At 27.4% G+C, this 120,911-nt stretch overlaps 16 protein-coding genes across 17 annotated transcripts; 6 read left to right on the top strand and 10 right to left on the bottom strand.

Annotated features, from left to right (window-relative positions):
* Positions 1–4,298: 4,298 nt before the first annotated feature.
* Positions 4,299–5,735, top strand: OCT59_026732 (uncharacterized protein; the record flags this gene model as incomplete). The annotated part of the gene is made up of 1 exon (XM_025331906.2): positions 4,299–5,735. One exon carries the CDS (start codon positions 4,299–4,301, stop codon positions 5,733–5,735), a length of 1,437 nt encoding a protein of 478 aa, XP_025180519.2.
* Positions 5,736–10,759: 5,024 nt separating this feature from the next.
* On the top strand, positions 10,760–12,469 carry OCT59_026731 (uncharacterized protein; the record flags this gene model as incomplete). The annotated part of the gene is made up of 1 exon (XM_066143393.1): positions 10,760–12,469. The coding sequence occupies one exon, from the start codon at positions 10,760–10,762 to the stop codon at positions 12,467–12,469; it is 1,710 nt and encodes a 569-aa protein (XP_065992917.1).
* A 4,598-nt stretch (positions 12,470–17,067) lies between these two features.
* OCT59_026730 (uncharacterized protein) lies at positions 17,068–17,609 on the bottom strand (the record flags this gene model as incomplete). The annotated part of the gene is made up of 3 exons (XM_066143392.1): positions 17,068–17,154; positions 17,294–17,321; positions 17,389–17,609. 3 exons carry the CDS (start codon positions 17,607–17,609, stop codon positions 17,068–17,070), a joined length of 336 nt encoding a protein of 111 aa, XP_065992916.1.
* Positions 17,610–27,203: 9,594 nt separating this feature from the next.
* Positions 27,204–28,182, top strand: OCT59_026729 (uncharacterized protein; the record flags this gene model as incomplete). Its single annotated transcript, XM_066143391.1, has 5 exons — positions 27,204–27,241; positions 27,643–27,649; positions 27,740–27,797; positions 27,916–27,965; positions 28,105–28,182. The coding sequence occupies 5 exons, from the start codon at positions 27,204–27,206 to the stop codon at positions 28,180–28,182; spliced, it is 231 nt and encodes a 76-aa protein (XP_065992915.1).
* Positions 28,183–35,712: 7,530 nt separating this feature from the next.
* On the bottom strand, positions 35,713–35,955 carry OCT59_026728 (uncharacterized protein; the record flags this gene model as incomplete). The annotated part of the gene is made up of 1 exon (XM_066143390.1): positions 35,713–35,955. One exon carries the CDS (start codon positions 35,953–35,955, stop codon positions 35,713–35,715), a length of 243 nt encoding a protein of 80 aa, XP_065992914.1.
* An 801-nt stretch (positions 35,956–36,756) lies between these two features.
* OCT59_026727 (uncharacterized protein) lies at positions 36,757–37,056 on the bottom strand (the record flags this gene model as incomplete). The annotated part of the gene is made up of 1 exon (XM_066143389.1): positions 36,757–37,056. The coding sequence occupies one exon, from the start codon at positions 37,054–37,056 to the stop codon at positions 36,757–36,759; it is 300 nt and encodes a 99-aa protein (XP_065992913.1).
* Positions 37,057–46,881: 9,825 nt separating this feature from the next.
* OCT59_026726 (uncharacterized protein) lies at positions 46,882–48,059 on the top strand (the record flags this gene model as incomplete). The annotated part of the gene is made up of 7 exons (XM_066143388.1): positions 46,882–46,926; positions 47,201–47,217; positions 47,299–47,379; positions 47,462–47,470; positions 47,737–47,810; positions 47,886–47,936; positions 48,034–48,059. 7 exons carry the CDS (start codon positions 46,882–46,884, stop codon positions 48,057–48,059), a joined length of 303 nt encoding a protein of 100 aa, XP_065992912.1.
* Positions 48,060–50,092: 2,033 nt separating this feature from the next.
* Positions 50,093–50,375, bottom strand: OCT59_026725 (uncharacterized protein; the record flags this gene model as incomplete). Its single annotated transcript, XM_066143387.1, has 2 exons — positions 50,093–50,148; positions 50,222–50,375. The coding sequence occupies 2 exons, from the start codon at positions 50,373–50,375 to the stop codon at positions 50,093–50,095; spliced, it is 210 nt and encodes a 69-aa protein (XP_065992911.1).
* A 1,810-nt stretch (positions 50,376–52,185) lies between these two features.
* On the bottom strand, positions 52,186–53,943 carry OCT59_026724 (uncharacterized protein). Of its 2 annotated transcripts, none has more exons than XM_066143386.1 (3): positions 53,803–53,943; positions 53,409–53,617; positions 52,186–53,337 (listed from the first exon to the last, which is right to left on the bottom strand). In XM_066143386.1, exons 1-3 carry the CDS (start codon positions 53,834–53,836, stop codon positions 52,477–52,479), a joined length of 1,104 nt encoding a protein of 367 aa, XP_065992910.1. In that variant the 5' UTR covers positions 53,837–53,943; the 3' UTR covers positions 52,186–52,476. The 2 variants fall into 2 exon arrangements, with proteins under 2 accessions (XP_065992910.1, XP_025178652.1); XM_025317267.2 differs by having other exon boundaries at positions 52,190–53,337; positions 53,409–53,729.
* Positions 53,944–64,839: 10,896 nt separating this feature from the next.
* On the bottom strand, positions 64,840–67,087 carry OCT59_026723 (uncharacterized protein; the record flags this gene model as incomplete). The annotated part of the gene is made up of 3 exons (XM_066143385.1): positions 64,840–66,696; positions 66,765–66,925; positions 67,030–67,087. 3 exons carry the CDS (start codon positions 67,085–67,087, stop codon positions 64,840–64,842), a joined length of 2,076 nt encoding a protein of 691 aa, XP_065992909.1.
* A 20,224-nt stretch (positions 67,088–87,311) lies between these two features.
* On the top strand, positions 87,312–89,145 carry OCT59_026722 (uncharacterized protein). Its single transcript, XM_066143384.1, has one exon. It carries the CDS (start codon positions 87,644–87,646, stop codon positions 88,970–88,972), a length of 1,329 nt encoding a protein of 442 aa, XP_065992908.1. The 5' UTR covers positions 87,312–87,643; the 3' UTR covers positions 88,973–89,145.
* Positions 89,146–90,190: 1,045 nt separating this feature from the next.
* Positions 90,191–91,592, bottom strand: OCT59_026721 (uncharacterized protein). The gene has a single exon (XM_066143383.1). The coding sequence runs from the start codon at positions 91,370–91,372 to the stop codon at positions 91,130–91,132; it is 243 nt and encodes an 80-aa protein (XP_065992907.1). The 5' UTR covers positions 91,373–91,592; the 3' UTR covers positions 90,191–91,129.
* Positions 91,593–91,768: 176 nt separating this feature from the next.
* OCT59_026720 (uncharacterized protein) lies at positions 91,769–91,987 on the bottom strand (the record flags this gene model as incomplete). Its single annotated transcript, XM_066143382.1, has 1 exon — positions 91,769–91,987. The coding sequence occupies one exon, from the start codon at positions 91,985–91,987 to the stop codon at positions 91,769–91,771; it is 219 nt and encodes a 72-aa protein (XP_065992906.1).
* Positions 91,988–92,059: 72 nt separating this feature from the next.
* Positions 92,060–93,206, bottom strand: OCT59_026719 (uncharacterized protein; the record flags this gene model as incomplete). The annotated part of the gene is made up of 7 exons (XM_066143381.1): positions 92,060–92,066; positions 92,214–92,271; positions 92,428–92,592; positions 92,683–92,728; positions 92,816–92,825; positions 92,904–92,963; positions 93,049–93,206. 7 exons carry the CDS (start codon positions 93,204–93,206, stop codon positions 92,060–92,062), a joined length of 504 nt encoding a protein of 167 aa, XP_065992905.1.
* A 7,320-nt stretch (positions 93,207–100,526) lies between these two features.
* OCT59_026718 (uncharacterized protein) lies at positions 100,527–100,874 on the top strand (the record flags this gene model as incomplete). Its single annotated transcript, XM_066143380.1, has 1 exon — positions 100,527–100,874. One exon carries the CDS (start codon positions 100,527–100,529, stop codon positions 100,872–100,874), a length of 348 nt encoding a protein of 115 aa, XP_065992904.1.
* An 8,424-nt stretch (positions 100,875–109,298) lies between these two features.
* OCT59_026717 (uncharacterized protein) lies at positions 109,299–110,506 on the bottom strand (the record flags this gene model as incomplete). Its single annotated transcript, XM_066143379.1, has 3 exons — positions 109,299–109,705; positions 109,773–110,120; positions 110,191–110,506. The coding sequence occupies 3 exons, from the start codon at positions 110,504–110,506 to the stop codon at positions 109,299–109,301; spliced, it is 1,071 nt and encodes a 356-aa protein (XP_065992903.1).
* Positions 110,507–120,911: the final 10,405 nt, after the last annotated feature.

Raw genomic sequence — 120,911 nt, 5'->3', positions numbered from 1 at the left:
TTTTAAAGTATAAATTATTTATAATAATATAATATAAAAATCAGTACATGAAATTTATTTAAAAAATCTATATATATCAGATATCTATATAAATACATAAAATTATATTCACATAAAATCTAAAAATAGTATATCTGATATGTATGTATAGTTTATGTAGATTTTTTTACACAAATCTACATAAAAAACATCTAATGTACATTTTTACATGCAAATGCTAAATGCAACAAAATTAAATTTTTATCAGATGAATTGTTCTTTGATTAACAAAGTTAATTAAAATTACAGTAACTTGAGTATATAAACAACTGAACTTTTTATTACTAGCTATTGTTGTAAATTAAACATTGTAATCGGAGATCGGAGTTTTTTTGTGAGAAAGTGCATGCTAGTGTTTCGGGAGAAACTAAAACTAAATTTTTGACGAAACTTCCAAAACCTGAGTGTTTACGATATTGTTTCATTTGATGCATTAATAATTCTTTACGTTCAGCTTTTTTTTACTAAATTTCATTTGCTAATAAATTTCTTAAAGTCCTCGTGCCCAGCAAATTTTTGAGATATTTTATTTAATTATGTAATTCACTATTAAATACTAAATTATTAATAAATAAAATTGTAATTTTAATTATTCGTTATAATATACTCTGTTTTTTTTAAAAAAACCTATTGTAACACTGATGGCGAAAATTCGATAGGTAATTTTTTAATTGTCCAAGTTTTGCAAGTCCAAGAAAACAATCAGTAAGGGCGCAAAACTGAGATTGTATAATAACTTGTATGGATGCGGTATACAAGTGACCCGTCCAATGTTTTGATAATTTTTTTTTATTTCATTTTATTTTATGGAATCTTATTCTAAAACCTCAGTTATTATGTAATTTAATTACACGAGAAAAAAAAAAATCGCAGTAATATAAGGAGTTATGATAATTTATATATATATATCACTATAAATGATTATGTTTCAGAAAATCATATTATCATCCTCAAGGGAATTTATAACAATAGAATAAAGATAAAAAGAAAAAAAAATTCTTTTTTTTTTTCTCCTTGTTTCTAATCTTTCTCCGCTATTTTACCATTGTCTTTACAATCGCATATAATTTTTTTAACATTGTTCTTTATCAAAGTTTTATCAACTTTTAAATAAATCTAATTTAAACTCGTGTCAAATTAAATTAGGGATCACAGAATATCGTTCGGTTTATTTGTGTTTCCTCTCAAGCTTGTTTTCTTTAAATTCGAACATTAAACTTCTAAATATGTCGTATAGGCAATTAAATTGACCCATTTGGCTACATTATAAATAGATCCGTAGTAAAACTCCATTAAAAAATCAACAGCATTACTTGATAATTTCTAAAATTATTATAAGTATTATACAATTTAACTTTATTAATAAGAAATTATTGTCGATTTTCTTAAATTGAACGTATATTGTGAAATTCAATACTTTATGCCATTGAAAATAATATTATTGGTTAAATAAAATAAATCGTAGTTTAATCGTTAAATCGAATTCTTAAATATAAAATGTATAAATTGTTGTTTGTTATTATCAAAATATTTGTTTTTGTCCAACAATTCTTGCTATCGCAAAATCTTAGTGTCAATCCTGTCATATTATTAGTTCATTTGTCGTTGTACGATCTGCATCATTTGTCAAAGTTATTGTACAAAAAAACTGAATTCAGGAACAATGAATAAACATATAAAGGATTTAAATGATTAGGAACATGATTATTTATCTTATTTTATATAACAGGGTATGCTCCCCTTTCTAAATTTTCGTTTCATTTTTTTATTTGTGTAAAACCTTGGATAATTAGTTTATATTACCCACAGGAATAAAAATTATTAAGTTTAATTTTGATAGCGTGATAAAGAATTTTTTATTTATTTTAGTAAATATTTACTGTATATTACATCAGTCTTTCTATTCCATTTTGAAACATTAACCTTCATTGGTTCGTCCCGTGAATATTCTATTTCGACTCAGGATCAACTCAGAAGAATCAACTCATAAGAATCAACTCATAAGAATCAACTCAGGTTTTTTGCAGTCTGATTAACCGATAGGTTGAAAATACGGACCGCGTCGCTTATTACACAGCATCCCCTTATGGCTTTGATTGTTCTCAACCAGTTTATTTATTGATTTATGGCTGAAAATGGTTTGATTAGGGGTCAATTGTTTACTCTATATTGTAATACAAAGAGATTGCGAAGTAAAATTGGGAGAAAAATTCACAACTAAGAATTCTTGAATTTACCCTAAAAAAGATTCTTCGATAAATGATCATTTTTCTAGTTTTTTATTCCCGAAGAAATCATTTTTCTTGAAAATTTTTTATAGGGTTACCTTGTTAGAGGCTTTTCTGCTTCTGAGAAAAATAAAAAGCCTACCATATGATAATGTCAATGCGTGAATATCAACAAGAAATAAAAAAAGGCTGAAAATTCTAAATTATTCAAAAACAACTTATGGACTTGTCGTGACCGGATGTTTTTCATATGGCTCACTTGATGATCGTCATCAAGTGAGTCAAATCCGCCCATATGTATTTTCCCGGATATCCTGATGATTGCAGGAATCCGGATAATAAAAATTTAAATTTAAATCCACAATTACGATATTCGGATAACGGTTCTATCCGGATCGAAATCCTATAATATGGACTCAATTTTTATTAAAATTGTGCATAATTACTAATTTATGATTTAAATCTATTGAATTTTTTATTAATATTATTCCTTACGTTTTGTAATATACTTCGTTTTTTTAAGTCATCTTTTGGGTGAAAGTGGAAAATTTATAGAAGGTTAAAAAAAGTTGCATACGCGTCTAATGAATTTTACTTGTTACAGTATACGACTCTTTGTATGTCACGTATGATGATCTTTTTCTTTGTACATATGGTTGTATTTTTTTACTATAAGTACATGCGTATTCAATAAAATACGATCTAACAATCACGTGACCATACATTTACAATGTGAAAGATCGAGAATATCTTGTGAGAGAACAATCACTAAATTTAGTCACCAATTAAAAAGAATTTACGTGACGTTTTAGTTTCGAAAGTTGCAGAAATTTCTCCAGGTTTCGGAATGAAACGAAGAAACGAAGTATATTACTAGTGTAATATATTTACATAATACTTCTACAGAATCAAAAAAAAATGATAAACATGCGAAATTGAAGGTTATCTTTGCACTAGGAATTTCATTCATATCGTCAGATGATACCAAGGGACGACGGTATCACATGACTAGAAAATAGTTTTTCATGAAATCCACATGACCGCTCTCTTGCATCTATGTTTGTAAAAGAAATTGACAAGTAGAGGCATGAAATTTTTGTACCACTGAAAATCATTGTTGTTAGCTTTATATATCATGAATTATACATTTTACATATTGACTTTTTTGTTAATTCAAAACTGTCTGATCTTAAATTTGCATAATTATTACTATCAAAAAAAAATTGAACACATTTATTGGCCGTATGTAACTCGGGTGTACCGAAACTTTAATCCTTTTAATCCTTTTTCTGTAACAACAATTTTAAATAAGAATTATGACCGCAGTCAAAGTCTATAATATTTGTCACACGAGCATTCTGTGTCTAAAACTTCTAAAAACAATATATTATGAAACATTTTTTATGTCACAAAAAAAGTTCTCGAATATTACGCATTATATGATCATTTTTTTGAAAATGTAAAAGTTTCATTTCTTTAAAAGGGAATGAAGAAAATGAAAAAGTTATTCAATGCACAAGTTTCAAAATTATAATGTAAAAATGAGAAAATGAATGATGATCTAATTACATACTGTATGATGATAAAAATAGTAGTCGGAATCTTTTGATTTATGCATGATAAAATTTTAACAATTGATTTTGATACAGCTTTGATTTCCCAAACCAAGTTTATTGATTTTGATACAATTACACCTAACGGCCGACTCGGATTTTGCCAACATAAATCGGAAATCGGAACATAGCAATTGTCTATAATAACCATCAAACCTGAAGCCCCTACTATAAAAAATTTATATTAGGCAATAAGAACTTTTTTTATATATAACATGGATGTATCTTTTTGGTTTTGACATTATACTTTTTTTCATTCTATTTAATCGTTTATACATACTATTCATTCATACAATAATAATCACTCATACTATTTATTCTTCTCTTTTCAGTCTATTTAATCGGTTATACATACTATTCATTCATACAATAATAATCATTCATACTATTTATTCTTCTCTTCATCATACTCATAGCTATGGTTCAACTTTACGCAGATGTTCTTTTAATGATTATGCTCGAATTACAAGATGATATTTCATCTTTACATTCTTGCGTCCTTGTTAACAAATCCTGGTCTCGGATCGCCGTATTTTTCCTATGGAAATATATCTCTCGTATCAATGAAATTACCTATAGTCGTGACAGGGATTCACGTGTAAAGTTATATAAAGTAATAGCCAATTTTTTACCGATCGAATCAGAAAACCTTTTGATTAATAATAATATTATATTGCCTTCATATAAATTACCAAGAAAGCCAACATTTGAATACATGAATTATTTTACTCAAATCACACCATATTGGATTCGAGATATGGTGCAACTTTTTATTAAAGAAGATTCCACTCATAAAAAAAATTTATTAGAAACCCAAATTTACAATTTAATTTTTGTAAATTGTAAAAACATAAACCATTTTCATTTAAGTACTGATATAGAATTCTACAAATTTCCAAGTGTGGGGTCATTTTTTTTAAATTTACAATCTCTTTTAATTAATTTTGATAATAATAATATGGTGACTTCAAAAACATTATTTGAACTTGCCACTATTTGCCAAAATATAAAAACTTTAGAGGTATTTTATTGTAATGAGGATTCTAAAGGTTTAGCTTTATTTATTGAAATGCAGCATAATCTGCGGTCCTTATTTTTAAATTTTATTGACAATAAAAACAAATACCCACTATTAAGTAATGTGGTGAAGAAAAAGGCTGCCACGTTAAAAACGTTAATGACAACACCGCTTATCGATCCCGGTTCATTTTTAAGTTTAATAAATCTACAACATTTGGAGCTTATTAATCATGATGGAAATGAACCCTATAACTGTTATAAGAATGTAGACTGGAAACAATGGGAAGATTGTTTAGACAAAGCTTCTTTTCCAAACCTTCGAATCTTTGAAGCTACACTTATACCAAGTAGTATTGAATGCTTAATAATTGAAAAATCAGATAAGAGCATTATTGAAATCGATATATGTTGTTCAAGAGAATTTCAAGATTATCGGGCAAAAAATTTAAATTTAATTATTATTATTTCAAAATATTGTCCAAATTTAAGAAGTTTAAATTTGGATATTGACCCCGGAAATCTTTGTGAAATCGATAGGATCTTTTCTAATTGCACAGTTTTAGAAAAATTATCCTTTAATATAAATGTTTCAACACTTTCCGACGATGGAGACTACTTATTAGAAATAATAAGTAATAAGTCTCCTTTATCCTTACGAGAATTCTCTGGGGATGATTGGAATTTCTCAAAGGATGGTTTAGAAGCATTTTTTAATTGTTGGAAATGTAAAAAAAGGAATCCTATTAAATTTACTCATCGTTATATGGATTTATGGCATGATGATCAAAAAAATGTGGTGTCAAAATATATGAAAGAAGGTGTAATTAAATTATGAAATTTTATTTTTCTTTTCTTTTTTTATAATATATTAATTTTCTTAAAATATAAAATTATTTTTAATAGTATATAATTATTTTTTTTTTATTTGGTTTATTTTAATAAATAAAGTTAAATTTTCATATTAATAAATACAAAATTAAGTTTATAATAAATGACAATGATGATAAGTACATAAATGGATTTTTTCGCTGCGCCACACACACTGCGCCGTCAACCTCAGATGTGCTTTCATATGATAACAAAAATGCCTTAGTTTTTTTTGTAACATATTCTGATAATCTTTTTTAAAAAAAAAATTTGGGAAAAAACGAGAAAATTTAAATCGTTGTATTCCACTTAATCTAGGTTCTTCTCTTTCAACCTTTTACAATTTTTTATACGCTCAAGTCTGTTAAACTAAAGTGTTTGAAAAGAATATCATCAAGAGAAAGTATACGGAAAATTGCAATGACAAGTCAGCCGCAAATTCCTTCTTCCCAAGGTCTATTACTGTTATACTGTCAAATGAAACTAAAATACTGCAGGTAAAGAGGTGTACTCGGGCTTCTCTTTATATAAAATACCTGTTAATGTTTCCAATACCCTATTTATAACATTCCGCATAATAATATTTCAGCTCAATTCCTTTTGCAGTTTCGGAATCGGCCTTAGAAGTTTCAGATCCACCCGTATGTACCGCATGAATCTTAGCAACGGGTTGGTTTAATAATCGAAGTTTATTCAAATTTAGTTTATCCACTTCTTCCCATGTTGCTAGAACATTGATGGCATCTGAAGAAGTTTTTATATCTGATTCAGAAATATTTCCTGGATTCGCGTCATTAATAATTCCCAGTCGGATCGTGTAGACTTTCATCACGTAAGTGATATGACAGATTTCTGAATTGTTGTTGTTTATCCGAGTAACCTGTTTGTCTTTGCATAGCCTCAAGTTTATAAATTTCTTGAAATTGACTATAGGCACTACGACCTCAGATAAATGATCTGATTTTCGAGAGTCCTGAGAATACATGAGAACACCACATATCGGAGGAAGCTGCCCAAAGTCACCAACAAGAATTATGGATTGGCAACCAAAGGGAATATTGTAGTGATCGGGAAATGCTTGCCGCAGTCGTAAAGCAAGAAACGGCGTCCTATCATACTCATTTCATCGATTATAAAATATATATATTTTAGTTTTCTTTGAAGTTTCTTCAAAAATTCACCTTCAAGTTCAACATTTACCCCGCATATTGGAACAGAAAGTGATGAATGTATAGTGCTGCCTTCGATGTTAAAAGCCGCAACACCTGTTGGAGCAACTACCATATTGTTCTCATGTAAGTTATGTTCCTTTGCGATCTCATGTACCCATGATAATATTTCGTAAAGGTTCTATGGATTGATTTGTTATTTTGCTAATACAACGTGATTCTACACTTTCACGTATTAACCTTTGTTTCACATTTAGAGTTCTAATGTCGATACTAGCTGAATTATTTCCAACTTGAGTTACCAATTGCTTGCTGGATGAAGCTTTCTGCCTCTTCAATTTCAGGATATCGTAGCAAACTTTCGTCAACCCTGGATACATGTAGCTATTACTAGAGCTTGGAACGGCGGCTAAGATATCTATCATATGATTATTAGAAAAAGTACAACCTTTCAGGAATTTGAAGTAAAGTCGTGATTTCTATCAATATCACGGGCACTAAAGTCATCTAAGCTACGCGTCTGTCTATTTGACATCATTTCAGCCAATAACATCCGGTCAGTTCGAAGTTCATACGTTTCCTGTGGTGTGTCATCTTCTTCATCAGAATCGTTACCATCAACTTCTATATCATCCACAGCAGGTTCATTAGGGTCATCATTAATTTCTACAAGATGTTAATTATATAAAATATATATCAATCCATGAAAGAGTGTGATTCTCTGTGAGGCTAAGTAGGTCTCTATAACGAACATGTAAGAGGACTTTTATACGACAAAATTCCAGGACCATTTCGAATGGGAGATGGAGTTGCCTTTTACTAATTTATATTGCTGATCCTATTTGAACAATGAAAGTTCCTCAAGTTCGGCAGGTCTATTACAATATCTTTGTAGAGGTGAGGGATCTGTTTTCATAATTCCATTGTTCTCATTATTTGGATCATTTTCATTACTATCGCGAAGCTGTCGATTCGCTTCTTTGTTAAGTTTTAGACTGACAAAATTTCGGCTACTATGATAGAGCGGTAATTGAAGAAGATGACAAGTTTCTTGCACCGAAAAATCACGTTCTCCGACTGTGCGAATGAGCAACTTTTGGAATGCTTTAACAGCTGGATCATTGGGTTATCATTACGAAGAGCTTTGTCCAACACTTCTGAGAAGGCTAAGGACCCTAAGGACCGTCGTTTTGCTTTACTAGCATACTTGTAAAGCAGCATGCGCCCTTCATCCCTGTAATTGAATGCGATCATGTGGATTTATAAGTGGATCATTTCTGGCAGTTGTTAGTTCTAGGTGATCATTATTATCGATCAATTCAGCGTAGTCATGCATATCATCATTAAGGTTTTAGAGCGTTTTTGGAATTGGTGGTGATCAGGAGGAAGTGCGGGATTGATTGTTGTAACTAAAGAATCCAAGCAATGTACTACTTTTTCCATTATTTCATCATTATTTTTCATCTTTTCCTAATCAATTTCTGGTGTTCCTTTGTGATGTTACCACTCAAACCTTCACCATACCGTAATACTTTGTCTGCTATGAGTATCGTCTTGCATTAAATCCAATATTTCGGCTACTGTCCTTCCTCTAAATTTAATACGCGACCTTCTGATAAGACTCCGTCTCATTAATGAATTTAGGGCAAAGTAACGCCACCGTCGATGACGAGCAAATCGACCATCATTATAGACTAAAAGATGTTTAAAGTATTCCGTCGGTTTTATTTCTTTCATTAAGGTCCGTAACTCTCCAAGGATAAAATGTAGGAAATGCTCTTGCTATATATCCAGGAGTATGAAACTCATCAACCGGAGAAACTTCGTTATGCAGCCAATCAATTCTCTCATGATTATGTTGCGCTCAATTGAGAATTTCATTAATTGCCCTGTCTTCATTAAGTCTGGTGGGTAATGAAGGAACAAATGTTTGTGAGTTGAAAGAATTTTCCTCATTTTCGTTCTCGTCTTCATCGTCAGGTTCTTTTTCAGAACTATTAGTTCTATCATCCGCGAATTGTGGAAGTTTTCCGCAATCGAACCATTTTCGGGAAAAGTTTGTAATATTTCATTATCACGATAGAATTTGTTATTTGCCTTCAGCCAATGAAGAGCTCGCATTACTTTTCCCCGACGAACATGAAAAATCCCGAAAATTGGATCCATCTTCAGTACTTGCGCGATCAGCATTTCTTCTACATCAGTTAAGTTTTAGAAAATAACAGTATTTAGTTATATATTTAGAATTTAGAAATATACTAATTAATACCTACCTGGATCCATATTGTTTTAGGATCATTCTCAAACATACATATGGGAATCGCCCATTGCACGTTTCACAGAGATTGTTCATTGTGTTGCGAAATTGGAACAGAAGCTTCCGATCAGCAGGCATATTTTTGACGCATACTTGACTTCTTTGTGAAAGCCTTGCTGCAATTTGATTTGGAGTTTCTTTTGCTATAAGCGAATATTTCTTACGCGCAAGAGCGCGCCGAGCCTCTTCTTCAACTACCGAATGTGCTTCACGCTCCTCGTCGGTCTTTTCATTCACTTTACGCTTCCTTTCTCACGTGCTAAGCGTTCCTCACGCTCCTCATTAGTCTCTTCATCAATTTTCCGTCTTCTCCTTTCCCGATCGTGTGCCAAATGAGCTTCTTCCATATCAATTAACATATTCTCTCTATTCTCTTTATTCTTGAGATGATTTGGAAAAGGAGTTATGCGCACACAATTATTGTATATTCTGATCTTATCATATTGTAATCCGATGTAATACAAGGTTTTGGAAATGCTTACAATTTGGCTCGTGAATAAAGAAAAAAAAATTTGATTAAGTCGCCAATTATAATTATATATATTATCGTTTTAATTAAGGGGCGTTCCTTTTCGATTATAGCTTTTTTCGGAAAAAACAATGCGAGTTACATATAGATTTTACACGTTGCAAATATATTGTTCATTTAGGAGACTATTTTATGTTACAAAATTTATCATCCGCGTCACATTTAAATCAAATTAAAAATAATATTTGTATTAACCGTTTTTAATTAACTGTTAACACCAATTTTTCGTAATTCCATAATTAATAGTTTTATTTGTCCGAAGCTTTAGCTGAGGACATTTACGGTTAGACTCTCTTCATGCCTGTCCAGTGTCCACACGCGTAATCCACCAATCATTTTTATTGTCGTGCCAACACGTTTTACTCCTTTTTAGTATCCGCTCCTGATTGATAGGATTGATAGATATGCAGGAGAATTTTGATATGCATAATATATTTTACAGTAAGGTCTATCAAGAATGATACTTTTGCCCCTCCTATATGTAATACATACAGTATAAAAAAATAACACGAGGAGGGTCAAAAAAGTAATTTTTGCGTTTAAATTTGCTTAAAAATATTACTACTACCAATACCCCTTAAATATTACTCTTATTATCTTAACATACGTTTATAATTTCTAATTCTTTTATTTAATAATTTCAAAACTCCACATTACATGAATTCATACATTTAATGTAAACTACGACGATTAAGAAAAAATCTTATTTTATTTGATGAAATAGAAATTGAATAAATAACGCGACAACTTTAACGGTTTCCGTTTTTCTAGTGTATATTACTTTAGGGGATCCGTCCAAAATCCGAATGCCGAAATCCAAAAAATAGCATCACGTGATATAAAGGTTAAAAAAAGATTTTGTCACACTACAATCCGGAAAAACTCTATATATTTATCACACAGAAAGTCGATGAACGATTAATTTTTTTCTCCTTATATTTTTTAAACCAACTTCTGCCCTAATATAGCAAAAAAAAATGGCATATAAACTTCCAGCGGATTGTTTAAATGAAATTTTTGAAAATTTGGAGCAAAATAAACCCGCTTTACATTCGTGTTTATTAGTTAATCGCCTTTGGTGTAGAACTTCCGTTAGAATTTTATGGAGGAATGTTTTGAACTTTAATAGTTCTGATATTTCTCGTCAATCCAAAGTGGAATCATCAATTCTTCACATGTTAATTGCATGTCTTCCTAATAAATCAAAAAAACTCTTATCTGAAAATAGAATTGTTTCATTTTCTACATTCGCACCACCACTATTTAACTATGCAGAATATTGCAAAGTCTTGCCAATTTGTAGAATTATTAAAATAGTTGAAAATGTTTATATTAATCAATTTGGAAAATTACTAGTACTAGATAAAATTTTCCAAATGTTTACAAGCCAAATTTCATCTTTAAAAAAATTAATTTATCCTTATAATAAAAAATATCAAGATAAATATAAAATAACATTTTCTCTCGCTGAGTTCCCCGGGGCAAGAGAACTTTCAGAATTATGCTGCGGTTCAGATATTTCTCCTAATTTTTTCCGTTTTCCTCTCACTGAGTTCCCTGGGGCAAGAAAACTTTCAGAATTACGCTGCGGTTCAAATATTCCCTCTGAATTTTTTCAACAACTTTCACAAATAAGTCATAATTTACGAACAATTTTTATAGATTTTAATGGTCTAAAAGGCCTAGAAGGATTAGAAGAATTAATTTCTAAACAGAAAAATTTAAAAAATTTAGCTATGTCAACTTTTGACGTGAGTTGGGAAAATGTTGTACCCGCCTTAAAAAGTCAATCTAATACAATAACAAAATTACATCTTTATAGTAATAATATTTGTTTACCATTATCATTTGTTAGTTTTTTCATAAATTTACAAGAAGTTATTTTTTCATTTCCACCCGATGATGGTGTTGATGATGACTTTATTGAGAATTTTGTTAAGATAGAAGCCTCTCATTTTCCCAGATTACAAGTATTAAAAATACCTTTTCAGCGTCCAAAACCTGAGAGTTTAATAAAATTCTTAAAAAATAATGGGAAAACCCTTAAAAAGCTTTTTATATGTGAACTTGAGAGTGCAGCAATTTCATCTATTGCTAATTTTTGTCTAAATCTTCAAAGTCTTTTTGTAATTTTTAAAAGTAATGAATTACATTTATTACAAGCAATATTTATTAGATGTCAATACTTGGAAAGCATTAAAATTTGGTGTGGGGTAGAATATTTAAACGAAACAGAAGTATTAGAAATTGTTGCAAATCATTCACCAAATAGTTTTCATGAATTAAAAATATATAATGCTGATTCAGATTCAAATTTTGCATCTCCGGGAGATATTGAATTTGTATCTCCGGAAGAATTAGAATATGCATCTCCAGGACATTTTGAAATTGTATCTCCAGAAGATTTAGAATCGGAAGATTTAGAATTTGTATCTCCGGAAGATTTAGAATCTTCGAAATATTTAAAATTTGTATCTCCGAAAGATTTAGAATCATTTTTCATAAGCTGGGAAAATAGAGTACCAAAAAAATTACTTTCTTTAATAATCCTTAAGAAAGATGAAAATAAATTATTAGATGAAGAAAGTATGAAAATAGCTAAAAAATATGAAAATTTAGGTGTTATTAAATTTGGGACTAAATTGTACGATGACGACGAAGTAGAAGAAGTATTTGAATATTTTTAAAATATTTATTACGTTTGTCTCTGTTATAGAATACGAGAGTAACTAACAAGATTGGATTTTTTAAAAATTAGGATTTGACGGAGGCTCTTTTAGAGAAATAAGGATATGGTTTTTTCAAATTAGTATTGAATGAATCTTTATTTTATATTTTATTATACAATATATATGTTATCTTTATTTTATATTTTATCATACAATATGCTAATATCTTTATTTTATATTTTATCATACAATATGTTATTATTATTTAAGCAATTTATTTTATAATAAATATTTTTTCGATAATCCGATCTGTATTTAAGTTGAACTTTTAATTTTAACACAGTCGGATGTGAAATTCATTGGGTTAATCTAATTGATAAATTATAGTTTACCTGTGGTAAACAGTTTGTGAAATGGTAAAAGAGAAATTAACAATCTTTTTTGTTCTTTACTAACTGCTTTAATCGACACTTGGTTAATTTCTAGACAACGTTCACTTGGTTTTTACACAAAAAAAAAATTGCTACTACTAAAAATAACATTATTTTAGATAGTAATGATTCTTTTCCTTTGTTTTTTTGGCTACTTTTTGTTAGGAAGAAGAAAAATTCGATTCTTATTATCATGCCAAACACGAAATTTAGCAAGTACCGAGGTACACAACTACAGGATCAATATATAAAACCAGAATGGTGATATCATCATCACCAAAGAATAAAAGGAAACATTATTTAAAGATCCATTTCCTTATCATATCAATCTTCTTTGCTACAATAATTCTTTTACCATGAATATGCGAAACTACATTTCGTAAATAAACAAATAAGAATATTTAACGCAGAAATGATATACTTTCAATTGGGTCAAAAATTATGTGGTCATGTGATGGCGATTTTGTCCAATCAAAGAATAAATTGGCTGAATCTTTTTTTCAATTTTTAGATAAGAAACTAACAGTTAATGATGCGTAAAATAAAGATTTCGAACCGTGTTTTGTAATTACAAAATTTTTGAATTTGAAACGTTTTCTAACGTTTCTCTTTTTTCTTTTTTGTAGTTTTTGGATTTCGGGTTTAACTGCAATGAGCATTTGGTGTTTTTTTTATTTGATATTTTTGGATAATTAGATAGATTTTTTAACATAGATTTTTAATATGGATACTAATATAGAATAATATATCTTTTAATTAATAAATGATTAATAAACAATTAATCTATTTAACAATGAATAACATAACACTTTTAGCAATAAAATAATCTAACGTTTATATAACTATAAGATAATTATCGTTTATTACTAAATTAACCTAATTTACAACGCCCGATATGACCTTTTCATTCCGTAAAAAATTTCCCGATCATGACATTAGTTAAAGAATCGTTATATGAATTCGTATTAAACAACCATCACCATTTTACCTATTAAAATAATATAAAAACATAATAATATTAGTAAATCAAATAATACATCTATTTAAATAATAAATAATTACCTATTCTAAAAGACAAAAATATAGGGACCTTTTCAAATACCTGGCTGTATTTCCTGATGATTTAAACATTAAATTTGATGAAAAAAGCTACAGCATCATCTTAACAATCTATAATTAAATTGGCGATAGAATATTGAATTGATATTGTGCATGTTAAGAGAGATAAGCACCAGTCACAGCACTTCTTGTTGCCTTCTTAGTATGTTCTTGCTGCCTTCTTAGTATGTTTAGGATCTTGAACGCATATTACTGAAGCAAACTTGTTCTAAGATTGAGTATAAAAAAAATAAATATGCATTGATGTCATTCTTGAAAGTATTTGTTCCTATAATTGAAATTCAACAGTAACACTATTTGCAATTTCTATAATAAATTTAAAGAAATTAAAATATTACTACTAATGAAAAATTATTAAATTAATCCATAAATATTACAATACAATTTATTGAAAAATTTCTCTTACTTGTAGATACATAATGATACTTAAATCATAAAATATAGAACAGGTGAAACAAAAGTTCCTTTTTTTTGCTAACCGCAGTACATTACAAATTTATTAGGATATTATACATAAAGTAAAAAACTATATAACTATTCTAATATTATTATAAACTTGTAAACCATTCGTCATTCCGCTATGGAACCCCACATGTGCACTGTTGGGTGGTCATGTTGACTAATCAGGTAGGCGACGTTTGAAATGCCCTGATGTCTATGCCTAGTAGGCCACAAGACCCACTGCACTGCAATTAAGCAAATGATTTTCGTGACTTCCATGGTTGCCTGGATCCGTTGTAGACTAGGTCGGCTAAGTAATTCTTGCACCTGTTCATGCAGTTGACTAGGAGTTCGCGTCTGTTGGTGGGTGAGTGTACAGATTTTCAAATCTGTCATATGAAGATCTTCCTCACAAGACTTAAAGTGGTTTGTGTCTAACGATCTCAGAATTGTGAAGTCCACAGCCCTTCATAGCATATGCTTTCGCAAGTCCTATGTCGTAACAAAGCCAAAGGCGAACATATTAAAGAATCTCTGGTTGACCCCGCCATATCTGTAGAGGATGAAGGAGTTGAGAAAAGTTTGACAGATTTGGTGATGCCGGCGTCTTTTTCCGCTTGTATCATTCTTTCGCATCGCGGTTTCCAAACGTATTTGCGGAATGCGTTGTGGATAAGTCTGACTATCTTCCCAGCGATAATTTTGGAGGCTTTGCGCGCCGTATGTTAGACAGGATAGTATTAGAAATAAGACCTCTTGTTAGTAGTTATCCGCGGTTACGTGCTTTCAATTCCGGTAGAGCGGCGTCTTTATATTCGAAAATAGTCTTTTCCCAAATAGAAAAGGAGGTAGTAGATTTTTTTGAATGCTTTTAACGTGCTTCACGATTTTTTCGGTGACTTCGCGTTCGATCGAATTGAAGCCTTGTTCCATCTCCTTACATATAACTAAGTGTGATAAAGACTCCTCCACTTCGACGCATAATGGGCAGAGCATTTCATCGTATGCGTTGTTCCTCTCGCGTAAGTTGTCAACTGTGTGAAGGAGGTTGTTCGAACACTTGATAAAATGAATAAATTAGTCATTAGTGTAGAATGATGTACAGTTACTTTTGCTGATAGTTTTTATGTGAGACCAATAAGTGTTCCAGTGCACTCCTATTTGTGATTTGTGTTCGTTGAAATAGTCCGCTTGAAGACCATTTGACCTCCTCCAACGAATTAGCAACTTCTTTTGTAAAGTTTCTAAGGTTCCTATCTATTGCAATATAACTACATAACATTTTACTATCTAAAATTCTATTACTATCAGCTAAAGCTAAATCTATGCCGCGTCATTCCATTGACATCCCGCATGCCCTTTCACTTTGACCATACTAAAATCTCTGTTTTTCGTGTTGACTAAATCTATTATGTTATATAAGAGAATATAATTATGTTGTTTTAAAAGTGTCGGTTGTGATGTAATTTCATACGATTGGAAATGATTGTTACTTTGCGTCCTGATGGGGAAGCTAAAAGTGCAGTTAATATTGCGAGGAGTTCCGGGGAAATTTTATTTCGCAAGAGAAACTAATGTCATTATCTTTCCTGAGCACATAATTACGTGATTATGTCGATCTTTTCTATTAATCTAAGGAACCGTCTGTATAGATTTGTATATCACCTGATAGCGATTGAGTTAGCATGTTGTTTATGACCCGTAGTTCTTGATCCAGTGTTGGAGAACTAACTAATCGTGAGATTATTGCATGATCTAGTAATGGCACGTCTGTTGAGACCAAGGGGGATTCGTAATGATCGTGCGCGTTTTGATTAGATCTTTCGGTGTTATAATCCGGTATTGTGCGCCGTTGGCAGGAGTAGTGATCAGCTGTACTTTGATGACTGTAGCGTGTTTGTGAAGACTTCATTTGATGCAAGGCGTATTATCTGCAGAATCAATATCAGTGGTATTGTTTCTGATATTGCATCCTTTGCATTCAACTAACAGGTCAGTGTGTTCTGGATTTACCCAATGTTGATATGTGAAGTTCCTGATCGAGGTTTTTTTTGCATATTTTGCTAAAATTTCACGAAAAATCACGTGATATTTTTCATCACCGGCGTCGCGCTCTTTGTTTCCATTTTTCATAATGTATCTGGGATTTTTTTAGTAACAAAATCCTACTCGTTACGCACTATCCGTCACATGAGCTCCACACTTAATTTCAGTCAAATTGCGTAATGCCGGCCATTTCGATTGCAGATTTGATCCATTCCATACCAGTAGTTCAGATTTGTCTCCATTTATGTTAATATTGTTGAGCGTGAAGAAGAATCCTGATATTTCAACGATCTTTAACATTTCGGCTTTGTTTCTAGCGATCTACGCCGTAACGTCTGCGTATGCTGTACAGGAGACTTTCAGTTCATGTTTGCCTTGTTCGAAAGCACTCCAGCCAGATGAAAGGGTGTAGCCCAGATTGGGATCACTGTGTATCCTTGTGAGCAAAGGGTCATAGAAGATTTGCCAGATCACTAGTGAGATCGTCTATTCCATCGCCTGCTTGGAAGCAGTTTGATAGGCCGTATGCGGTAATGATTCTAAGCTTTCTATTGTTAAAAGGATTTATGATGAAGTTAATCAAAGCTGGGGACACCTGATTCTTCGTAGTGCGTGGGTAAGCGGTACCATTCCAACAGAGGGAACAAAAGTTCTGTTTCTATACACCTAAATAATAATCAAGTAAACAATTCTTTAAAATCTCTATTGATAATTGCTTGCAACCTTTTGAATATTATGTCACCATAAAATATCACCACACCAATTTTGATATAAATATTTGTACTAAAATGGTAACTGAACTTACATGGTCTTCTCCTTCACACTTTTGTTTTCTATAAATATTAAAAACCCAATTTAGACTTGGCTCAGTCTGGTTCGAACTGATTTGACATTATTTACTTCATATCTGTAATAATATTTCGTTCGCTTATATTAAGTTCCTCCATATCTGTAATAATATTTCGTTCGCTTATATTAAGTTCTTCTATATCTGTAATAATATTTCGTTCGCTTATATTAAGTTCTTCTATATCTGTAATAATATTTCGTTCACTTTTGTCCATTATACAAAGTTCTTCCATATCTGTAATAATATTTCGTTCCTTCTCATCCGTAATCATACTATTTGATTCTTCAAGTCTTCATCTCATGAAGAAAATAGGTTTTTATTAAAAAAAGTTAATTTCTTGTTGGCAAAATCAGACTATCTTGAATTATACTACTGGAAATAATGCTTTTTCATATAATTCGCTTTACAAAATATCAGTAAATTTTTAGAATTGTAAAATAGTATCAATACTAAAAAGATATACGGTATATATATATATATGTTTCTCTTCATTTTCTATAATATTATTTCGTTCCTCCTCTTTTGTAATAATGTTATTTCGTACCCCCTCATTTGTAATAATGTTATTTCGTTCCTCCTCACAGGAGTTGGAAAGTTGTGTTAACGAAGCTTTCAGAAGTTTCGTTGATTCAACTTTAAATGAAAGTGAATATCTTAATGCATAAATTTCATAAACGCGCTCAGCTAACTTCTTATAAACACTTTTTTCTTGAGTTAACGATTTCTAAAAAATCTCTTTCACAAATCATGAATTTTGTAGACTACAAAATTCTTTCAAAACTTAATTTGATAATATTAATATTAATTGCCGATTCGCCACTTAGCGATACAAAATGATCGGAAATCTATAATTAATCTCGTCGGACATTTTTATATTAAATACTATTGCTTCTGAATGGTGTTTTCACAAAGTTTGAAAACGTTTTGTTGTAATATAAATGCCCTAAAAATACATTAAAAAAAGGTGTTACATTACTTGGATATAATTTTATAAAACTGGTAAAACTAAAACATTGCCAAAAAAAAAAAAAATTTTTTATTTTATTTTTTTTTTAAAAATATTATTTTGTTAATCTAAGCAAGAATATACTGTATAATATATAATAGTACAAAAAACCTTGTAAAATTTGCAAAATTCGCGAATAATTAGTGTAAAGTTACCTAAAATTTGAGCTTGAATGGTGACTTCCTCCAAAGTAAACTCTTTAAATTTTATAACAAACGAAAAAAAAATTTTTTTTTTTGACATATGCATTATTGATATGATGGGGATATCAGTAATATATCAGTCACCTGATAATTACTGATAATCCACATGTATCTCTCCTATAAATGGCGCAGATAGTTGCATTTAAGGTATACTCATATCGTATAAATATCATAATCATATTGGTATCAATGATATTTAGATGATCAAAATACGGTGATATCTCATGTTATATTATAATATTAGGTATTAATTAAAATTCATTTATTATACGCGTTATTACATACATAATATTTTATTAATAATATTACTTTTTTCTAAACTACGTTGTTAATGGTTTGGAATATTAGGTTCGATTCCAACAAACAGCTATTTCCAAAGTTTTTATGCCAACTCTTTCGAAACTATTGCCTGAGGAGCATTATACTAATACCAAACGAATTAAGCGAAGATGGATATTAGATTGTGGTGGATTAGGTTGATTTTGACTTGGTAAAATTGTGAGGTGAAACGCTATTGGACATGGATTGTTGAAGTCTGAAACTCCCGAACTAGTTCAGAACTTCTGAAACAACTGATATCTATAAAAAAAAAAAGTACTTCATTAGTAAGCAAAAAATGCATGTGACTAAAATGCGCATATAATATTTAATTGTTAAAATAAATAAATATATGCTTCATATAGTGATAACAATATAAGTTATAATCAAATGCTTGGCTATTTACTGAAGTAGCTATCACGTTTAATTTTTATCTTTTACATACAAAAAACAATATATGCGCGTTATGTTTTCACCATATCAGCGAATGGTTAAATGACAATAGAAAATTGTAAGGTTAAAAATGTTTATGTTATATTACAAAATTTATTTATTTTTATTTTTTTTTAAAAAATGAATACATGAAATGAAAAATAATTAATAATATAATAAGAAAATTCTTGTTTTTTGTAAAACGACGTGGAATTTTTCCTCTTCTCATAATACTTTTCATACAAACGAAGTTGTTCTTGGTGATTATAATCAGGATACAAAGATAAAGTATTTTTCCTGATGAATAGGCTTCGAGGAAAGTATTTTTCCTGGTGTATTGTAGGAAATAAAGTATTTTTCCTGATGTATTAGCACAGGAAATAAAGTATTTTTCCTGATGTATTGATACAGGAAATAAAGTATTTTTCCTGATGCATTGGCACAGGAAATAAAGTATTTTTCCTGATGCGTTGACAGGAAGCCCTCTCTTTTAAGAATGATTCATATATCAAATGAATTATTATTGATTGGACAGGTTTTGAGCATAAAGACTGTCCAAAACCTGCCCAAACCCTGTCCAAAACGGTTCAACCGCCTCTCCTCAAAATCACTCTTCCACGCGTGATATGATCTTAAAATTAACATATTTCCTATAACTAATCCACCTGGAGGCTCCATCACGCCAATAAATATAATATAAAATATAAAATAAATAAAAGTAAAAAAATAAAGAAAAAAATATATATATAAGGAAAAAAAATATATAAAGAAAATAAAAGTAGAAATATAAAGAATTAAAAGAACGTGTAAAATATTAAAGAGATAATATATTCATTAAACTATAAATAGTAATATAAAATAAATAATTAAAAAAAATAAAAGATAAATGAAAATAAAATAATAAAAAAATATAAAGAACTAAGGATAAAACGTATAAAATTTAAAATATGTAAACAGATCGGATGATGGATGAGGCGAATGATAATAATTATAAGTAATAAGATATATGATATATGATATTGATATTATTTGTATAATTGAGATAATATTTGATATTTGATAATATATAATGGAGTTATATGAGAAAGTTATTGTGTGATATAATTTTTTTTTTTTTTTGTAAAAAATAAAGAAAAAATCTAGAGGAAATTTCAGAGCTTTTTTATAAGAAAAACACATTTACGAATAACAATATTTGTAATCTATGAATGGACAAAAATATTATTACTAAAAACTTTATTATAATTACATGAGACAACAAAGAATGATTTTACGAATTTCTACAACGAATTTCTTCACACAAATTAATATTGTTGTAACCGTGAATTCCGCGAACTTCATGTTTCATCTATCAAGTAAATATTGTAACCTTATTAGTAACAATGATTATCTTTATTCTACCAGTTGAAATGTTGAATATATCTATCTAAAATAATGTGAATTCAATTATTACCGCGTCGTAATTTGTTCAAATTAATTTATAAAAATAAATAATATATTACAGTTGGAATATGTTCTTTCATGTGAACACGTTCAACGATAAAATTTTAATCAAATGAGTCATGAAAATTTTATTATAAAGAACGCTTCAACTTTAGTGATCGTCTATCGATTCTATCGATGTGTCACAATAGATTGCCATATATGGTTTAGTTTGTAATGCCGAAGGCCATCGTGAATCGTGATGTGTGAAATATTTCTTCCAGTTTAATATTTGTTACATCAATGAAATTTAATCAGTAATCATTTATTGAAATTTCACACAAATAAGCCTTTTTCATGGATAGGGAAAATAATTGGTGTAATATTCGTTTTGTACCCGATCCAAGTATTAACAGTAAAATCAGTAACGAATTTGAAATTTGTTATTGTTTCCCATTTTGGCAATTACAAATTTTTACAATACGAAGTTCAATGTAAAGTATATTTTTTATTTATTAAAAGAAACACTCAAATTGTTTGTAAAAAATGTTTAAAGGAGCAATATACATCACTATTTATCGAAACTTATAATGTAAATATTCTTGCAATTCTTATATATATTTTTCGGTACAAAAATATTTTCTCACCTTGTTTTACATTTATGGCAAATAGATTGATAAAATTCTAATTGTGAATACAAATCGGGATATTGACCCTTTTATATGTATTAAAACGACCGATAAACAAATAAAATGGAACCTTTTCAGTTTAATGAAATTCTGTAAAAGGAATAAAGATGGGACCCTTTTAATATTTGTCGAATTCTATTAGTAATTTCAAAAGTACAAACCACATGTATCTATCATATACTAATTTTACAAATTTTTATGTTATGAAATCTCTACAAAAGATGCAGTAATTATTTTTTTATAATCGTTTCGATATCGGGAATTTTGCCACATTTAACAAGAAATAAAGCCACAATTACAAAATTGAAATGTTTCTTTCAAGAGCGACATCAAAAAAATTAGACCTTTTGTACGACATTCATTTTTCTGCGCAATTAACTTAGAAAAAGGAGGGACGGAATTAATTTTTAATTTAACATTTTAACATAAAAAGAAATGTAATTCTAAAAGTAGTTGTTAATTATGCAGCGAAATCAGTAACGTAAGTAACGTAACGCAAATATTTGACTAATCTTTATGCTTGATATGCTGATATTCACAAGATCTAGGTTATATTTAGTTAGTTTCTATTATAATATCTAACTTCTTTTAGAATTACAATTTCGCAATGATATTAATAGAAAAATCTAAATTTTAAAAAATTAAGATGACAAAAGCACGTTATTATGATTTTTAGATGGGAAGGATAATTCATAATTTTGGATTCGCTATTCATTCCCCCAAGAAGCTCTAAAAACGTATAAATTAATTTTCGATAAATCAAACCATCTAGGATAAAATTAATACTTGAGATTCTATTGGTTGACGATCACGTGAGTGGACAGAAACATCGCGTGACCACAAATTTTTCATATTGCATAGAATTGTCCTTCGCATATAGTGGGATTGCAGAGTTTTGCCAAAGGAAACCTTGCCCATAACAATCTTTGAATAAAATATTACAATGGGCGAGTGCGTGAATGGGAGAAGACGAGGAGAGCAAAGGCCGCAAATGCTTTTATAATATTTTCCTCTAGATATGGGTGAAACAATCCAGAATACGTGAAATTTGTGCTGTAGTGTAATATAGTAGTATTTAAAATAAAAAATGAAATGTAATTAAATGGTATAACTCATTTTCCTTAATAAAAATAATGTTTTTTTTATATATTTTAATCTATGCAACCTACTTTTCCCCCTCCCCCCCATTTTGACGCGTTTTTGATATGTGAATTAAATAATGCTAGGCCGCCTACTAATTGAGCATCCTTAACGTACGCATAACCTAATGTACACACTTTTATTACTTTTATTTATTCCTTTTATAGTTTTTATAGTACTGCTATATGGATATATGGATGCAACAAAATTCAAATTGTTCTACAACGTTCAACTTTTTCCCCTAATATTTGACCAGTAGTTCTTTTAATTTTGTAGATAAGAAAAAAGGTAATTTCTCCTCACAATAGGGACATACATCGGGAACCTTCCCGGTAAATAGTTTTTGTATAAATTTATACCAAATGGGCTCATCCATATATAATTGGCTCTAGATTGGCTTAAATTTGGATTATTTTTTGCATAAATTTGAGCCAATTTTGATAAATTTATACAAAAACTATTTACTGGGCTTTAGTTATTTAGATTAGATTCAGTAAACTTTAATAACAAATAAATGACTATAAAATTTTATTTACCATATAAAAAAGGTTTATGCTAAATTTGTGCCAAAATGGGCTAATCATAAAACATTTATTCGAAATTTATACTAAAAAAATAATATAAAATTCGAACAAATTCTAAACAAATATCGTATGATTAACCCATTTGACACAAATTTAGCACCTTTTTTTATAGGGTTACTGTTACATTCAGCATAAAAACTAAATTTGTACATACTGTCATAACCTCAGGACAACTCAAGCAAAAGAATTTTATTATTTTGTAATACAATTTAAACAATCAATGAATCAGCCGTTTTACCATTTTTCTTAAGAACTTTTACTTAAAGGAATAAAAGAAACTAAATTCAGGAAGATGAAAATTTTAAAATTCCAGACTAAAGGAAAAGATTATCTGAGTTGACCCTGAGTCACCAATATATTCGGTACTCAAAATGAAACTCAAAAATTACAATTGGGACAATGGACATTTTTATAGAATTAAATAAATTAATACTTTTATAAACTAAATATAAACAATTAAAGTAAAAATTTTCAATGTTTTACAAAGATAATACGATTTGAACAAACGAGATTTAGCTTCGAAAGAAAGACCCTATTGTATATATATATATCAACGGCTGTCTACTATTTTAAGGGATCAATTAATTTCCTTATATTTTTTGTTCATTGTTTTCTGAATAATAATACAAATGATGTTTGTCAATGATATTCCATAATAAGAACGGGTAAACAAATTCCCGAAAAATTATTATGCACTGTATATCGCACAAAGATCGATTAATCGAATCGCTATATTCCCTGAATGAGAGAGAATGGAACGCTCAAATTGAAAGAAGAATTTCAGGCGGGATAAATATATTAAAATAATATTACCGGAGTTGGATAATTTAAATAATACGATTAATAAATTGGTCCGTGCTTTTTTTTACTAATTTAATCTATAAGCTCTTCCTAAATCAATAAATTCTTTTGTTTTTTTGTACTTATTTAATCCTTTCCTTCCAGCACAAATAAAATTTTAAACGTATAAAGTATTCCAAATTGGATCTCCGTTTACAACTCCAGCACCAATTAAAATAGTAATACTATCATGTTAATTTCGTGTAATAAATAACTAATTAAATTTTTTTTTTTGAAGATGAAAACAACAATATTTAATTGAAAGAAATAAGTGATTGTAATTATTATTACTAATTTTATTTTTATTTATCCTTTTTTTTACAAGAAATATCGGCTGAACTTTCAATTTATGGAATGATTAGAGTTAATCAGGGTCAATTATTGGAGACAAATTCGTTAAAAGAGAATAAATAGAGAATTTTTTAAATTTTGTGGTAGTCACAGAAATATCCTGTTATGTGCAATTCGGAATATTGTTTTTATTCTCAAGTTTATTTCATTAAATTAGAAATTAAAAGAAAACTAAATTTGGCATACAGGCAATTATAATAATAGATTTTTTACATTATAAATAGAACCGAAGAAAGTCGAAAGACGCAAGAAAAAAAAAACAAAAAAACATTAATCCATATAATGCACACAAAATTAAATTTTTATTCATTACCAAATTTTCACTTTTCTAAATAAAAATTTTCGTACTAAAATTATCATTATTCGATCGCTGCAACTACCCCATCGAATAATGATAATAATTATCCCATTCATAATAATTCTTCCAGTTGCAAAACGTCCCTCTTTTCATACTATTCTATGAGCCTGGTCTGATCCGGCTCAAAATTTAAATTATCATTATTTGATCTCTGGAATAATGATAATAATTATCCCTTTCACGGAATAATGATAATAATTATTCCAGTTAATAATAATAATGATCCATACTATATATGACATTGTCTGTGAAAATAAATTTTGTTTATCCCCAATAATCCTTCGCATCACGTTAAACTTTATCGATACTTTTATTACAAATTAAAATTATAAGATCGATATGATCTCTCTTAATGAAATTCAGTATAATAACATCTCTATCACTAAATAAAAATGTACAAAAAAAAGGCATAATTTCGATATCTTAGCAGGTTTACTTGATTCTAGTATGATCCAAGTGACAAACTTATCAATAATTCTAAAAATATTTTATATAGTTAGAACCATGCATTATAGAATTAGTTGTCTGCCCTCCTTTTTGTAAAAAAAAGATCCAACTTTTCCCCTTCGTAACTCGCCTCCCCTTAGTATTTCACTCCTTTTTCTTCCTCTCCCTCTTCGTAGTAGCTCTCCTCCTCAAGTCGTTCGTCGTCATTCACTTCCTCTTGTTCATGTTCTACTTCTTCAGAAATTTCTCTAATGAGATTTAGGTAAAATTATTTAAAGGAAAGAATTTATACATACTGTATATATTTTATTTATTTAAAAAAATAAAAATGTTCCCATCTGTAAAATTTAGTAGTGATGCATTTATCTCTTTATTAATCCTAAGAATAAATAAAGTAAATCAAGAAGCGCCTTTTGTTATGAATTTAATATTTTCAAAAATTATTATATTGGAATCCATTCAGCTATGACACCCAGTTTAAATGTTTTCATTTGACATTTGACATTCTTGTATTAAATTACTTAACACAATATTTAATATGAAAATTTTTAGTTCTTTTTGTGAAAACCACGTGGAGTAAAAAATTTTTGGCTCCATACATATATTTATAAAATAAAAATCTGCACCGCCGATCGATCTGATCATGCTTTGCGAGTATACTGTTCTTCTGACAAAAAATGTGAAATGGTATAAAGGATAAATCTCCTTTCGAGTGATTAGGTCAGGCTCTTGTCAGGTTGCCTCTCAAATATTCGGTTGCGGGTACTAAGCCATTTTATGGCTAAATGCATGCGGCTATGCAAATTGATTATGGCTTTGATTTCAAAAATTACTAAGCTTCGATGGAGGGGCTTTGATAGGCTTTGTTAGGCTCAATCTTACCGTACGTAAAATCTCTGGATCGGGTACTAAGTCATTTTGTCAGCTAAACGTGCATAAACGTGCATGCAATTGAATTTGTCTACCTACAAAAATATATGTTTAAATCTTCCAGAAAATGTAAAATATTTCGGTCATCCTAAAATGTGAAAGACTCCGGATACTATCGATTCCAATTCCGGAATTCCTTTCATAGGACGATCTCAAAGAAATATAAAATTATGTTATTTGTAATCAATTCGCAAACAAATTGTTGCGACATGAACTCAAAGAAAAATTATACAACACGAGCTCCGAGAAAAAAATGGTATAAGTCATGGAAGAAAAAAAAGGTCGAGAAGCCATTAAAACTCTTAATGGCTGTGTTTGAACTTATTAATGTTCAACCACTAATTTCCCATATGCAAAAACATATTTATCGAACTTCAAAGTCTCTAAAATGCGTTCAAAAACCAATGAGTATAGTCAGATAATTGGTAATCCTTCAGATTCTAAACTTGACAAACTTATAAACAATAATTTAAAGCTCATTTGTTAAAGTTGTTGCGCTAGATGGAGTAATAATGATATTATAATCTTGAAAAGAATGTTATGCGGATTTATTTTTTTAATTGGATTTTATGATATAGATTTTCATCGCATAACATTCCATGCGACTACTCCTAATATAATAGAGTTTATTTAAAATAATTCCTTTTAAGACTTGACAATCAGCTTTTTACACTTATTATTATTACTTAATCAGCAGTATTTTTATATATGAACTTTTTTTGCAGTTATTAAAAATTTGTTTAGTCACAATTTATTTGGGAAATATCTTAAAAATATTTAGCTAAAACACAAAAACTTTTCTTTCTAAATTCAACCCTTTAAAAAGACATCTTCAGCTGTTAAAGATGTAATTTTTTAATTTTAAAATCTGATAATTCCTCATCGTATTTTCTTTGAAAATAATATTAATGGTACCTCAATATGGCGGTCATAGGTTTTAACATGAAATACTTAATAGTTTACATTACTCTTACAACTATTAATAGCATAAATAGAAACCTGATAAAAGATTCCCTGCATTTATTTATTCAATAATTTTATGTTTTTATACTCCTTTATCAAGTGTGATGCTTTTATTTAAAGAATGCGAAAGAAAAAAAGTACATACTCAAACAATTATCATAGCTCATCGAAACGTCCTTATAATGAAAATAGTTAAAATACACTCATTATTATTTTTGAAGTACTGTACCGTCCCGCCGCGTGTATGGCCAAACATTAGGATCAGTGTAACAACAATGGCCAATAAATTTTTAGGATCTGTATGTAACCAGATACGATTTTCCAAAAGATTTCTCGACTTTCAACCCGAACATTCATTAGTAATGTTATATTTATTAGATAATAATGCGTCAATAAATAGTGTTGGTGATGATAAAGGTTATAATCATATTGGGGAAATAAATTCCTTGAGCAAGAAATAAAAAGAATCAAGAATAATGAGAACTCAAAGAACACGCACAATAGTTGTGGAATTAATGAGTTATTCAACAATTGAAGAAATAAAACACGTAGAAAACTCAGAAATAATCGACTAAAGAGATAAGGATTTGATTGATTAAAATACTTTAACAAAGAATAAAGAATAAAGGTCAGCGAAGCTTGTTCGAGTTGTATTTCTTCCTTTTGTTTAATTTTTCATCATAATTATTCACAATTATTAAACCTTTTTATTCTCTAGGTCTTTTACGGTGGATTATTTCCATTTGAGCAGGATAACTGCTTATTAGTAATAAAAGGTATTACACGATTACTTTCATTATTTATGAAAAAGATTGTGCATTGTTCTATGCAGCGAGATAAATTAAATAAATCAATTAAACCTAATCTAAAAATACAATTTGATATTTATTATAGAGGATAAAAGAGTATCATTATCATTCAAATCCCAAATCTACTCGACCGAGGTTTGTTACTTTTTAAAGAGCATATTAGAATAATAGAATATAATGATCCTATTATCTTTAACGATCTATCATAATATTTACTAAAATGATTGATTTGATCACTTTTACGGGGGGAACTGATATTTTTACGGACGATAAGGATAGATTAAATAAAGTTCTTAAATCTCGATATTTAAAATCGGCAATCTGCGATCCACGGCTCCGAAAATTACATTGAGAAATCGTGAACGTGAGAGAGATGATGCATGATCTTATTTACGGAAGAATATAATGGTGGCTATGTGGGCGTTGCTGCTGCAGGTGGCGGTGCGGGTTATGATGAAATGATGATAGCGCTTGTTCCCGGGTTTATTCACAAGGAAATCGAAGAGATCTAAATCAGAAACAACAAACAAAAATGTGAATTATTTAGATGAATTTCCTAGATTGTGATTATTGAAAGCTAAGCCATATCTCGGGAAGAGGGGCTGTGTAGCTAGTACAGATGTACTGATTACAATATAATACAATGAAAAAGTTTTTTCACAGTGGGAAAATATCTTGCGGCTGAGGAATTAATTTATTGCCGTTAATCCAATCACAGAAATAAGGCATGAATCAGCAAAATCAAAGAAGTATAAATAAAGTGATTTTTTGCCATCCTTACAATCAAGAAAAATAAAGACACTTAAGATAGTTCGTTTATTACTAATAATTTTCACAAAATTAATGACGAGGAACTCAAAGATGTTCCGTTAATATTATTATCGACGTGAACGATGGTATGTAATTTAAATATTATCATTTTTTTATAAACTATGTACTTGACAAATTTGATAATTAGATACCACACGTCACAACATGGAAAAACGATGATATTTGCGTCTTTTTTAGGTATGATATTTTGAAGCTATAAAGTCCGTTTTCTTAGTAGGTTATATCAGCATTTACAAAAATATTATAGACTTTTAACATCATTTTTTTAAAAAAAATTTTTATTTTTTTTCAGCTCGGTATTGGGCAATATAATATGACTTACCGATCCGATTTATAAAAAAAAAATTTGTTGAAATATTTTCGGTTTACTTAATTTTACTAAATATAATTTATTTTGAAATGCGGGATAATTCCTTCATTTTAATACCGTAATATCCCGCTCTATATATTTAATTTCTTATTATAAAAATGAAATATTTTTTTCTATTTCACACCGCACCACAATTAATATGATTATGTATTTTATTTGTTACCCTGATTTTTAATAGTTTACATAATTTACATAGGTATTTAAAAAAAAATATTTATATACAAATAATAAATAAAAATATGTGATTTAAAAAAAAATAAATAGAAGTAAAAATATTATTAACCTAAAATTCTTTGCAATATTAATGTTAAAAAATTTTCTGAAATACAGAATTGATTTTAGTTGCCATAAGAAAAAAAATAAAAGGACGTTCAGTTAAATTTCTAACATTCCTAAACCCCTACTCTCTAATTCCAATTCCCACAACTTATTTTGAAGTCCAAGTCCGGTATATTAAATAAAAAATTTCGTTTTTATTGAAAAAAAAGTTTCGTTTTATTGAAAAAAACGACTTTACTAAAAACTATAGCCTAAACTAAACAAGTAATTAAACTGCTCAGCATACTCATAATTTACATTTCATATCCTATCGTTAATTAAACATTTTTTATTATAAAAAACTAAAATTTGCGATTTCATTACATGGCGGACAGAGTGATCGATTTTTCGCTTCGCTCCGGACAATTAGCAATGATTTTTTTTTTTGGAATATGCTGCGCATTTATTAACAAATAGTAAAGTAAAGATATTAGCAATAATTAGCAAATATTACATTATAAATTAACAAATATTAGCAACAATTAGCAAATATTAGTATTATTTATTTCATGGGGAGCTGGAAATAAATGAGTAATTCCCTGGAGCGTGTCACTCATTAAATATTATGGTCCGGTGCAAAAAGATTCGTACACCAAAAAAAATGGTAATAAAAAATTTTTTTATTAAGTGAACTTTATTTTTTTTTATGTAAATCTTATCAGTACATATTCGGAAATATTATAATATCATTGTTTACATTAAATCATACATCATCATCGGTGTCACTATAATCATCTGATTCTTCACCAATTAAATTTGCATTTTCATCAGCCTCAAAATATGCCTTAGCATTTTTAAGCGTTTTTCTCCACAATCCGAGTATAACCTTTGAATTAATTTTATTTTTAAATGCGTCCAGAAGTGTATTTCGAATTGATAATAAGTTTGGATGCGGTCCCGACCTTGCAACTTCACCTTTTACAACTGCCCAAACACCTTCAATTGGCTGGAGTTCGCAGTGATATGGTGGCGTATAAAAAACTTCATGGCCATATTGTTTTGCTATTTCAACACATGTAAATGATACCTTTTCCTTATGCATCTGAACCAGTTCCAATAGTTCAGGTTTTCGTAATTCATTAGAAAAAGAAATATTGTGAGCAGTTAGCCACTCCACTATTTCTTGTTTTTTTGTGCTTGAAGTTGGAATATTTTCAACCTGACGTTTATGATAGCTTGCCCCATCCATGTGGATATTTACCGGTCCGTATTTTTCATGAAGTGTTTCACACAGTGTCGAAAAAAGATCTTCAAAAATTTCTGCATTAAAATTCCCATGGTAATCCATCTGATTCGGAACAATATTTGCATCTTTGACAACATTGGGAACATCATTCCATTCTTCAGCATTGCTTCTTTTTCGTCCCCGGTTTCCTGGTGGTTTAATTCAAATATGAACAGAGTTTGGAACCAGTTCACCATGTAATTTGTTACTGGACCCATTTCGGAATACAATAATTGCTCCAAAAATTACTACCAGTGGACCATGCCCAGGTGATAAGACAACCCCTTGATGAGGAACCCATGTATTGTGTGAAATATGATGTAAATGGCAATATGATTCATCAAGGAAAACTTCTGGACGATGTGGAACATCATTTTGGCCTTCCAAATTGGCAAAACGAAACCTGAGATAGCGACAACGGAATGCAACATTATTTGGTGACTCATGAAGAATATTTCTTCGCTCTCCTTGGCCATAATAATAGCCCAAATGATGAAGTACCCGAAGCAACTTCCACTTAGAAAATGTATATCCATTTTCAGAAAGAAACTGACATAGAACAGGTGTGGAAACTTGCTCTGCAGTTTTGTTGGAATTCAAAATTTTTGTACGCAAAAGTTCTGAAACATCATCATCAGTTTGAAATTTAGGCCGTCCAAGTGTTTTATGTGGTGTAAATGTTAAGGTTGCTTGCCGAAACCTGTTTGGCCTAATGCCGAAAGGTGAAACCTCTTATATAGTGCCGAAACGCCGAAACGCCGAAACTGCGAAACCTGTCAAAATTGCGAAACTGCCGAAACATGCCGAAACCTCTATAATAGGTTTCTCCGTAGTTTCGGCATAGTTGATCATAAGATTTGCATATAGTTACGCCAAGTTACACCAATTAATAATATAATTTAGATGATCAAATAATCTACAGATAAAAGATTAAACTTCAATATTTTACCGTCGTCTTAGTTCTTCTAAGCTTTATCTAGTGTTAGAATTTTCATTTCTAACTCCCATATTAATATTATGATATTACACGTTTTTACAGTTTTTTTTTAAGGGGCTTATATTCATTAAAGGAAAATGCGTAACATGCATTTAATAAACCCAATTCCGTCATCTCCTTTAACACCGAACTAAAGTTTCTTTTACTTTCTTCCGTTTTCTTAATAATAATATTAATAATAAACTGTTTCAAATGACTGATCACATAGAAGATTCACCCATTAAAATGAAAAATAGAGGAGGTCGGCCACCTAATAGCATTTGGGAAGATATTAATAAAGGAGAAGCTGTTGGTTCTGGCAAATTTGCCGCCTCCTGCAAGTACTGTAAGAATACATGGTCACGCGGTGAAGTTTCAAAGCTCGAAGAGCATCTTTCAAACCATTGTCCAGATGCGCCAGCAGCAGTTGTTAGAAGGTATATGACTAAAGTAATGGAACGGCAAGATAAGTCCAAGTCATCCAAAAAAGAAAATACTCTGAAGGTCAAAGTAACATGGATGATTACCATGATTCAACAGAGCTTAACGAACAAAGATGTACACGAATTAATCGTGCATTAGTTAAATTTTTTATTGCGTGCGGAATTGCGTTTAGAGTAGTGGAACATCCCTTTTTCATCAATTTTATAAAAGAGCTTAATGCCGGGTACAATACACCAACAAGGGAAGTATTAGTAAATCAACTACTTGAACGTGAATTAGCTCAAGTGAACTTCAAAGTTAATTCTGAGCTTGAAAAGGAAACGAATTTAACGTTAGGTTTGTTAAATTAAATAGGCTATCATACGTCATTTTTATTTAATCTTACTTACTATATAATATTAATTTATAATTTAGCCTTTGATGGTTGGACGTCTGGTACACATCGTTCAATTTGGAACTTCATTGTAATGACTCCGTCGCGTAAAGAATATCTTTATCAACTTTCTGATTTGTCTGAAAATTCGCACACTGCAGAATATCTAGTTACGGTAATTGAAAAGGTTATAGAAGGTATTGGAGAAGATCGAATATGTGCTGTAGTTTCCGATAATGCGGCCAATGTTCGTAATGCACGAAAAATTATACATGAGAATCATCCAAAGATTGAGAATGTGCGATGCGTTGCACATTCTATCAATTTAATTGCATGCGACATCGTCAAGGAGAAGTTTGGGGAACGTTTATTAAAACGTGTTAATATTTTGACAACCTTTTTTAGAAGTTCTCATCAGGCTAATGCAAAACTTGCTCAAATAATTAAAGAAAAAGGAATTAGTGGAGGAGGATTAAAATTATATTGCAAGACACGCTGGACTACTGCTAGTGAATCCGTAAATTCAGTAATAAATTTGGAATCAGCACTAGAAGAAATGGCCAGCGATCACGATAAAGTGCTAACAAATGATAAAATAAAACCGATTATTCAATCGAGAAATTTTTTTTCAAATTTACGAGTTCTTGGATTTGTTCTGGATCCTCTAAGAAAAGCGGTACTTTCATTAGAATCGAGAAGAGCTACACTTGCAGATTGTTTCCTGAGCTTGGCAAGACTTGCAGCTACATTAAAAAAGTTACCCAAATCATTAAATCCTGCATTCCGAAGTCATTGTATCAAAGTAATAAATGAAAGATTTGATGAATTCGATGATGATAAGTATATTACTTGTTTTTTTATGGATCCCAGATTTAGAAACGCGCCACTTAAAAAATGCGCCCTCATGAGAATTATCAAATGTGCAGCTTCAATCGGGAAAAATTTAGGTTTCGACCGTTACGAAGCTGAAACTTTATGTGATCAAATACAGAAATATATTAATGAGCAAGAGCCATTTGACCTAGATATCGGTTTTGCTAAAGATAATCCCGTGAATTGGTGGAAATATATTAATACCGAACCAGAACCAGATGTCCTGCCAAGAATTGCAAGTTATCTATTTGCAATATGTCCTAACTCAGCAACTTGCGAACGTGGATTTTCGACTTTAGGATGGCTATTTCATAAACGTCGCTTAAATCTTAATGTGGATAAACTAGAATCCATGTGCAAATTAATTTTGTATTGGAAATCCAATTCAAAAACTGAACTTGGATTTTATGGAATTGATCAAAAAAAGAATACTCGTCTTAGTTATGATGAGATCAATATACGTATTGCAGAAGCTTTTGCAGAAGATGACGATGAGGAATATAATGAGGAGCAAGCTTCTACTCAGAGATTAACTACAAGCGGCGAAACAATACCCGAAGACAATTGCCGTGTAGTAATCGAAAGTCTATGGATTGATCAATTTGTTAATTTATCGCATGATTCAATTACTAGTGAAATCGGCGATATTCCAAGAGATATATTGGATGATTCAGATGAAAATAATGCGGAAGATGATGAAGTTGATGATAGTGGTAATAACAAAGAGACCCGGGGAGAAGGTGACTATGATTATGATATAGATGATGTATTAGGTATGGATGACGGTGATAATAATGACGATAATTATGATGATAATGAGGAATAATAATAATGAGAAATAATTACAATAGTTAATCCAATGAGAATTAATTCTAATATCATGTGATTTAAATAATGATACTATTTAGGAAATAAATGATGTAATTATGCAGGGCAAAATATTCGCGATCAAAGTCCAGTTAACATATAATTATGCAGGCAATGCAGGCAATTGTAATTTTATATTATATTTTAAAACATTGCAATTTAATTAAGGAATAAGGATAAGCATATTATATTTTAAAAATAGTGCAATTTAATTAAGGAATAAGGATAAGCATATTATATTTTAAAAATAGTGCAATTTAATTAAGGAATAAGGATAAGCATATTATATTAGAATCAATAAGTTTTAAGGACTTCGTTAATTAAATTTATTACATTAGATCAATAAATTTTAAGAACTGCGTTACAAAAAAAATTTAGAACTGCGTTAATTAAATTTATTACATTAGAATCAAAACTGTGTTTATTTTGTTACAAATACTTTAATTATGTAGAATGTTATTATGTTCATCAGTTCATGTTTTAAACATTATAACGAATTTTAAAATTATTATAAATATTATGAAATTTGAATTTTTTTTTCGCAATTCAAAACCAAATTGTATTTTAATTTTCAAATTGTATTTAATTTTCAAATTTCAAGTTACGAAAAAATCATAAAAATAAAAAATGGCAGCATTAGTACCTTTTGTCCCACCGCCACCACCAGTATTCCAATGGACGATTAACGCAGCTAGGCAATTAATCGCGGAGCGGAGAAACTTACATCAGCAATTCGAAAGAATTGCAAACCGTCATCATGTAAATGCATGGACAATAATAGCAAGTAGGGTGTTCGTTGCAACGGGATTTGCAGCGACACCCAGGCAATGCCAAACAAAATGGAATGCCCTCAAACGAGGTTATGAAAACCTCAGTAGGATAATAAATAATAATGATGACGACATTCCTATTATAAGCCCAAATAGTTTCGATAGAGCGTGTTTTGCTGATATGAACGATGAATTCTGGTTACAAACCGGTAATTATTATTAATTATTATTTTAAATTAATTTTATTTAGGCAATTCATTCAATTCATTAATATTTTTATTGGATTTTAGATCTGTTTAGACGAGAGTATCGACGGCAGCATGCTGCGCATGATCGACGTCGATATGAATATAGATTGCGAAGGGAAAGAAGAAGGTCGCGATCTAGGTCCCGATCGAAGTAGATCAAGAAGTAGAGATAGAAGACGAGATAGAAGTAGAGATAGAAGACGAGATAGAAGTAGAGATAGAAGACGGGACAGAAGTAGAGATAGAAGAAGAGGTAGAAGCAGGTCCCCACATAGAAGATAAAGATATTATTAAATTTTAATTTTTATTATATTTTTAATCGTGTATTTTATTAGTTTAATATTAAATATTATAAAATAAATATTTACATACAAAAAATCATATTGTCTTTAATCTTTATTCTTATAAATTGTTTAAATGCCGAAACTCTAATTAAATCATATAGAAAGTATTGCCGAAACGCCGAAACAGTTTCGGCAAGTTACGGCAATTTCGCGATTTTGATAGGTTTCGCAGTTTCGGCATTTCTTGATGATTTCGCGAAACTAGTTTCGGCAGTTTCGCGTACGCCATTCTGCCGAAACCCTCTAGTTTCGGCAAGCAACCTTAGTAAATGTACCGTCATTGCGCTTATTCCAGTCTGCCACAACGCACCCAACTGTACTTTCTGCAACACCCAGTGCCTCAGCAACTCGCTTGCGTAATGTGGACTTCGGATGGCTTTCTTCTGGAAAGTTAACCTTAGAGAGATAATTATGCGCATTTATTATCATTAATTTTTCATTGTCTGTTAGTGGTGCGCCACTTCGTTTTGAGAAAGAAGGAAGCATTGTATAATAAAAATTTTTTAAGCAGCAGATTCAGATGGTTATATTCTAACAAACGTGTGAATTTCAGACCGATATGTTTAGTTATACAGGATTTCTCCTTGGTGTAAATCCTTTCCTTTTTTGGTGAGGTACGAATCTTTTTGCACCGGACCATAACTATTTTAACTATTTTAAACTAAAATTAGTAATTTTCTGGCTATCTATATGAGACCGGGAAATAACTAAATGAAGATTCCCGGTCATTTATAAACTCAGCTAATCACTCACAATTTTTAAAAATTAGTATGAACGTAACGTTTTTTATTAAATAAATCTTTAAAAAAATGTTGCAAAACGTTTTTTTAATTTCTGATTCAGATTGAATTCAGATCAGATCAGTTTTATTCAAATTGGATTCAGACCGAATTGAATCAAGTTCATTTCAGATTCAGATCAGATCAGATCCAATTATTTTTGATCTGAATTCAGATCGGATCGGATTCATCTCAAATCCGATCTGATTCAATCCATTCAGAACACTAGTTATAGCCCTTTGTGAAAAGCAAGCACCAGAATATTGGAGTTCTTTGATATCAGGTCGTGTTGGTAAGGCGTGTGCAATTTTTGAATGGGCCATTTGATATAACTACGAATTGTATTCAGTTGTAATATAGCTTTTCTTTATAATAAGTGTAGGATAATTTAGAACAAAAAATATAAGATAATTACGTGACACTTATCTTATTAAATGGAGTCAATCATATCATAGACCTCATCAATATCCACTTCACCAAACTCATCTACAAGTCCATTGGCAGCTTCTTATTTACGCTCTATATCAGTCTTTGGACACTCCACTGGGATCTCTTGTACCTTCCCTTTATTCATCTTCATAGTTTCATAACCAGAAGGCGTGGAGATGATCTTGATGTCTCTATTTACCTTATACGCTCTTATAATATCCGCAAGTTCTTTGTACTTGATCAGTGTAAATGTATTAATTAGGCCTCTGGTTTCATTGACCCAACTTCTAAAGCTGTATAATATGACCCTGAAGTTGATATAATATTCAGTAGGAGTAATACCATATTCAGATAAATCCTCTATCTCATATACAAGCATGTTCTAATCATACTCATCTGACTCATCTATATGTTTAGCACATAACTCCTTACCTGCGTTGAATAATTTGTTGAATGCAGTGTCCTGTACTTTTTTTCAAGGATTTTTTTGCTAGTAATATCATAAAAAATTTTTATTTTCTAAGAAAGTATATATTTTTAATTAAAAATATATTGATTTTCAAGTGCACAAATTTTTTTAAAAAGACTTGTTGGTTATAATTTTTGCCTACTTTACAAAAACTTAACATTTTTAATTAATATAAAATTGATATCATTAAGTTTATCTTAATGGTATTATTTTGATATTATTTTAATATTGATTCAATATCGATATGATATCAAAATAAAGTATTATCATTTTGATATTATATCAATATTAAATCAATATTAAATTAATATTAAAATAATATCAAAATAATAATTAAAATGACATCGAAATGACATCTTTAAGTTAAACTTAAATATATTGTTTCAATATTATTTTAATTATCATTTTAATATCATTTTGATACTATTTTAATATCATTTTAATATTAAAATGATAATATTTTATTTTAATATCATATTGATATTAAATTGATATTAAATCAATATTAAAATGATATCAAAATGATATTATTTGAAAATTTGAAGTTTCTATAAAGTATTTAAAAACTCATCATTAAGTATTTGACAATAGAGATCTCCATCTAATCCTCTCTTAATTCGAGTAAAATATCTAACACCTAAATATATAAAATATTTCCAAACAAAAATACTTCCTTCATTAAACTTTACCATAGGCTTCACATGTTTATTATTTAACAACTTACCATATTTTTTTCAATAATATTTCTTACCATCAAACCCAAATATTTGAAATTTAGATTTGTCTGACCAAATTACTTTTTTCTAATTTTCAACAGTCCAGTTTTTATATTTTATTGCAAACTTTAAACATTTTTTTTGGTGAATTTTAGATAATAGTGCTTTACTCTTGAACTTAGACCATTTTTTTTAAGAGTTCTCCTAATTGTATTAGCACTAACCTCTATTTTTTCAATGATTTTTGAACATTAATGACTGTTGAACATTCATTTATTATAATTTTACATATAATTTTTCTCTTATCTCTTTCTATTAATAGATAAAGTCAATTTTTAAGTGGCTTATTTTGAACTGTACCTACCTTGTCATATTTTTTTTTTTTAATTTTAGTATTGTTAAAGGGTGAACATTATTACTTAATCTTAATACAACTTAATGATAACTATAATCTTCTTCAAATAGTGTAATGGCCTTAATTTTATCTTTAATACTTAATGTATTTTTAGGCATTTTGAAATAAAGAAGTAGGTAAATATACCCACTATTTGAGAATTTACATTACATTACACTTAGAAAATAATTTAGAAGATAAGAATAATTAAAATATTTTTCTTTATTATAGTGATAAAAGCAACGTAACACTGATTTATACTCTAAACATGTGATATAAAAACAAAACATGTGAAATTTATATATTTAGTAAGATTATCTGATAAATTATTAATAGAATAAATTTCACTTTTATTGGATATCATATGACAAAATAATGTATATTTAATGATCAGTAATACAGGTGTTACATTGCTTTTAAAAGCTACTGTAGTATATAAAAAGAAAGGGTTCTGCTTACTTATAAGATAGATTTAAGATAAAAATCATATAAAATTCTTTGCAAATCCTATTACAAAAGAAAATTTTATATATAATTTTTTTACTTTTTAGCAAATTAACCAATAGAATTTAAGAAAAAAACAAGGTAAAAATTATTAGTAAAGGGCCAATTTTCTATAATGATCTTTATTATAAGTAAGTAAGATTTTGAAAAGAACCAATTATAGGAATTAAATTTAATATTTTTAAAGGAATTTCAGATTTTAGTTCTTTATTATTTCTTAATACTATAGCTCTTCTAATATTTACTTGTTCTAGCTAGTCATAAATTGTTGGAATAATATAATTATTTAAATAATTCTCTTCACCATTATTTTTAAACCTTTTAAATACTTTAAATAAAAGATTTGCACATTCAATATAATCTTTTGTATAAAGCAAAAGAAGCTAATAAAGACTCCTTTTCTAACAATAAAGTGTCCTGATTATAAGCTTAAAGTAAAACAATCAAATATTGATAATGGCAAAACTGTTAAAACTTCTATTGGTTAGGAATATGAAGCAAAAGAAATTGGTAAAGACTCCTCTTTAACAGCAAAATATCCAGATTATAAGTTTAAAATAAACTAACCAAATATTAATAATGATGAAGCTTTTGGAACTTCTAATCAAAAATGTAAAGTAAAAAAAACTGGTAAAAAATCCTTTTTAGCAGTAAAATACTCTGCTTACAAATGTAAAAAAGTATAAGTAATTTTAAAGCATTTATTTGAATGTAAGTACTTTGTTTTCATTTAGCTTTAGTTATATTATTAATGTATTCTAATATTTTTATTTACATATTCTCACTTTTTTTTTCTTTTAAGCTCTTTGGATTTCTTTTTTAGTAATATTTTTTTTAAATTATGATAAATTATATTTTAACTATTTGTCATAGGCTCATAGCAAAAGATGCACTATAAAATACAAATTTACTTCAAATTTATAACAAATTATCTTTGAATTCTACATAAAAATATTGACAAATAATGTACAAATGGATGCTCATAATTGTATTAAAAATGTTATATTAATTTGTTTACATTTTTTTTTACAAAAACCTAATGAAAACTTTTTACTGGAAAGTTATACTAAATATAAAACAGAGGTCTAAAGTGAAAGAATTCATAAAAGGGAAAAATTTTGGTAAAAGTTTTTGATAAGAATATTTTGGTAAAAATCAACAAATAAAAAGAAATTATTATTATAAAATAAGTTATGATTTAAATTAAGAGATTGAAAGAATGTAAAGTGAAATATTAAAAAAAGAAATAAAAATTAATAAATGAACAAATTGTTAAGTTTAAACAAATGTAATTTGAATAAATGATTATTAAGTTTGATAATTAAATATAAGATTGATATTAAAAGATTAGTTTAAAAGAAGTACATTTTTATATTAAAAATGTAGTTCTGCCCAAGTTTATAATACCGGCCGGATTTACCAAATGTACTGTATTTTAGTGTGAATATTGTGTAAATCTTATACTTGATGGAAACAATAAATTTCCATAAACGATTGGTAACTGTATAATAGATTTTTGTTCATACTATAATAAGTATGAGTGATCTTAAAGTTAAATGATTAATAATTATTTAATAACTTATACGAATAGAGAATGATATACGATAACGGAATACAACATCTATCTGATATGTAACAGTAAATAAAAGAGTTTATGTTTGGGGAGTTTGTCAAACATAATAAAAAAATTTCTCACGATATTGTTTTTAATTACATGAACTATATCCAAACAATTATATTGATTATTTATTTTTTCATCGTATGATTTGAAAAATCAAATGTTAGAGAAGCATAATTCTATCATACTGTAAGGAGATGAAGAATATTTTTCCTTTATGGGAAAATTATTATAACTACAGATATAATTGTATCACAAGTTTGTTTTTCAAAATAAAACGATTCATATAAATTCATATACGTCTTAATCGGTGTCACGACACCTAAAGTTTCTATAATCAGTAGAACAAATCAATTTTTTTTTTATTTCAACAAACTTTTATTCACCGAAAAAAAATGTTGGTGCTTTTTTTTTGTTAGACATCGCATTTTGTAAACAAATAAATAATTAATACTTTTTTGATTTGTTTCAAAAAGACGTCAATTGTATGTGATCTACCTGTGTGACAAAAAAATGTAATTATAAATGAGAAGAAAATTTCGAATTTCGCGATACAACTTCTAAAATTCTTTTTTTAACAAAAACCTTTTATAAAAATAGGAATTTAATAATAATTTACCTAAATTTACTTATTTGTGTTGATCATTCATTTATTAACTTTACTTGGGACTTTATTATTTTTTTTAAAAAAAATAAATTTAAACAATAACAAAGGATGGATGGCAGATAAGATAAATAAACGCCAATATGCATCCATTGGAATTTTCGAATGTAACATATTTTTTTAGAATTATTTATTTGAAAATCAATAATAACTGATAACGATAATAAAATTTAAAGTTCTCCTTCTCACGATATTTTTTTTTTGTGCATGTGAAATAATTTGTAATATTAGAAATATATTTTTTGTAATGTTTCACATATGTTTGATTCATTATTTAATTCTGTATTTGATTAAAAGATTAAAAAAATAAAAATACAATCTTATAATAACGACTACAAAAATAGTCTTTTTGATCCATGTTCTTTGTTCTTTTTACAGAACTTTAATTATATAATATTATTTCGTTCGATATTATTGTTCTCCTTTGCATAATTGCGGAACTCCGTAAACGATAAGGTTTTATTATAATTTATTACAATCAATATATGTAATTTAGAATTTCTTTATTATTGAAATCACGCGTTTATATTGGAAAATTCTATCACGCTCTGGAATTTCAAAATCTTTCTTAAACGAAAATAAAAAAAATAATAGTTTGGATAATAGTTTGGTCCTTTTGGAGATGATTGGTACTATTATTAAAAAAAACATAATTATTAATTAGTAACCAATAACCTTTTAACAAAAATTACTGCAACTCTCTAAATAATAATAATATTCAAAGATTACAAATCAAAAATTCGTTATCTGATTTATCAATTTATTTACAACTTAATAAACTTGTAATTCAGGGGGAACTTCCATATATGGAATTTATAGAACAAAATAAAATAACGAAACTATAACATTATATTATGAACCTTAAATTTTAATATAATCCGTTTTTAAATAATTTAAAATATTTAATCCCTGAATAATTATTTAATTATTTCCATTTTTTTTTAGTCGAAAATTAAGTTAATCAATGAAATCAATTTTGAAACGGAATGTATTTGTAACGAAGTACCAAAAAAAATTTTTAATAATCAAATTAAAAAAAAAAATAGAAACATATCACGAAATTAAATCAATCAATAATAAACTAATTCAATGCCATAAATCATTGGTTATTTACGATTAAGATCAACTCCAATATTTTAGGTGATCAATATATGATTGAATAATGATAACTGATAACTTTCGATAATTCATGATTTTATTTGCATATATAATTATTAATCAAATGACAATATATTGACTTTTTCGTTAAACTTAAAACTTTTATCATATGCTTATGATGTTTCAAAGCATCATGTCCTTTGTTCAAGATTTTCATTTTAGTAATTCGTTAATTCGTGGAATAACCAAAAAGATCGCTGATCGACGTGTTTTTTATCAATAAAAATAGATAATTGGTGGGAAATTTCACCCTGCTCAGGATCTGCAAAGGATCCAAATATGGTTTAGTAAGAAAATAATTATTAGCCACGTAATTTTTTGTTTTTAAAATTAAAAAATTAAAATATTGTATGTAATATATTTATATAATTTATTTATTTTTATAAATTAATAAATTATATTCATTTATATGCCCTTGAATAAATTTTACGATAATTCATTCATTCATTATACAGTACACTTTAAAATATTTTACTTTTTTTACGTTAATTATTTCCGTATCTTCGTATCCATCCGTATCATTCAAACAATAATTATGTATGAAATTAAACAGACGCATTATCTTTCTTTGAAAGGAACATAGAGGCGTTATTGTTTCGATTAATTTAGATTACAGGCTCATATTTGTTTTTCTTAGTTGCTTCATCTCATGATTTACACAAAGATGTTGAAATGGCGGGATATTTATTTATTTATTTATAATATTTATAATTTATTTCTGTGATTTCCGCGATTTTCCGCGATTTAATCATTTTCATGTATGTTATTACGCGTTGTTCTTCCTTTTAATTAAGTTTTTTGATTTGTAATATGTATCCTTATTCGTTTCATTTGACTTTTATGGTTCGTATGATGCTGCGCAAGGTTTAAAAATTAAATATAAAAGCAACCATAAAACAGTCCCGGTCAAAATAAGAATATGAAGATATTCTAAAAAAACTTAAGATATTAATTATGATCTTATTTCATTAACAAAATTAACAAAAATAAAATTATCAAAAAAAAAAAGAATTATTCCCCCAAAACCATCAAAACCGCCATCAAAACCGCCATCAAAACCGTTCTCAAAAACCGTTTTCCCCCGAAAAAAAAAGAAAAAAGAAAAATAAAATTATGGTTAGTTAAGATGAATTAATTAAAATAAAATGAATTTATCCAAATTACAACTCTCAACTAATTTAATCTTTTTGCAATCTATAGCATACGAAGTAATCTACTTCAATTCTTTTCCGTTTTCGTTTCACTTTTTTAAAAATTTTATCCAAAAATAAGCTTATAAATTGTCTCCTTTTTTATATGTAAAAATAAATTATAAATCAAAAAATATGATTTTATTATAAAATGTAATGAATGTGACGTTCTTATCTATTGCTGTACCATTATCTTGATTACGAAATTAAGATTAGGTACAATATCTGCTGCGCCATCTTAAAAACTAAATATATATTAAAAATCAAACCGATGATTATCCTACACGAAAATTTTAAATATAATTTCATCATCGACATACTCAAAAAACTAATATTCCCTTATTCACGTTAAAACCTGAAAATACAAACCTAATCATCGAATTTTCTTGAAATTTTGTAGCAACAATATCTGATTCTTAAATCCATTTACCATCAATAGTCAATGCGAAAAATATAAATGTAAAAATTAATTCTTATCAAAATAGTTTCGACCTTTGCAACAACCTTTTAGAAAATAAAAAAATTCAGCTAATAAAAATAGATGTGTAAGAAGGGTTTCTTTTTAATTTTCTTTCTATTTTAGAATTCAAAAGTTGTGGCGTAAGAAATTACAAGAACATTTCTTCAAATACTTTCGAAGTTATATCTAAGAATTTGATGCTATGGCGTGTTTGTGTGTCGTATGGTCACTAATATATTCAATATTAAATTAAGCGAAACTTAAATTTTAAAATTCTACGTAATATTACTCAGTACTTTTTTAAAAAAAAAGATTTTAAATTACACTATGATTATCTCTACCTATCTATGGTAGTGATTTTTGTTATTATGAAAAAATAGGTTAAATAAAATAAATCGTGGTTAATCGGAATCGGTTAATCGAATTCTATCGAATTCTTAAATATAAAATGTATAAATTGTTGTCAGAATTATTTGCTACTATCATATCATATTCTTCTTTGTTTTAAAATATTCTTTTTTTTCCTCCAACAATTCTTGCCATCGCAAAATCTTAGTGTAATATATTTCAGGAAATGTCAAGTCTACCGACCTGTCATATTATTAGTTCATTTGTCGTTGTACTATCTACATCATTTATTGTTAAATTTACAAAAAACTGAATTCAGGAACAATAAATAAACATATAAAAAGTTTAATTGATTAGGAACTGAACATGATTATTTATCTTATTTTATATAACAGGGTATGCTTCATTTTTTTATTTGTGTAAAACCTTGGATAATTAGTTATTAGGCATAAAAATATTTACTTTATATCATCAGACTTTTCAATTGTTTACTTTATTCTTTAATCTATATTGTAATACAAAGAGATTGCGAAATAAAATTGGAGAGAAAAATTATTTCACAACTAAGAATTCTTGAATTTTACCTTGTTAAAGGCTTTTCTGCTTCTGAGAAAAACAAAAAGCCGACCATATGATAATGTCAATGCGTGAAATCGTGAATATCAACAAGAAATAAAAAAAGGCTGAGAATTCTTTGAAAGGATTTAAAATTTGCTGCTTATGGACTTTTCGTGACCGGGTAATTTATTTTCCCGGATATCCGGATGATTAAATATCCGGATTTTGACAGGAATCCGGATAAATTTAAATCCACCATTATAGTAGTGGCAGTAGTGGCGCAACAATTACGAATTACGATATCCCGGATAACGGTTCGACAGTAATGGACTCAATTTTTTATTAAAATTGTACATAATTACTAATTTATGATTTAAATCTATTGAATTTTTTATTAATATTATTTTTACGTTTAGTACTATACTTCGTTTTTCTAAGTCATCTTTTGAGCGTCACGCGCGTCACGTCACGTCTAATGAATTTTACTAATTCACGACTTCACGCAATTTGTTATTACAAAGTATTATAGTATTACACGTGGGTTAAAGTCAGTTACGTATTAAGTCAGTTACGTGCTTTTCCTTTTACAGTTACGAATCAAAACAATCTAAAATTCTTCACAACAAAACACGATAATTCCAACAAAATACGAAACACGATCCTAATTCAGTAACTTGCAATTTTGTATATAAATAGAGGTCTTGGTCTAAACAGTGGTTAATTTTTAAACTTAAAAACTTCATCGAAAATTTTTTTTCACAACTACCCGCACAACAATACATTTTTTTCACAACTATACAAAGTTGTATAGAAGAATCATTTTGCTCAAGATTTTCTTGAGTACGTCGTGAACGTTTTGATGCGCGCTATTTTCAAGGTAATTTATGATAAAAAATTATTTATTATCAATGACTTCATTTGTAATTTGATAAAAAACTATTTACTAAAAGATCAATGACTTCTTCTTCTTTTGTTAGAATTGCTCGGGTCTACAAAAAAAAAATATCGGCGCTCCTCCTACTCATGAGACAAATCTTTCTATACTTGACTTGGAATTAGCCCGATAGCTTTTCAGCTTTATGGGTTACAAGTACAGATAGATTTGATCGTTAAGAAAATTAAGAAAAAATCGCCTATCGTTGCTCCGGTTAATAAAATGGTGTGGGAAGAGGGAGAAAATCAGAGAGAAAGAAACCGGAAGGCACAATTAAAAAAAGATTTAATGTTGGCGGGCGGAACGCGCGCCTATAAAAATCTTACGGTCACGTGAGATTGCAAAGATAAAATCTTAACGTAAAAAGAATTCGCCAAAACCTACTACATTGAATAATAACAAAATTTCTTTAACTCTTGGAGTAGGCCTGATGAGAAGCTTCATATAAATGTTGAAACTAAAGAACTGCCAACAAGATCTAGCTTCCATGTTTTAGAAGGACTGTCTTGTTTTGATTCATCAATAAGCGCATTCCGCTCGCCTACATTATATTTTCTTTTAATATATCTTCTTTTAATTGTATTTTCTGTTTTCTTTCCCTCTGATTTTCTTCATCTTCCTCGATTTTTTTTTCTCAAGATGAAAATGATTTTTTTTTAATTTTACTTGTATTTTTTATTTTAAACTCTTTTTTTTTGAAATAAATTTATCATTAGATCACATTATTATATGAATAAAGTCTGACTTCGGTGAATTGATATTATCAGAGTTTAAATTACTATACTTGACATGAATTTTGTTGAACCTGTATAAGATCTTTAGAAGAAGCAAATATTAACAAAAAAAAAATATGAATTCAGAATTTTGAAAAATAAATCTACTATAAAACGTTTGCAATCACCTTTAATTAATCACCTTTAATTATTTGTATTATCCATAAGAAAAAGTTGGTTCAGCCAATTTCCACTAATAACCTTTTTTTTTGTAACACAGATATTCTGATAATCTTTTTCAAAACCAAAAATAAAAATTTGGTTATTAAAAAAAATGAGAAAGATTTAAATCGTTGTATTCCATTTAATCTAGTTTCTTCTGCTATTCGCTCTTTCAACCTTTTACGCTCAAGTCTGTTTAAACTAAAGTGTTTGAAAAGAATATCATCAAGAGAACGAACACGGAAAATTGCTACAAATGACAAGCCAGCCGCAAATTCCTTCTTCCCAAGGTCTATTACTGGTTTTGATAAAGTCAGACCTTGCAATTTACGAGCTGTGATGGCCCACGCAAGAGAAAGTGGAAATTGAACTTTTCCCACATACGTCTTATATCGTAGAACAATAGGCTATATTCCTAAGAATTGGACCGTTATACTGTCAAATGAAACTCAGGTAAAGATTCTTTATATAAAATATCTGTTATTGTCCCCATTATCCCATTTATAAGACCAGCAGCATTCTGCATAATAATATTTCGACTTTAATTTCTTTTGCAGTTTCGGAATCGGCCTTAGAAGCTTCAGATCCACCCGTATGTACCGTTGGCAACGGGTTGATTTAATAATCGAAGTTTATTCAAATTTATTTTATCCACTTCTTCCCATGTTGTTAGAACATTGATGGCATCTGAAGAAGTTTTTCTCTCTGATTCAGGAATATTTCTGGAATTCGGATCGTGTAGACCTTCAATCACGTAAGTGATATGACAGGTTTCTGAATGTTGTTGTTTATCCGAGTTATCTTTGCATAGCCTCAAGTTTATAAATTTCTTGAAGTGACTATAGGTACTACGACCATATGATCTCGAGAGTCCTGAGAATACATGGGAACATCACATGCCGGAGGAAGCTGTCCAAAGTCACCAATAAGAATTATGGATCGGCTACCAAAGGGAATATTGTAGTGATCCGGAAATGTTTGCCACAGCCGTAAATCAATTATAGCAAGAAAACGACATCCTACCATACTCTTTTCATCGATTATAAATATTCTATATATTTTAGTTTTCTTCAAAGATTCTCAATGTTTACCCGCATATTGGAACAGAAAGTGACGAATGTATAGTGCTGCCTTCAACGTTAAAAGCCGCAACACCTGTTGGAGCAACTACCATATTGTTCTCATGTAAGTTATGTTTCTTTGCAATCTCATATAACCTTCCCCGAATAGCATTAATAAGGTAAGATTTGCCGGTTCCAGCAGTACCCATGGCAATAATTCTTAAAGGTGCTATGGATTCTACTCTTTCACGTATGTTTTTCCTTTGTTTCTCATTTAGAGTTCTAAGGTCGATACTAGTTGTTACCAATTGCCTGCTGAATGAAGCTTTCTGCCTCTTCAATTTCAGGGTATCGTAGCAAACTTTCGTTGTGATTTCTATCAATATCACGCGCACTAAAGTCATCTAAGCTACGCGTCTGTCTATTTGCCATCATTTCAGCCAGTAACATCCAGCCAGTTCGAAGTTCATACGCTTCCTGTGGCGTGTCGTCGTCTTCTTCATCAGAATCGTTACCTTCAACTTCTTGAATATCATCCAATTAAATCATTAGGGTCATCATTGATCTACAAGATGTTGGTTATATAAATCAATCCATGAAAGAGTGTGATTCCCTGTGAGGCTAAGAAGGTCTCTATAATGGACGTGGCTAAATACGTACAATGTTTTCACCAGAGCATTCTACCCAGTTGCCTTTTACTAATTTATATTGCTGATCCAATTTAAACAATGAAAGTTCCTCAAGTTCGGCAGGTCTACTACAATATCTTTGTAGAGGTGAGGCATCTGGTTACATAATTCCATTGTTCTCATTATTTGGAACATTTTCATTACTATCACGAAGCTGTTGATTCGCCTCTTTGTTAAGTTTTAGACTGACAAAATTTCGGCTACTATGATAGAGCGGTAATTGAAGATGATGACAAGTTTCTTATCATGTTCTCCGACTGTGTAAATGAGCAACTTTTGGAATGTTTTAACAGCTGGATCATTGGGGTATCATTACGATGAGCTTTGTCCAACACTTCTGAGAAGGCTAAGGACCCTAAGCACCGTGGTTCTGCTTCACTAGCATACTCGAAACATACTGCTTGGTAAGGATGGGTATCAAATCAACATTTGCCCTCCATCCCTGTAATTGAATACGATCATGTGGATTTATAAGTGGATCATTTCTGGCAGTTGTTAGTTCTAGGTAAGTAAGGTAACCATTATTATCATTAAAGTCTTCAGAGTGCTTTTGGCATTGGTGGTGATCAGAAGGAAGTGCATTCAGGTCGGGATTGATTGTTGTAACTAAAGAATCTTATTTCATCATTATTTTTCATGTTTTCCCAATCGATTCCTGATGCTTCTTTTCGCTTGGCAATGCCATGAACATGAACATTACCATGATGTTGCCACTCAAATCGATACCACCAGTCAACTAATCCCCATTTAGGAATTAACACTTTCTCAAAAAAAACTTTAAATCGCTTTTCAAAGAACTATGGAGATTATTTATGAGATCTTTACGCCGGCGTCTGGCAGCTTCCTGGACTGTTTCTGTGTTTACAGAATTTTTTCCATTAGGCATTAGATTATGTAAGTCTTGCCAATGCATATCTGCGCTAAATGTAAAGAAAATCATTCTCTGAGACCTTATCTAATTCAGCTCTACGACGTATCCAATATTGAATAGTACCACGCAATCCTACATCATATACTTTGCTATGTGAGTATCGTTTTGCATTAAATCCAGTATCGTCTACTGTGAGTTGCCCTTTCTCTAAATTTTGTCGAACAAATACGCGACCTTCTGATGATGCTCTGCGCCTCATTAATGAATTTAGGCAAAGTAACGCCACCGTCGATGACGAGCAAATCGGCCATCTTTATAGACTTAAAAGATGTTTAAAGTATTCTGACGGTTTTATTTCTTTTATCCGGGGTTCATGATGACAGGGCAATTAATAAAATTCTCAATTGAACGCAACATGATCATGAGAGAATTGACTGGCCAAATGACACCGAACAATAAGTAAATCCAACGATTATGGATCATGTAGAAGTCGTGCCGCGAACTCCTGCACATCTTTGTGGAAAATTAATAATATTTGCACAATATGCATACTCTCCTCCAGGAAGGGCGTATACCGAAATGACAGGGAATACTTGCCCGACCAGTATTTCTTCTACGTCAGTTAAATCTCAGAAAAATAAAGTATTTAATTATATAGAAAATATTCTAATTAATACCTACCTGGATCCATATTGTTTTAGGATCATTCTCAAGCATGACAACGACGGCACTCCTTTCCAATGAGCATAATAGAAGGGAATCGCTCATTGCACGTTTCATTGAAATTGTTCATTGTATTGCGAAATTGGCGCAAAAGCTTCTGATCAGCAGTTTGAATGCATATTTTTAACGCATACTTGACTTCTGTTGTGAAAGCCTCGCTGCAATTTGATTTGGAGTTTCTTTTGCTCTTCTAAGCGAATATTTCTTACGCGCAAGAGCGCGCCGAGCCTTCTCTTCAACTACCGAACGTACTTCCCGCTCCTCGTTGGTCTCTTCTCGCTTTACGCTTCCTTTCTCGATCACGTGCTAAGCGTTCTTCGCGCTCCTCATTAGTCTCTTCAGCAATTTTCCATCTTCTCCTTTCCCGATCATGTGACAAATGAGCTTCTTCCATATCAATTAACATATTCTTTATTCTTGAGATGATTTGGAAAAGGAGCTATGCGCAAATACACTTACACAATTATTGTATATCCTCATTAAAGTGATCTTACCACATTGTAATCCGATGCAATGCAAGAATAAAGAAAAAAAAAATTTTTGATAAATCGCCAATTATAATTATTACGTGGTTTACATATATATATATTATCGTTTAAATAAGGGGCGTTCCTTTTCGATCGTTGGGCGTACTTTGGACAATTCAATATCCTTTTTGATTTTACTATTGCACGTTGCAAATATATAGTTATTGATTAGGCGACGTTCTTTTTTACTTATAACGTGTATTTTATGTTATAAAATTTAATATTTATATTAACCGTTTTTAATTAACAACAATTTTTCGTAATTCCATAATTAATAGTTTTATATATTAAAAGTACTGACCAAAAAAATATTACTACTACCAATACTACTTACTACCTTGAACATATCCTTAAAAATAATAATATGACTTATTTTATAGTATTATGCAGTATTATTAGTAAAAACACTGTTATTACTGTATTGTAAGAACTATTTAACTAAGATTATAATCTTATTAATTATAGATTATAGAAATTTACCAGATTAATAGTAGGATTTGAAAAATAAAATACCTTTTTCATTAATTTAAAAGTTTTTACTATATTTTGTAAATATATTTATAATTCTTTTAAAGGTATTACTAATCAAATAAACCAGTGTATTAGTGAATTCATGGATTCTTCAGACAGTTTAGCAAAGTTCAGTTCTTATTGTATAATAAATATAAGTTGAACCTTTTAATAATAATAATCTTAATAAAGGCTTTTTTGATATACTCCAAAAGTAAAATTAATTTTATATTACTGAGTTGCTATTCTTTAATTTTAATATAAAAAATATTTGTAAAGTTGTTCATTTTACTATGAAAATTAATAATATATGCAAAGTACCTAAAACAATAATTATATATTTTATTTTCAGCTTTTTTGATTAATTATTTATATTCTATATTTGATAACCCTGATGCTGAGCTGAGATATTGTTATATTCTAACAAAATTGAAAACTATATAGTATTTTTATAATATTAATATCAATATAAATATTATTATTAATAGTCATTATAAAATTATAACAATATTATATATCAAACCTGTATTTCCTTTCTTTTGAAAAACAACATATTGAATACTTTTTTTAAAATAAATATAAATTTTTTATTTATTATTTAATAGAATTTTAATATAATAACAATATCATTAAATTAGTAAATATTAAAGTTGAGACTTAAAAAGCTTTTTGTCAAAATTAGGTTTGAAATTTCAAACCATTTAAAATTCTAAAAAAAACATAGAATTTCTACATTTTAATAATTGCAAAGGAAACTTTAGAATTAATTATAACAAATCAAGTAATGTTTAGCATTTAATATAAATTCCTTATAATTACTTTTTTTTAAAGAAATTTATCCTTACTCTAGAAAACAGTATTTTATTAAAAAATTGAACCGTGCACATACAACGTATATTGTCACCTGACCTGCAGATGTATCCGGTAGTGAACGCCACATCACCAATTCGGCATTACACCAGTGTAATGATACTGGTGTAATACTATTTTCATATTCATATGAAACTTCGAACAACAATTTGGTTAACATATTTCACCCGCCTCCTTAATGCGCCCACATGTATAATCCGGTAAGCAAGTTATTATAATAATACGAAATTTGTAACTTTTCCCTGTCACTTGTGAATCCTTATGCTATGCTAAACATAGTATTCATTTGGAATATCTTTAGGAATATTTTGATTTTCTAAGAACTAAAATGGCAAATTATTTGCTCTGAGAAAATTATAATTTATTATATTTTTATAACGTAATTATATAGCCAATGAATGAATTATGTGTACAATAAGTAAATGCGGAAAGAGTGAAATTAATCAAATAATATACATTTTTGTAAAGAAAAATAGTAAATAGATTTAGAAATACAAAATAAATAAGTGAAGAATGAATACATATTAATTTTTTCCGGTTTTTTTTAATTTAAAAAGAAAAATTGTTCGTGGCATGAAATTATGAGTTATAAATTATAAACTAATGAATGACAATGTCTGGATTTTCATCAAGTGTTGACGTTTCCGTCACTGAAGTTGTGCCACTAAAATTACTACTTCTTCGATCTTGTGAAAGATCTTTTTCTAGATCATTATCTTTAGATGATTTTGAAGGACCATCTATTATTTCTTCCATGTCCTCATCATCATATTCATTATCCTCTTCATTATCCTCATATTCTTCTTCTTCAACATTATCTCTGCGAAGACGCTTCCCTACTACAACATTTGCCCACTCAAAGAATGACAATCTTTTCATTGACACAACTGCTATTTTGTCGTTTTCAATTTGACTGTGAGTTGAACTGGTTTGAGCATGTTGTGAATATTTAGGGAGATCACTATTGTTATAACGAGGACTATGTATACTTTTGAGTGATTTCTCGGTTCCTGCCGAGCCACCACTTGATCCCTTTCTTTTATCTTTTCCTTCAATGACTCGTACAATCTCAGCATCAACAGTAATTACATAAGATAATGTAATAGTTACTATGATTTTTGCGGTAAATGACGGTACTTCGGATTCGATTTGTGCAATATCCAAAATAGCTTGAAAATGAAAGATAAAAGATACGAATAATCGCAAGAAATTCCAATACATAACGGCTGTGAATAACGATCGTTTGCTTTTAATATTTGTTGTTGATACTTGAGCAGCGTTCTTATTAGCGCTGATTAATATTTGAACTAAGCGGAAAGTTACAAACAAATCGATAAGAAATTCCGTGGCAATCCCACCAACAGCATAAGGTAGAGGAGTAGGAGTGATAATATTACAAATAGATGCATCAACCTCAGGAACGTAATCGATATGTGTCCGTTGAAAAATAAGATATGGAATCTGAAAATTAATAGTGGATTATTATTACTTTTTTTTTTACAAAAAGAATAAATTATTAACAAAAAACTTACCGCCAGTGCAACTTTAATTGTAAATAAAATAATACTTATCCATTTATCTGACCCATAATTATGTACGTTGCGAATCTGCCTCAAACGCCACAACAAGAACGCCGATAGTGATAATCTCACTATGACGTTCCCAACCATAGTGACTTCTTGAAGGGCAAAACACATAGGGTACGTAGGTAATTTTGGTGTCATATAAAGACCTAAAATACCTACATTACGCACAATAAAACCAAAATTGAAAATAATTTTAAGCATATTCGAAACGTTTGTTTGGCGAGCTTTGTACAGTATCATTGAAACGAACATATTATGAAAAGATAACTATAAGAAAGAATAAAATATTTAATATTTAAAGAAATTATTTTATAATTGATTTATCAAATAAAAGAATTACCATGATCATTGCACCCAGCAAAAATCCTGCCCATGTTTGAATCTGAATATAAATCAACATTTTGTATAGAACTTTCTTGAAATTTTTTTTTAAAAAAACTCTAAAATACTTGTATATAGAGCGGGTTCAAAAATTGAACATAAAAATCTCAAAAGTTCTTATATTTATAAATATTTATAATATAAAAAAAAGAACAAAAAAAGTAGATAAGAAAATTACTACAATATTTACAGAACAATACTAACGAAATCAAAAACTATAAATTATATTGTTAACCCTGTTAACCCCATATATTGTACTGTAAAACGTTACGTTTGAGTATTTTTAAATATTAAATCAATATATAAACAATAGGTGGAACCGTGAAACGTTTCAGATTTCCTTATATTATTATTATGGTTATTGTGTCACATTTTGTTCTTAAAAAAAACTAAATTTAGAGAACATAAAGTTTGACCCATGCGGCGATCACTAATTGTATTACTAATTTAGTTAATATCAATATATTATATATATTATTCAATGTTTCGGTTTGAAATTCTGTTAAGAAATTAAAAATAAATTTATATGATTTTTATATGGTTTAAATTTCGTAACACACAATTTCTGTTTTTAATAAGGATTCCTTCTTTTGTATTGATTAAATCTTAGCCTTGACCAAAAAAGTCGTGTTAGAAATTATTATGTGATGCCTACTATTTCTTATTATAGCATAATTATTTTTTCAATTACATTGTTTTTATTTAATGGTACAAATGAACATAAAATCACAGGTTTCTTGTAGAACATTAATAAATGAAATCATTATTCTTTGATATCTTGATATGACGTTCCTTCAAATTCGGAAATGCCGATAAAGATTAAATTTGTAATACAAAACTTTGTTACTAAGAATTTCCAGATCTCTTGTTACACAGGTGAAATGTTATATTATATAATGTATCTCCAAAAATGACAAAATAAATTACGAATTCTCAATTCCAAATGTTAGAATTAGATATTGTTCCAATGGATTCCCTTCTATATTAACCTTTTTGGCTTGTAATCTGTTACGAGTAGCTTGGATAATCTTTTGTAATAATTTCCCTAAATCTGAAAACATTAAAACCATATTGTGTGCTTAAAACATGTTTGTAGACAGCATAACAGTTTGAATACTTCAATTTTTTATTTTTATGGTCAATTTCTTATAAGAAATTTATATTATATAGTTTGCATAATAGAACTCATACAATATATCATACATATATTTTAATTTGCATAACTGATATCTTTTTAATAAGAATACTGGTAATACTACTAATTAACAATAAAATTCTGACAAATTTAGCAGTATAATATTGATATAATATCATTTCAATATTAATTCAGTATTAAAATATTTATACCAATTAATATATCTCATTAAATTCAATATTTTTTAATTTGTAAATTGTAATCTAATTAATTTTAAATTAACAGATAAAGAATACATTTATTTAAATATTATATATATAATAAATAAAAAAAAAATATTATCCCTTAAACTGTTTCGCAGCCATATTATTTTACAAATTTTGCATTTTATATAAAGAAATTTATTTATTAAATAATAACAATCACTGGACAAATTCAATTTCATATAGATCAAATTTTTTTTTGTTAATAATTGACATTATTTACTAATAAAATTTACTATGAAATTTACTATTAAAATGAGTAATTGAATATAATCAAATTTTGTAAAACAAAACTGCTAAAAATAAATAAATTATCTAAATCTTATGTTTATTTTTAATGTTTTTTCCTACACCTTAAGAGCCTTTCCAAGAATAAAATAATCTTAAAAAAATGTAAAGAAAATTTTTTTTATTCAAAAAAATCTTAGAGTTAAAGTTGATAAACAATTTAGTAATTACCAATTATAAACTTTAAAATAATGTCAAATAATACTACAAAAGCAAGTATAAACATATTAGAAATGTAAAAATTAATTTGATATTAATGAAGAGAATACAAATACTATACAGATAAGCTTATTTTTAAAATAAGAGCCTTTTAATTGAACAAAGCTGATATAAAATATAATGAAAATTCTGAATATGAAATGAGTATAATAATTTTGAAAGTGAAAATGAAGAAAATTTCAATAATAATAATAAGAGTAATATTAGAGTTGAGCAAAGCAAACCGAAAAATTTAATACCATATACAGTATGTTAATTAACAAAATAAATAGTAAAATTCAAAGATATAAAAATTTAGAAAGTTTCTGTACATTGTAGCAACTTGTTGAAATATAGCAAATAAATAATAATGAAGTTTTAGAAGCAAATGAGTTTTAGAAAATCTAGAAATATGCAATTATTATTTTAATTATGACCAAAAATTGCATGATTTAAAAACTAAAAAATAAAATCTATAGCAGACAGTATTTTATACAAATATAAAAGGATCCCATTTACTTCTAATAAAGGTCTCTTCCCAAAATTTCAAATTTCATATGGGCTGATTCTTGGAATCTAATTTTTTTACACAAAAATAATTTTATTAAAGCAAATATAAATTATCATTTTTGGCAGATGTTAAAAAAGATGACCTTTTATATAAGAATAATAAATTTATACTAGATAATGCAAAAAAAACTAATTAATTATATAATTTTTAATTTTTTTTTAATATAAGATATCATTAAAATTTAAAAAATCAAATATAATTCTCATGACAAAATCATTGATAATTCTTCGTAGAAATAAGCTATACAAATAAATTTACACTTATTTGAAAGAGAAAATCGAGATCTATCTAATGAATCTAAAATCAAGTGAATTGAATCTTGTTCAGTAATTACATTCAGTATATTTATTGAATTTTATCTAAATTTGATCATTAATTACTTCATATGTAGTGATTCAATTTGAATGATCTTTGTTCCCTAAGGTGATGCCAACTTTTATCTTTAAAATAAATTTAAAATAATTCGTTTAATATATGTAGATATTCAGGAATCATCAATTATATTATTAATATAAAATTTTATAAGTTTGATAAAATCTAATTTAAAAAAATTTATTAAATACCTGTAGATATAAACTACATGAATGAAATTATATTCATTTGAAAGAGAAAATTGAGGTCTATCTAATAAGCCTAAAATCAAATGAATTTAATTACTGGATTGTGAATAATTATGTCCAATATATTTATTTTTTATTTTTAAATTTGATTTGACTTTGATCATTAATTACACCTCATCCAGTGATCCAATTTTCCTGATCTTTGATTCCTATGATAGAGCAAATTCTCAGCTTTCAAATGAATGTAAAATGATGATATTAGCATATCTCCAAGAATAATAATGCATGATTTTGTCACCTGCATAAAGTCTGATCTGAAAATTTTATTTCTTACCAAAAAATGCTTTTATAAGAGAATCCCAAATTCTTTTACTTTATTAAAAAGATTTTATTTGCCATTTAAGGATTTTAGTAGAATAAATCTAATAAAATAATTTTAAAAGATAAAAAACAAATATATAATTAGTTATTTTGAAAAAAAAAATAACTTATTATTCATTTTACAACTATTTTACATCATAATTATTTTTTATTTACATGTATTTTTTACAAAGAAAAAACAATAAATTAAAACTAAAAATTATGAAAAAATATGTCTTATCTATGTATATAAAATATTAAGTTTTTCTTTTACTTATCACTTAAAAATAACTGCTATATATGCTTATAAATTTTTTTGTCATATTTAATAAAAGTGAATAGAAAAATGATGGAAAAGTGATGGGCAGTGATGGGAAAAAAGAAGTGGTTATTACCGTTATTTTTGAATATTAATTAAAAAAATTTTTTATTTTTTATTAAATCTGAGTTACATAAATATGCAAAACATATTTAATTTAAATTTGTGTAATGTTAATTTTACTAAAATATTAAATTTTTATAAAAATCTTAATTTAGACTAATTCCAAAAATTGGCACATATGTACTAGTAATTTTATCAACCTCTTTTGTCTTATAATTTTATCTTATATATAGAGTAATATTTTAAAATTATATTAAATTTTACTTTAAATTTCTAGTGACCTTAAAATTTTTATATAATATTTTAAAAGTATTTATAAATATTAAAATAAATTATTAATCAATTAGATTTATCACTAATATAAAAAAATTAGTGTAATTATTTGTAAATATATAGTAATTTTTAAAAAATGATATTTTTTTTAAAAAAGTAAAATATATTTAAGGGAGCTTACACATATTATATAATTATCAAAGAGAGGGAAGGGTAACCAAAATCTTACGTTATACTTAATAAAATATATAATTTATAAATATTATAATTTGATTGGTTATTAAATCTGACAAGGAAAGGGGGAAGTAAGTTTATATTAAACTGAATATTACGTAATATATGTAACTTCCCTTATGTACTTTACTAGATATTATTAATATATCAGATATCTTATTCACAATATAATTTAATTGGCCTAAATGATATATTATTTCTTTATAGGAAATATGATATGTAACTGTTAAGTAAATATTCTTTTATATAAGTATATATATAAATGAATTACAGTCAAACCTTTATATAACGATATGTTGGGACATATATGAAATTTTTAGAAAATATCATTATATCAAAGTTATATCGATATTTATATGTCCTCACATATAGTGGGAAAATAAAATTTTATCGGTATATTAAGTTTTTAATAGTATATCAGTATATCGAATATCGGTATATCGAGGTTAGACTGTAATATATATGAAAGATTATTTACTCCTACATTAATATGAATATGACATTCTCCAATTTTTTAATATTTATTAACTATTATTTTGCCAAAATACAACTTATTATTAGAAAGGATAATAATGAAATTTTTATCTTCTAAAGGTAATTTTCTATTATATTTGCTAATTCTATTTTATGAATTATTAACAAATAAATAATATTTAAGTTATTAATATTAAATTATATAATAAAAATGCAAATAATTGTAAAATACCTAGCATATTTTTTGGAATTCTAATATCTGATGCTTTTTTTTCATATTCCATCTATTAAATTGAGATTTATTTACTACAAATTCATTACTTTCTTGCAAAATTTAAATAAGATCATTAGCAACATTTCTTTCAATTATTTTACATGAATTGTTACTTATATTAATATTCTTATTTCTAAGTTTACATATTATGTTTTCTACCTGTAAAAATGCATTGTGAGACTGTCTAATCTTAATTAAATTTAAAACTATTAAATTTCCATTTATATCAAATAAAGTATCTTTTAACTCCTGTGAATTATTATTATTTATATTATTAGGAAAAGAATGATTATTTGATAATATATATTAAATTCCTTTACTGTCATTTGATTTGATATTTCACTATAAAAAATTTATCATTTTTTTCATCAGAATTATCATAATCTTCATTATTAATATCTAAACCTTTGATACTTCTATTTTGAGCAATTTTTTCTAATTGAGAAACTTCAAATGCTACTTTTTGAATCATTAAATCTTCATTAATATTATCTTTATTAATATTACTATTTACATTATTTTATTTTTCTTTATCATCATTTATTAACATTAATTTTTTATTTTCAATTTATCCATCAAATTATTATTATTTACAAAAACAATAGATACTAATAATTCTAATTCATTAAATATTAAATCAACCATTTTTTTGCAAAATTAAATGCATTTAATAAGCAATTTAAATAGCATCATAATTCATAAATTTTAAAGTTAAAAAGCCACTTTTATAATATTTTCAAAATTTTTAAATCAATACTACACAGTAAGGATGGTACCGCAAATATGTAATTGCAGAATAATTGCGATTTACAGTATTACAGAACATTGCGGATTTTTAAATCTAAAAATCTGCAAATTTGCAAATCAAGAATTATCTGCAAATCTGCAAACATCTCCAGAAATCCGCAATTATCTGTAAATCTGCAAATAATTCTTCGAAATCTGCAAATATCACAAGTACCTCAATTCAATTGCAGAATATTTGCGGTACTTTGTGATATTTGCAGATTTGCGGAATATTTGCGGATTTGCAGAATGTCTGCAAAAAAAACTATTTTTTTTTTAATAAAATATAATTACTACTAAAAAACATATTTCTATTTATTAATATTAATAATAAAAAAAATTATTTTACATAAAAAAAAATTAAAAGAAAATGCCGGAACCTATAGTTCTAGCGTTTTAATTAAAAAAAAATTAAAAGAAAATGCTGGAACCTATAGTTTCGATGTTTTTACATAAAAAAAATTAAAAAGAACGCTTGGATTCCGCATTTTTACGTAAAAAAAAATTAAAAGAAAATGCCAGAACCTATAGTTCCGGCATTTTTACATAATAAAATTAAAAGAAAATACTGGAACCTTAGTTCCAGCATTTTTATTAAAAAAAATTAAAAGAAAATAACGGAACCCATAGTTCTGGTGTTTTTATTAGGTCACACAAATTCGAATTTTCAGTTCACTTCACCCGGCCGGGTCACTTTTTCAAATTTCAATAAAAAAAAGTTTATATATAAAAAATTTATCACGTGATCAGGACGTAAATTTATTGGCGGGTAAGTTTATCACGCGGCTGAGAACTTCTAGAGCGAAAATAAATTCCTCCCTTTTAAAAATCAACCAATCAAATGTCACGATTTTATATATAAACTTTTTTTACTAATAAACAATAAACCCCAGGTCCTCGGGTCGATTTTAAATTTCAATATTACGTGAACCGAAAAATTGAATTTGTGTGGCCTTAAAAAAAATTAAAAGAAAACGACAGAACCCATAGTTCTGGCATTTTTATTAAAAAAAATTAAAAGAAAATGCCAGAACCTTAGTTTCAGCGTTTTTACATAAAAAAATTAAAAGAAAATGCCAGAACCTATAGTTCCGGTGTTTTTATATAAAAAAAATTATAAGAAAATGCTAGAACCTATAGTTCCAGCGTTTTTACATAAAAAAATTAAAAGAAAATGCTGGAACCTATAGTTCTGGCATTTTTATATTAAAAAATTTAAAAGAAAATGCTAAAACCCATAGTTCTGGCGTTTTTACATAAAAAAAATTAAAAGAAAATGCCAGAACTCATAGTTCTGGCATTTTTACATAAAAAAAATTAAAAGAAAATGCCAGAACTCATAGTTCTGGCATTTTTACATAAAAAAATTAAAGAAAATGCCAGAACCCATAGTTCTGGCATTTTTACATAAAAAAAATTAAAAGAAAATGCCAGAACCCATAGTTCTGGCATTTTTATATAAAATAAATTAAAAGAAAACGGCAGAATCCATAGTTCTGACATTTTTATATAAATAAATTAAAAGAAAACGCCAGAACCTATAGTTCTGGCATTTTTATATAAAAAAATTAAAAAATATGCCAGAACCTATAGTTCTGGCGTTTTTATTAAAAAAAATTAAAAAATATACTGGAAGCAATAATTCTGGCATTTTTGTATAAAAAAACTATTAGTTCTGGTATTTTTTGTATGTAAGAAAACGCCAAAACTGAATTGCAGAATTGCGGGCTACTAACCGCAATTCAACTCCAAAATCCACAATATTGCAGAATTTGAAAATCATTTGTGAACCCATCCTTACTACACAGTGAAATTCGATGAACCAGATCTTTAATAAACTGGATTTGGGCCTAAACCGGACTTTTTTACTGGAACCAAATCACATATATTAAAATAGTTTTGATATACCAGAGTTTACTAGTAAAAACTTGATATTCACTATAACAGATTAATTTTCTAACTAGCTATAGTAAAAATAATTTGATAAACCAGATCACATAATCATTAACCAATAAAATTTAAGTAATATAATGTGGTAAATCTTAATTTTGGCCAGAATTATAAGAATCTTAATTCTGGCTGAAGTTATGTATTACTTATATCTTTAATTAAAAATATTTTATATTCATTTTCATGAACTCTATGACTTAAAACTAAGATGAAAAAATTAAATTATAGTATATATTAGTTTTATTAACATGAAAATTTTTTGAAAATTCAGTATAATAAATTTTCAGTTTTTTTGATATACAGGATATCCCGATAAACCAGATATTTTTAGTGAAACTGATAGATTTGGTTTATCAAATTTCACTGTGTATATGTATTAATATCAATTGTATATTCTATTTGATTGATTTAATTAATTAATTTTAAATATTGAATATAAAAAAAGGATAAATCTAATTGTAACAGCCTGTTACACATCTTATTTGTAACAACTCCCAATTTTATCCAATTAAAATTTAAGATCGGGCATAATGTAAACAAAAACAAAAGATCAGTTGTGTAACTAAGACAAAAGAATTTTTTAAAAAATTTCAAGAAACTGCTTATAACTTAAAATTTTGTCTATGAAACTGTCTTAAGTACATTAAGTAAAAGTTTTCCAAATTAAATTTTGCATATAAAAATTTTATTTGTGAAACACATATTAAATTTATTATTAAAAAAAAATAAAAAAAGGATGTTACAAATAAGATATGTAACAGGCTGTTACAAATACATTTTTTCATAAAAAAAAATTAATAATTACTTATCAGATGCTGATAATTTATTTTTATCAATTTTGAATTTTTCATTTCTAATTAATTATCATGGTATATATATTACTTTTCACAATACTTTAAAAATTCATAAGTTGTAAAGTCTAATACAAGCTGTTTTACAATTCTAAATATAATTTTCAGTGCTTCTGTACTATACTCCTAGAACTTAGAGTAACAATAGATAATCAGAATAATACTAATTTTATTCAATTAAAATTTAAGATCAAATCTCTATATGCAATAATAAGTAAAACTAAAGATTTTACTAAACTAGTAAAAATATTGTAGCTTTATAATGAAACAAGCTTCGCATATAGAAATACTATTTCGCTAAAATCTCTAAATGTATTTTATTGATAAAAGTTTCCAATATTGTAAAAAAAATATATTTGCATCATTATAATAGTTTTAGTTTTATAATTAATTTGATGATTTAAATAGACATTAAATAATTCACCTATTAGAAAAACTTAAAAATAATTAAAAACACTTATATTAATTGATAAATATATTTTAAAAAAAAAGAAAAGAAAGAATTATTTAATATTTTAATATGGATATATAAATGAAAAAACTAGCTTTTTCTGGTATTAAAATACTATCTTTTTGATACATTAATATTAAATCCAAATGAAATGTCTGATATATGGTAGTGTTATCCTGTTTATTAATATTACATATATCTCTGATATAAATAGGTGAATTAGGTATTTGAGCTAATTTAAGTAATTGATCATAACAAATAGTATCATTTCCAAATATAAGCAATTTTGAATTATAGTAATGTATTTGCCTTATGAAAAGTTTTTATACTTAAAATATACTTAAAATTTTATTAAAATATACTTAAAATAAGTATCAATTTTAATTCGCGATATACTTATAATATACCTAAAATATGCCTAAAATACTCTCAAAATATACTTTTAAAGTACTTATTTTTTTACCCAAGTACTTAAATTATACTTAAAGTATACTTAAACTAAAATTTAAGTACAATTTAAGTGTATTTTTACATGTTTAAAATATTCTTAAAATATACTTAAAATTCAATTTAAGTATATTTTAAGTATATAAAAAATACACTTATATCATATCAGCCTATTATTAGCATTGGACCTAAATTAGAGACCCCAAATTACTATTAAAATGCATGTGACCATCGTAATTGTTACACTGCATCATATGTCCATCACCTGACTTACTCACCAAAAAAACCCCTAAAAAAAAAAATTTACTAACAACTGTCGCGTCAAACCCATCTCCTCACCACAAAACCCATCTCTTCTAAAGGTAAATTATACAGGGCGTGCTTAGCTTAATATTCTTCAAAACTATATGTATTTACACTATTTATTTTGTATTTTAAGTAGTATGAATCGATCTGAAGTCTCCAACGGTATTGTTTCACTTCCAATAACTCCAACAACTCCAACAACTACTATTGATTCAAGGTTTGAGTGTAATGTATGCAGAAAATTATTTAAAAAAAAAAGTGGGTTGACAAGACATCTTAATATTGTTAAAAAATACAATATTTCACGTTCAGATCTTGACATTTTGCCCGAAAATACTATACAACAATTTAAAAGTATCTTAGTTTACTATATTCGTAAGAAACTACCAAGGAGTTATAAACAATTAGGCAAACAAACAGTATCTGTTCCTGCTACTGAAAGTCAATTTTATGCTGTGTTTAAGAATCATATACATTATTATTCAGCTAGGAGGGGCTTTTACAAATGTATGTTTTGTGGAGTTTCAGCAAATCAGATATTGGCAAATATTCTAGATATACAGGAATGGGCGGTTAAATTTTATGAGCAACAACAACGTACTTATATTGTACTTTGTGATGATGCTAATATTGGATCTGATGATGAAAATCCTATTTTACGAGCTACTAAAAAGTGTAAATCAAAATACAAATGTAGGCAACTTGTGGTGGAATGGAAACAACAAAAAAATATTGATTTTAACGGTAATCTCACTCAAGCAGGGCATATATATTTTCATTTCTTTAATAGTCAAGCTATGATTCAATGAAAATAAGCATTTGTATCATTTTTTTTTTTGATTTTTAAATGTATTATATTGGTTAATTTTGATAAAATCTTACTATGATAGATGTACAAATTATATTAGAAATTAAAAAATTTTGTAGTGAAGTAAAGTTATTGGACGTCTAATGCTAAGTGTAAATAGACTTTTTTAAACTAAAAGAAAATATTAATAAATTATAATAAAAAATATATAAATTCGCATAATTATTTTGTGATTTTTTTGCGTGATATAATACTAAAATTAATTTGGCAATACTGATCGCCAATTTACATCATACACAGCTTAAATTGTTCCAAAAAAAATTTTTTTGTATTTTTTTACCGTAATAATTTTATTTTATTACTAACACGTAAGATATTATATATCTTAAGTTTTGATGTGAATTTTTTTGGGATTTTGGTAACTTAAAGGAATATTATTGTGATTATAAAAGAGATTTCGATTTTCATGTTGTAAAATTTCAACAATTGCTAATGATTGAGATTTCTTTTTACCACCCCCACCATCTTTCATTGTCTTACGAAAAAAATAAGAAACCTGTTCATGATTTTTTTTTTCAATACCGCTACATGAAAAAGTTTTCAATCCCCATTTCTGGTGAATTGTCATAAATTCAGAAATATGATGAACTAACACATGAATATATGGCGTCATATTATCTGGTTGATACAAGCCTTTCTTAAATCCTTGAGTATTTGGAATACCTTCAGATGGTGTCAAGAATAAAGTAAGCCAATTTTTTGCATCATTTTTAAAATCTTCAGCTTTTGTTATGGGATCTTTCATTTTTATATAAAGCTCATAAAATTTGTTCCACAAATCTCGTATCATAGTAGCACGTCTTCTTGGAAGAATTTTTGTTAGATTAAAAAATTGTAATACCTTGAGTTTATCATCTCCCATCAAAGAAGTATAATTCCATGCTTTAGATCCTTGATCTTGCCAAAATTGAAAATTTATTTTAATTTTTTTCATTTCGTCTATAATAATTTTTCGTGCAATATCATTAAAAGAACCCTGTTCTATTAATTCTGCTATCAAGAGACTCCACAATCGATCAGTAATTCGTAACATTACATGCAATTCATCAGGAATCCAATGATTAAGAGGTATCATATCAAAAAGAGGTTTTCTGGAGTGTCCTTCATAATAATTATTCTTCTCAATTAATTTATTTATATTCTTGCTAATTATCCATTCCTTTGATAGGTCTCCTTGCTGTGATTTGCTAATTGTGCACCAAGGACAAAAATTCTTACTGTGAGCGCCATTAAAACCCAAGCAAGTTGCTAAAAACTTCCAATCAGATGAAAAGTAAAGTTGAAAATTCCATTTTATATTGTTAATAACTAATCCCTGCTCTTTTAAATTTCTTAAATCATGACAAAATGGGGCCATTACATTTGATAAAAAATCGTAATTTTCACATCCAGGATAAAGTATGGTTGTATGATAATGATTTGGCTTATATAAAATACTCTTGTCATCCAAAATAGCTACTGCAACCATCACATGCTTAACTTTTCTACCAACATTACGTCCATCTCCAGATATTCGAAGATTAATTGTTGGCTGATGTGGATTTAAAATTCCTTTTTGAATGAGATCAGGAACTAAATATTGCAAGATATCTTTAATATTTCTATAACCTCCTTTACCAACTGCATCAATTACCTCTTGTACTATAGCTTCATCTTCTATATCTTCCTCTTCAGATTGATCTACTTGATTCTTAGTATTTACGTCCACTATTGATATTGGTATAAGCTGGGCCATTTCTTTATTTATTCTTTGACGTTCTTTTGATACTGCTCCTTCACGAGGTAAGTGAGATTCAATAGCATATAAACGTCGATAAGGATTTCTTGAAATGTTTTCTTCATCTAATACTCTAACCATTGATTCAATTTTTTGTTTTTTTTTAGTTTTATCTTCATTTCCATAATTGATATCAAAGATATGATTATTGACAGAGTAACGAATATTTTCCAATACTGGAATTTCTTCCACATTGTAAAAATTTGGTGCTTTCTCAGTGAATTCAGCTAACATGTGATTTCCAATACATGTAGCTCGTCTTGTGAGAGTAGAATTGCCACATTGATTAATTTGTTTTAACATATGTGCACATCGTTTTTTATCTCTTACCTTATCCAATATTTTAAGTTGAAGGCCAAACAAATAAATGCCTGATGTTTTAGTTCCTTTTTGTGAAGAATATTGCTAAAAAGATGAAATTTTTTGTTATTTTACGTAAAAAAGTGGAAAAAAAATCATTTCAATATACAAACCTTATGAAATAAATTTGCAGCATCTGTAGCAGTTTTAACTGAAGAAACCTTATATTCAAAATATTTTCCAAAACATATTTGAAAAACTGGTTTACTATCATTATAATTAATAATACATTGAACAGTACACTGATTTGTACTTCTACCCCAGGTTGTTTCTACTACATAATTATCAGGAATACGATACTTATTTGGAGGAAGAGTATAAACCAGTGATGATTTATTGGGATATGTGCCTTCTTTTATAATTTTATACTGAAACTACGTCCTGGCTGTTTAAACTTAATAACTGGATCAAAAGGATAATTGTGAACTTCTTCCATTTTTGCGATTTGCAAATAAAAAAAATGAATATTACGCGTAAAATATTTTATCGGCATATAAAATTTTTTTAATTTTGTGAAACGTAATTTTGTACTTAGTTACCTAATTGAGATCATCACCAATTAAAATGCTTGCAAGTTGTGTTACCATATGTCAATTTAATGACCGTCACTTGGGATTATGTCTCAAAAATTGGGGTTAGGGTTAAGATCCGCACATATGTTGCACTTAAATTTTAATTTAAGCATATTTTAAGAATATTTTAAACATATAAAAAATACACTTAAATTCTAATACTTTAAGTATAATTTAAGTACTTGGGTAAAAAAATAAGTACTTTAAAAGTATATTTTGAGAGTATTTTAGGCATATTTTAGGTATATTATAAGTATATCGTGAATTAAAATTGATACTTATTTTAAGTATATTTTAATAAAATTTTAAGTAAAGTTCCGCATGAGCTGAGCCAGCTCACAAGCTGGCTCGAGCTTTTCAATCTGAGCTGAACTGAGCCACGATTAAATTGGCTCAGTGGCTCGCGAGCTAGCTTAAAAAGAGCTCGAGCCAGTAATAGACTCGGCTCAAAAAGCTTAAGCCAGTAATAGGCTCGGCTCAAAAAGCTCGAGCTGGCTTGAGTTATCATACAAAAAACGTTGCGAAAACATTTTTTGTATAATATTATATTAAAAAAACGTTTCGCAACATTTTTTTAAATTCTTTAATAAAAACGTTGTGAAAACGTTTTTTGTATAATATTATATTAAAAAAAACGTTTTGCAACGTTTTTTTTAATTCTTTAATAAAAAACGTTGCGAAAACGTTTTTTTCACAATATTATATTAGAAAAAACGCTTTTGCAACGTTTTTTAAATTCTTTAATAAAAAACATTGCGAAAACGTTTTTTCACAATATTATATTAGAAAAAAACGTTTCGCAACGTTTTTTTTAATTCTTTAATAAAAAAACGTTGCGAAAATGTTTTTTGTATAATATTATATTAAAAAAAATGTTTCACAACGTTTTTTTTAATTCTTTAATAAAAAACATTGCAAAAACGTTTTTTTCACAATATTATATTAGAAAAAAACGTTTTGCAACGTTTTTTTAATTCTTTAATAAAAAATGTTGCGAAAACGTTTTTTCACAATATTATATTAGAAAAAAATATTTCGCAACGTTTTTTTAAATTCTTTAATAAAAAACGTTGCGAAAACGTTTTTTTACAATATTATATTAGAAAAAAGCGTTTTGCAAGCGTTTTTTAATTCTTTAATAAAAAAGCGTTGCAAAAGCGTTTTTTGTATAATATTATATTAAAAAAAGCGTTTTGCAACATTTTTTTAATTCTTTAATAAAAAAGCGTTGCGAAAACATTTTTTTCACAATATTATATTAGAAAAAAGCGTTTTGCAACATTTTTTTTAATTCTTTAGTAAAAAAATGTTGCGAAAACATTTTTTTCACTATGTTATATTAGAAAAAAGCGTTTTGCAATATTTTTTTTAATTCTTTAATAAAAAACGTTGCGAAAATGTTTTTTTCACAATATTATATTAGAAAAAAATGTTTCGCAACGTTTTTTTTAATTCTTTAGTAAAGAAACGTTGCGAAAACGTCTTTTTCACTATGGTATATTAGAAAGAAACGTTTTGCAACGTTTTTTAAATTCTTTAGTAAAGAAACGTTGTGAAAACGTTTTTTCACTATATTATATTAGAAAAAAACGTTTTGCAACGTTTATTTCAATGCTTCAATAAAAAATGTTGCGAAACGTTTTTATGAAGATAAAGCTTGAAAGCCTGGGCAGCTCGAGCTATGATTTTTAAATTAGCTCGGTTGAAATTCCAGCGCTAACTTGAGCCAAAATTTTTATAGCTCGGCTTATTCTGGCTCAGGCCAGAATTTTTTTTTTCGAGCTGAGCTGAGCCAGACTGTGGCTTGGCTCAAGCCGGCTCATGCAGAGCTTTAATTTTAAGTATATTTTAAGTATAAAAACTTTTCATAGGATTGGTTTCTAACTGTTTTTTTAGTGTATTTTAGATATTACATATTTACACATGGATGATAAGCTGATTGGTATAAATTTGAGCACAGAAGTTTACTCCATAAAATGAATCTACAAACTTCAAATATTTTTCAATACTTTTATTATTTATTATTTTTTTTTGTACTTTTATTTTAGAAATTGCTCAATACTTAGCAGATTTATTTTTATATGAACTGTCATATTTATTATATCAAGTAAGAGTTAATTAATTTTATCAGCTTTTGTATTTCTTTTTGTTAGAATTGTCACAATAATTACTGGTAGGATTTTACTAAAGCTCTGAACAGTTCAGTTCCATTTTTCAGTTTTTTTTAATTATTTAAAATCCATTTTGCACAATAATTTGCAATTTAATAATCATAGAAAGCCAATTAATATCTCATTAGAATCGTCTTATCAAAATGATTTAAATAGTACTAAAAACATTTTTCTAATATTGATAGATGACGAGTTAATTTTGCCAATTTTTCAAAAAATAACTTGCTATCTATCGATACTAAAAAGATGTTTTTAGTATCATTCAAACTGTTCTAATGAGACAATTCTAATAAGCTATTGATTGGCTTTCTACAATTACTGGATAGCAAGTTATTATGTAAAACAGATTTTGATCAATCAGAAAAAAACTGAAAAATGGAACTGAGCTGAACTGTTTGAAACTTTAGATTTTGCTTATTTAAATCTAAATGATTAATATTAAATGTTACTATGTTAGCTTATCATTATTAGAATTAATACTTTGTATTTCAATTACCTTAAAGATAATTTTCTAATTTAATTGGTTATAGTATCATTTTCTCAAATTAATTTCATTGTAGCATATATATCTTTATATATAGAAACTTTAGTTTAATTGAAAGATAATACTAATTCTATTATTGTTCAAATTTTTAAGAATACATCACTTTGAGTTAAAGTTTTATACAATTAGTCATCAAAATCACTAACCTCTTTTAATAGTAATCATTAGTAATCTTTGCAAATTGCATAATATTTTCAAATAATAAGTCTAGATTGGTAAATATGTTTTGATCTTTAGCTTATTGATGTCTAATTAAATTCAATATTTTTTTTTAAAAAAAAATTTTTAGTTTATTAATTATAACACTTGAGACTAGAGGTTAGAACCGGAATCGGTTATCAGATTTATAACCGGGTTTAACCGATTCGAAATTTAACCGGTTTACGATTCGGTTAACCGGTTATATTCAAACCGGTTTAAACCGATTAACTGGTTATTTCAAACCGGTTTAAACCGATTAATCAAACTGATCAAACCCGATTTTTAATTTTTGTGAATGGTGACATACCTCCACCTGATCTATTTATCCCCAATCAACTAATACAATTTCAGTTAATGAAATTTTAAAATTTTTTTTTTGATTAATAATTTTAAATTTTTCGTTTTTTTTTTCAAACTGAAAAAAAAATTTTCTTCCTTTCTTCTTTCGGTTTAGTTTTTTTTCAAACCAAAAAATTTGTTTTTTCTCATTCTTTTCCCGTTTAGGTTTAATTTTTTTTCCTAAACTGAAAAATATATATATTTTTTTGAATTATTGTCCTTTTTTTTTCAGAATTTTTTTCGGTACTTATTTTTTTTCAGATTCCTTTTTTTTTGGAAATTTCCCTTTTTTTTGAACCGATTCCTTTCTTTATCCTTTTTCTTTCCCCCAAATTTATTTTTAATTTTTTTTTCTTTCAATTTTTTTTATAACAACATGTAGAAAGATGATTAAGATTTTCAAGTTTGATTTTCAAATTCATAAAAATCAAAAAAAATTGATATTTTTACAATATTTTACAATTAATTAATTAAAGAAATTATTGATTTAATAATAGACTATTGTAACCAAATCCATATTCGAAATTCTCTAAATAATCACCAGATTTTTGAATAAAAATTTTAATTCAAATGGTTTAGTTAAATTGATAATTTATCGAATAAAATGAGTGTCAAAAGAATAATAATAAATAAAATGAACAGATTTCTAATATATTTAATTGTTCAAATATTTTTCCTAAGTTGATTATAAGTTTAAAATTGACGTAATATAAAATAATAAGAAATAATTATAAAATTTATAATTAATTAATAAAATATTTGAAACTTTATAGTGCTGGCCCGAATTACGAAATTTAAATCATGTGACTACGGCTAAATAGTTTAGCCACCGGGTAAGTTATGTTACACAAAATTTTATTATAGATATTTGTGTTCCACAAAATTTCGAACTGTATTACACAAGGGATGTAATTCCGGCCGGAATTATAACTTGGCAGGATTTATGCCGATCACATTTAATTCTGGCCAGAATTATCAAATATATACGAATCAGTTATTCGGTTTCAATCGGGTTTTGCGAAATCGGTTTGAAACGGATTGAACCGGTTGCGCCCATTTTAAATTCGGTTTTCGAAAATAGAACCGGTTCAAAACTCTACTTGAGACTATACTTTACTAAAAATTGCCAATTTTTTGAAATATTTTTATAGACCTAGATTAGGGATATTAACGGTCTAGTTCAGTCTGTTCTGATCCATTTTTCAAGGACCCCGGAAAATACTTATATAGGTAAGGTCCCAAAAATATTTTTTTATTAGTAGCTCTAAGCATAGGTTTTTACTATGATCGCTAAGCATTGTTGATATCTAACCTTAAAAATTATATAAAAATAAGCAAATCAATCTTCTAACCTAATTAAATTTTTATTATAACACATATAATTTATAAAATATATTTATTAATTAATATATTTTATTAAATCCAATTTTAAATATGTTGTGAAGCTAAACTAAACATAATATACAAGTAGATTAACAATATTAAATTAATAAAGTTAATAAACAGTAAAAGAAAAATTCAAAATTAATACTATTACAAAAAATGTAAATTGCTCCATAAGTATTATACTTACACCCATAAAAATTAATATGTGGGTAGTTTCGACCTTGCTGAACAATTTTCAATTAATTTAGAAAGTCGATTTCATTTGACCAAAAAGGTGTAATTACGCTCTGAAGTTGTAAACGGAGAAATGAAAAATTCGGAAGTTAGTACCATTATGAAAAATGCACTTTTCTCCATAAGTATTATATCCACACTCATGAAAATTAATATATAAATAGTTTCGACCGACCTTGCTGAACAACTTTCAATTAATTTAGAAAGTCAATTTCATTTGACTGAAGTGGTGTAATTACGCTCTGAAGTTATAAACGAAAAAGTGAAAAATTTAAAAGTTATTACCGTTAAAAAAAATATGCTTTTCTATATAAATATCATACTTAGCCTTATGAAAATTAAAATACAAGTAGATTTAACTTGCTGAACAAACTTACTTAAACATAAAAGATAATTTGATATAACCAAAGTGGTGAGTAGTGAAATTATATTTTAAAGTAAAATATATTTATAGTAATTTTATTTAACAAAATAAACATATATAATATAGTAATTTTATATTAAAAATAATACACTGAGTTTAATAAAAATTAAAAAAATACTATTGACAGATAATTAATAAAACATTGAAAAAAAAAAATGAAATTTCATCAAAAAAAAATTTTTGTTTATGTATTTATATAAAATTGTGAAATGTAGTATAAAATTAACACTCACTGTTAGTGAAAATATAATTATAAATTCAATATATAATATTTTAAAAAGTTATATAAATATGAAAAATAAGCAACTAAAAACTCTTAGTATTTTAAAATAATACCAAAAGTATGCAATTTAATTATCTTACATAGTATAAAATTTTCCTAAAATTAAGCATTATAAAATTCTTACATCATAAAACTTTACTATGTTAGCTAAGCACCTTGGTACCTTACATATATAAGCATTTTTTGGGGTCCTAGTTTTCATCAGTCCACAGTTCAGAACCTAAGGTTGCTTGTCTAAACCTCTTCAAAATCCTACAATTAGTTTCGTTAAAATTTTACTATAGATTTATTATAGTTTCGGCAGAGTTTCGGCAGTTTCGGCATTTATAATAAGTTTTGGCAGTTTCGCCTTTCTCCAAAGTTTCGCCAGTTTTTTAATATAATTTTAATATAGTTTCAGCAGAATTTCACTTTTCGGCGAAATGCCATCTTGCCTAAACCTCTAGGTTTCGGCAAGCAACCTTATCAGAACCAGACCAAGAATCAGGATTAATCGGTCTTATAGAACTGTGGTCTGGAGTCTGGACCATGATCCCATAAAAAAAATAGTTTGTTGCTTCATATAATTTTTACCAGAATTAACAAAATTTCCTTTTTTGGAATTTCATGTAATATTGTGCAACAACACACTAATTTTCACGAAAAATAAATTTTTCCTTTTTTGGAATTTTGTGTAACCCCGTGTAACAACATATTGATTTTCGCGAAAAATAAAAATTTTTTTTTTTTGGAATTGTGTAATGTTAAACTGCCATAATTTGGACTGGCACTATGAATTTTAGTTAAAAAAATTTATTATAGGACTGTCTATAGAACTGATGGTCCTATCGGTCCAGTTCTAATGCGGTCCAGTTCAAAATCAGTTTCTAGAACTGGACCATGGTCTGGTCAGTCTGGATCAGACCATTAACATCCTTAACCTAGATACAATAGCTTTCTTTGTAAAAATTTTAAAATATATCAAAATATATTTAAGGTATTTTAAATTAAAATATTAAAATAATATCAAAGTTAATTATATTATAATAATAAAATAATAATAAAAGCATTAAAAAATTATTGTAATATTATTTTGAGATATTTTTATAGCATATGGGCCGATCCTTGGAATCTAATTTTTTTACACAAAAATAATTTTATTAAAGCAAATATAAATTATCATTTATATAAGAATAATAAATTTATACTAGATAATGCAAAAAAAACTAATTAATTATATAATTTTTAATTTTTTTTTAATATAAGATATCATTAAAATTTAAAAGATCAAATATAACTCTCATGACAAAATCATTGATAATTCTTTGTAGAAATAAGCTATACAAATAAATTTACATTCATTTGAAAGAGAAAATCAAGATCTATCTAATGAATCTAAATCAAGTGAATTGAATCACTAGTTGTTCAGTAATCACGTTCAGTATATTTATTGAATTTTATCTAAATTTGATCATTAATTACTTCACATGTAGTAATTCAATTTGAATGATCTTTGCTCCCTAAGGTGATGCCAACTTTTATCTTTAAAATAAATTTAAAATAATTCGTTTAATATATGTAGATGTTTAGGAATCATCAATTATATTATTAATATAAAATTTTATAAGTTTGATAAAATCTGATATAAAAAAATTTATTAAATACCTGTAGATGCAAGCTACACGAATGAAATTATATTCATTTGAAAGAGAAAATTGAGGTCTATCTAATAAGCCTAAAATCGAATGAATTGAATCACTGGATTGTGAATAATTACGTCTAATATATTTATTTTTAATTTTTAAATTTGATTTGACTTTAATCGTTAATTACGCCTCATCCAGTGATCCAATTTTCCTGATTTTTAATTCTTACGATAGAGCAAATTCTCAGCTTTCAAATGAATGTAAAATGATGACGTTATCATATCTCCAGGAATAATAATGCACGATTTTGTCACCTGCATAAAGTCTGATCTGAAAATTTTATTTCTTACCAAAAAATGCTTTCATAAGAGAATCCCAAATTCTTTTACTTTATTTAAAAGATTTTATTTGCCATTTAAGGATTTTAGTAGAATAAATCTAATAAAATAATTTTAAAAGATAAAAAACAAATATATAATTAGTTATTTTGAAAAAAAAAGAATATCTTATTATTCATTTTACAACTATTTTACATCATAATTATTTTTTATTTGCATGTATTTTTTACAAAGAAAAAACAATAAATTAAAGCTAAAAATTATGAAAAAATATGTCTTATCTAGTTATCTATGTATATAAAATATTAAGTTTTTTCTTTTACTTACCACTTAAAAATAACTGCTATATTTGCTTATAAACTTTTTTGTCATATTTAATAAAAGTGAATAGAAAAATGATGGAAAAGTGATGGGCAGTGATGGGGAAAAAGAAGTGGTTATTACCGTTATTTTTGAATATTGATTAAAAAAATTTTTTTTATTTTTTATTAAATCTGAGTTACGTAAATATGTAACACATATTTAATTTAGATTTGTGTAATGTTAATCTTACTAAAATATTAAATTTTTATAAAAATCTTAATTTAGACTAATTCCAAAAATTGGCACATATGGATCTAGATACAATACAATTATAAAATAATAACTAAAGTATACTTCTCTGCTAATTAATTACGTCATATTTCGGCGAACGGACCAATTCACTATTTATTATAAAATTACTATGAATTAATTACATCTGTCAAAATACATTACGTCTGTTAAAATAAATTTAATTTGTATTTTGTCATTTTGATAAAAAGTATAAACTAAAGTATAATAAAAACATTTTAATATATTAAATGTATTTTAGTAGTACTTTAAAATTATTACAAAATCATTCAAAAAATTGGCCATTTTTAATAAAGTTTAATTTTTTATTATTCTTATTTAATTTTATTCTTATTTATAATATTATTTATAATTTTATTTTACTTTTATTTTTCTTTTTAGTTTAATTTTAGTTTATAGTATGGTATTTTGATTTAATGTTTAGTTTATAATATTTTATTTTAGTTTAATTTTTAGTTTATAGTATTTTATTTTGATTTACTTTTACTATTTAATTTTATTCTTAATTTATTTGCGATATAATATCTAATATTTGATCAGACTGACTAGAACCTGCTTACTTATACTAATAAAGGTTATTGTAGAAAATTGGCCCTTTACTAATAGTTTTTACCTTACTTTTTTCTTAAATTCTATTGGTTAATTAGCTAAAAAGGAAAAAAATCATAACAATGTAACATAAAATTTCCTTTTATAATAAGATCTGCAAAGAATTTTATATATGATTTTATTTTAGGCCTGGGGGCAGTGTTGTACATTTTTGATGTCTGAAGCTTTTTTTGGTTGTCCCGGACATGTCCGCACTCTAGAGCTTTCCTTGAACAGATAAAATCCTAGGATTTATCTGGATTATCCTATTATCCAAATTTATATCCGGTTAATTTTATACGGATATCCGGATTTAAGAAATTATGAATGAATAATTCTATAGATTATACAGATTATCCGGATTATCCTGAAAAATGATTAATATGTATAATCTGATTGACTGATTTGATAGTCATGCACAAATCGGCAATCGTATATAAATATTTGGTATTTTGTACTACTTTTAAAAAAACGTTTTTTTTTTTATTCAAAGAATTTATAGAACAAAGAATATTTTAAAGTTTAATCTAAATATGTCAACTGAAAGAACTTTAGAAACACATGTACAATCTGAAGATAACTATATTGATATAATTGATATAGAAAATCATACGCCCGTAACATCACCTTTAGATAATACTAATATAGAAGAATATACAAAAAATGCGTTTGATAAACTTCTTAATAAAGAAGAACATGATTTAGATTTTCAAGCTAAAAATAAGGGAGGATCAAAACTTCGCAGTTGGGTATATAATTGGGGTGAGCGAAAAAATCATCCATCAAATCCAAATAAATTTATTTTTGAATGTAATCAAAAATTAGATAACGGTGAAAACTGTACTTCAAAAATTGAAACTTCCGGTCCTACTGGTAATATTATTAGCCACCTTAATCGAAAACACAAAATTTATGAACATTCTAAACCTTCAGCAACTATTACACCATCTTTAAAACAAGTAAAAATTGATTGTTATACTATTTCATCAGATTCACATCCACAAATGACACCAGATCGACAAAAATATTTGGAAACTCTTCTTTTTGAATGGCTCATTCTGGATTTTTAACCTCTTTATCTTTTAAAATCTCCTTCTTTTCGTCGATTTATTAATGCTTTAAGTGAAAATTTTGAACTTCCAAGTGATAAAGAATTTCGAAAAAGAATATTTGAAGCGTATGAATTTTCAAAAAATAAGCTTAAGCAGTATATCCATGAAAATGCAGCTTCAGTTTCACTTACTTGTGACCTTTGAACTTCACATAGTAAGCAGGGCTTTCTTGGAGTTACATATCACTTTATTACACCCGATTTTGAAATGAGAGAAATTACTTTAGCTATTCAATATATGCCCTATCCACATACCGGAGAAGCTATTCAACATGCGTTAGAGAAAATTATTACTCAATGGGAATTGCAAAATAAGGTTTTTTTTTGTACTACAGATAACGCATCTAACATGAAAAAGTGTCTTAATCAAATAGTTTGGTTACATAGATTATCATGCACTGCACACACAATCCAATTGGTAGTTGGGAAGGGATTACTTACTGCTGAAATTCTAATTGCACGTGCAAAAAGATTAATTAATTTTTTTACTTCACCAAAGCAAAATGAGCGTCTTTTAAATGCGCAAAAAAAAATTTCAGACGATGTTGAAGAAGGGAGTGATTTACATGGAATTTTTTATAGGGCAATAACCGATGTTGAAACACGTTGGTCAAGTACATATATAGCATGGGAAAGGTTAATTGCTTTAAAACCTTATATTGATATTGTTATTTCATCATTAAATGCATGCAAAGACAATAATGCTAAAGAGGACGTGAAAAGGTTAAATAAAGTTAACCTTACTAATGATGAATGGGAAATTATAAAAGATTTGCTTGAAATTTTGGGTCCCTTTGCTGAGTTAACAGAAAGGTTGGAAGGGACGAAATATGCTACAATGAGTTACATATATCCAGGTATCATTAAACTCAAAACTATGTTTAGTCTAACAATAAACTCTAATTTAGATTTGGAAACAAATGATGATGTGTTTGAAAATCATCAATTTGAAGAAGTTGATGAAGATGATGAACCCGATGCCAGTCGAAAAATCAAAATAAATACTCCTACTAATACCTTCGGGCTTTTGGATGGTATTAAATCAAATCTTTATAAGGCACTTGAAAATTATTTTGAGGTAATTGAAAAGGAAGCACTTATTGCAGCACTTTTGGATCCACGTAAAAAAAAAACAGCATTTGCAAACAATGAACAAAAGGTATTAGCAAAAGCTAATCTTCACAAAATTTATGAATTAGCAAAGAATACTAATATTCAACTAGACTACTAGAGGAATGTGAGCCAAAACCAAAAAAAAGAAAAACTTCAACACGAGTTTATAAAAGAAGCTTGTTCTTAGATGATGAATCTCATGATCTTCAGACTGAAGATAATGAAGTTGAATGATATTTAGTAATGGCACAAATCAAAAACGATCAAGATCCTTTAAAATGGTGGGACGTAAATAAGAGTCAATTTCCGGTCTTAGCACAATTGGCACGAAAGTATTTATCTATCCAAGCAACATCGGGGGCAAGCGAAAGGGTCTTTAGCGATGCTGGATTGATAATGTCCTCAAAAAGGACAAGTATGAAGGCGGATTTATTTGAAGCTTTAATTTTTTTGAAAAGAAACGGCAATTTAGTTGGAGTAGGTGAAATGTTTAATAATAATAATAATAATATGTGACAATTTTACTAGAGTTTATTTCACTATATGTACTCGTATTAATTAATTAGAATTTATATTTGCTCCACCACTCCTTACATGTTTGCTTTTGCCGAATTATTTTACTAAATAAAGAATTATTGTGATCGTTCTATAAATGAAAAATAAATTTTTTATTATTTTATTACAATGATAAATTATTAATAAAGCACCTCGAAAATAAATTACAAGTTCAGAACGCAACCCTATACATGAAATTTCTATCTAATATGCATGATTATTTGTTTTCAAAATACTCTTGAACTCGTTGTTTCTTCATCGCCGGCTCCTTCTCAACATCTACTCTATCCTTCAATAACCCAACAATAACTTCTATCACTCACTTCACATTTTTACACAATTCTTTTTCATCCTCCGAATTCTCTTTCAAAGCAGACTTGGTAAATCGGATATTAAGAGAATTTTTACTTGTACAATATATTCTGTCCGAAGCGTAAAGGATGAAATACCAATCTGTAGCTGTTGTAATGATTCCATAGATATAATCGAAGTCATCTCCGAATGCATCACCCGCGATTCTGAGTAAAGCTAATGACCACTTGATATAATATCCCTTCCGTGATGCAAATAAGTTCCTCAAGGGCCTTGATTGTATAATCGACTCGACCAGTATTTTCTTCACCAACAATTTCTAACTGGGGAGCCAAAGTAATCTCTTTTTTTGTTATTTTCTTGACAATATATAGCGAAGACCTGATACTTCATGGGAAATATTTCAAGATATCTTACTCAATTTGTACGAAGTTGTAAGTGTAAAAATGAAATTCAATTGGTTTGGTATATTATCAATTTATTTTTCCAACTCAATTTAATTATAGGAATTAGTAAGAAAACGGCAAACTCATGATGAAAGATACATGTATCAAGCTGAAGAATGACCGAAATATATTTGCACCGCATGGCTTCATTGCTATCGGCAAGAATAGTCCCCATATTTCCCAACCTGCGTTTTATTTCCCTTATACATTGTTTCAATTCCTCATCATCGTCTTTGAGTGTATATGTTTCTAGAAAGTGGAACATTAAAATTAGCCCATCAACTCACGTAATAGTTTGTAAATAATAAACTGAGAAGATAGGACTCACTTGGTGGAAATTGACGGATTGCACCTATCCCATTACCATCAATCCCATACTTTGCTAATACCTCTTTTAAGTCTTTCTGAGTCTTATACGAGGAAAATGAGCGCTTCTTTCTCCTTACACTCTTTAATGAAGTCTGCAAGCCTTGATGCAGGTCCCAGTTTCATTCCATGTCGCTCAAGTTTTTCTTCGGTTAACTTGAGAAAGTCACGCCCATTAACTTTTTCTTCGTGAATAACTTTCAAGTCATCAAGCTCCAAGTCCTCTTCTCTCTGTAAAAATTCGATAAGAGCATCTGTTTTATATTTTTGATTTCGTCTGCTAACGTGAGTGACACATTTCCAGTTTGAAGGCTTCTGACAATCTGACAACGAAAAAAAAATAAAAAAAAATGGTGTTACATACTTACGTAATTACGTTCCGATTATATCCTAGGATAATTCGGATTATCCTAGGATGATTACTCGGATTACCCGTTATTCTAATTTGACAGGATATCCGGATCTTCAAATTTCCCAATGGGTTATCCTAAATTATTCATAGGATAATCTGGTGAAAAGCTCTACCGCACTCTGTTCGTACTCTTCTGTAACTTAAAAACTCTACAAAAATTATATATATTTATGCATAATTGGATGCTAAACATTTTTGCTAAGTATCGAACAAGGTTATCATAGAAAAATTTTGAGGGGTTATCATTTCTTTTTTGTGTAACATGTCCTGGACATTGTCCCGTGACAACACTGCCTGGGAGTAACCTATCTTATAAGTAAGCAGGATCCTGACTGGCTAGAAGCTGGAAGTATTATTTATAGAATAGTTGTAATTATTATGTAGTCCAAATATATTCTAATAAAATGGTACATGATTTAACATTTTTTTTTTTTTAAAAAAAAGTAATGTTATTGTAATCTGAAGTTCTTATCAAATGTACATATATCACTAAATAATAAATTGAAAATTATAGCTTAGTTTCATTAGTGCATGTCTATTACCTGGTAAAATGCTTGTCAATCATGTGATAATATAGTGCATACAACCTGGTTCCAACAAAAAAATTTTTAAGTGGCCAAATTTTTTATATTATATAATACTTAACCTCTAGCCAGAATTATACATATATAATTTTAGCCAGATTTACATAGTAAATAATTAAATGAAAGTAATTTTGGCCAGATTTACATGTAATTCTGGTCAGAATAAAATGGCCAAATATTTAATTTAATAGTAAAATATTTCAACTTTGATTTGCTACTACTTTATTAAAAAATACTTTACAGGAAATTTAAAAATATAGTTTTATTAAGCTTAATCTGGTTTATCATTGTACGTTTATACTTTATGTTTGAATGAATAGTAGTGATTTAAATTTCATCAAATTTAATTGCTGGGACTAAGTTGTATGCACTGTAGTAGAAATCTTAACACAAGCATAAAAATATACAGATTCTAAATATCTTAATTACTGCTATCTGTTACATCTTATTATTTTTTTCTTTTTCCTACTTTGGTACTATAACTTATATGTTTCTTTATAATAAACATTATTATTTTATAACTACTTCGCAATGGTATACAAAAAATGTAATACTAACAGGTAATAAAGTAACACTATTACGGTTATACACAAAAACAATTATTATATTACTTCTGTAAAATGCAAATAGTGTAAGTATGTAATATATTGTTTATTTTTATAAATTAATTTGAATAAATTATTCGTATTTCCTACTTTAGATTTATTGAAAGACTGGTTTTGATTAGAAAGAGAAGGATGTGCTTCTCCTGTTGCTATTTTCACAGAACCCTTCTAATATCAACTAGTAGTTTGATAGCTTTTGCTCGTAATTTGAGGTCATTTTTATTGATAGTATTTTTCCATAATCTATCCATAAACTCTTCATGATTCCCAAGATCCTGACAAACGTCATATATAAAATATAATAAATTATTTAAATTTCATTTTTAGAATTACATTCTCTGAATTGTATGATCTAAATTAATAGATTAATAGTACATTATTTTAGATGTCAATTTCTGTTATAATTTCTTTATAGACATTTAGATTAAATAATTTAAATTCAACTGATAGAATAAAGATAATTATCTTTACTGATTTTATATAACAAGGTTTCAATATTGACTGGTTTTATTCGCTCAACTCTAGTATGTAGAAAATTTTTCATCTCATGTTCAAAAAGTTAATTTGATATGAGGAATTTAGTTGAACATCTTTCAATTTCAAAAAACTTTGATTTGTGAATTTCTATTATATATTATCAAATATTATCTCAATTATACAAATAATATAATTATTTTTTATCATATATCTGTTATATAATAAAATATTACTTAAATTATTATCATTCACCTCATCCATCATCCGATCTGTCGTACAAATTTGTTTGGATGTTGGATGAATCTTCTACCAATCAGAAACTCAATAATGTACCCACGCCACTATTTTCTTTTGTCAAATTTTTTTTGTCTTTATTATTATTTTTAAATTTTATACATTTTATTCTTTTATTTCTTTATATTTTTTTCTTTTCTTTCCTTTTATCTTTTATTTCATATTTCTACTATTTATGCTTATATTTTGCTTGTATTTTGAACGATATTGTTATTAAGCCTGATCTTAAATCCTGATTGGGCTTTAAACACGTGCTCAGATTTATCGGAAAAGTACGATTTAAACAAAAATTAACTTGAGTGGTAGACCTAAGGAACTTTATTTTATAAGGTTGATTTTTTAAAGATATCCAAATATGTTCATATATCATTTTAAATTCTAATTCTTCAGCACAAATTGGATTAATAGTAATGGCTATCATACAGTCTTATGTTTAATTTGTATAAGAAAAAAAAAATTCTTTCCCATTGCAAAATTGAAGCAATCTTACATTGGGGGTCTTCACAAAAAACTTGATTGAGATTGAGATTGAGATTTAATATAGAATTTCAATCTTAATATGTTAGTAAGATTGAAAATTCTATATTAAATCTCAATCTCAATCTCAATCTCAATCTCAATCTCAATCACGTTTTTTGTGAAGACCCCCATTAACAAACTTCTTCATTTGTCGTTCTAAATTGTTTAATAATTTCTATAAATTCTGAACGATCTGCTCAATGGGTTTACCAACAACCACAAAATCGACAGTCTACAATCTCAACACCAAGATCCCGACAAACCCAAATCCCGTTGAAATAAAATCTCGATAGTCATAAATTCCGACAGTTAAAAATCTTGACAATCAAAATCCAAAAGTTTTTTTTAAAATATATTTTAAAAATGCAATGACGCAGTAACAGGTTAATTTATTGTAAATTTTATTAATACCAATGTAAATTGTTTTGCAAATTTTATAAATTTTATTAATATTAATGCAAATTAACTAACGTTACTATATTCATTAAAAGAAAAAATTTTTTATCTTAGATAAAAGGATTATGTACAGTATATTACTAGACTACTAAATTATTCCTTATCTTCTAAAATTAGAAACAATTATATTAAAAAAATTAACTAAACTCAAAATTCATCTGATCGAATCTCAGCCAGGATTTTGGCTGTCAAGATTTTAGATCATTCTGTGACTGTCAGGATTTTGGTTCAATCGGGATTTGCATTTATCGGGATTTTGGTGTCGGGATTATAGACTGTCCCGTTGATATTATTGTCAGGATTTTTGGGTGATCGGTACTCAACATATCATTTGACTTTAATTTATTAATTCTTTATCACACGATATTAATAGTGAATGATTTTGATGAAAAGAATGTATTTATTCACAGAATAAAGTTTTTACAAATTTTTTTAAGCTAAAAAATTTATATGAAAAATATTATAACTTCGTGCTCATTATATGATAGTAATTTATTTTCATCAGTCGTTTACATCGTCTTGGCCCTACCAAAAAATTCTAATTGAAACCATTCAAATAATAAAATTTTGATGTCCAAGTTATTTTTATTTGTGTAATTATTTTACCTCCATTATTTATATTTGTTTATCCTTGTCCTAATTGTAATTTTAACATTATCATCACTACTACTACCAAATTTACTATATGATTTGTTTTATATATTCAGAAGATTAAAAACAAAATTCAAGCTCAAATTTTGCCACATGTATTTATAACATTAAAATATTTAGATTATATGCTAAATATATAATTGCTATTCATCAATAATATGTTTATTCCATTTTTCGAATTAAAATCAATGGTAAAGCTTCTTTTTGCCTTTTCAACTTTTTCAGTCCTTTTGGCGGACCTCGCTTTTTTTTTTGATTATCAAAAATGCATTCCTTGTCATGTTTTTGGCATTGTGTACAGACTGGTTTGCCGGAACATTTTGCTTTTATTTTCCGGCACAAGTTGCACGCTACCGTTACCCTTTGCCTATTTCTTGGCATTTGATTATAATAGTAAGAGTGAGAAAGTATTGATAGTATTAAAAAAAAAATGTAAAAAAAAAATGTTAAAATAATAAATTGAGTGTTTATGATTTTTTTTTCCCCTTAACTGCTAAATTGCGATATTTTTATATTTCTCATTCATTATTTTTCATTTAATGTTAAATTTGATACATTCTATGATTTCAAAATGTAACATATAAACAATTGACGAAAAAACAAGATTTTTTGATCGTTACTAAAAATTCAATCGAAAAAAATATTTTTCCCAAGTTGTGCATCTTATGAATACCAAAGTCTAATAATTCATTCAGATAATTAAGGTAATATTTTTTATTTAGTGCTTAGAAAATGATCAAATTGAGAAAAAATGGTATGATCAAATGATCTGAAATAATTGGGACCCCGTAACTTTGACAAATAAGAGTTTCAGCTGATCAAATTTAAATTTAATTTGTAACCAACCAGAATAACACCATTTGACAATCTTTACTATATTTAAATTATTGATAGTATGATACGAAAATTAACACAGATAATTATGTAAACAAATTATTTAGGATAATAAGGCTTTTTCATGTAATTGATGCTATTTTTGACTAACAAAAAAATTCACTAATCGTTTCAAATCGTTAAATGAGATACTTTACATGTCGAGCTGTGATCATCATTAATTAGTGATGTAAATTCACATTTTTCTTTATTGAAGAATCAACTAATGAGCAATCATGTGCGCGATATTCGTTCAAGGATAAAGAATTTTAAATTTAAATTGAATTCAATAACATTAAATTAAATGGTTCAACCATTTGATTGTTTTTTTTGTAAAAAGAAAAAAGAAAAAAAAGGAGCGAATTTTTTTTTTTTTAATTTGCTAATTATAGTAGTAACCATACGATGTAAAATAAAATAATATGTTTCAAAATTTTATTAGCATTGTTTAAAATATTTTTTTTTATTATTGAAAAATAACTTAGTTATTTTACTTATTCACCTATTACAATAAATGCGTTTATTATCTTTTACGTAAATTCTCGCTAAGATTTTGCACATGCATTCGGCAAATCATTAATACAAGCCGAGTAACCGTTTTTTTTTTGGTTTGCATAATTACTGCTTTATCTTTTTTAAAGTTGTAACTTATTAATAAATTAAAATTTTTTTTTCTTTTATTGAATTTTTTATTTAAATTTTAAGAACAAAAAAACTTATTAAAATTCAAACAATTTTTATTGTGAAAGGGACATTATGACTTTTTCAAAATAATTCATTAAAATATTTACGATACTATTGTTTTGGGCTATGCTTAAATGGAAACTTCCAAATTGGCCATCATGATTGTTAAGAAGTACTATAAAGATATATGAACATAAATCATCATGATGCAATTTGATAACATATGCAACAAAGTTTGCCATTGTTAATGATAGATGATAGATAAATAACCGTGTATGGATAAAATGAAAATTTGGTATGGCTATAAAAATTATAAAGTGGTATAATAAATGTTAAGTTTATTGGTTTAAGACTTCGATTTTTTTCATTTATAATGATTTATTAAAAACATAATAAACATAATAATATTTTTTAAATTTACCCTATAAAAATTTTTTAGAAAAATGATCCCATGTCTGGTTTCTTCTAGAAAAATGTTCATTTATCGGAGTTTTTTCCAGAATTTTTTTTATAGGGTTAGTTGAAGTCATAATTAGCAGATAAATGATTTATTGGAACAAGGGTTTTGCATAATTGATTTGGGCCTCTTTTTCCGTTTTTTTTCAGTTTGAAATAAAATTAATCAACGCGTACAAAAAATAAAACAATATTGTTACCGAACGTAATTATTCCAATTTTATTAAATTTTTATTGGTTGAGCAATCTAATATCCGTTCTATCCGATTTTCATTGTTTCTTATTTCAGACATGAAGTTTCAAAAAATTGAAACATACTTATATAATCATTATTTGAAATTTATCAAACAAATATTTGTTGAAGGTTTCGAAATTTTTTAAAATAATTAAACAAAAAAAAATATTCTATTCTTTTTTTTGACTCAATTCCCTTTTTTATATGTTTCATTTTAATGCTTTGGATCATATCTTGCATCAAGGATTTTTTAAACAATGACTTTTAGTGTTATACAAATAAATGCTCAATGACCCCTTCTTGTTGTACAATAAATATACTAATTTGAGCAGTCTCTTAATAAAATAAGTTGTTTTGTTGTATATTTACAGGGCCACCACCCTTATAGCAAGGCTGCTACTAACAAAAGCACTTTCCATAGATTATTTATTTTATTATCATTCAAAAAATAAAAATAGTTTGAATATTTCCGATATACCAATACCAATATACCGTATATGTTCAATCTTTAGTAGTAGTTGAAATTTATACAAATAATTATATACTATCCAGAACATCGTAAATTTTCACGATACACTTTATTTATTAAATTAAAACTGAAACTTCATATACTTTATGACGACGATTTTATTATTTCTTATTTTAGACGTAATACACGTTAATGATGGTACGTAATTTCAAAACAATTACTATGTATAAATTGGGATAAATGAAATGTCTTTTTTTATAATTTGATTTTCGAACCAATAAAATTGCATGATACCACTATCAATATCTAGTCACGGCCGAAGACTTCTTCAAACTTGTACACATGGCAAAATTCCCCAATATGCCCTAATATACCCTAATATGGATGACCTTACATCTTACAAAGAATGTTCTAATAATAATTGAACAATGTGAAATTTAATTACACGAACGCATTATTATATTTTTTCTATCGGTAAATAATTCCGAACGTAGATTTTATCTCGCATAATTGAAAAATTATGAAATTTAGTATAAGCCCTTATTCTTATTTTAATCACCAAAAATATTAAAATTTGTTTATTATATATGGTTAACAAAATAAAAATTTGGTTTATGTTATGTAATAAATTTAATGTCGTGTCAAAGAAAATCTATTTTTCGAAACAAATTATGAAATCAATCCCATTTTTTGAAACAAATTATGGATTGAATATGTGAGATCTTGGTGCAAAAGACTTAAACTAAATAATAAGTATCATTATACTAGCAAAAATTGCAGATTTTTTTATATATATAAAGATGGATTTTGCCCTCGTTTTGTCGTTAAAAAATTTTGTCATTATAAAATCTTCTCATTATTATAAAATCTTCTCATTATAAAATCTCCCCATTATAAAATCTCCTCGTTATAAAATCTCCTCGTTATAAAATCTTCTCGTTATAAAATCTCCTCGTTATAAAATCTCCTCGTTTTATAAAATCTCCTCGTTATAAATCTTCTCGTTATAAAATCTTCTCGTTATAAAATCTTTTTATCAATTTTCCGATAAATCAAAATGGTTAATTACAATAGTGATATTCTTTTATATATACTTGAAGAACTTCAATATGATCCAATGGCTTTATTTTCGTGTTTATTAGTAAATAGACTTTGGTGTGAAATGGCAATTTCTATTTTATGGAGAAACCCCTGGCAGTACAAAATTGATTATAGAAATAAAAATTCTTTACTCAACGTTATCTGTTCCTATTTACCTAAAGATATTGAACCATTATTACCAAGTCACTTATTACCTTCACGTTCGTTTAATTATATGTCATTTTGCAAGAGCATTAATATAGAAATTATAAAAGATATAACTTTTATGATTAAGTCTACTTTACTACAAGAAAAAATTCGCGATCTCTTAATAGAGAAATGCACAAAGTTGAATTATTTAAATATGATCTCAATCGATTCCAATTTATCCCTATTCCAACTTCCAAAAAATAAAACTTTTCTTGCATCACTTTATGAATTAACTTGTGGCACATCTACTTGTCCTTCATTCTTTCGTAATATAGCACTCGTCATTCAAAATATACAGAGATTGATCATTATCAATGAAAATAATGAAATTAATAAGGGGATAATTGAACTTATTAATGTTCAAAAAAATTTAAGATATTTTGAATGGAAAGACGATTTTGAAGATGAATATGATATTAAATACGACCTTTATGACGAGATGTTGGTCGCATTGCAACGAAGATCGGAAACGATCTTCCACTTAATATTATATTTTCAATTTTTTAATTATGAAGAATGTCATGACCATAAAATATTTGACATTCTTCCAAGATTTTTGAAATTAAAAACATTAACACTAAACAAATACTACTTAGAAAGTGGAAGAGTATTGCCGATATATTATAATAACCTTGAAATACTCCATATAGACGATATTGCTATTAATGTGGCGATTAATATAGTCACTAATAGCGGTGGTAATATCAGGGAGATATTATCAAATTATAAAGGTTATTATGATGATGAAAACTCCGCCAAAAATACTCTGCTACTAATAAGTAGCATAATAAAAAAATGCCCGCTAATTAAGGCATTATCGCTCATTTTTCCCTCAACAAAATTACATTTTGTTGAGTTTGAAACATTACTAAAAAGTTGTCAAAATTTGAAAAAGTTAGTTTTAATTATTGATGACGATTGTAATGAAAATTATGAGCGAGGTTTAGAAAATGCGAAAGAATTATTAGAAATATTAAATAGATCAGCACCGACTGGTTTAATAGATATTAAAGTTTATAATAATTCTGAACCTTATTTAGAAATTTTGGAACCAAATAATATTCGTCTTGGCGACCCTGAAGATTTACATTATTAAATGTTGCTGTTAGTTAAGAGTGGGGGTCTTTATAATAATTATTATTTTTTTATTTATATATAAAATAATCTTTTTATTTTATTTTTAATTTTTTATTATTAAAATATTTTATTTTTTATTATTATGTTTTCCAATGTATTAAAATAAAATAATAATTCAATCTAAATATCGTTAAAATTTTGAAATCGGTTAACACATAATCAGATAAATTAATATGAGTAATTATTCTACAGCCAAATAGGATCATGCTTTTTTCATTTTTTATTAAGCTATAAATAAACTACCATTGCATAATTATTATTGATATTTTTAATGTTGTATCATTGACGGCACACAGTTATTTGATAGGGGTGTTAAAATATCATCGAACTGCGAAGCAGTTCGATGAATTCTAACCCCCCTATCAAATAACTATTATACATAACCGGTAACTTAACTAAAATTTTTGTAATAAAAACAGGGGTGTGTGTAAATGATTCACGACCTTGGAATCAAGTTAAAATTTTTTGATTTTTTTCGTCATTTGATATTCAAACTTTCGAAATGGGTTAAAAAGGTTTTTATTAGCATATCAAAAAGCTAGAAATACAAATATTCAAGAAGAATCTTTATTAAAACAAGAAAATATTATAAGAGATGGAGAATTGGAATAACAAATGAATAAAAGTGCGATGTAACATCTATACAAAGAAGAAAAAGTAATAATAACGGTAGTAAAAGATTAATTCAAGGTAAAAAATCAAAAAAGATCCAAAATATAGAAATATAAAGTCACAAACCATACCACTACCGTACTACGTAAAAAAAAGAATGCCAATTAAACAGAACACAAAAAAATGGACACCAGACTTGACAAAAATGTAGTTAGTACAAAGTATTGAAGATCCAGAAAAGAAACTTTATCCAAACAGCTTTTCCAATATTTAGGTCCAATGATTGTAGTTTCACTGAACTTGTAAGAAATCTAGGATTAATAAATGTGGCACATTGATTCTGTACCAACATAAATTTTTTTAACTTGGCGGCCTTCTTTGCTACCACGCCACTTAATAGTGGTATAGTCATCGCCATCACCACCAATCGTTATCATTATCATCAACATCATCATAATCATAATTATAATTACCACCATTATTTTCATCAAAATATAAACTTTACAAGGACTGCTGAAGCTATATATGGATTTTCTTCACGAATATAGCCTTTTTTTCTTTTTTAATGGTAAAACGTTACGACTTTATTTTGATAATATGAAGAACTTATACAGATTAAAAAATCACGTAACCGCATTCTCCACATCAAAATTCTATTCTTCCCCAACACTAAACAAAGTTAATCGACCCTCTCCTTTAGTCGATCCTTGGTAAACTAACAGTAAAACCCTTTACACTGTTGAACTCTATAATCTCCAAAAATAAAAATAAAAATTTGTAACGGGTCATTTTGCTGTGTAAAATTTAAAATCTTGGTATGCCAATGTACATTTTTTTGTAGCAGCAAAAAACCCACATACACGAAAATTATTCTAAAAAAAAAACTATCCCAAAATACATTTACCCTTGATTAAAATGATAATACTATTCATTCTCTATAGATACCTTCTTAAATTTTGTATCCATTTTATCCAAACTTACTCTCTTCCGTCTTGTCATCTTTTGTTAGACGATTCGCCATCTTCCTATTGTTAGCGTCAAATTCTTCAATCGCTTCCTTTGTTAAATTATAAGGTTGGAAAGCCGGAATTACTTTTTTATCCACTTCACATTCCTTTAATTGATTTGTTAACAATAACGATCATCTTATTCACTAAAATCCTCATCCTTGAATATTGTAGCTCTACATTCATTTATATAATCAACCACGTCATCTTCTGTTAAGGAATTCTTTTGTTGAGAAGTAGTATTATTGGTTGCTCGTATGAAAAACAATATAAGGTAATATTTAGTAGGAATTGGAATCCATTGCAAGAATTTTCCAAATTGTATAAACAACTTTTTCAACTTCCTCAGGTTCAACCGACGGATGCGTCACTTCTTTTCTTAATTCGTTCTCCTTGTCCACTAAACCGTCTAGCACCCATTCGAAATGGTCTTGTATCTTGCCGATCCCAAAGATAAATTTCTTTCTTGCCGTTCAAATACCGCTTCCTTTCTTTTCTTAGACGAATTCTTCTTTTTCCAACTGTTCTTTTACTTCTTTAAACGATCGAAAAGACCATTTTGTTGATTCCCCTTTTCTCGTTAATGAAACTAGCGTTTCTTCAAGATCCTTTTGCGACTTAAATAAGTCTGAACTTTCCATGGACGTGCTTTTTATCACTTTTGAAAACGCGATTTGAGGATATTCAGCCGTAAGGGCTTTAAGGTATTTCGATTCGTCGTCCCTATATACATCTGCCATTTATCTCTCTCTCCTGTCTTTAACCGTCGACTTTCCATCATACCATCTTATAAATGTCCCGCTAACAAAACGTCCACTCAAAATTCACGAATATAGCCTATATCCAATTCTTCGATACATTGGCAAATCTTGGTTAGTTCGAATAATATATTTAAAGGTATATTATTCTCAATGTTCTCAAAACTGATTGAAAGGTTTGAGGGCATTCGGGTAATAACATATTTCTCTAGTAGTACGAAAAGAGAATTGTTTTACATTATTACATCTATCAAAAATTAATTTATAAATTTCTTCTAGTATATTTTTTTTATTTTTTTTTTGTACACAGGATTCTTTTCATTGATTAAAAGGTTTACCATATCATTAATCAAAAATGACAGAGTAACGAGTAAGTATTCAAACGTTGGTGCTCTCGGAAGGTAAATCAATATTGTTTTTGGGATAAGATGTTTCCTCAATAGGATTGAAGCATTGAGGAGCGAAATGTTCATAATTATCGGATGGCAACAGAAATTGTGGTGTGATATCATAAATTTCTGTTGGAGTTGGTGCCTTCTGTTGTGAAATTCCAATTGTATCCAAATGAAAATTTTCGTATAGTTTTAGAAGATACATTACTTATAATCCTTAATAATTCGTCTCCATCGGGAACTACAACTTCGCGGGTAATTTGAAAATGGGCCAATATTAACAACTAAGGAAAGAATACAAACAAGTTCTATTACTCCTGGGCATTCGAGAAAAACTACAGAAATAACATCAAAAGCAATAACCGAAAAGCTCTAAAACAAAGATTGATGATGATAGTTGATTTTGATAAAAAGTATCAAAGTCACTTTACCTCCAAGAAAATGAATTGTGAACAAAAAGTAGTATTACATAGCCTTCTAATAATCGTGCTATTAAATCCTCCGTCGGATGTTATTCGGCTTTTTCAAATAGTGTTTGTAACTTAAGTTTACTTTACAACGAGGGAAATAATTCTAATGAGAAAGCATTCATTATCACATTTTATTTCTTTACAAATATGATCCCAAAGTTGATGATGTTGTTACTACTGGTGTTTTTTTTTCGATTAAGCCGTAATGATTGAGAGCGATATAGAGTAGATTTTGAAGCAGAGGTTTCTTGTAAAGTAGAAACTTTGGAGGTATTGTAATCAGCAAATCCACAAGTCTTTGATTCCACAGGTCGTTTGTCTTCCTTCATCTGAATCCCGGCTGGATTAGAATTAATTATTATAATTAAGAATTCTTTATTGTAATACATAATTAATAAATATTCAAAAACTTATTTATAGACTTACGTACATATTGTAAATAAATCATCGGACATTAAAAGATATGATTTTACGTTCTAAAAACAATTTTCATATGATCCTATTTTCTTATCAAGCCTCATAATAATGTTTTCGCATACATTCACCGCCAGCTACAAAGTTACGGTACGAAACCTATATATTAAAAAAATAGCTACATATAATTTTATTCATTAGACTTAACAATTATAATTTTAAAAAATGTAAACATACTGTACTCTATTTTTTGATTCAGTTATTGAAAACGCAACGAGTTTTTTTTTTTTATTTTTACTTAGAAGAGGTGAATACATCGTTTAGTTACAGACTCGTCATGATTACAAGACACAATATAAGTACACAGCTAAACTAGACGTACAAAATCCAACAGGCGGACCCACCCTTCGTTAGAACGAACTGACTAATGGAGACATAGTCGCCATAGCAGTGAACGAATAAAGCTAAAGTAAAAATAGGGGGAAGCGTACCGAGAAGATGGTAGCTCCTAGGTGTCGAACTACCGAAGTAGTCTACCATTGGTTGGTAACACGGTTGTGACCGAAATCGATCTAAGCTTTCTAGAATTCTAGTCCTATAGTATAGGCCCACGCAGTATAATTCATAGAGCATCCGTTAGCTGGACGGATCGAACCTGCGTCCTCCATGAAACGTCAAATGACACAAATGTCACGGGATGCGAATCTAGCTGCTACCAATTATACTCATTCAAAGCAAAGCTTGCCATTCCGCTAATAACCGTTTATTGTAAAAATAGATAAAAAACTCGCACTAGTAAGCCAAATCTACAACCAACGACATTGTAACATCAACAATCGTCTACGACTCTGAGTGACCCATGATGTCCAACCTGTTGAACACTAAACTTTTGTCTGGTATCCCATTGTAGTCAAGGACCTTATTACAAGCTTTCTCCAATGGTTATATGTAAATGATGTTATATGTAAATGATGTGCCATCTGATAGTAATACATTTACCCCCCTATAACAAGCATAGCGGACATCCCTATTTTATCATCACAATTTTGTTGCTCATTTGTCGATCATTTGTGTGATCTTATCACATAATACAAGTGCCGTCCGTTATTTATCAACAGATAACAGGAAAAAATTTTACTTAATACATGGCAAAATAAAATAAAATAAATAATTTATCCTTGTATTTTCAAGATCTAAACAAAAAGATTTTGTTCTTTTATTAAAAGTCCATTAATAACAAATAATTAGCTAAATTCTCTATAAGCAAAAAACCTGTATTATAGGCCGAAACCCTGTATTATTTTTTTTGTAAATTATATATGATAAAAGGAATGTTTATGCAAAGTTTTAAGTTTCGGCCTTGCATATTCGGCTCTGGCCATCAATTTTTGTCCAGTGATCAGCCAAAATTTCAAATTATCACATATTAATAATATAGTATACAAAAATTAAAGAATTATGTAATTAAGTTATGTAACAATTAAGGTGCTACACTTTTGATTTATTTTATTAGAAATTTACTTTGCTAAATACTTTTTTAAAATTTTTAATTGTTTTTAATAATCAGAAAAATGTGATCGGCAAATGATTGGCAAAGTGATATAAAGCATGTCCGCTATGCTCCTATAACAGGGCGGACATGCATTATATCACAATGTCAATCACTTGCCGAGTTATATATGTGATATCTAGGGTCTTACTTTAACAATATAATTTTTTTGCTATAAAACTTTTGTAATATGTTTTTCATAAATTATACCGCTAAAAACAAGTATTTTATGATTTTAATCATAACTTCAAAAATTAATGTGACATGATATATTATATAATCAACAAAATAATCGGTAAAGTGATAAAAATATATCTACTATACTGTTTAAAAACAAGTAGATGGCTGAAGAAAATCTGGAAGGTATAACCTACATTTTGCTTCCTATATAAATAATTGTTTACAACTCTGAGAACTTCATGATGTTCAGCCTATTAAATATTAAACCTTGTCTAATATTCTATTATAGTCAAGTATCTTATTACTTTTTTTTATCTTGCATTACTATCTATAATTCTTTTTAATTCGCTAAAGTCTTTTATAATACTGGTAAAAATTGATAGTACTTTCAACTTTTAATCTACAGAAATTAAATCCTTTTAAGATATTATTATCTATTTGTAATCAAATTAGCAATTACTTTTCTGATATAATTAAAGAAACGCAATAGAATGTAAATTATTAATATTATAATTAAGTTTTGTAGTTTAATATTAGAATATCTTTCAAAATAATGGCACTAAACTATGCATTAAATAGTATACACCCACCTGCCAAAAGTATCTGAGTACTTCTAAAAAATGACCATTAAATCACATTATTTCAACATCCAGTGATCAGAATTTAATGATTTATGATTCATTGGATTCATCTAATTGAACCGCAGTATTCTCAAGTCTGTAAGTTCAATAGATCAGAAGTTATTGTTGAATGTCTAAAAACAGTAAAATGCAAATAACTTTTGATCTATCAATCCTAGAGACATGAAAATAAAAGATACAATGTACCTTAACAAGACAAATCAAATGAGTCATATTTCATCTTACTAGGTTTAATAGAAAAGAAAACGTTATGAAATTTGTATTTGCTAAATTTTTAAAGATGAAAAGTGAATTATTTACATTTTACTGTTGAGAATAACATCTGATCCATCAAATTTAAAGACATAAAAATACTGCAATTAGATGCATCTTGATAATATGAATTTATTGAATCATAAATAATTAAATTCTGATAACTGGTTATTGAAATAATGTGATTTAACTTTATGAAGTAATTCATTTTTCATCTTTAAAAATTTAGCAAATACAAATTTCATAATGAAATATGACTCATTTGATTTGTTTTGTTAAGGTACATTGTATCTATTATTTTCATGTCTCTAGGATTGATGGATCAAAAGTTATTTGCATTTTACTGTTTTTAGATATTCAACAATAACTTCTGATCTATTGAACTTACAGACTTGAAAATACTGCAGTTAGATACGTCTAAGATTGCTTGCCGAAACCTGGGGGTTTAGGCAAGATGGCATTTTACCGAAAAGCAAAATTCTGCCAAAACTATATTAAAGTTATATTAAAAAACTGGTGAAACTTTGGAGAAAGGCGAAACTGCCGAAACTTATTATAAATGCCAAAACTGCCAAAACTCTGCCAAAACTATAATAAATCTATAGTAAAATTTTGACGAAACTAATCGTAGGATTTTGAAGAGGTTTAGACAAGCAACCTTAGATGCGTCTCAATTACCCTATAAAAAATATTTTTGCCAAAATATACTTAAAATAAACTTAAAATTTTATTTTATACTTAAAATATATTTAAAATTTTATTTTATACTTAAAATATATTTAAAATTTTATTTTATACTTAAAATATACTGAAATAGGCAAAAATTAAGTATCATTTAAGTATAATTTAAGTACATAATAATATACTTAAAATATTCTTATTTTAAATATTCTTAAAATATACTGAAATAGGTAAAATTTAAGTGTAAATTAAATATATTTTAAGTATATATTAAATACAATTTAATTCAAATTTTACGAAAATTCAATTTTCAGTATATTTTAAGTATAAAATAAGAAAATTAAGTATATTTTAAAGAAAATTAAATATAATTTAAATATATTTTAAGTAAAATTTTTTTTTATAGGGTTAGACAAATCCAATAAATCATAAATCATTAAATTCTGATCACTGGATGTTGAAATAATGTAATTTAATAGTCATTTTTTAGAAGTGCCCAGATACTTTTGGCAGGTGGATGTAAAATGTTAATTCCTGAAAGTTGTGGATTTAAAAAATTTTAATTTTTAATGAGAGATTAGGGTGCTGTCAGATACAGTCAACCCTTGTTATAACGAACCTTAGGTTCCAGACCTCAACTTCGCTATAGGGCTATAGTAAAGATTTTAAGAGATTTGATTGGTTAATTCATTATAGCAAGAGGAAATTTATTATGGTTGTCTGAAAAATTCACTATATCAAGGGTTCGCTATATCAAGGTTTGACTGTATTACCTAATATTTTAGGGGGTAAATAAAGATTTTAGGTTATATACAATACTTATATAAGGAATTATATATAACATATCTTACTTAGAGGACTCTTATATTAAAGTGATATTAGTAAGTAATATTTGACAGTGCTTTTATCTTTATAACATAAATCAAAATTTATTTGTTAATAAAATACTATAAAAAGTAAAGTTAGTTTTAAAATACTATAAAAAGTAAAGTTAGTTTTAAAATACTATAAAAAGTAAAGTTAGCTTTAAAAACTTTAAAATAAATTTTTTAATTAAAATTAAAATATTTATTAATATTTTTTTTATTATTTTTTTTTTTGATAAAATCAATTTAAACTTTAGAAATTTTTATACTTTTCATCAAATTGATGAATTACTGTATTTTTATAATAAATAATGAATTAATCCATTTTTCAAAATATGATATAATTAAAATAATTAGCAAAAAAAGTATAAATGTTTTTTATTAATAAAGATAAATATTAAGATATTAAAACTAGTTTTTTATAAATTTAATATTAAGAATATAAAATTATCAATTTAGATTAATTTAAATTAAATAAAACTTTGAATTAATTTTTAAATCAAATATATTCAAATATATTCAACTATTAAATACAACACTAATTATTTTTTATTCTATATTTATTCTTATCCATATTTTGATGATTGCATCCTACTGGGTGGATATAGCTTATGATAATTTGTTTGTATGGTATATAAACTACATATCAATAAAGCATATATAAATCATTAAAAAAATATATATATATATATATATTCAACTATTCATTTAAATTTATAAAGTATATTTGAATAATATTTAAATAAATTGAACTGATTTTCTTTTAATATAATAATAATTTATATAAATTTAACATAATTTATAATTTTAATTCAGCTAAATTTAAGAATTTAACATCTAATTAAAATTTAATTATATTATATTTGCTAATATTATTTATTTTATTCTTTATATTATTTATATTTATATGACAATATATTTTTTTTCCTTTAATATACATGTTAATAAATAATTGGATTATCTGTTAAACTATTAATTTAAGTTTCTATATAAACATTTTTTTTTTATTAAAAATTATCAAAAAAAAAGAAATGTTTTAATTTACAATCATTTTTATTTAAAATCTTAATAATCATTTGATTTTTTTAAACAAAAAATCTAAAACTAAAAATTGGTATTTATTTTCTATATTAAAAAACTGACAATCAGTTTTTTATATTATTAAAAAAAAAAATTGAAAATTATTTTTTATTTTAGTCAATTAAAAAGATAAGTTAGATTTTCTTTAATAAGAAAACCTTTTTATTAAAAATTTCTTTATTAAAAAAATATATTTATATCTGCTGATCTGCAAAATTAATTTGACAATAATTTAATAAAATTAGGTTAATTAAATTTTGCAAATAATCACACTTATGCTATATAATTATATAACAAGTATCAAGAAATTATTTCAACAAAAAGTAATATTAAAACATTTTTTTCTTTTATAAACTTTCTATTAAATTCCTTATTAACTTCTTCATCAACTTTTCAACTAGTTTTACATCAAGTAAGTTGAGAATTTTTGCAAGTATATTAGTAATTATTTTACATTAGATATAATTCAAAGTTGTTTTTTATTTTTATTTTTATAAATTATAAAAAAATTTATTTAGAAAGCAAAATTATTCAAAAAAAAATCTAAATAACTTTAAATATTGATAATAATATTTTAATAAATTTAAATTATGTATTGATGATTGGTTGGTTAATTAAAATCTATTTTAATATTTATTATTAATTATTTTTCAGTTAATATTTTTTTATTAAATCATTAAATATTCTGGATTTTTAAAATTTTTTCTATTTTTTTAATAAACTATTAACTTTATAATATATATATTTTTTTTTCTAGAATTTTTTTTTATTAATTTCAGATTAAAAATAAAGTTCTAAACAGGTTAACCAAATTCTGATAATCTGACAGATTGATCTGAATTTATCAGATTAGGTTTAGCAATTGCAATTCAACATCAGTTCAGGTTGTAATATCAATATAACCTGAATGGTTCTGTTGATCTGAAACTATGATTTATATAATATATATCACCATTAGAATCATCTTATCATGATAAATCGAATGATGATATAAATGAGTTATAATATTATAATTCATTTTTTATATTGATTTTATATAATAAAAGTAAGTTGCAATATTAGAATTCACTTTTTTATATTGATTTTATATAATAAAAGTGAATTGCAATATTAGAATTCACTTTTTAAATTGATTTTATATATAAAAAGTGAATTGCGATATCAAAATTCACTTTTTTATATTAATTTTATATATAAAAAGTGAATTATAGTATCAAAATTTTTATATTGATTTTATATAAAAAAAGTTAGTTGCAATATTGCAATTATTTTTTTATACAATTTTAATATAAAAAAGTAAATCACAATATTTTATAAAAAAATAGTTTGCACTATTTTTTTTTTTTTGATATTTTAATAAAAATCCTGAAAATTAAAATTTTTAAGTTTTAGTTCAGGTCAGGTTAAACAGATAATCTGATATAACCTGATCTGATCTGACTTAAAAAAAATTTCAGGTCAGATTTATCAACCTAACCTAATCTGATCCATTTGAAACTTTGGTTAAAAAGGTGAATTTTTTGAAAGAAGTCTTAAAAGTTTTTTTTATATATTTTTGACTTATTTTTTTTATGTAGGAACAGTTTTGATTAATTTTAATCAGTTTTGCATTATATAACTAATAATTGGCAAATTTCACAAATCAGTGAATATGTTTTTATTTCATATCATTTTTTTTAGTAAATGTAAAATTTTAATTTTTTAAATAATTAACTTTTTGAATTATTATTATTTAATTTGGTAATAAAAATTTATACTTATTTATGATTTATTTTTTTATTTATAAATAAAAATCAAATACTAGCAGTTAGCTTTAAAATTCCTATAGAAACTATTTTAAAGAAAAAAAAATATAAAATTCAGTTTAATAAAATATTAAATACTTTTCATATTTTTGATTTCTGAATCCTTAATTTCTTTTTGATTTTTGATTAATTTCAAATATACAACATAAATACACTATCTTTTTAGATTTACTTTGACTTCTAATTAGTATGATTAAGTAATTTGTTATACAATATTATTTTCTTTATTTTCTTTACAACTTTTTTTAACTTTTATTAAGCTGCATAACCAAATGTACTTAAATTTTATTTTCATTGAGATATAAGATTAATTTTAATGCAAGATGATTTAACCTGGATGATTTAATCTATAAGTAAATTTTGTAAATTTTATATAATTATATACTTTTGCCTGAATTTTCAAAAAAAAAAATGTAAATTATGATGACAATAAAAAATGAGAGATATTGTTAAAAATGTAAGAAAATTTGGTTATTATACTCTCTAATATCCAAATAAATAAAATTTATATAAAATGAAATGAATAATAACTGGATTAGAAGTACTTGTTAACAAAAACTTGACCGATAATATTGCTTGAAACTTTGAGAAAAGTTGTAGTTAAAATTATCACAAAAAGGTTATCTAAAACTATCGCTGATCATGCCATTTTAAAAGGGGGCAACCACATAGGATTATCTGGAGAATCTACAGAAGTGCCATTAAGAATCATTAATACATGTATCGAGAATGCAAAAAAGAATAATAAAGAATTGTGGTTAACATTTTAGGACCTGTTTAAAGCTTATGATAGGGTTGATATCAAAATGCTAAAGTTAGCATTGCGAAGAATTAAAATTCCAGAGGTTTTGATCAACTTGATGGTTAATTTATTTACAAATAGTAAAAAGAGTATCATTAAGGATGCAGATATTACAGAACAATATTCATCGATCATTAGAATAGATCAGGGTGAAGTGATTTCCCTGTTATTATGGACTATATATTATGACCCACTTCTTACAGAAATTAATTCTTTAAATATGGGTTATGAAATAGAATATTGTTTTAAAAATAATGTACAATCGGATCAAGTAGAAAAACTCAAGGTAAATATATCATCCCAATCATATATGGATGATGTTACGTGGATTAAGGTTACTGGGCGAAACTAAGTAATTTAGACAATTATTGAAATCGAAACTAGTTGAAACATTTTATTAAAAAATTAAAAATTTGTGAAACTGTGAAATAAAGTTTACCATTTATTATAATAAATTATATAATTTAATATAAATTTAACCAGTTTTGCAATTATACAATTTAATATACATTATATTAATTATTTAAATCATTATATATATTTAAATATATAGTAAGTTTAATTAATAACCAGTTTTATAATTTACTTTTTATATATTATTATTAAGCACAGTCAGATCTCTATATAGTTATTTAATCAGTTCTATAAAAATTGGTAACTATATGTAGACTTTTACTATAATGTAATTATATAAAATGTTTTTTTATATAATAAAGATATAAATTGTAGCTTTCCAAAGTGTACGATTATAAGGAGTAAATTTTTGGCGATATAACTATACGAAATGTTACTATATGGAAGTCTAACTATATTTATTAATAATTATATAATATTTATTTATAAAAAATTTATTTAAATATATATAATAATGTATTAATAATTATTTATTTTAAATTTTATTAATTAAAAAGTTTAGATATTAGCGACATTTAGCTATTGTCGAAACCTTTTGTTATAGCTTAAACTATTACTAATTAAAGTTTAGACTTAAGAATCTTAATACTTGATTAATTAAAAGTAAATCCCAATTAACAGATTTCAAAATTGCAGACGGGCTCAATATAACGAATAACATACAAACAAATTATGATAAATTTGAGATGATAACGAATAAGAAATTAGATAAGGAAATCATTGAAGTCAATTTTGGATCGTCAAAATGTATAGTAAAACCTTTAATGCCAAAAGAGTCAGTTAGAATATTGGAAGTATGGATCAATTTGGATTTAAAATCCAATTTTGTGTTCAATTAATGTAAAGATATTATTAGTAAATATAACAAAATAATATTATTAAGAAATAATAGATTTACAGATGAAATATATTTATAATCATATGATCATTCTTCATTAGAGTTTATATCCATCCATCTGGATATCCGATTTTTGCGTTATCCATTTATCTGGATATCCAGCTGATTTATCCAGATATTACCCAGATATCCTAAATTATCCGGATATCTAATTATTTTTGCAGACTAATTCAGGCCAAATTTATAATTCTGACCAGAATTACGCCTTGGTAAGATGATCATTTCCATTTTTGGTGATAGCCATTCCACAAAAAAATTTTTTCTAAAATTTAAAATTTTCTTTTTTAAGAGGTTGTGTAATATAAATGTCTAAAAAAGAAAAGATTTTGTCATAATTCTGGCCAGCATTATAAAATTTGTCTAAGTTATTCTCAATGGATAATATCCGGATATCCGTCAGATTATCTGGATATCCCAAATTCTGTATCCGTCCAATCTGAATATTCAAATATCTGCGAATATCCATTTTTTAATGGATAACGGATATAAACTCTATTCCTCATATTGACTATAAAGCATAATTGTTAGTTTGGCTAAATATTCAGGTAGAAAAATTAAATGCGATTTGTAGATACATGTTTAAAAGAAAAGCTTCACTACCACTTACTACACCTAATAGTGTGATATATTCGACAATAGGATACAGATACTGTCGAAAACCTTTCAGTGTACAAGCCAATAATCCGAAATTCCGAAACCTAAGTCCGAAACTGGTGCCAAAATCCGAAACTATAGCCGAAACTTTATATAGGCCGAAACTATAGGCCGAAAGTCTGAAACCATTTTTTATTATGTATTTACTTATTTTATTATAAAAAATTGGCATTTATTTATTTTTTATATTATCTATATATTTAAAAACACTGCAATCACGTGGGCGTTATGTTTAGATTAACCATATAAATAAGTCATTTGAATTGTGTAACCCTACTCCTATTCGTCGCCAATGTTACACAAGACCAAAAAAGGAAATTTTATTTCTGGCGAAAAACTGAAATTTTGGGTTACACGGGATTCCATAAAAGGAAATTGTCGGTTACGCAAATTTCCAAAAAAGGAAATTTTGTCTTCTGTTACTTTTCAGAGAAATTAAAAAAATTGTGTTGCTCAAATTTCCAAAAAAGGAAATTCTTTGCAGATCTTTTAATTCTGGCCGGAATTACATATTAACTGTTGTCGTAGACAACAGGTGAATACTAGTATTATTTAAATTTTATTATCATTATTATAAATTTATAATTATTACCATACCTAATTATTATTATTATTACGTTAAAATGTTAAATTGCAAAAAAAAAAAATAAAATTTAAAAAAAAATCAGTTTTCATTATCATCAATTTCTTTGGCTATTAATGCCTCAATATCAAAATCTTCTGTTAGACTAATACAACAGTTTGTCTATTTTTCGATCAACTCGTTACTCATTTCATGCTTCTTAACTTCGCCCATATTAAAAATCTGAGATTCAATATCTATATTTAAAGTAACATCTAGATCATATGATTGTGACATATCAATAACCATATCAATTATATTTTCATTATATAAAAAATCAAAATCATTGACTTCCAACTCATTGCTAATTTCAACAATAGTATTAATCATTTTTTCGCGCATAGAATTTTCTGAAGTATCAATAGCATAGTAAGGTAATTCACGTTTGGCATTTGTAATGTAATAAGTATGCAATTTGCACATGCCTTCTACCCGATTTGCAGCTAATTTGTACGTCTTTGCCTATAAAACCACCCAAGCGAAAATGGATTTCGCAAGAAGCTATGTGGAGATACAGCAAAAGTTGAAGTGCCAAAGCTTGTAACTCCCATTCTTCTTTGAATTTTGAGCTGTCTCCCACCAAATAGTAGGTGTATATGATTTATAATTATAATTTTGGTTAAATAGCGTTTTCTTTTTCATATATTTTCGCATAGTAAGAGTTTTTTTGCACATGAGTCTTGATTATGACCCATATCCTTCCAAATCTGAGCTGCTTTGAGAGTGATATTATGAAATTGATTCAGATTTATTCCATTTCCTAAAATAAAATGATAAATTATGTTAAAATATTAAATTAATTAATTTAAATACCAAATTTTGAATCTCAACTTACCAGATAATGAGGATGCAAAAAAAAGCCAATAGAAAAAGATCGTCAGAAAATTCATGAAATCTTTCGTTAAATTTAATTATACAATGATTTTTAAATTGAATGTTTTGGTTTGACGTTCGATAAATAGCACTTGCTAACGTAATGATAAATGAACATAACAGTCGCAAGCATTGAAGTTGCTGGCTCTGAGCATCCACACAGTCGACCTTAAGAGGATGAAGAATGGATGCAATTATTCGACAATTTTCATAAAAATTTCAATCATCGAAGAATATCTTTTACCCGATTTTTAATATCATTTTCATGTTCCGAAAGAACCTAAATAAATAATATAATATTATAATAATAAAATAAATATCTTAATAAATTATAAAACCATAATTCATAAATTACATTAATTAATCACTTACCCCTGCAAAGGCAAGTTCAAGTCTTACAATAGAGCTAACACAATCCCACATTGTAGACCACCGTGTCTTTGTATGACTTTTTAATCCTCCTCCTTTAATTTGTAAAATTTTGACAGAATCTTTAAGGAATTGTACATTGGAGAGCGAGACATTCGTAAAATACTGCGAACAATGCCAACTTTTCGAATTGTATCTATAACAAATGAATGTTTACACAAGATTTTTGTAATCAAGTTAATGCAATGAGCCATACAACGGATATTTAAAATGTGGGGATATTTTGCACAAAGAATTCTTCGTGCAATACGCGCATCTGGTGCATTATCTGAAACTACAGCTGCCAATCTTTCAGGTCCAATATTATTCACAATTTTAATAATTTCGTCTCCAAGAAATGCACCAGTGTGATGAGGAACATTAGAATAATCCTTTGAACACCATAAATATTCTTTACGATCTTCAGTAATCAAACAATAATTATATATTGATTGTCCAGTGGGGTTGGTCCATCCATCAAAAGCAATGGTCATATTATTCTCTTCATTAATTATTCTGTTTACTTTGAGGTTAATTCTAGAAATTTCTTGAATAATAAGAGTTTCTGTTAGGACCTAACGGCTTGGAAGATTATAGGAGCTTGGCACATAAAGTTTTAACAAATTCGATGTTAAAAGCGGATGCTCGAATAAAGAGCAAACGGTAAGTTGCAACGTACAAACATTTTTAGGCCAATGCTTTGTTAATTTGATCTTCTGCCCTGCCAGTAAGAGGTAGGAAAATTTTCATAACTGGATTATCAATATGAGTTTGCGATCTATCATTTGATTTTCGTTTCTTAGATTTAGTGGTTGACGTTGTAGAAGTATCATAACTATTATCTTCTGAATCATCACAGTTATTAGTTAAGATCATTAAAATGCCGATTTTGGTATCAGAATCAACTTTGGTACATTCATATGCGAGATGTTTCTTAAGTTTTGCCACCTTAGCTGTGGACCAATGATATTCACAAAATGAGCACGTCGCTAAATAATATCCTTTAGAATTAAGCACTAGATCACCTTTTACAAACCACTCCCATATCTTACTAATAGGACGCCCGCCTACTTTCCTTAAAGAACTGGACGACATTTATTTAAAATTTTTAATAGATTATATTGTTATACAGTTATAGTGTTTAACTGTTTATTATAAGAGAATAAGGTGGAAAAGATGAGTAAAGAAAAAAAAGACTGTAGAAAATAAAGAAAGTATGTGGGTTTATAAGTTATAGGACAAACGACAAACTACAAAGAAAAATGTTTCGTGAAAAAATTTTTATGTAGATTTAGATTTTAGATCGATCAGTTGATTGATTTAATAATTAATCATCAATATTTCTATTTTTAGGTTTCAGACTTATAATAATAGGTTTCAGACATAATTTCGGATTTTGGCCAGGGGTTTTGGTTTCAGAAAGCAGTTTTTGAATACCAATACTGTCCGAAACCCAAAACCAAAACTAGGCCGAAACTAGGGGGTTTCGGCTATACTACAAGTATAGGATATGGTATTAAAGATATTAATACAATTCAGACTCAAAGACAATTAAGTAGGGTATATAATTAAGTTATTGCTAAAGGGGTGATAAAAGAAATATTTGAGTTAAATTGCAAACAGTTACAAAGTGAGTTGTTGCATAATAGATCTCTGTTAGAAATATGGAATATAAGTTTGAAAAATTTGCAAGTAAAACATTGTTTATTGGCACGAGTTTTAATATTATTATTAGATAATATGCTGACTATAAAATCAAGTGGGGTTAAAGTAAAACCAATGCAAGGTGGTTCACTGCCATTAACAGATGTATTTACACATAAAGAATTATTTCAAAAAAGTATTAGTAAAGAATTGAAAGGAAAAAATGTATATTTTATTAGTCAATTAATGTCTTTAGATAGGACGCGTTTTTTAAGATACAAAGATTTAAAACATAGGATTAAAATTAATACACAGGGGAGAGTTCTAGGTTGGTTTAAGTTTATTGAAAACAAACTTGTTAAGGAACCTCTGATTTCAAAAAAAGTGAAAAATGAATACCAGTTAGAATATAATTTATATAATAATGATGTTAATATAGCTAATGTAAAAACAAGAAATTGGATAGCGACATTTTGTGAACAAGTGAATATGCCTATAATAGGCGTGTATTAAATAAATTAGAGAATGATAAGATTTGAATAGAGCATTGGATACAAGAAATTGTAGATGAAACAATATCTCCTTCAGTGCAATTACTTGTAATTAAAAAATGTAGAGGTGTGAAATTAAAACAGATCAAGCTAGAAGTAAAGAAATAAGTTAAATACATGTTGTGTTACAAATATTAGTGCAGAAAAATGTGTTATAATTAATGCAAGTTCTATACAAAATGATCGGTATATGGTAGATAACTTTATTTATGAAGTATTGGCTCAAGCAAAATGTAAACATCATGGAGGGTCAAACGAGAAAGCTAGAAATATAAAAAAAGTCAATGGATTGTTGCGATATATATATCCAAAAAGTTACAGAAAAGAGTTATTAGATATTACAAACCAGAATAAAAGAGTGATATCGAAATTTATACAGATGGATTTATGAAAAACGGATTGATAGATGAGATAAAAATGGGTAGCGCTTTTTTAATTAGTTCTCCTATTGATAGATACTTTAATTGTAGTATTGGAGATAATCCGTTCTCTAATAAAGCAGAATTGATACCAGTAATTTTGAATTTAATGGCGTATCATAAGTGGCAAATGTTACGGTATTCACTGATTCTCAATGACTTGTTAATATATTTGATGCGTTAAACAATCTGACAATTAATGAAATTGAAAAATTGAAAGTCAATTATAAGGTTTTATGGTTATATTTATTCAAAATGATTAGAATATATGGTTTTAATGTGAAATTAGTTAAGGTTAAAGCACATAGTAACAGTGACAACAACAACAAAATAGATAAATTGGCAAAGCTTGGTATTAAGAAAGAAATATTGATGATAGAAGATGCATTGTTATTACATAATGGTACAATATGCTGGCGGGACATGCCTATTGAACACAATTCTATATTAATGATAAAAGGAATTAAAGATGCTCAGTTTATAGATAAGTTCATAATGTTAAATAGGAATAGAATAAGATATCAGTCAGAAGTATTAGAATTGATTGACTGGAAAACATCATTAAAATTAAATTGTATTGATCAATACTATACTTTATTTGAAGATCATTTTCTGCAATCGTTTAGAACTAAATTTGCTGTAATGAATTACCAATATGTATTAATTTAAGGAAGCGTAAACCTGACTTATATGATGATAGTTGGAAGTGTAATTTTTGTGGAATTGAAGAAGAAATGTTTGACCATTTTTGGAAATGTATTAAGATCCAAAATATTGTGCAGAGTATAATTAAAAGATTCAAAATGTTTTGGTAAATATAATAGGTGAATTTTCAAAAAAAGAGATAGATAAACAACAACTTGAGAATAAGGTTGAGAAGTTAGATATGTGGAATATTGGTTATTTTTATGATTTTACTTTTTTAATGAAAAACCAAGTTAGTCACCAGTTAGTTGATCTGTTGAAGTTTTACAAGATAGAGGTATGCTCTGAATCCAGTCAATCTGGATATTCGGTCATCCATCTGAAATTTGACTGGATTCAGATTAATCCAAATGATTCATCAGATTGACTGAATGGATTATCAGATATCCGGTCAATACTTGCTCACCAATTTAACTGGATAGTTAACCGGATATCTGAATAATCTGGTCAATCTGGTGAATCTGATGAATCCAAATTCAGTTTTTTCTACTTAAACAATTAGAAATTTTTTAATAATAAACATAGTATTTATTTTTACATTATTACAAATGATTTTTAACAAATTAGTTGATATAATATTTATAAAAAGTTTAAGATTTGGATTGAATCGGTTTGAAGACCCCTAAAGAAAAAAAAAGAAGAGAATGTTAAAGACTATTCAAAGACTAAAAAAATAAAAAAATCCCCTCCCTGACTTATTTTTATAACCCATGCCAAAATCCAGGTCCAAGAAGATGTCTTCCTAAAAAAAGAAGTAAAAGAAACGTTAATTACGTTCCTAAAAATAAAAAAACAAAAATACCTTTCCTCCAACTTACCTTTATAACCCATGCTGAAATCCAGGTTCAAGAGGCATCCTCCTAAAAAAAAGAAGCAAAAGGAATATTAGTTACATTTCTAAAGACAAAAAAAAACCAAAAATACCCTTCCCAACATACTTTAATAATCCAAGTCAAGGATAGATAGACGTGTGGTAAATTAATTAGAGATTTTGGTATTGAGTTTTGCGGTAAGTTTACTATAAATTTCAAAGTTTCTCTTGACTTTCGCAGTAATAGAGACTAATAAAGTTATTAAACCAAAAATCCAAAGTTTAGGAAAGGCGTCACCTAAAGAAAAAAGAAAAAGGAATGTTAATGATGTTCCCAAAGACAAAAAAAAATAAAAAACCCTTTCCCAACTTACTTTAATAGCCCAAGCTGAAATCCAAATTAGGAAGGGCGTCACCTAAAGAAAAGAAGCAAAAGGAACGTTAATTACGTTTCCAAAGACAAAAAAAACTCAAAAATAACCTCCCCAACTTACTTTAATAGCTCAAGCTGAAATCCAGGTTATAAAGGGTGACACTTAAAGAAAAGAAGCAAAAGGAACATTAATGACGTTCCTAAAAAAAAATAAGCAAAACACCCTTCTCAACTTACTTTAATAGCCCAAGCTGAAATAGGACCCCGAAGAATATATAAATAACTCAGATCCAAATTTAAATTTTAATATGTTCTTTATACATTTAATTTTTATTAATAGCTTTATACAAAATCAGCATATAAGTTCTAATCCTATTATAATTTTATACAACTTTACCTCTAAGTTATAAATTCTGTGCAATTATCTGAATTACTTCTTTTTGATTAAAAAAATTATAATGAATTTTTGCTTTGTTTAATAACTGAAGAGTATTATCATCAAAAACCTTTATATCTTGCATGTTTAAATGATAAATAACATTTTTTGGATGTTGATGAGTAATTAAAAAACATCCCTCCTCTGTTAAAGCTGAAAAAATATTACATATAGGAGTAAAAACTTTGAGAGTTATATATGATATATTTTTAATGTCTGTAATTGGTTCTTGATGATAACTATGATATCCATATACTTCATAAAAGCTAGAAATTACTTGTCCAATACAAAGTTGTAATCCAAAAACAACTAGAACAAAATCTTGCTCATTAAGAGGATTATGACTATTAATATTTGCTGATTCAATATTTTCAACTATAAAATGAAAAAATTATTTTAATAATTTCTAATAATATAATAAACTTATTCAATTTATACTCACTTAAATTTTTATTATCAATTAAAATTTTTTGCCGTTTTTTTGATTGCCCCTTTTCATAAAAAGTAGCAAGAGATTGGCTCATAGTTTTTCGCTCATTTTTCCATCTCTTTTCACGTTGTTTAACAATTCGCATTTCAGCATTTTCATTTTTACTAAAAAATGAGACAATATGATTTGCTTGATTAGGTTTAATTAAACCAGATTTGCATAATTTTGTACTATTAGTTTTAATTGTACGTTCAATATTGCGAGAATTATAAGCATTATGCTTCTCACGTTGATACACCATTTCTTGAAAATCAATTACATTTTCAGTAACCAGTATAGTAGTATCAGTATTATTAATATCTTAAATTTAAAATAAATAATATTAGTATCTATAAATAATTATTTATAAATTGTAATTCTTTAACATTACCTGTATTAATTATACTTGAATCCAATGTTTCATCTATATCAATAAAAGAAAGTTGCTTTTGACATTCATTTAAAGACAAATTTTGACTATCTTTATTTATGTTTACTTTTTCCCTTTCATTTTCTTTTTGTCTTATAAGATTCACTTCTTTAGCCGCATAACCAATTATTTGAGAAAGATCAAGATTAGAAAAATTCTCATCTGAATCTTGCATGCATTCATCATGATTATCTGAACCAGATACTTCTCCATCATTAGGACCTATTAAGATATAAGGCCGAAGTGAATTAATAGGTACAATATCGGGAGTCAACATTCCTAGAAATTCAGCAAGATCACATGCTAGTTGGCGTGACTGATCAAATGCATGATGAATTTGAATATCATTTGGCCAAGATCGCAATATATTCACTTGATCAAATTCAATAATTTCGTTATTATATTCAAATTGATATCCTATCAAGTAAAATAATTAATTTATTTATATGTTAGCTATAATCATTATATAGTATTAAACAAAGGAATTTTTTTTACTTACCATCACGTACAGATTTCTCTTTATTGAAAGACAATACTTTTGAATTTAATGCTTTGGTATAGTGGCCAATTTTCGGTACCATTTCTAACAACTCTGCAAAATCAAAATCAGCATTAATTTGCCGTGCTGCTCCAAAAAAAATGTTCACAGGCTTCTGAACCATAAATCCAAGGAATAAGAGGATATTGACTATAATAATCTCTATGAGCTTTTACAAGTAAAACTATTGATTCTGCTAATGAAGTCATTATTGCAAATGTTTGAGATGCAATAAAGTTCTGAGATACAGAAATAAATTCAGGATACTTTCGTGCTAATGTATTTATATGAAATCGCCAAATTCGCAAAAAAAAATAAGAAGTCATTGCCATTCTTATTCGTTCAAGAGGTGAAATATTTCTATTCAAATAACTATCAACCAATTCACCTAATAAAATAAGATAAATATTAAATAAATATATTTAGTATATTTATATTTATAAACAAAAGAGTTGCAGTTCCTTACCAATTATAAATAGATATATAAATGTGCCCTTGAATTCGGATTTGATCTTATTATTAGAATCAAGGCAACATGCCAAATTTTTAGGGCAAAAGGTTCGATAAGCTGCACCATCATCTTGACGATCAAGCTTATACACATCAGACTTATACATGGGACTTTGGAGATGAGATAACAATTTTGTAAAATGATTAAATCCTATAGTAGAATGACCAAATGTGAGAGCTCGAGCACCAGACATTGCTGCATTATGTCCCGTCTTCTTAGCATGTTTAGGATCTTGAATTCGTACTATTGGTCCAATATTTGGAAAAATTGGACAACTGAAATCAATGTTATATGGTGTATAATTAAATCTAAGTCTATCGGAAGTTTTAATCTGTTGAATTTGAGTTTGTGCGTTAAACTCAACTTGTGCACCATCAGAACCAATTGAGATTATGTGTAATCCAAGTTCCTGTGCAAAATCCAAAAGTAACTTATGTATATTGACGATTGATTCCGTTTTATCGGATCCATTGTTAGGAAGAAGAGCAATAATTACTGGAGGAAATTTTGGCAACGGAACCTAAATAGAATTTCGTAATGTTAACATAATTATATTTAATCTGCCTTACCAATATATTAATAAGGGAAAATGTCATTGGCGACCCGTATCGCCAGTGCGACCCTAAATCATTTGATCAAATTTGATTGGCTAACTAATATTTACAATTACGTCAGCCTTCAGTTCTTTGTTATTATTTTCCCCCTTTTTTCGTTATTCTTTTTCCCTCCTTTTTTTGTTTCCTTTTCTCTTTATTTTCGCTTTACTTGTTTTATTTTTTGACTTTTTTTTCATTTTATTTCCCTTTTCTCTTTTTTGATTTTATTTTCCTTTCTTTTTTTCCTTCTTTTTCATTTTTTTTTGGTATGTTTTTTCGTTCTTTCTTGCTATTTTTTGTTTTTTCTTTTTTTCTTTTTTTAGGTCTTTAGGTTCTTACAGTTTTACAATTAAGGTACATCCTTTTTTTTTCTTGCCTTTGTTTTTTAATTTGTTCTTTACTGACTCTCTATGCTGTTCTTTAACTCCTTCCTTTTCAACATTATGTGACGCGTTTTACTCTTAACTTCACAGGTTTTGTTATTATTTGTTCTTTAACTCACTTGTTTATAAGTTTCATTTTTTAACCTTATTATAGGCTTTTTTTCGCGTTGAGTATTTTTTTCTTTTTTTTTCTTTTTTATTCTTTAGGTTCTTGTTTTCATTATTCTTTACTAACTATATTTTCTCTACTTTATGCCACTCTTTGACTTCGCAGGCTTTATTTTTCAATGTCATTGGTTTTGTTCTTTGATTTCATGAGTTTCCATTATCATTTAATTCTTCAACTTTCTTCGTGGGTTTTGTTCTTCATCTCGATTTTGTTTTTTACTCTGTTGTTGTCATTTTTTTTTGCGTATCAAAATTACTAGTTCTGTTAAAAATAAAATATAAATTTTACAATGTTTCTCTATTAGTAAACTTTAATAATTGATTTTTAACCATACAGTATATCATTATTTTATTGCGTAAATCAAAAAACTTTTTGCGAATTAAAGTGTTGCGAATTTTTTAACGAAAATAAAAAAAGTTGACCAATCAAAATATAGTATAAAATCACGTGATTGGGGTCGCCATGGCGACAGGGTCGCCATAAACTAACGCCCTATTAATAATATTTACCTGTAATATATACACTCTTACATATTTTGCAATAGAATTATTTTCCTTAATTTTGTTGATTACAAGTGGAATATCGTTATATGCTTCGATACTTGTCTCATTAACTGAAAATGTAGATCCAATTATGCATCCCATCTGCGATGAATATCGGAGGCGAGGTTTTAGTTTTGTATTGTCGGACATAGCTGCAATCGGTCCATCATAACCAATTGAATCCAAAAATCGCTTAAAACGAGCTACGTTTTCAAAACAAAGTGTTGGATCCGTTAATATATCTTTAGAATTAGAACGCAAACGCCTAAAGATTGTTAAAAAGCTTTATTAAGTTATTTTTTAAATAAAATGTACCAAGATAGTAATTTTATACCTGATATTCTGGATCGTTAAACCTTCTAAGTTTTGTCGAAATAAATTTAATGCACGCGGACTAAAGGTACCAAGTACTATGAGAAAGTTTTTAAATTCCTCAGAATATTTCAGGTTTTGTTTACCCTTTATTTTTCTCTTTTTTAGATGCAACTTGTGTCATAATTTCACAAAGACCTGTAAAAACTGGTTTTTCTTTAAAAGCACCATTAATACCTTTATTTGCCAATGTTACCCAAACATCCGAAGTTCCGTATCAGAGTTATTGTCTTTGATAAGAGACCAAACGATATTAAGATCAACATATTTCAAATACTTTTTCAGAGGATCGTTTTCGAAATAGTGTTTTGGGATATGCTTCATTTTGATTTTGGTGGTTTTACAATTGCAATTCGATTTGTAAATTCTTATCAACTTTTAAGCTAAGACATTCATTACAAGCACTTTTATCAGTATATCCTGCGCAATTCATTGAACGTACAGAATTACTCTTGATTAAAGATATTTTATTAATATGTATATATACAGATTATATGAAACAAATAGCGCTTCAACTTACAATCACGATCAACTCGCCATATTGCTTCGAATATAACTGACGATTCAATCGGCGTTTTTGTGAATGAGTTAATCTCTTACGCGTAAATTTATTTGGAAAGAGATTAGGGAAAAGTCTTCGCTACAATTTCAATTCTTCTAGTTCCACCAAATTGAACAGGAGTACGACTGATATATTGGCGAATTGATCTAGATTTGAGCACCAGGGCAAGGTTTTCGTTTATTGTTAGATAAGGTTATTGCATCATCTTCACTACTTGAGTATTCATCCTCAATATCACTTTCTGTTTGTACTTCATTTTCTTCATCAACGTTAAACAAATCATCATCATCCATTCTATCATCATCATTACTTTCCCATTCTTCGGCACTACTAACATCATCTGCATTTTCATTTTTTTCATTTTTTTCTAGCTTAGAAATCGGTTTATAAAAATTCAAGATAGATTGAACTCCTTGCTTAGCCAAACATCCTTTACCCTTAACGTGAATATTTAAAAAGGTTTCATCATAGCGACGACCAAGTTTAATAGTTTTACCACAACGACAAATAACTTTCTTCATACGAAGTATGTGAGCGCAATATGGATGTTTTGCAAGTCTTTCCTTGCTATATTTCCAAGCAAATGGCATTTTAAGAAAAACAAAAAGAACCAAAGTTTATGATAAAAATATGAAGAATTTTTAAAAATAAAACGTATAACAAAAGATGAAAATACACAATAAAAAAAAATAAAATGCACGATAAAAAAAAATGAAATGCACGATGAAAAAAAAGATGAAATGCACGATGATGAAAAATTGTATGATGAAAAATTGTATGATCACATTTTTTATATATAGATATATACTAATAATGTATAAATGTATTTTATACAAATTAAAATCTGACTTGCTTTAAAAATCTATTTCCGTTATACAAACGTATACCTAACTTCCAAATTTACCGACTGATCGGATTATACAAATTTAACTTTAAGTTTCTAAAAAGTGATATAGTAACTTTATACAAACCTGAATCCCAGTTATATATATAATCTTCGGGGTCCTGCTGAAATCCAGGTCCAGGAAGGGCGTCACCTAAAGAAAAGAAGCAAAAGGAACGTTAATTACGTTCACAAATACAAAAAAAAAACCCAAAAATAACTTCCCCAATTTACTTTAATAATTCAAGCCAAGGATAGACGTGTGGTGAATTAATTAGAGATTTTGGTATTGAGTTTTGCGGTAAGTTTACTATTAATTTCAAAGTTTCTATCGACTTTCGCAGTAATAGAGACTAATAAAGTTATCAACCAAAAAATCCAGGGTCTAGGCCCAAGGAAGGGGCGTATCTAAAGAAAAAAGAAAATAATGTTAATGATGTTCCTGAAGACTAAAAAAAACCCCCAAAAATAACCTCCCAATTTACTTTAATAGTTCAAGCTGAAATCCAGGTTAGGAAGGGCGTCACCTAAAGAAAAGAAGCAAAAGGAACGTTAATGACGTTCCTAAAAAAAAAAATAAGCAAAACACCCTCCCTCAACTTACCTAAATAGCCCAAGCCAAAATCCAGGTCCAGGAAAGACGTCATCTAAAGAAAAGAGCAAAATGAACATTAATGACGTTCCTAAAAACAAAAAAAAAACAAAATAACTTCCCCAACTTACTTTAATAATCCAAGCCGAAATCCAGGTCTAGGAAGGGCGTCACCTAAAGAAAAAAAGCAAAAAGAACATTAATGACGTTCCCAAAGACAAAAAACCCCCAAAAATAACCTTCTTGATTTACTCTAATAGCCCAAGCTGAAATCCAGGTCTAGGAAAAGCATCACCTAAAGAAAAAAAGCAAAAGGAACGTTAATTACGTTCTTAAAGACAAAAAAACCTGAAAATACATTCCTCTAACTTACCTTTATAGCCCAAGCCGAAATCCAAATCCGGGAGGGCATTCCCTAATGAAAAAAAGCAAAAGGAACGTTAATAACGTTCCCAAAGACAAACAAAAAATCAAAATTACCCTCCTTCAACTTACCTTTATAGCCCAAGCCAAAATTGAGTTTTAGGCAGGTGTCTCCTAAAGAAATGAAGTAAAAGAACATTTAGTAATGTTCTCAAGATAAAGAAAAAGAAATTTACACATACTTTTCAAAATTCAAGCCATCCAAGTTGTTCTGAAGTCAAAGTCCAAGTCCGTTTTAAAGAAAAAGGTGTTTTTTTTTAAAAAAAAAAAAGGTATGAATTTGACCAGATTATCTGATCAATCCGGTCAATCTGGTCATTTGTGTAATATCTGATCAATTTGATGTTATTCAACAGATCCATCCAGATTATCCGCAATCTGTTCATTCTTAATCTGGATGATCCATTTTTTGATTGGATCAGATGACAGATTGAACGGATTTCACTGGAGCACACTGGGCAAATTTTTAGGTAAATCTTGACAGTCACCTAGGGATTTGGGTTGTATCATTGTTTTTAATAGTGATATAACCATTTAGGTGATAGGTTGACTTGTTCTTAGGAGAAGTAGTTTTGTTTTATAATGCTTAATTCTTGTATGTATTTTGTTTATCTTATTTTAAGTTTTATATATGTAAGTAAGCGTAGTAGTTATAATAAAATAAGATCGCATTTAAATAAAAATAATAAAAAAAAAAAATGAATAATAACACAAGTAGTAATTTTTTTTTTAAAAAAAAAAGTATTGATAAATTTTAGGAGGTGATTTAACTCCAGTTTATTTAACCCAAGGAGTATAAAGTTAGCAAACTCTTCATTGAGTATTTTATTTTAAAATTTTCTTTTGATTTAATTCAATAACAATATTAAATTTATTATATCATCATATAGAGCATAATAGTTTTTAAAAGGTAAAAACAAGTTTGAGTTTATTACGTTAATTACATCAAAGAAATATCATTAAAGGCTATGATAAAAAACAGCAGGTATAGGTATAGTAAAATAAAAAATGAAGAATCACCATTATAAATATACGTTCCTAAACTTCAAAGCCGTTGCCCCTGCTAAACAATGCTTTATCAGAATTCCTCTAACTTCTGTGATTAAATATTTTACAAAAAAACAAAGTCTTTCAGGACACACAATCTGTGACACTGTCAATTTTATTGGACTTCGCAGAATTTCTGGTTTTTTTTGATTAAATTTAGTAAACTTAAATTTTGTAATATTATAATAATTATTTAAAAAAATCAATATTCAATCTACAATAGTCATTTGAGAAGATTTTTAGAAAAAGTAATTTTTGAAAATTTTTTTTTTTGTTTTAAAGCTTTGTTAAGGTATTAAAGATCTGAAAATGGATAAAACTAACTGATGAGAGATAGAAAATTTTCCTTATAATGACGCAAGGATAGACTAAATACTCATTTGTAAATGTTTAAGAAATATGCCGCTAAATAATTCTTCCCTTCCCTATTCATTTCATTTTTCCCATTCTCTTTCGTTCTCCCTTCCCTTTTCACTCTCCCTTCCTTTTTTTTAGACGAGTATGGACGTGAATTTGGTAGGAAATCAAAGAGGAAGAGGACCTTCAAATAATTATAGCATCATGATCTTATTTCTAGTTCAACACCCTAAATTTTTTTGATTGGATATACAGTCAACTCTGGATATAACGAACTCTCCATTCCAGAAGGTTTAGTTTGGTATATAGTGAATTCGTTATATAATATATCGAACTAGTTTTCTTTATAGGTAATTTAGGCCAAATTTGTAATGCTGGCCAAAATTATAATTTCTTTTCATAAATTTTCGAAAAAATTACTAGTAATTCTGGCCAGCACTATAAAATTGGCCTGGACTACTATATAGTCACATGACCGTTCGTATAGAGAGTATAAAGTTATTATCCTATGATCAATACGATCTACCCGATGGATAATCCGATCAATCCGTAATCCTTTTTGACGGATCCGGGAAAACGTCTTCACGATCCATTAGCATATTTACGCCAGTACCATCCCATTGCGTAATGATGCGCAAAGTAGTCACTTCTACCATTATGTACACTTTGATGCCGACGGAGACATTTAATCGTGTTATTCATCATTTTTACGATAAAATAAAAAGACAACTTCTTACGTATTCAATTTGTAGATGGTACATATAGCAAACTTGGTCCTTCTGATAATAAATAGTGCTTTACTTAACACAATTTATTATAATGGCATCAAGATTGGTAATAGACACTACGAGTTCCTGGTCTTTCATTTGCCAATTGAGAGATGGGTTTTGCATTAACAATTGGATGGGTGATTTTTTTATAAGTGTTGCTAAATATGCTACTCGTATGGGACAGTGTTTTTCGAGTACCTATGCCGTCCAACAACTGCTGGTAGATGACATTAGAGAGATTCCCGATGTTAGTGTACATTTTCTGATGGTGTAGGGAGAATATCGTTTTCATTGACAAAAAAAGTAGCCAAGAAAATTAGAATTAAAACTATTCTTAGTGTTTTCCAGCTGGTTATAAAGGAGTATTGTGTCAATCAAATTTTTCGGACGATAACCAAGCTCAGGTACGCCTAAATCAACTCAAATTGAATCGAAACATCGTGTTTTAGAAGTTATGGAAGTTCAACCTTTATTCCAGCATATCTTAATCGCTAAGCTATTATGCTATTACGTTATTATCTTCACTAGGAGTACCTGATAGTATAGTATATTCGTTGAAAGGAAAGATGCGTAAGTTAATGATTTGTACAGAATACTCAAAAACAAAAAACATTGCTATAAATGTTTTAAACAAAATCATCAAATCAGTATAGTCTCTGGCAGATCTTGTAAAAGCCGGATTTTTACGAAAATGTGATAAGTATCTGATGAATTTATTATCGTTGAAACGTATAATGATGTTAAGAGACTTAGTTAATCATCATTATAAAAAAAAATTTGAAGCAATTTTATAAATTAGTGGAAGTAATTGCGCGAAGCAAGAATGAACAGAGAAATTTCTCTATTTTATTAGAATTTCTCAATGGGGATCAGTATATTAAAGAAAAGGTGATAATTCGCGTGGACAAAGGTGTAGGGCACGGACAAATGAAAACGATGAGTTGGTGGCTAAGTATAATGATGAGGGGATAATTACGATTCCGGAAAAAAAAACCATGTTTATATTAAAGATATTATTCTCTTTGATTATTATGTTTATAAATAAAATCATAAAATTAATTTATATTATGATCAAAAACAAATGCATTATCCAATAGATTAACGAACAAAGAAATTTTTAATGTTATACATATACTGACTTTACGAAAATAGTCCTCTTTAAAGATTTACTTTTAAAGAATATAGAATAATTTCACAGTCATTTTGTGCGAAGTGATCAGCTGATGATCACCTGCGTAAATATCATTTTTGCTTAGTCTTTGAGCTCACGAGCCAGCTCGAATGAGCTGAGAAACTGATTGCGAGCCGTGGCTAAGCTTAGCTTAATATATCTGGTTGTGAGGCTCGAGCTGGCATAGCTCATATAGAGGAGTAGAGCACTAAATATTGCTTCTTCATGGGTCCATTATGGAACCATGTGATTGAATTTAGCATTAGGATTTAGAAATAATAAACAGATCAAGTTATTTTCAAATTAATAAAAGACAATCAAAATCAAAAATTAAGCTTTAAAAACAACCTTTTCTTCTTCAAAATTTTTTAATAATTCTAATTTTTTTTTGATCAAATGATTGAAAGAAGCACATGAAAAATATTTTCATGAAACAGTTACAGCTATATGGCACAAGGATCTATCCATCACTATTAATACTTTACAGAAACTTCAAGATCGTAGTGATGGCTTAATGCGCAGTAACTGCATATATGTAATTTCTTTACTTTTTTTTTTTTTTTTTTAATGATTTATATATGCTTTATTGATATGTAGTTTATATACCATACAAACAAATTATCATAAGCTATATCCACCCAGTAGGATGCAATCATCAAAATATGGATAAGAATAAATATAGAATAAGAATAATTAGTGTTGTATCTATTGATTATAGAATAAAAATAATTAAAATTATGTCTATTGATTATATTATAGAAGTTGTTGTTATTATTATATATATATATATATATATATTTTTTTTTTTTTTTTTTTCTCCCTTTTTCCTTTCAAATTTGGTATATATCCAATTTAAGATTAATTATACTGTTGCTAAATCAATTATAACATTGTTAACAACCTTTTTTGTCTTTTTATAAGCCCAACTAAACCACTAGTTATTATTAATTAATAAACACATTTGATCTTGGGCTTTTTTTTTCATTCTATAGTATTTTGATAATATGAGATTTTCATTTTTTAAGTTTTCAGGCTGTACTGAATCCAATTCCAATGATGTATCACCAAACTCTACCATTTGATCTTCCTGTGAATTTGTTATATTATTCTTCTTTGATTGTTGTTTATTCTGTTTTAATTGCTTGATCTGTTGATGAGAGGATTTAAAATAACGATCCATATTTTCAGATTCATTTAATTTGTCTTTTTTTCCAATATTTTTAGCCTTTTCCCATGCATTAGTGACATTACATCTAGACAACCAAATTAATTCCTTAAAGTGAATGATGAAGGAATCCAAAAGTGAGGCCAAAAATAAAATGTTTTTTGACTCTGAGAATCCAAATATTTGTTTTGATATTTTGGAAAAATTAGTGTTAATCTTAGCTTCCAAGGCCAATGAGCAGAAATCATGTAATTTCTTTACAATTACATAATGTGGTTAATATGTATTTATAATGCAGTTACTGCACATTAAGCCATCGCTACGATCTGTAAAGTAGTTCAATCCAAACTATAATCCAAACTAATAATCCATGCAATTCTCATAATCAAGAATTTTCCTATTACAGTCAAACCTTTATATAACGATATGTTGGGATATATATGAAATTTTTAGGAAATATCGTTATATCAAAGTTATACCGATATTTATATGTCCTCACATATAGCAGGAAAATAAAATTTTATCGATATATCAAGTTTTTAATAGTATATCAGTATATCAAATATCGGTATATCAAAATTAGACTGTATGCTAATAATTA

This window comes from Rhizophagus irregularis, chromosome 6, assembly GCF_026210795.1.
Source record: "Rhizophagus irregularis chromosome 6, complete sequence".
Lineage (NCBI taxonomy): Eukaryota > Fungi > Glomeromycota > Glomeromycetes > Glomerales > Glomeraceae > Rhizophagus > Rhizophagus irregularis.
Note: the sequence above shows the minus strand (reverse complement) of the source record. Positions and strands in the feature narration are given on the sequence as shown.

Bases quoted from the DNA above. Each gene is read 5' to 3' on its own strand.
- OCT59_026721 (XM_066143383.1), bottom strand. From the start codon at position 91,372: ATGGCAGATGTATATAGGGACGACGAATCGAAATACCTTAAAGCCCTT.
- OCT59_026722 (XM_066143384.1), top strand. From the start codon at position 87,644: ATGGTTAATTACAATAGTGATATTCTTTTATATATACTTGAAGAACTT.
- OCT59_026724 (XM_025317267.2), bottom strand. From the start codon at position 53,862: ATGTTGATTTATATTCAGATTCAAACATGGGCAGGATTTTTGCTGGGT. The intron at 53,730-53,802 runs GTAATTCTTTTA...TCTTTCTTATAG, and splicing joins TGCTGGGTGCAATGATCATG to TTATCTTTTCATAATATGTT. The intron at 53,338-53,408 runs GTAAGTTTTTTG...ATTAATTTTCAG, and splicing joins CAATTAAAGTTGCACTGGCG to ATTCCATATCTTATTTTTCA.